The 144179-nt window shown below is 35.8% G+C and overlaps 8 protein-coding genes and 1 pseudogene across 16 annotated transcripts in view; 4 read left to right on the forward strand and 5 right to left on the reverse strand.

Annotated features, from left to right (window-relative positions):
- Positions 1-530: 530 nt before the first annotated feature.
- Positions 531-32715, reverse strand: LOC128205820 (glutamate--cysteine ligase catalytic subunit-like). Its single transcript, XM_052907812.1, has 16 exons — positions 32412-32715; positions 31132-31241; positions 30441-30560; positions 29682-29747; positions 17787-17900; positions 16031-16089; positions 12470-12589; positions 11665-11762; positions 11219-11335; positions 10451-10583; positions 9588-9700; positions 8487-8624; positions 7325-7466; positions 6837-6949; positions 5751-5868; positions 531-4227 (listed from the first exon to the last, which is right to left on the reverse strand). The coding sequence occupies exons 1-16, from the start codon at positions 32559-32561 to the stop codon at positions 3938-3940; spliced, it is 2001 nt and encodes a 666-aa protein (XP_052763772.1). The 5' UTR covers positions 32562-32715; the 3' UTR covers positions 531-3937.
- Positions 32716-37595: 4880 nt separating this feature from the next.
- LOC128206462 (uncharacterized) lies at positions 37596-40218 on the forward strand. Its single transcript, XM_052908893.1, has 6 exons — positions 37596-37831; positions 38011-38163; positions 38291-38422; positions 38752-38862; positions 39446-39575; positions 39824-40218. The coding sequence occupies exons 1-6, from the start codon at positions 37787-37789 to the stop codon at positions 39970-39972; spliced, it is 720 nt and encodes a 239-aa protein (XP_052764853.1). The 5' UTR covers positions 37596-37786; the 3' UTR covers positions 39973-40218.
- Positions 40219-41211: 993 nt separating this feature from the next.
- Positions 41212-43753, reverse strand: LOC128206820 (uncharacterized). The gene is made up of 3 exons (XM_052909501.1): positions 43497-43753; positions 43291-43342; positions 41212-41683 (listed from the first exon to the last, which is right to left on the reverse strand). Exons 1-3 carry the CDS (start codon positions 43746-43748, stop codon positions 41244-41246), a joined length of 744 nt encoding a protein of 247 aa, XP_052765461.1. The 5' UTR covers positions 43749-43753; the 3' UTR covers positions 41212-41243.
- A 9061-nt stretch (positions 43754-52814) lies between these two features.
- LOC128205960 (uncharacterized) lies at positions 52815-55582 on the reverse strand. Its single transcript, XM_052908047.1, has 4 exons — positions 55346-55582; positions 55132-55183; positions 53377-53505; positions 52815-53065 (listed from the first exon to the last, which is right to left on the reverse strand). The coding sequence occupies exons 1-4, from the start codon at positions 55538-55540 to the stop codon at positions 52815-52817; spliced, it is 627 nt and encodes a 208-aa protein (XP_052764007.1). The 5' UTR covers positions 55541-55582.
- Positions 55583-56672: 1090 nt separating this feature from the next.
- Positions 56673-71201, reverse strand: LOC128205249 (uncharacterized). Of its 5 annotated transcripts, none has more exons than XM_052906765.1 (5): positions 71050-71201; positions 62966-64005; positions 62456-62599; positions 61030-61125; positions 56673-57672 (listed from the first exon to the last, which is right to left on the reverse strand). In XM_052906765.1, exons 2-5 carry the CDS (start codon positions 63764-63766, stop codon positions 57331-57333), a joined length of 1383 nt encoding a protein of 460 aa, XP_052762725.1. In that variant the 5' UTR covers positions 63767-64005; positions 71050-71201; the 3' UTR covers positions 56673-57330. The 5 variants fall into 5 exon arrangements, with proteins under 5 accessions (XP_052762725.1, XP_052762724.1, XP_052762723.1 ...); XM_052906764.1 differs by having other exon boundaries at positions 56673-57678; XM_052906763.1 differs by having other exon boundaries at positions 62444-62599.
- Positions 64428-66843, forward strand: LOC128205961 (foot protein 1 variant 2-like; annotated as a pseudogene).
- Positions 71202-72670: 1469 nt separating the features above from the next.
- On the forward strand, positions 72671-82140 carry LOC128205174 (uncharacterized). Of its 3 annotated transcripts, none has more exons than XM_052906635.1 (12): positions 72671-72772; positions 73924-74038; positions 74467-74617; positions 74994-75139; positions 75573-75623; positions 75936-76009; positions 76402-76521; positions 77149-77229; positions 78259-78400; positions 79047-79129; positions 79972-80068; positions 80941-82139. In XM_052906635.1, the coding sequence occupies exons 2-12, from the start codon at positions 73952-73954 to the stop codon at positions 81139-81141; spliced, it is 1233 nt and encodes a 410-aa protein (XP_052762595.1). In that variant the 5' UTR covers positions 72671-72772; positions 73924-73951; the 3' UTR covers positions 81142-82139. The 3 variants fall into 3 exon arrangements, with proteins under 3 accessions (XP_052762595.1, XP_052762597.1, XP_052762598.1); XM_052906637.1 differs by having other exon boundaries at positions 72680-72719; positions 80941-82140; XM_052906638.1 differs by lacking the exon at positions 72671-72772 and adding an exon at positions 72926-72944 and having other exon boundaries at positions 80941-82140.
- A 1287-nt stretch (positions 82141-83427) lies between these two features.
- LOC128205278 (uncharacterized) lies at positions 83428-89751 on the reverse strand. Of its 3 annotated transcripts, none has more exons than XM_052906804.1 (6): positions 89711-89751; positions 86999-87144; positions 86250-86335; positions 85318-85468; positions 84755-84904; positions 83428-84294 (listed from the first exon to the last, which is right to left on the reverse strand). In XM_052906804.1, exons 1-6 carry the CDS (start codon positions 89734-89736, stop codon positions 84212-84214), a joined length of 642 nt encoding a protein of 213 aa, XP_052762764.1. In that variant the 5' UTR covers positions 89737-89751; the 3' UTR covers positions 83428-84211. The 3 variants fall into 3 exon arrangements, with proteins under 3 accessions (XP_052762764.1, XP_052762766.1, XP_052762765.1); XM_052906806.1 differs by lacking the exon at positions 89711-89751 and adding an exon at positions 89559-89695; XM_052906805.1 differs by lacking the exon at positions 89711-89751 and adding an exon at positions 89269-89406.
- A 3732-nt stretch (positions 89752-93483) lies between these two features.
- LOC128204221 (uncharacterized) overlaps positions 93484-144179 on the forward strand; it is a 51359-nt gene continuing 663 nt past the window's right edge. Inside the window, exons 1-2 of the mRNA XM_052905611.1 lie at positions 93484-93687; positions 94103-94189. Coding sequence (XP_052761571.1) covers positions 93579-93687; positions 94103-94189 — 196 coding nt within the window. The 5' untranslated portion in view covers positions 93484-93578. The remainder of the gene's footprint in view (positions 93688-94102; positions 94190-144179) is intronic.

Genomic DNA, 144179 nt, shown 5'->3' on the forward strand with positions numbered 1-144179 from the left:
TCTTATCCAATCAAAATCTTTTGAAACCTTTGTCCAATCATCACCAAATTTAGTCAAAACGTGTATGGGTGGATAAGTCTTGGGAATAATTTATGGAAATAATTTCTTGGATAAGTTCATTAAACAGCCATATCGCTTGAGTCACTGAAGAGTAATCGCCCTTAAATAATATAAATTACCCAAAATCGATCATGTCCGATCAATTACTTTAGAAGCCTTTTTCCAATCAACCCCAGAGAGCTATGATTAAAGTGACACTCTTATTCCAAACCAATACAGACACGTGTATAACAAACATAAATTTTGAGCGGTACACATTAATCTACTAACTAAATAATGTATTTATGGGAAATATTAATTACTGATAACAAGATTGTTACCGTGTATTTAATAGCAAAAAGCACAAAAATAATAATTGATTGGTGAATGCTTAAAGATTTACTGTGGTCAACTATAGTCTCATAAGGTAGAAATACCATGTTTTATGCTCATTTCTTTCAAATTAAACTCGGTATCCTTCATAAGAACCATTGTTTTCAACATTTATTCATCCTTTTTGGAGCATTAAAACAATATTATTAATTGTGGTAATCTTATCTGGGAGTAAGAGTGCATCTTTAAGTAACGAAATAGGCTTAATGGTATATGCTACTCAAGCTTGTGACTGTTAAGAACTTTGGAAGATTTGAGACTAGATCTACACAAGATACGAGGAACTGTGATCAAATTCTGCTATATATAACACACAACATAAGGTTGATACTCCAACAAACAAGTGTTCCATCATAAAAAAAGCATGCTTCTTAATTTACTAAATTAAATACAAACAGCCGTTAACCATACGTGTGTAAATAATGCAATACCGTATATTGCAGATGGAACTCCCAGATGACGACTGTGAAATAAGTAGATAGTGCACAAGTGACAGACAGTGTGGTTGACAAGTGTAACTACAGCCACTGTAACTGGTACATGACATTTTTATTTAGTTGAAACATATATTATTCCATGAAAAGGTTTTAATGCCTGTATATTTCAATACAAAACAATTCAGAATTTGAACGGAAGCAAAAAAGCTATACAAGTCCACTTCTTAATATATTTTAACTCATATGAAGCAATTCCAAATATCTGAATTTATCACCCTTGAGATCAAATTCGTGTTTTTTTAATGCCAAACTCTAACCATTCATTTTCTTATTTAAGAACATCAGTGGTTATAATAATATAATAAAATTATACCGTTCCTAAATGATCCTTATAACATTAGACAATAATGTTGTAGAACACATAAAAAAATTCATAACATAAGCAAATATAAAGTCATTGTCAACAACCTCCTGTATTTTGTTTACACTACATAATCAATGAAGCAGAATGTTAAAGTTTTCTGGGCATATTTGACAATGGTATCAAGCGTTCCATAACACCCATAAAAACATGAGTGAACATAAGTGATAAAATCTTATGTACACATACTTTCTATTGTTAAACAATAGTGCTGCAGAGAGTATGCCAACGATTTTTTCTAATTTATTTTTTCAGTAAAAGAGGGGCATTACTTGTAAATGAACTAAGAGGGAGAAACGGGCCTTATTTTTTCAGTAAATAAGGGGCATTACTCGAAATTTAACTATGCTAGAGAAACGGGCCTTATTTTTTCAGTAAATAAAGGGCATTACTTTAAAATAATTTAAGGGAGAGACCAGAGTGACAGGCCTTGTTATCCATGTGGGTGTTTCTGTCAACATTTGTATGGAGTTTCATTTGAATATCTTGAAAAAGAAAAAGTTGTGGCAGAGAATAAGAATTAAAGTGATACAAGTATTTAAAATTAAAACATACGCATGTATAACAAACATAAATCCTGAGTGATAAACCTTAACTACTTACTAAATAATGCATTTATGTAAAATATATTACTAATAAACATAACTGTGTATTTAATAGATGAAAACACACAAATATCAAAAATTTATAGTGATCAACTATTGTTAAACACGGTATCCTTCATAAGAACATTTCGAGGGGTGAAAGCGAAAAGGTTCTATCTGCTTCTTTATTTAATGTCAGTTAAAACCTTTTGGCATTCACCCCTCGATTTGTTTTACGATATTTGTTCATCCTTTTCGATAAATTACGTGGTACTGCTTATTTGGGAGTTAGAGTGCATTTTTAAACTTAAAGCATGGTTGTATGTATGATGTATGGTAATTGCATGCTGAAGAAATGATACCAATATCTTATGATCACTTTCCAGCAGTAACAAAAAAATATGGATAAAAAAAAAAAAATTTGGATTAAAAGCAATTCTTATAGACATTAAATCATAATATACTACGAAAAACATAACAAGTAAAAATAATTCAAAACAAGAGCTGTCACAGTATGTGACGAATGCCCCCGATTGTGACATTGACCTATGAACAAGGTCAGTACATGAAAAGTTGATCTTGCCTTTACATGTCAAATACATATGGCAAGTTATTTTAAATTGCCTCTAAACATAAAAAAATACCACCCATAGTTGACAACCGACACTGTTATGTCCTTATATATGCAGCATTCCATTGTGAATAAACACCCAAGTGTGACCTTGACCTTTGAGATAGGGACACGGGTCTGTCATGCGACACGTCGTCTTGGTATGCCGAATACATGTGGCAAGTTATTTTAAAATCTGTCCATACCATACAAGGGAAAGTTACAGCCCGGACATGACAACTTATACTCTATGTCCTTATATGCAGCACTCTGTTGTGAATAAACACCTAAGTGTGACCTTGACCTTAGAGGTAGGGACACGGGTCTTGCACGCGACACGTCATCTTGGTATGTGGAACACATGTGGCAAGTTATTTTAAAATCTGTCCATACAAGGGAAAGTTACAGCCCGGACACGACAACCTATACTCTATGTCCTTATATGGAGCACTCCATTGTGAATAATCACTAAGTGTGACCTTGACCTTTGAGGTAGGGGCACGGGTCTTGCACGCGACACGTCGTCTTGGTATGTGGAACACATGTGGCAAGTTATTTTAAAATCTGTCCATACAAGGGAAAGTTACAGCCCGGACACGACAACCTATACTCTATGTCCTATATGCAGCACTCCATTGTGAATAAAGACTAAGTGTGACCTTGACCTTTGAGGTAGGGACACGAGTCTTGCACGCGACACGTCGTCTTGGTATGTGGAACACATGTGGCAAGTTATTTTAAAATCTGTCTATACAAGGGAAAGTTACAGCCCGGACACGACAACCTATATTCTTAGTCCTATATGCAGCACTCCATTGTGAATAAAGACTAAGTGTGACCTTGACCTTTGAGGTAGGGGCACAGGTCTTGCACGCGACACGTCGTCTTGGTATGTGGAACACATGTGGCAAGTTATTTAAAAATCTGTCTATACAAGGGAAAGTTACAGTCCGGACACGAGTCATTGAGCCGGACACACGGACGGACGGTGCGATTTTAATATGCCCACCTTCGGGTCATAAAAATCTGTATCAAACTATCAAACATTCAGTTTTAACTAATTTTTAACAGAATGACGTACAGGACATAGAACAAATGCTATAAAATTCCATCTATTGTTTTATACCTTTTTTAAATTTTCATTCCTATGCTAAATAACTATGACACATAAAAGTCAACATAATCCCCATTGAGTCAAATAAGCAACATAGCCATCCAGAATTCCATTTGTTCATATCTTGTTTCCACTGTTCAAATAAGATTGTTTCATGCCTAATTTTATATTAAATTTCAGCTCGACAATGCTTTTTCCATGTTTCTGCACACATTGATGACAAAATTTAACAATATAGTTATTGATCCCAATATGATTGTACAACGTGAAAACCTACATGTAGGTAACAAAAATTATGTGTTGAAAGTTGACAAAACACTGACACAATTTAAGATCACATCAATTTCCATTCATCAATGTTCCATTTCTTGCAACTTTTTTATTTATCAATTCTTGTTGCTTTAAAACAGCCTGTGGGATTTCGTCTGAGGTTTTCGTTTCCACTACCGGAGGAAGCAGTTTATCTGTATCAGCTTGAAAGTGTTCATTTGTGAACTGCTCCTCGGAAATCTTGGCACATTTCATGAGAAGATCGTAGTTGATGGTTTCTGTGACAACAGAATCCTGTTTGTAGTCAGGGTGACTGGTTACAAAGTCTCGCATCCATCTGGCGGTGGTTTTAAGTTTACCTGGAAGAAATATGACCATACCTCATTGTAATAGGAAAACAATTAAAATGTTACACTGGAAGTGTTTATTGCACAGAAAAGGAAAGAATAATAATAATGTACAATTGTAATAAGCTAGTATTAGCAAGGTGTAAACACAACCTGTTACTGATGATTGTTAATACAGACAGGAACTAGACACGCCATAATAAGACCAAAACCAGGTTGTCAATGTGCACAATAATAAAGTTAGGGGAAATTGAATGATTTATGATATGGTATACAGATGGATAAGTGTAACTCTATATTCTCAAGATGCTTTCATATGTTGAAACAAGAGCTTTGTCATCAAAATGCCAACAGTTCCCAGCATGCTGCGGAAAAGAAATGATGGAACATATCTGTGAAAGGTAGTTGAATTAAATATCAAAGTTGTAATTGAAACAGGAGCAAACAAATATACAATATTTTTTGACAGATGACCCTTAAGTGTGACCTTGATCTCCTGACATGGGTGACCTTGACCTCCTGACATGGGTGACCTTGATCTCCTGACATGGGTAACCTTGATCTCCTGACATGGGTGACCTTGACCTCCTGACATGGGTGACCTTGATCTCCTGACATGGGTGACCTTGATCTCCTGACATGGGTGACCTTGATCTCCTGACATGGGTGACCTTGATCTCCTGACATGGGTGACCTTGATCTCCTGACATGGGTGACCTTGATCTCCTGACATGGGTGACCTTGACCTCCTGACATGGGTCTTACTACAACATACTGGTTTCTGATGTTCACTATTTGTAGCAAGTAATTTTAAAATATTCCAATGCGTGGCCATGAAACAGCCCGGACAAGCCAAAATACAAATAATTTTGACCAATGACACTTTAGTGTGACATTGAATTTTGAATTATTAAAATTGGTTTTACACATGTCATGCCAGATTATCATTGCAAACATTAGTGCCAAGTGAATATTATTAAAATTGTCCCATGTATGGCCAAGTTATAGCCCAGACACAAACCATTGACTTGTTATCCTGGCCACCAAAGACTCTCCCGCAGACATACCAAAATATAATAACGGTGTTTTTTCTTTAAATAAAGTTCAATCCTGCTGACATTATAAGATAATATTTCATTTTTTTCCACACAAGATAAGAAGTACAGGGGTATTTCATATATCCAGCTTCTGAACTTACTTCACACTGCTTTTTACATTAGTTTTTATAATGAAACATTAGTCTTAGAGTGATTCTGCTTTCTGAGCGGGGAATTGTGGGTTAGACCACCACCAGATGCGGTCTCTGCAGACTGTTACAATAGTTTAAAGGTTAAATCTAATTAACTGGAGTTAAACTAAACCCTGAAAGCTTGTGCAGATATGAGGTTAAGATTATGTCCTTAGATTCGGGCCACTATAAGGTTCAAGTACTGTTTCAGGGTACAGACAATGTCTACACAAAACTGAATTGGGACTTGGTCAGATATAAGGTTATGGTAATATCTGAGGGTACAGGGGTGTTCCACTAAACCCACCTGAGGCTCGGGCTGATATGAAGTTAAGGTACTGTTTGAGGGTACAGCTGGTGTCTATATCTATCTCCTCCATCTCCAGGTAGTGCTCTATCAGTGGAATCAGGCCCGGGAAATCATCCTGGTAATGGAACAATTATTCATGTGCATGTTCATACAGGACTGGTACATTTCTTGCAGCCTTATCTAAATAAACCTTATTTTCAACATGATGGATGGCTGGAGTTGGATAAGCCTGGAGCAAATCTGGATCCTCCCCACACATATAAGGGATATTATACAGGATGCCTTTCTGACGTCCTGTATCACATCAAGATAGGTCAGTAAACATGTTTCTGTTAGGATTGCATACGTGTTTATACACGGAACAAGATGTGATACAGGTCGTATGAAAGGTGTCATAGTATTCCTTTTATCATATGTCTCCTTTGATTATTTACATGCCTTTAGCTTAAACCAACAAAACTGAACTTAGATTTAACCATGCCACTAATGATGTCATAAATGAATCTCATTAATGATTAATACTTTTCATTAAATAGACACAAATCAGCATTTGAATACAGTGAAAATCATTTCTTCAGGAAAACGACAGTAGCGTTATACAGATTTGTCAATACCGCATCTGTATTGTCATTGTTGGATATGAAAAAGGAAATGGAAAGGCATATAATAAGAGGGGTTATCAGTCAGGAATGGTGAATTGTTTTATACAGTTATATACAAAACCATAATATATGCAATCACTGTGGGAATATGTTTAAGAATTTCTTTTTAAAACAACTCAATTCCCTTGTTTGATGAAACTGATCCTTTCAACTATTTACCTCACCTTGTGTGGTGTGAAAATTAAATAGTCGTGTTTCAAGCTCAGGCAAATAAGTAACTTTTCAACCACTGCAAACAAATAACTCAAATTTCATTGCTTAACACATGAGCAATTGAGTGCCACCATTACTTGGTAAGCTAATGTACTAATTCATTCAATGTTTACGTTTGTGAGAATTACTGGTGTGTTCTTATAAAGGTAGTTTAAATGGTTGATGGGCCAGCGCCGATTGTTAATCAAAGTTTAAGATAATACCGCACCTTTCCATGTATGATATCATTGATTGTCATCTCTGTGTATTGGTCCTGGAGCCGACACTGGCGCCCATCACAACATTGTATAATACACTCCTCAGCTTCAGGGGGAGAGCAATCTGTAATGTGTAAATACAGATTTATTTCCCTTTGCTCTCACCACACTGCATAACTCATTTCTCAGTTTCTGTGCCCTCACAATACTATATAACTCACTCCTTCATGAGGAGAGCAATCTGTTATGTATGAATACAGAGTTATGTCCCTGTGCCCTAACAGTATATTTCTTTAACAATGTAAATCAATTAATCACCACAGATCATTTATTCATGCTTATCAATGATCATTGGTTAAAATGAGGTGGAAGGTCAAGAATAGCAGCTTGTGTGAATGCCTGCTGAAGATTTTTATTCTCCTTTGGTCAGCAATATAACATAACATAACATAACTTTTACAGAATTGACTTATGACTTGGCTTTTATTTTGAACTTAACCTGTTAAAATGTCCTTCCGGAAGTAGAACTTCTGTTCTAGAACAGCGTCTCGTTTGAATGCGCGCTGGAGGTTTTCATCCACCTTTGTCAGCGGGATAATGAACTTGAGACCGAATGTGAGGATTACCCGTGTCATTAACACCTGCGGACATCAGAACATTCAAATGAATTATACAAAGATCAAATATTTGTGATTTTAAAAACATATCACCAAACAATAATTTAGATACAAAGTAAAATATAAAAAATAAAATTAAATACCTGTATGTATATGATTAGTAAAATGCATGTTGCAAGTTTTTCACATCAGCTTTGCAATTTATTAAGGTTGTATTTTCAGAAAATTTTACATCAAGTTGAATGAGTACAATAGTTCCAGTTTTATGTGCCGTTCTCTAGGGTTATGCGAAAAGCATTGCTCATCATAGCAGTGTGCATCATTCCATTGTGCCAAAACTTGTTATCATTAAACACAGTTTAAATACTATCAAATGTTCTAGAATAAATACTAGAATGCACAAAAAACAGTTTGCATGTGATAAAAGCAATTAAGCACTTTATTCAAACACTTGTGTATGTATGTTCTATATTATGTCCACACAAGTGCTGTTTTTGTACTATATTGTACAATTATTATTGTAACTTGTACATAGTAGACTGAATATAGGTTCTAGTTTTTTATTGGCTCTGAAAATATATCATTTAAGATTGTGTATTACACTGAACATTCCACTAGATATCCTCATAATAATACAATGAAAAGTACAGGAACAAGCCCAGAAGTCAAAAATTCAAAGTTAAACCCTGCATCGAGGCAGAAGGCAAGGGCCCAAAGCAGGCAACAAAATCTTACATTGAAACAAGACAATATTGGCAATCAAACCCTCGCCCTCTGCCTTTATAATACGAAGTTTGTATTCTTCTTTTTTTCTTAATGATTCTTGGAACTTTTTTACATTCACCATTACTCATTGTAAGTTATTACTCATAATTATTTATTGCTCACTGCACTTCGTTACACACATCTATACCTTTAAAAATTAAATTGAACATGATATAAAAAAATTCAAGATTTGATTTTTTTATTTATTATTCAGTATCAAATATGAACAAAAACTGTACAAAAAAACCCATTAACATCCCAACCAGTAATAAGTCTCACCAGGAATGTTGTATACGCAGCATTTTCAAAATCTGTAAGCTGCACTTCCATTGGTCGAAACTCCACCCTCCAACCAATGTTACTCTTTGGAGGAGGAGGTTTGAATCGCATTGTCTGCCAGTTGGTCGATTGAATATTCTGAAAATAGAAATAAATAAAACAAGCCATTAGTACCATTCTATTATAACAATCAGTACAGGCTGATTTTATAGAAAAATGTTGCTATCTGGTGCATATTTTCTGGTATATTGAGGTCAGATAAAATAGCCAGTTTTTACTCGTAGTCTAGACTTTGATTAATCATTTATCATAATATTGTGTCTGTACGGTCTCTCTCTTAGGTGTCTGCTTTTTGTAAATTCTGATAATACGTATTAAAGATATTGCGAAATTAGCTAGAGGTGAAAAGTACATATCTGTGAAAATTGGCAATAAGCAGTCATTTGTTTATATACCTATATATATATTATACACCTCTTGTGACTTGTAATTGGGGTTGAAATGATGTCAAAGTGTTTGCCTTATATTTATCTGGTTGAAAATTTTACCCTGCTGTAGTGTGCTTGGGGACACTCATAAAGTTAAGGACAAAATCTATACAATAACTGTTATTAAAACGCAGTTTATGCCAAAAATGGGATTAACAATGGAAATATACAAATTTAAACCCTATGATCATTATTGAATTGAGAGGCCCTGGTGATAAACAGTACTGGGGCTGATTTTTCAAAACTTCTTAAGCCTAACAGACTTAATTAGTTTATTTTGTTCTGCAAACTCTCTTACTTTAACCAGATTTTGACACATAAAACTGAGTTTTTCATGATTATCAGACAGATAACTTCAATTAAAACACTTTCAAAAAAGTAAATATTTCACAAATTATAGAAGAACAAAAATAGTAAGCTTAGCTTAATTGTGTTATAACAGACTTACGGGTGAGTTGTTTTGAGGAATCAGCCCCTGGTCATTGACAAAGTGCAATAGGGGATCTAACCACAGACTCTCTGATCCAGAGTTGGACTTGCTAACCACTCAGCCTACACAACTGATGTTGACAATTATGCATGGTTTATCTTTTTTCCAATAACATACACCAACCTCAAAATGGTCTGTATCCTCTTCATCGTTCTGGTGGATTTTCTCGCTGAACAGTGATATGGGGTCTCGTATAAACAGGTGGGCTACGTGGCGGGACACCAGGTCATCTATGCCTGCAAGGGAGGGGGTGGGTTGAATAAATGATATAAATACATGTATAACAAATGAATGTCTTTTTGACCTTTCAACATTTGATGCCAAGGTAATCCACATTTTTCATCATATCAAAACAGCAGCATAACAACAGCATACATGCCATATTCCCTGGTGGGAGAACCCCCCCCCCCCCCCCCCCCCCTATAATATAGCCAACTGTTACATGTACAAACTTAGTGCAGAAAAGTTGAAACATCTCTATAGCTTCCGAAAATAGATTAAATTGCTGAAAAGCGTTACTAAGATTACAATACTGCAAATTAAATATCACACTTAAGGTTTCTTGTGTATTTCCATCCTCCGTAGAATTACCAATATATCCACATTGTTACAATACCTGATTATTACCAGTATTGATTAGGTAGAATCGCGAGATCTATTTTGGAGTTATTTTTCGTGCTATAACAATTTTTTGTCTAGTTTTCATCAATGCCATGATGTTATAAAACCCCCTGTATAAATCTAGAGGAAAATTGCTTTGTTCAGTGTAAGATCTTGATATATTTCAAGTGAGCACCAAAATTTATTTTTCATGAGTGGCATAGCCACTAGCGTTATATTTACTTTTGGTGTTCCTGCGATGAAATATATTGCTATTTTACACTGACAAAACCTTTATTTTTATTTATTATATGCTTAGAATTGGAATTAAAAGTCATGTAGTAACATTGATATTCCCATATAATGAAAACTGACTAGCAGCCTACCTGCATCAATGAGTTGCTGGTAAATATCCCGGTCATATACAAGGTCAATATCGCTGTAAATATCACAGCTGAGGTAACTGTCAATGGAGTCATAGCGTGATTTGTTGATCACAAACTTCTCCTTTTCCAATGGCTGAAATCATAACTTCTATTTATTTAAAGAGGCATTTTTATTTTCTGTTGTTCATGCAAAAACACATTTGTATGGTTTTGGCTTTTAACTGAATGATTTTAAAATTATTCTAACTGAAATATGATGGAAAGTAAAAATCTCCAAATGCATCAATGTGTAACCGTTAATTCAACTGTTTACATAAAGGGTGAGAGAGGTCTAGAGGTTTAAGTGTCCGCCTCTCACCCAAGAGGTTGTGAGTTCGAGTCCAACCAGAGAGAGAGTGGTCTAGTGGTTAAGGAGTCAGCCTCTCACCCGAGAGGTTGAGGGTTCCTGCCCCAGCAGGGTCAGAATTCCATCAAACTTGGTATATTATTACTATTTTTATAATTGATCATCAAAAATGCAGAGATTGTGAGATGTTCAGTTATATATATTTCGGTTCAATCCCCAGTAGGGTAAAAGTGGTCTAGTGTAATAGGGTTGGGCCTCTAGGTCAAGAGGCTGTGGGTTCCTTTGCCACTATGATAACTTTCTTATGACCTCTTAACACAGAAAACAGTACTGGTCTCAACCCAGGAAACAAACTCTAATGTGATTCGATGAGCTTTTGCCTTTTGTCCTAATCAAGCAACAAGAAATGAGTATAAACTCACCTTAAGTCCCCTTTCTTCCTCTGTTCTGTCATCAACTGATTGTGAGATGACAGTCCATCGTGTGTCCAGGTCAGACACAAACCCTCGGTATATTGGGGACGCTGCTGTTAATGCAAGCTGTAAAGAAGAAAAGTGTTAGACCTATTTTATTTGTGTTTTTTTCACCTTAGTCTGCAGTTACCTATATATGGGGTATTTAAATGACAAAGTGACCTACGCCTGTTTAAATAAAACATCTGAAGCTATTTTCTTACTGAAGTATTTCACTGGTCATTCAACAAAATAACTTGACTAACGCTTGTAATTATTAACAACAAGAGGCCCATGAGGGCCTATGTTCTACTGGAATGGCTCTTTTGGGCATTATCCAAATGACAAGCTAATAACTGTAGTATAAGCATATCAGTAACATAGCCTTGGTTCAGTTCAACGAAATACAAGCATACCAGTATGGGACAGAGAGGTGTGAGCTGATCATACAGAGTGCGAGCCTCCTCAATGTTACAGGCCTGGAACGTCACCTGGAGACAGCTGCAACCCATTCCTGCAATATATAAGGTGGGTTTAAATCATAAAAAAGAGACTGAAATAGCCCCTGAATGACTCCTATTCCATTCACCAAAAACAAAATTGCCAAATTAAAGTATATGAGGCCTGTAAAATCCAAAGTCATTCAACCCATGTATATATATATTATATATATGGTCTGGTTTGGCTCATTTAAACCCCATTCTTAATAATAAAGCATGTTTGAGGGTTGAGCCCTTCTTGACCCCACTCACACTCATAGAATCCCATACAGTTCCCGTATTTGTGGCCAGGTATTGCCCTTTTATGACCCTTACAACACTCACCAAAGCCTGTGCAGTGTTACTGTAAATTTGGTTTTGCCCTTTTATGACCCCCCCATCTCACTAGCCAAAGCCCATACAGTCTATATAATATGCAGTCTGGTCCATTTATGACTCCTACCAAACTCACCAAAGCTTATACAGTCTATGTATATAAATGTGGTCTGATCTGACCCTTTTATGACCCATACCACACTCACCAAAGCCCATATTAATGTACAGTATATGTATATGGTTGTGGTCTGGCCCCTTTATGACACCCATCTCACCCACCAAAGCCCGAACAGTCCATGTATGTGTGGTCTGGTCCCATTATGATAACTACCACACTCACCGAAGCCATTACAGTCCATGTATATGTGATCAGGTTTGGCCCCTTCATGACCCATTTCTCACTTACCAAAGCCCATACAGTCCATGTAAATGTGGTCAGGTTTGGCCCCTTTCTGGCTTTCCCCTTTGTCCCCATACTGAGTTAGGTCCTCCAGGAAAGGGCTCGGGGTGTTGGTGTCCTTAAAGACTAAAATAAAAAAAATGTTATAAAGATAAGGCATAAGTCATACAAATTATGTTGTATCCTTATGAATGTATGTGAATTAAGGACAACCATTCCAACATTATCTAGCTGTATTGGCTCACTTGCTCTACCATTCGAACATTATCTGGCTGTATTGACTCCCCTGCTCTACCATTAAAACATTATCTAGCTATATTGGCCCCCCTGCCCTACCATTAAAACATTATCTAGCTGTATTGGCCCCCCTGCTCTACCATAAAAACATTATCTAGCTGTATTGGCTCCCCTGCTCCACCATTCAAACATTAACTAGCTGTATTGGCTCCCCTGCTCCACCATTCAAACATTATCTAACTGTATTGGCTCCCCTGCTCTACCATTCAAACATTATCTAGCTGTATTGGCTCCCCTGCTCCACCATTCAAACATTATCTAGCTGTATTGGCTTCCCTGCTCCACCATTCAAACATTATCTAGCTGTATTGGCTCCCCTTCTCTACCACTCAAACATTATCTAGCTGTATTGGCTCCCTCGCTCTTCCATTCAAACATTATCTAGCTGTATTGGCTCCCTCGCTCTTCCATTCAAACATTATCTAGCTGTATTGGCTCCCCTGCTCCACCATTCAAACATTATCTAACTGTATTAGCTCCTCTGCTCCACCATTCAAACATTATCTAGCTGTATTAGCTCCCCTGCTCTACCATTCAAACATAATCTAGCTGTGTTGGCTCCCCTGCTCTACCATTCAAACATAATCTAGCTGTGTTGGCTCCCCTGCTCCACCATTTAAACATAATCTAGCTGCGTTAGCTCCCCTGCTCCACCATTAAAACATTATCTTGCTGCATTAGCTCCCCTGCTCCACCATTCAAACATTATCAAGCTGTATTGGCTCACTTGCTCTTCCATTCAAACATTATCTAGCTGTATTGGCTCCCCTGCTCCACCATTCAAACATTATCTAGCTGTATTGGCTCCCCTGCTCCACCATTCAAACATTATCTAGCTGTATTGGCTCCCCTGCTCCACCATTAAAACATTATCTAGCTGTATTGGCTCCCCTGCTCCACCATTAAAACATTATCTAGCTGTATTGGCTCCCCTGCTCCACCATTCAAACATTATCTAGCTGTATTGGCTCCCCTGCTCCACCATTAAAACATTATCTAGCTGTATTGGCTCCCCTGCTCCACCATTCAAACATTATCTAGCTGTATTGGCTCCCCTGCTCCACCATTCAAACATTATCTAGCTGTATTGGCTCCCCTGCTCCACCATTCAAACATTATCTAGCTGTATTGGCTCCCCTGCTCCACCGTTCAAACATTATCTAGCTGTATTGACTCCCCTGCTCCACCATTCAAACACTATCTAGCTGTATTGGCTCCCCTGCTCCACCATTCAAACATTATCTAGCTGTATTATCTCCCCTGCTCCACCATTCAAACATTATCTAGCTGTTTTGGCTCCCCTGCTCCACCATTCAAACATAATCTAGCTGTATTATCTCCCCTGCTCCACCATTCCAACATTTTCTAGCTGTTTTGGCTCCCCTGCTCTACCATTCCCTGCTCTACCATTCAAACATATTACCAATACTTGTAATTACAGAGCATCAGCATGAAACACATATACAAATGTAAAATATCTTATTTGGCAAGCAAAGTACTTCTATTACATGATCCCAAACATATTAGGGACAACATATATAACCTTCTGCTTTTTAAAGAGACTAGACATCAGATGATTAACTTGGAAGAAAAAAAGAAAATCGCCAAAAACTCACATAAAGTTGACATCGTTGTGTACAACGCATTGAATCTTACTTACATAATTTGTCGCTTATGACATATATGCATCTTTCGCAGTTTTTGCACATTTTTCCAAATTAAAATTTTCTGGGGTTGTCTACCACATCCAGTTAGTTTAAAAATAGCGTCTGTACATTTATCTGTACTCATAAACAAATATTATTTAAACTGAGAAATCATTATGCCCTATTTTTAAACGAGGAAACACAGATGAGACAGCAACATGGTTGTTGTATTTATTATTTTAATGTAAAATGACTTACTATCGGCCTCTTACTACCTTGCATTGAAAATTCTATGTTTGATTTGAGGACATACTGTATTTGCTGATTTTCGGACTATCTGGTGACAGTAGTCCCTTTAAATTTACAGATATTTCCCTTTGAATATACATTGTCATAACTATGTGATTTTTTAAACCACAGCATCTTAATATTCATCAGTAGTTCTAGTTGTCCATGGTGATTTCATATTATGGACAAATTCAAAATAAGAAAAATGAAATTATCCTGCTTCAGTTTTACTTAAATTGCTTTCAGTAGAACAGAAATGTAAAATTATTATATAATCGGCTGTAATTTGAGATCAATTTGTAGTGTAGGAATAGACAATGAAGCCAGATACATTGAAATAGTTTCTATAACAAATAAGACAATATCGGCAGACAATGGGAAATGTTCTAATATTGTTTACTGATTTACAGATTATTACTCTGTATTATTACTTCTATTTTGTCATTTTATGCAACATTACATGAAACACTGGTATAAATTTACAAACTATGAATACCACTTTCTCAAATAATATGAGATTATAAACAAGCAGTAACATGCCTGAGTTTGATGTCTTATAAATCCATGAAAATCCAAGGATTGGCAAGATTGTTGTGTAAAACAGAAGATATCAAAGTATGCCAGCGAAAGCAAATAACGTGTTTAAACAATCTTTTAAATATTTATAATCACAAGATCCAATATTTTCAGTGACTTACTACACAAAATAAATATTTGCATTTTAATGCTGCCTACAGATACACGGGACTAGGGTTGTGCACATTAAAAAAGTACATATGCAAAATTGTCACTGATCTGTATAACAATGAGATAATGATTGTATTGTATATATGTGTAATTTTGTTATTATTTTTACATCAAGCCCTCAAGCATAGGGACATTTTGAAGAAAATATTCTTAAAGGCAGGGTTTAACATTTACTTAAGTAAGGGAGTTGGAATCTCCAAAACGTAATGAGCCCAATACCCCTTGAATCTTAAGCCAGGCAGTCCGTCAGCCTCTCAGTGTTAATCCACGTAGTTGGAGATAATTGCAATGAATGCTATGTGGAATTTATATGGAAAAGTATTATAAGCAGTTTCTCGAAACTTCATGTTCACAATTAAAACTTTATAATTAGTTTTCATTTAAATGGAAATAGCTTTAAAAAGTTGTTTTCCCTCATCTGAGGCTGAATCTTATGATAAAACCCCTTGGGCGAGAAACCGGCACCTAAACAATTACCTAAACTTCTTAAATTTTTTTGATGATTTGTTAATATAATAAAAATAATGAGAAGTTTGGGGACATTCTACGGGAATATCTGATAGCATTCTACAGTGTACAAATGTCTTACTGGGCACGTTTATGGCTACCTTTTCACCTCGCCTTTCTCGGATATTTCTTGTTAACGTTCTGAAATATAAATGAGAGCAAATGTTATATTAAGCAGTAAATAGATGGGGGGGGGGGGGACATTGGGGACAAAGATGGCAATGCCTTAAACTCCACAGCTAGTGAATCACATCAAAATCAGGCAAACTTAGCCTTTAAGATGATACTTTAATATTGTACAAGAAAAGCTTGAAATACCTCACCCAAACACTTCGAAACACCGTAAGTCCCTAATATAACAGAATTAAGACAGGTTCATTATTTTTGTTTTTGAATAATTTGGATATTATTGACATTCTTAAGAGTTTTTGAACTTACTGGGGGGGGGGGGGGGGGGGGGTAAAAAGAAAATTATCTTTATGATAATCATGATAAACTTATTCATAATTTCTTTTAAGTAAAATCACCATTAAGTAAGCAATTTGGCTTAAAAAATAAGCTGGTTAAGTTAGTGACCATTATAAGAACTTTCAAGAAAACTCAATATTCAAATATTTGGTATGACTCAAAATAACCAACTTTACCTACATATCTATTTAAGACATATAATGCATTATTACCCTGAGCAACAACACTGAATGATGTCACTAACTTTAAACACCTACTATGAGAAAGGACATGAACTTTTGTAAAAGATAATTTTAATAACATTACATCAAATCTTGTACCTTTTGTGCTTTTCAATAAAAGGTTAATTTAGTTAATCTCTTATTTCATAATAGCCAAATTCTTGTTATTAACAAAGGAATTGTTATGATATAAGATTGAATGCAATATAAGGCAACTGAAGCTTTTGAAGATTTTAGCTTCAAGTCCCTTGTTCACAATAATATTATGTCCATAACATGAAATAAAGAATCTCTGAAAAATGATAATCAGAATTCGACCTACACAAGAATCAACAGAGTCAGGGATGACCTTGAACTCTACCTTCAAGTATCAACAAGCCGTACCTGAATCGGGGGATGACCTTGAACTCTACCTTCAAGAATAACCAAGCCGTACCTGAATTGGGGATGACCTTGAACTCTACCTTCAAGTATCAACAAGCTGTACCTGAATCGGGGATGACCTTGAACTCTACCTACAAGTATCAACAAGCCGTACCTGAATCGGGGATGACCTTGAACTCTACCTTCAAGTATCAACAAGCTGTACCTTAATCGGGGATGACCTTGAACTCTACCTTCAAGTATCAACAAGCCATACCTGAATCGGGGATGACCTTGAACTCTACCTTCAAGTATCAACAAGCCGTACCTGAATTGGGGATGACCTTGAACTCTACCTTCAAGTATCAACAAGCCGTACCTGAATTGGGGATGACCTTGAACTCTACCTACAAGTATCAACAAGCCTTGCCTGAATCAGGGATGACCTTGAACTCTACCTTCAAGTATCAACAAGCCGTACCTGAATCAGGGATGACCTTGAACTCTACCTTCAAGTATCAACATGCCGTACCTGAATTGGGGATGACCATGAACTCTACCTTCAAGTATCAACAAGCCGTACCTGAATCGGGGATGACCTTGAACTCTACCTTTAAGTATCAACAAGCTGTACCTGAATCGGGGATGACCTTGAACTCTACCTACAAGTATCAACAAGCCTTGCCTGAATCGGGGATGACCTTGAACTCTACCTTCAAGTATCAAAAGACGTACCTGAATCAGGGATGACCTTGAACTCTACCTTCAAGTATCAACAAGCCGTACCTGAATCGGGGATGACCTTGAAAGATGACCTCATCAGAAAAGAACAGTGACCTTGAGGCGCCGGCATCTGGTGTAGGCGTGGTTTGTGGTTTGGTGAAGTCCCCACTACCAAGCCTGAAACACAGTCATCAACCATTTGGTATTTCATGTCTTCTTCTTACACAGTCATCAACCATTTGGTATTTCATGTCTTCTTCTAACACAGTCATCAACCATTTGGTATTTCATGTCTTCTTCTAACACAGTCCTCAACCATTTGGTATTTCATGTCTTCTTCTAACAACAATTGCCAATTTTTCTTGTGACATTTAGAAAATTTATCACCAAATACAATACACTGAGCCAGACAAATGTATAATTTTAAATCTTAAATGACTGAAAATATATTTTTCTATTTCTACTTGTAATTAAATATGCATGCACATGAATCCTCGATGGGGAAACTAAATACATTGTAATCCACAATGCTAGCAGAATAGTATTAGATTAAAAGAGCTGGGGGTATTTAATTTAGATTTCAGTCTCAATTTTAGTTGTAAATTGAAATGATCTTAATGCCATAGTTTCATTATTTTGCTACATATTTTGTGTGAATTGAGCTAACAGATTGTTCTGAACTTTGTTATAAAAATTAACGTTGTTAGCGTCATTGTTGTTAACTTTCAAATATTTATTGCACTTGAAGTTTAATGGACACACTTGTGATCTGCAGTATTTCGAACACAATTATAGATAACTAATTCACCTTTACTTCATTTTTTAGACATCACAAGTTTTGCCCAGTTTTTGTACCAACATGTTCAAAGTGTTTCTCCTCTGAAATAGTCATACGCGCAAGCAAGCCCTTACAGGCCGAACACAGTGTTCCAAATCCGAAATAGAATCAAAAAATTATGCATTGATCGAAGATCAAGATACTATAGGTTAAATATCATACCAGCTCTACTGACGCACTAGCGAGCTGCTCCCAACATAGAAAATTCTACGAGCAAAATGTGAAAATCTCAAGAGGTAATTGGTGAAATATTTTCATCGGAGTCTGCGAGTTCAAAAAATCCGTTCAATGCTTGCAAGAGCCAACAAGGTCCGTACAGACCCCTTGTAATTTTGCAAAATTTTTACTGAAACCACTTGTACAGAGCTCATAGTGTGGATGTGACCATGGCATATGCTATATTTTACAGCTGCTGAACTTTAGAATATAACAACAGCTGTCAGTAAGAGATTAAAGCTATGAAAATAGAGGATGTAGTTATATCTGATAGAGCAGTTTTGTCATGTTGAAAATTTTCAGACATTTGTTACACATAATGTATCCGCAGACCTTTATAACGGTAAATCAAAATTTACCATCAGCAGATTGACATATATATCATTTTCAACATTTGACGAATAAATGCACACACAGGCACAGCTTGCTGAAAGAAGCGCTGTGATGAGTATTCATAATATGTTGTGCTGTTAATATAGTGCAATCAAGCTGCGATTTAGTGTCATTGTGCAATTAAAATCATAGAAATTGCAACTATTAAACATCGACAAAATAAAAGATGCAATTTAAAAAGCAGAATACGCAAATAGTTTCAAAATGAATGAATACTAAATCAAAATAAATACTTAATGTATATATCTGTGTTTACATTTTGGCTACTGCCGGGAATCAAGATGCTATAGGTTAAAAATAGAATCTGGGTCATCGGATTCGGACAGGTTTATATCTTAGAAATTAACCTGGAAAATACATGGATTGTATGGAGAATTGAATTCTCATTTGGCGTATAAGATATCAAACCAAAATAATTTAAATGAAAGTATAATGTTTCATTTGATTTGATTATCAGGTTTAGATGATTGCAATTCATTAAGTTTCTACCGGTATGTTTAAAATAGTTTTAAATTAACTCTTACTTGGCATTATTAATTAAGATTGTTAGTATGTATTTACACTACATAAATGGTTATGCGACTGTATCCCATCAAACCATTTATTTGTGTGAGTACATACTTACACAACCTTTAACCATAACTAAATGCATATCATACACTTTTACAATAACAATCAAAGCACTTAAAGCATTGACAGGCTTTGTAACGTTCTGCTATGATCTGTGATCAACAGCAACAGTCATGTTACATGCCAAATGGAACAGAAATTGTGTGAAGATTCCTCAGTTTGTCTCACTAATTTCAGCCCGTATACTTTTTTTGTCACATTTTTATGAACTGATATAAATCAGTTCATTTAATCCACAAGTGACATTATAAGGTTATAAGTAGGGATGCAAACGAATGGCAAAATTGATATTCGAATATTCGGTAATTCTTTCGATCGAATATTTGATTACCAGAATACATATTTTGGAAGTTGTAGTCAACTATTATTATTATTAGCTAAAGTGATAGCCGGGGCATTTTAATCCTACTTTGTCGTAGCCGTACTGGCGAACCGTGATTTCCCCAAATTATCCTCTGAAATTCCCCATTTTCAGAAAGAAAAAAAAGAAAACCATTTTGAACAAGCAAAAAACAAAATCGAATGATTTCAATTCCACTGCCTTCATATTTGTAAACAATGTGAACTTTTAATGGATTTATGCGCCAATGGATTGAGTGTCTTGCCGTAGGACGAACAGCCTCGTTCTGGGATTGACCTTTACTAAATATAACTATGGAAAAACCAAACCAACTTGGTAACTAGTAAAATAATAAAACGAAAATATATGTGGATTTTGACTCTTCTAGTGTACATCAATAGTTTACAGAAACTAATTGAAATTGCTGATGTCACTTGTATAAAAGCCAGTTCTTGTCATATTTCGGGGACTTTTTCTAGTACCCGAAGATATGTCCCTAAATGACATATGACGCGTGTTTTGTGTATTGTCAGCACATTCACACCTCCGGCATTAAGTGCCACTCATTGTAAAAACAAGACAAACAAACTTTATACACAACAACAGAGTTGTAGGCAAAATATTTATTATTCTGTTTATTAAAAAACAAAAATATCGAATATTTGAATACCGATTTTGACATTTAAATACCAAACGTTTGATCGAATATTTGAATATTCGTTTGCATCCCTAGTTATAAGCAATAATAAGATACATTTATACATAAAGGGAACAAATAGTAATATGTTGTTGATTCGATCAATTTTTGCGCCAGGATCCTGTCACTGTAGAAAGAGAACATAAAGTTTGTTCACATGTCCAATGCAGTAAATTTTTCTACAAAATGCCTAAATGCTTTATCTGTGGCAGTGCATTGTTTATGAAACCAATCTAATTAAGTTCCAGATCAGGATTTGTATGCAATTGAATATTATAAATTCTTTTGTAATTATTTGGGTATCCACATATTAAATGCATATTTTCGAGTGACTGATATGCCATGGTTTTGATTTATTTGTCTGTATCAGCATAGATATCTAAAAGCAGGAATTCATGGGTATGCTATTACTATCTTAAGATGTTTATGTGGTTATTATTATCTACATTATATGCAAAAACAGTTCTCTAACCTAAAATTATTCAAGTATGTTGGACCATTGAATAAAATCTAAATGCAAAAAATCAAGTAGTAGATGACATATTAAACAATTTGTGCTTGCAAGCAAAACCTTAATCAGAATTTCTATGCATTAATTATTTGCATTATATGCATTATCAATTTATTTGACTTAATTGATTAGATAGATTGAATAGTTTGGAATACATGTCTTAAATTAAGTTTCAATGCAATACATATGTACATTTGCTGAGATATTAATTAAAATGTGGTAACATCGAAAAAACCTTTACCATAATTTTTAAGTAAAATAATAAAGGTCCATAATTAGCATTTTATGCAAAATAGAGTTATCAAACTTGGTTTTTTAAGTATGTTGAATAGTTGAGTCCCGTTGTATTAAGTCTCAATGCAATACATCAAGCAGCTGCTGAGATATATAACCAATGTGTGCTTTCATGCAAACCCTAAACCAGAATAAATCTTAGTCTAAAAATAAAGGGCAATTATTTTAATTACATGCAAGATAGAGTTATCTACCTTGATTCATTAGGTAGGTTGAATAGTTGGGAACATAAGTCTAAAGTTTCAATGCAATAAATGATGTACAGTCAAACCTGTATTAAGTGGCCACCTTTGGGAAAAGGTAGAAGTGGCTGCTTACTACAGGTGGCCACTTAGTCCAGGTTGGACTTTTCTGACACTTTGGCTTTGTTCAAACAGAGGTCGATTATTAATCTTAACCACCACCTCACCCAACAACCAGTATCATTAAAGAAGGTTGAATGCAAATGTAGAAAATAAAGTTCTTCTTGCACTATGGCTGTTTTCTAATAACTTACATGTAATACACTTGACACGTTCTTTTACAGTCAAACACTTTGATTTATTTTATTGTCAGCCATAACCAATTTAAAAAGAATATCACAAACAATGCAATGTAAGATGTTTGTAGAAGTATAAAGCCGAGCACTTTGAAAATCAATATGGAAATGAATGCACATCGTAACTCGTATCACACCATCAAGTGACAGTGCAAACTGAAAATTCATAATTATCATATCCGGCGTTCTTTGTCGGCATTTGACAATTATCTTAGTAATTATTAAAATATCTTCAATAAGTGTGTCTATTCTGATCGAAACGTTCGCGGACTTGTTATAAACATGATCTCTCGATAAGTAAACACGCATGGTAATCGTGTGATGTTATAGGCATTTTCATTGGATGACGGAAATATCCGAGGCTGTCGTTCTTTTCCGTCAACTTCAGTATCAATTAAAGCTGTGTATTGGCAAACATTACTTGCGGAAGTGTCAGTGACAAGGGATTAGTGGCCCCTAATTAGTGTTTTTATGGCTTCACGGGGACAAATATTAGTGGCCGCGGCCGCGTTAGACAGTTGGCCGCTTAATGCACATACTTTATATAGTAAAAACGTATGGGGGGAATTTTGAGTGGCCCGATAAGGCAGGTGACCCTTTAAAGCAGGTGACCGTTCAACCAGGTTTGACTGTATTGCAAAACATTAACCAGAATTTTACTTGGTTATTTAAGTATGTTGGATGGTTGAGTACCGTTATATATAAAGTCTCAATGCAAAACATCAAGTGATTGCTGAGAATTATTAACCTATGTGTGCTACATGCAAAACATTATTATAATAACCAGAAGGCCCAATAATTTGTATTACTGTGAAACTGCGTTCCCTCGAACAAGCGGTCGCTCGAGAACCGGCGTTCCCTCGAGGTTGGAGCTTGGTCCCGAACTTTTTTCCTTCTATTTTCATATAAAATATACCCACGCTGCCTCGAAACCTAATTATGTCGAGCAGTCGAGCAATATCCTCGGTCCCAAGTACACAAATCGCGTCCAAAACCTTATGGCTCCCTCGAGGTCAAAATTTCACACCTTTTCCCGAACGCGTGTTCCAAAATAAACAAACAATTGCCAGGTGTTAAAATTTTCGCAAGTTGTAAAAATTGCAATGACAGTTGAAAGGCAATTTGATAAGGTGTGAAAAACCGTTTATCACTGTTAACGCTTGACTGATATTAGTTGATATGGGCATTTGAGATGATAATTATGAGAAGTAAATGACGAGAAGATAATTGTGAGAAATTTAAATGAGTAATAAAAATATGAATAAAACACTACCATATCGATCCAACATCGGAATATCTGAAAAGAATTCCTTCTTGTCACTTTGCTTTGTAAAATGGCAAATGAGAAGGAACTTACAAATTGTCGAACTCCTAAGCAATCAGTGAAGGACCCATGACTGGGGGGATAGCTAGATAAAATACACTGAAAGATATTTCATATCAAACTGGAAAATCGAAAATCGGGTCGTTCGAAACATCGGTTCCCTCGAGGTTTTGGCTCGGTCCCTGGCGACCTCGAGCGATCGCAGTTTTACTGTATATTCAAAATATAGTGTTATATTTTACTAAAAGTCTTTATTTATTGAGTGGGTTAGATAGTTGGGAACACATGTATAAAGTTTCAATGCATTACATACATGTAATGATGCATTTGCTGAGATCATAAAATTAAAGGTGCTTACAGGCTTACCTTAATCAAGGTGTGATGCTGATGTCAACGTCAAAGCGGATTGTCCGCAAAAAAATTTTTTTTCTTCAGTTTTCCAAACAATTTAGAGGGGGCCGTATTCAATAAACATCTTACTAACAATTTTCAACTTAGTAAAAAATTGCTTTCCTCCAATTTGAATTTTAAGAAAACAATAATGTTTGTACACCAAAAATATGAAAATAAGCAAGAAAATGATCTAAACAATATATGCATATGAATAAGTCTGATGAAAAGTTAGTGGGTAATTAAAATAATTGATTTCAAAACTTACAAAATCCACTATTTAAGTTGAAAATATTCACTAAGATGCTTCTTGAATACCGCCCCAGTTCTATTTTGAGTAATTGTTATAATGTCACTATATTGATCAAGGCCTTGATGCCAAAAATCAGCTAATCCTAATATAAAAATTAAAAGATACATAAGTCAAAACTGTCAATCTGTGACAGAGCTGATTTAAGATCCTGGGTTTAGATATAATCTCTTACAATATTACAAAGCAACTTATTAAATCATAATATTACAAAGAAAGCAGTAATTCAAGGTTAAACCATTGATAATGGATAAAAAATAATCGTCAAAGGGAAATTAATGTTATCTATTAATAAAAGTGTTTACATTTTTATTCCCATTCAATGTTAAAAAGTATTTTATAATACCACAGTAATGAATACTTTACATGAAAACCAACATTTGCCTTAAAACACATACAATTAACATTTCTGAGTGAGTTGTTCAATAAATTACTTTTATAAGATGAACATTTTGAGATCCCTTCCTGGTGTTCAAACCCACAATTATTTCTTCATGGGAGACAGACACCTACATACCACCAGCCAAATTTCTCAACCATAGGTATTCTATTAACCAAAAAGTTCTATTTCTTGTCACATTTGATCTGACATAAAATTTGGTTGTAACTGATATAGAATGAAACAGTTTGTGCAGACCTTTAAAATAGCAGAAATATCTCCAACTACTGATGAATGACTCGACTATTTCATAAACACCTGAATGTAATATTTAAGCATGGTTTTGTGATACAGGCAAAAACTATTGGGCTCACATTCATCAATGCTCTGTCATCATTTATCAGCACATTTTGTAGGATGATCATTGGTGACACAACCAAAATGTTTTAAATAACCATACTGAAAAAACTGATAATACCGTAAATGTCCTATAAGACGCTCCAGGCATGTGTCTTTTTGAGAGCCCTATGACCCTTATTGATGACACTTAATCAACTTTCAACAATCTTTTCAAAATCATCTATTCAATTTGTTGATCAGTCATGTAAAGAGTTATAAATATAACACAGTTTTCACAGTTACACTTCACCTAGCTAGACCATAGACACACATAAAAGTCCTATATGCTACGTCAGAACATTTTGCTTAAAGCTGCACTCTCACAGATTTATCTTGGAACAGGCCAGTTTTTACGAAAATCAATGAAAACCAGTTATATAAGACTGCTGACAAAAAATTAGATCGCAGATTTTTATAATTAAGTTCAAAAAATAATGTTTAATGCATTTTTCTTAAACCGTTAGTATTGGTTTAAGCCATAAAACATAAAATTTCTTACGGAAATATGCAAATCTACAATATGATTTTTTGTCAGCAATCTTGTATCCTTGGTATACAGATATCGATGCAGAAAATTGCTCTTTCAAAGACAAAAAATAAAAAGTTGTAATCACAGTAAATCTGTGAGAGTGCAGTTTTAAAATGAAGACTTCATTTCAGTTTCAACCATTTTTCTATTTTTAGTAACAGTGACCTTGACCTTGAATCTAGGGACCCCAAACACAATCCCATGAAAGGTATCCATAAACTCTTCCTTTATACCTGGTTTGGTCAAGATATGTAGACCCTGACTAAAATAATTCAGTTTCAACTGTTTTTCTATTTTTAGTAACAGTGACCTTGACCTTGAATCTAGGGACCCCAAAACACAATCCCATAAAAGTATCCATAAACTCTTCCTATAGACCAAGTTTGGTCAAGAAATGTCAACCCTAACTAAAGATATTCAGTTTGAACCATTTTTATATTTTTAGTAACAGTGACCTTGACCCTAGGGACACCAAACATAATCCCATGAAAGGTATCTATAAACTCTTCCTGTACACCAAGTTTAGTCAAGATATGTCATCCCGAACTAAAGTTATTTAGTTTCAACCGTTTTTCTATTTTAAGTAACAGTGACCTTGACCTTGAACCTAGGGACCCCAATCGCGATCCCATGAAAGGTACCCATAAACTCTTTCTATAGACCATGTTTGGTCAAGATATGTCAACCCTTACTAAAGTTATTCAGTTTCAACCGTTTTTCTATTTTTAGTAACAGTGACCTTGACCTTGAACCTAGGGACCCCAAACGCAATCCCATGAAAGGTCTCCATTAACTGTTCCTATAGACCAAGCTTTTTAAGATATGTCATCCCGAACTAAAGTTATTCAGTTTCAACCATTTCTCTATTTTTAGTAACAGTGACCTTGACCTTGACCCTAGAGACCCCAAACGCAATCCCATGAAAGGTATCCATAAACTCTTCCTATAGACCAAGTTTGGTCAAGATATGTCAACCCAAACTTAAGTAATTCAGTTTCAACCGTATTTCTATTTTTAGTAACAGTGACCTTGACCTTGACCCTAGGGACCCTTAATGCAATCCCATGAAAGGTCTCCATAAAGTCTTCCTATTGACCAAGTTTAGTCAAGATATGTCATCCATAACTAAAGTTATTCAGTTTCAACCGTTTTTCTATTTTTAGTAACAGTGACCTTGACCCTAGGGACCCCAAACGCAATGCCATGAAAGGTCTCCATAAACTCTTCCTATAGACCAAGTTTAGTCAAGATATGTCAACCCTAACTAAAGTTATTCAGTTTCAACCATTTTTCTATTTTCAGTAACAGTGACCTTGACCCTAGGGACCCCAAACGCAATCCCATGAAAGGTACCCATAACCTCTTTCTATAGACCAAGTTTGGTCAAGATATGTCAACCCTTACTAAAGTTATTCAGTTTCATAGGTGAGTTTGCACCGCACGGCCGCCCGCCCGAACAACGACGTTCGCCATTCTAATAACCAGGTTTCACTATGTGAAAACCTGGTTAATAATATCCCTACCTATTTATGGCAGAAAGCTGACCAGCTAATAATATTTTTTCTTTAAATTCTAGCAACAAATGCATCGCCAGTTTGGAGCAGAATGTCACCATTTTAAATGGAATTTTATTGATTTCAAAATGATAGTAAGACATGAGTGTCTCCTATAGAATTTGTTTTAAGTCAATGAACTACAGTCCAGCATTTTATGTTAGAAAGTTTAAATTGTAAAAGGACTTGAGTTAATGGTTGAAGAAGCATTTCAATAACCTCATGACCAGATAAGTACATGAAATACTTTGTGATTAAAGCTGCACTCTCACAGATTGAACGTTTTGACAACTTTTTATTTTTTGTCTATGAACGAGCCATTTTTGCAAAATGCATGGAAACCAGTTATATAAGACTGTTGACAAAACATTAGATCGATATCTATACAATTTAAGTTAAAAAATTGATGTTTTATGCATTTTTCTTAAACCGTTAGTAATGGTTTAAGCCATAAAACATTAATTTTCGAACAGAAATATGAAACTCTGCGATCTGATCGGTCAGCAATCTTTTATCATTGGTTTGCAGATATTTACACAAAAATTTGCTCTTTCCAAGACAAAAAATAAAAAAAAGTTGTCAAAACGGTATATCTGTGAGAGTGCAGCTTTAATTTCAGTCAAATAAGTATGCAAATTTTCAATTGACATTAACTTTACACCAAACACAATTTCATAGATTTCTCATTTTGATAAAATATTTACAAGCCAATTAAATGGGTACATATGGAAAGTATTATTATTTATCCACAATCTGACTCTAGGCATGGTACTAGCTGTTTTAATAACTGAGGCTATTTCAAATCATGAATTGAAATTAGTGTCATAGTTTCATTACTTCACATTTGAGTGAATTGAACTTTTCCAGTATCAAAAAGGAACTCAAAGGTGTTTTTAAATTACTGGAACAGTATAAATGTGCAATTAATGTGCAATTCCGTTCTTGCATGAAGATGATGTTGATAGAACATATATAGAATTGTTGTCCAAAATATATTTAAAAATAATGACATCAACTGTATTGATTTTAAAGATTTATTTACCTCACCTTTTTAAATATATAAATCCTTAAAGCACAAGTAATGTACAGATCAGGTTTTAGCTACTATACGAGCAGAGGTTCTCTTTCTGTGATATACACACATTGTTTTATTAACCCTTGTATGTATGTATCAATGATCTACAGGTCCAACCTGTTATATCAATGCTGTGCAATCAATGCTGAAATATTTTGTATATATATTTTTTGTCGGAATCAGCAATCATTTTATTTATGGCTTTATCTCCACCAAGTGCCATGATATTTTCACCAAGTGCCATGTGGGAGTGGAATTTGGTGAAAAAAAACAGATAAAAGAAACTGATTGTGGCGTTTGATGGAAAATTGGTGGAAAACATTTCAATACTCCACCAACTGCCATGTTGGTGTGGCATTTGGTGAAAAATAATTGCCACGTTCCAATTAAGGAATGAATTGCGGGATTGATGTCATTATCTGGGTATGAATGCAGTTGGGCTGGTTAAAGTGTTTGGAGTACAAAGGACTCAGGGCTTGCTCAATTACCGGGTTTTATAAAGTAGGGCTTGTCTAGAACAATCATGCCAAGCACTAGTGTAACATTTAATTGAGGCTTGTTCATAGAAAAAATCTATTTTTGATGGGTGTGTCGTCACAAAGTGCAAAGTTCTTAATAAATATTTCACAAATAAATCAAAATTGTTGAAATTTTGAAAAATCAAGAAAATACCACAAATGCAGAAAACAGTATTTAGCAGGACACACTACACTATTTATCTACATCAATATTTATCCACAAATGGTGAACTGTGACTTCTACTTTAATATGTCACACTGATTACAGAACATGCAATCTCTACTGTGATACACTGCAGTTTTACATGTACACTGCAGGTCAATAACAAACACCAGATGTAGCATTATGTATAAACTCAGCAGAAATATCACAATGAAATGTCAGAAATATTCATAGTTTACTCTTGTATCAATGTGAGAAATTAAAAACTTCAAAAATACATTAAAATTAACACCACTTTTGAATGTGCAATAGATGGCATTAAGAATTCCTGAAGTAATTTTGAACCCAGTAGAGAAGTTCAACAATAACAAGCAAAACCCTATGTTCATATTCACTATCAACTTGAGCCTCGGATGCGTATCACACAGGTTCAGAAAACTGAATTCTTAAATGTTTCAAAATATCTAGAATATAACTTGAATAAAAGAAACTTGCCTTGATTGTATAATAGATTATGTGTAAAAGACACTCCAGTTTTACCACATTTGCACCTGTAATGGCATTTCTACAACAAACTTGACAGTCTCATTCTCAGACTAAAGATGTTTGTGAATATGGACCCAATGGAGGCCATTACATGTACCAGCAAAAAACAAATACATTCAAGTGTCTTATTGTTAAAACCCAAGTCACATATCCACTGAGGTGCCCGGGGGTGATATAGTCCAAGTAGGGCCCATGCTGCTTTCCAACAGATCGCAATACCATTTTTGGGCATACATTTAGGCCAAAAACATTTTATTTGTATACTTAAACAAACATGAATATTGGCCAGGATTAAGTTAGGAAAATGCCCCCTACCTTGGAAAAGCCGTCAAACTAAGTGGGATTTCATCTTTTCCTAAACATTCCTTGATTTCCATTCTCCTGAAAAAAATAGGTACATGTATGTGTTACAGTGCAAAACAAGTAAATTTTACAAACGTATAATGTAACACATCAAAGTACTGTTACTAAGAAATAATTAAAATACTTGTAACTTTGAAGTATGCACTATTGTTTGATTTTCTTTATCACTTAACATTGAAGCCACATCATATAAACTGAAATATCACTTAAAATTTCTTCAGTATTTTGACAATACTGAATGTCTGCAAACACATTCATTTTGTAACAGAACAATAAACATTATTGTTTTATGTTTTAGTCTAGAAAAGAACCTGACTCGCACAATTGAAAGTGAATAAATATAAATGTAACTTGTTATAATATTAATATATAGTATTCCTATGACATCCTTTAATTATCCTCTTTTCAGTTATGATTATAAGCTCTTCATATACTATTAAAATCACTAATTCAAATCATAATGTTGACCCATTATAAGATAAACAATTTGGAATACAAAATCTAATATTTATAGCATTGAATGTACATGTGTGTAACTATATATATATATATATATATATATATTAAATATATATATGTTTACTTGTCCTATATTGCTAATGTTAGAGCACTTTAATATCTGTAAATATTTGCATCTCTTCTACATGGGAGGATTGATATTGATTGACTGATTGATGTGTGATTGACACCGTTATACAAATATCAGCTAACCTTCTTCTCATGTTAGCCTCCACAAGGTTAAAGTGTGCCATGAGTCCGCCATACGGCTTCCCTGGTGTCCCTTCCACCATGTACGAAGCATACTCTGGACGCCAGGTGGTCGGGTGATCACTGCCATGAAAAAATAGTATATAATAGGGTGAGAGGGGTTATCAAATAAGACCATTCTTTCAGAAACAAGTTAAATTACTTAAGTCACTTTTTAATTGTGTTAATAAAAAAAACAAATAAGGATTTTTACATTATATTTCTTCTCATTTGTCAAAATTGTTAAGACTTTTCCACAAATAAGAAGCAGAAAAGTATGCCTTCAATAGATAATGATTAACTGGTTATAACTAAAACTAGGTCCACCGACCACCATAGTGTACACTTTTATTCTCGCCTAAAGCATTAAAAGTAATGAAGGTAAGAGGAATGGCAGCTGGGGTTTATTAACCAGTATCTTATAACTTATTTGACCTTAATTTTACAACAAGCATTTTATAACTAATTCCACCATAATGAAACAAACTAGATAAGTTGTTATACAATGACATTAGGTGGGAATCAAACTTGCAGACACTCTGCATCGTATAAAAGCCAAACCAGCTCTATAGCAAGATAGAATACTATATTATTATTTAATTTAGTGTGGCTTCCAGTATGTATCTAGGCTACTTTAATATAAAAATTCTCTCACTCTGGGTGGTCCTTTTCCACTTGTTGGAGAGTCTGTAGGACAGATTCAGCTTTCAGACTCAGTTTTGCTGTCTTGTTTTCATGGTCTAACTTGACCAGCATATACTCAACCTGTATAAGGAAATAGAATGATTTAGATCAGATTTTTGCAAACTAATTATAAGAATATGTTGAATTAATTTAATAATTATGATCATTGGCGTCATCTTGTATTATTCCTTGTATTTTTTTAATTATCACTGCCACAGTATTAACTGAACTTTTTTATTTTAGCAGGATATTTTTTTCTTAATATAAATACAATTTTGGTGTTAAATCGTGTTCCAAACTATAAAATAATCTGAAGATTAAAGGTTAAAGATTGATGAAAAAGGCATTTTTATGTGTTGTAAGTAGTTTGAAAAAGGTATGGTAAGAACCAGCTGTATGGTTATGTCACCGTGTGACTTCCTCTTCCAAATTCTGTTAAAAAATTTATTGTTCTTTTTTTTTGGTTACATCTTATTTTTCTATGATATTTACTTTCATAATTTCCTAAAGAGACTTTTGTCAGTCATTCTAATTACAATGAGTGTTTTGACATTTCTGATAAGGTTTTACTGCTTCCTACTTTTTTTTGTGACTATATAATTAATTCACTTACTTTCATAACTTAATATATCACATGGACTATTGAATGTTTCTTGTTAAATAAGTCTTTGGATTTATCTTTGTTAACTATTCAACTTAAATGTGGAATTAATAAAGAACCAACTTTTAAACATCTTAATTGGACTTGAGTTGTTAATCAAAGTGAACCATTAAACGTGATCTGAACTTAAACGGTAACTTGCAGTTGTGCCAGCTAATTCCCCAAATTAATGGCCAACTGCACGTGCCCCTTAGACAGTGTGGCTCGGGCTCGGTGACCACCCCTACCATACCGGCGTGTATATACTGGCCCGTTCCCGACGCTGCACGACTTAACTGGGGTGCGCGGTGCCAGTTACATGAACATTAAGCTTAGTCGGTATCTAGTTCTCTGCTAGATGTTCCAGCAGTCATACATACATTCAAGTCAGAGACCTGCACTGAACCCACTTTTCCTACCAGCTTGAATTCAATTGTTATTTAATATAACTTCAGTAAAGAGTAAAACATGAATATGTTTTTACTTGTATAAACCAAATTAGCAAAAAAACTTTTACTGGCCGTGGTCGGCTTGGAAACGTAGCATAACATTTTTTTTAGATAAATCATTAATACAATCTTCACATGTCATCTTAAGTTGAAACCACCAACCTCATCACCCCAATACAGCACATCTTTGGTACGATTCCGCAGTCTCTTAAACTCATTTATGAATTGAATTATTCCATGTTTTCTAACGTGGTCCGCGTGAGATTTCGTATCCTTCCACGAAAGAGGAGAGCCTTCAGTTAGAAGTCCCATTTTCTAGAAACTTAGGTGTTGACAGATCGCAAGCAGTGGTTAAATGAACCTAAGATTGCCGAAGTACGAATATTGGAACACTTTAGGTTAAGAATCGGTACATGTGGGTTGAACACCTATTCTGTAAACTAGAACAAGCACTGTTTACATTTTTAATCTGTCAAGTGAATCGATCAGTGCGCATGCCCGAAATTTTGGTAGAGCAAGTTACAAGAATACACTACCCAATAACAGAGGACTACAAACCAACTTGTATCGTATCTCAATGCTGACATTGGTTACTCGATTTTGACTGTGAGTTAGATTATTGGTCCCAGATTTTGATGAATTCATGTAATAAAAACCACGGCAAAAATTGAAACGTGTTAGCGAACATTGTGCATTTTGGTTACTTGTTACATCCATTTAAACACAAAATAATATACATGTAAGCCTGGTGAAGGTACAGCAATTACGTAGAATTTGAAAATTGAGTATAATCAATTACAAACTTCCAGCATTAACTTATAGAGACTCGTTCATGTTTTCAGACCAAAAGTGTGTTCACAAAAATGCAACTGAACGCACCAATTTTATAATAATTTTACTCTTTAAACCCTAAATTTCAGAAAAAAAATCAAGTAGATCTATATAAACAAATGTTCTAGTGTTAGTAGGGAGCGAACCAACGCCGGTACAGTCATGAAAAATAAATAAAATAGAAAGCGAAGCTTGAGAACTAGACCACAAGGACTGATACACCACCTGGGGTTGTATTTGAGAACTAGACCACAAGGACTGATACACCACCTGGGGTTGTATTTGAGAACTAGACCACAAGGACTGATACACCACCTGGGGTTGTATTTGAGAACTAGACCACAAGGACTGATACACCACCTGGGGTTGTATTTGAGAACTAGACCACAAGGACTGATACACCACCTGGGGTTGTATTGAAAACTAGACCACAAGGACTGATACACCACCGGGGTTGTATTTGAGAACTAGACCACAAGGACTGATACACCACCTGAGGTTGTATTTGAGAACTAGACCACAAGGACTGATACACCACCGGGGGTTGTATTTGAGAACAAGGCCACAAGGACTGATACACCACCTGGGGTTGTATTTGAGAACTATAACACAAGGACTGATACACCACCTGGGGTTGTATTTGAGAACTAGACCCCAAGGACTGATACACCACCGGGGGTTGTATTTGAGAACTGAGGTTGTATTTGAGAACTAGACCACAAGGATTGATACACCACCTGGGGTTATATTTGAGAACTAGACCACAAGGACTGATACACCACCTGGGGTTGTATTTGAGAACTAGACCACAAGGACTGATACACCACCTGGGGTTGTATTTGAGAACTATAACACAAGGACTGATACACCACCTGGGGTTGTATTTGAGAACTAGGCCACAAGGACTGATACACCACCGGGGGTTGTATTTGAGAACTAGACCACAAGGACTGATACACCACCTGGGGTTGTATTTGAGAACTAGACCACAAGGATTGATACACCACCTGGGGTTGTATTTGAGAACTAGACCACAAGGACTGATACACCACCGGGGGTTGTATTTGAGAACTAGACCCCAAGGACTGATACACCACCTGGGGTTGTATTTGAGAACTAGACCACAAGGACTGATACACCACCTGGGGTTGTATTTGAGAACTAGACCACAAGGACTGATACACCACCTGGGGTTGTATTTGAGAACTAGACCCCAAGGACTGATACACCACCGGGGGTTGTATTTGAGAACTAGACCACAAGGACTGATACACCACCTGGGGTTGTATTTGAGAACTAGACCACAAGGACTGATACACCACCTGGGGTTGTATTTGAGAACTAGACCACAAGGACTGATACACCACCTGGGGTTGTATTTGAGAACTAGACCACAAGGACTGATACACCACCGGGGGTTGTATCCAATAAGTATCTTAGTAACAATTTTCCACTTAGTGAAAAATTGTCCTTTTTCTAATTTGAATTATAAGAAAAATAACAATCTTTGTACACCAAAAATATGAAAATAAGCAAGAAAATGGTCCCAGCAAGATATGCATATGAAGAGATCTGATGAAAAGTAGCGGGTATTTAAAATAATTGTTGTCAAAAATTACGAAAATCTCACTATAAAGTTGAAAATATGCTTAATAATTGAATTATTTTATATTATTATTATATCCAGATGGATATTTTAACGTTTATAGAAGACATTGGTAACATCGCGTGGTGATGTGATCAACCAATACACAAACAAACCTCTGGTGAAACGCGTTGCTATTTTACTTTTTTCAAAATAATAACCTTCAAAGAAAACATTTTAGCAGTTATCAATATTTGGTGAAGGGTTCCAGAGCTCTGTCAAAATCTTAGCTTTAACACTCCTTATGATTTTCCACACTAAATTCCGTATTTAGTTTTCGTAAAATGTGCATTTTCAAACCATGAACGAGTCCCATTAAAGCAAGTTTTATCATGGATATTTGATAATGACAAATAAACTTATTCATTGTGGATTTGGATAGCTAGAACAGAATTCAAAAAGTTCGCTTGAAAAGGTCACTGGTAAAATTGTAGGTCTAATAATATATACTTAATAGTATGAAGTTTACAATATTTAAACATCAACTTGAGGTATTAAGAATGATAATATCACCCCTGAGACGAATTACAAATGTACATGTGTAAACATTGTACATAAAACCATGATACAAAAATACGCAAATAATAAAAAATACTTAATACTAAACTGAAAGGGAATTTCTATCGAGAGTACATGTCCAGCGTTATTTTATGAATTCTGGTAATGTCTAGTTAAACCTTGTGTAAAACGGATTAAATGTTTTTCACTCAGTAAAAGTCACGGCACATTATACTCGCAGGGGCGTAGCCTTCCAACGATTGGCGGTACAACTGGCATTGACCTGATTATAGATGATGTCAACAAAGCTGAATATAGAAGATTCAAATACGTGACGATTGGGAGTCGAGTAAAAAAGGCCCAGTTCCAAAAAAGGCACAGTCCAGAAAGGCCTGGTCCAAAAAGGCCCACTTAAAAAGTGTAGGAAAGACCTGTATTGTGTTTGAGGCTGTTGGACATTGATAGAATAAGCGGTGTGTGTCTTTAATGAGGTGAGAATGATATTTTCACATTATCGGTTGCAGTGTGTCTTTGATATTCCATGGTTAGTAATGTAAAGCCGAAGACGTGTGATAAAGATATATTCATACTATTTATGTGTTACATCCTTATTGATATACTCAAAATAGAGTAGAATCTGCATTAAGTGTATAAATAAGAATTATTTTCTAGATAATTTTATTCACCCAATATATGTCTTAAGTTATGAGTTTTCCGTGCATATTGTGTTCTAAGGAAGTAAGGCGGTACCTAGTCCATATAAACAGCCGCTTCTGAGTCTTTGACGATTTTTGTTTTTGCGACTCTACGCGTCCATATCCCATTTGTTGTTTTCCTAGGCAAGAATGACAGATCCCAGCGCTAAGTATATTGAGCGGAAAGATACAGGCACATGCTAGATAGTTTTAAAATGGTGATGCTTTGTTGATAGATCGATTTAAATTTGTGATTCATAAAACACTTGATTGTAATAAGAGAAATGTATTAGCTAAAAATATTTTTTGTTTATTTTTTTTGTTTATATTTAACAATACAGTGTTAAATATTGTGGTGTTACAGTTGAAGAATATATTTTACATTGGTATGAATCAGTCGACTTGTGGCGTTTAGGGAACAAATTGAATATCCAAATGTTAAAAAAAGTTCCCTATACGCGCATTTTTGTGGCTTGGCGGTACCCATTGAATTTGATGCAAATGTGAATTTCTGAAATGATTAAACAATTATTTAAGACACTTATTATTTTTAAATCAATAGTTGACTTCTATAGACCTAAGAAAACAACATTTATCAAAGATAAGACATATCTAGTTATACAAACTGGGCCGGGCCTTTTAGGTACTGGGCCTTTCGGGTACTGGGCCTTTCTAGAAGTGGGCCTTTTTGACCCGCATTCGACGATTACTTGTAGTGTCCATGCATATTGTCCTTACTATATGCATGTGGATCTATTTACGTTCTTTTTAATGAAATTATTCTTTTAAAAAAGAAGCTTGATGTGTTTACAGTTACTTCACAAAGCAGAGCAAAGCTGTCCAGTGGCGCATGTGACAGGCCAAGGTGGCATTATCGCTCTGAGTCGGTAAAAATGGATATAATAGTTACTACATGTATATCATATACATATATCATATACATATTAAAATACTGACATACTTATTTCATTTTAGGGGAAACTCGGGCCATGCCCCGCAAGTGTACGCGAGTGGTTGGTCAATATATATTATACCCCTCGCCCGGGAACGCGCCTTCCTTGCCCATGCTACGCCAGTGTGATAATTTACAGTTTGTCCTACTTTGAAAGCCAATGAGATTGCTGCATTTCGTTTTAAATTTGAAAAATATTTCCCATATTGTGCAATTCGTCCCTGATATGAACTCCGATACAGAGAAAATACAGTGATATTTGGCCTACGTGACTTTTCTAGAAAGTAGGCGGAGCCTGTATTGTTTACAAGTTGCTGAGTATCCAATGTAAGAAGTTGTGACACTGTAACATCATTATAACTAGAATCAAAATTCGACATTTCTTCAAACAAAAAGTTTTTAAAGAACTCATTATCACTATCCAGAATTGTAAAGTCCATGACGCTAACTTTTTAGAACAAAAGCCAACACGAGACTGCGACAATTTAATTCTTAGGTCTGCATGTACCGCACCAGACATCACGTGACATCAAAGAACCGGTGCCGCGCCACTAGATTATTTCCCTGGCTTGTCAATCAATTTTTGGGTGGAGTCGGCGTTCGGCTCGCTTGCAATATATTCCGTATTTTTAAAAATATGAAAGATAACTAATACGTATTTCTCATCAACCGCAACCACAGATAAATCCAGTTTAACAATACTATGATAATATTAGCTTTTACGCTGTGTGCATTTCATTATGATTAAGCATTGTTTTAAAATAATTAGCAGATCTTAAATAAGACCGGGGATTTCTTCGAAATTACGAAATGACACGGAATTTCCCGTTTTTCTTCGAACCGGATTCAACAAGGGTTTAACTACAGGACATTGCTTGAGGATGTTTGTATTTTTGTTTTCCTCACATATACCAATATGACGGCCATATCACTGGTGACGGAGAAACAGCCGACGGACAAGGTATACTCATTTTAAGTACAGTTTGCTATATTGACCAAACTATATTATTTCTTAAAAGCGTCAGACCGCATATAGTTTAATCAGTGTTTTAAATCACCTGTAGTTGATTGTTGGAGTCGTCTTGATGTGCGTGCCTTTATACTATCAATATATTAAATTAATTTTATCATTTATAACAGGAGTGCGGCGTCCAAGAGAAATCCCGGCGGTTTGTACTCGAACGGAAGTGCATTATGGGCACCTTTCTGGGGTTTCTGCTAGTAGGGATGCTGGCGGCCGCCATCTACGTGAGCGCCGTGATCACAACTAACCATAAAAAGGGGGACATGGAGGTGGGTAGTCAATTTGCGGGGAAACCGTTTGGTGTTGATACAAACTGGAACTAGAAAAAAGCCGTAAATACCATCAATTTAAAACATCATAATATTGTATTGATAAATAACATATTTTTTTGGGCAGAAGAACAATCAACAGGGAAAAGCGTACGTGAGCGCAGAGCGCGTGCAGGAATTCGTATCGTGCAACACCAGAAGTCACGTGGTACAGATCAGAGTTCCAGACCAGGGCATCGTTTTCATAGACTTTGAGAGGGTATAGCAATTTCTATTCTAATAATGGACGGACTTTACCAGAAATACGAGTATATCATATTGAACATTGGATATCATTTATCTCTGTCCTCATTTTTGAAACCGGCGTCGTTCATTTATTTCAAAAGCAGTAACAAATATACACCTGTATGCACGATATTCGACTTTAATGTACTAGAACACCATGTTCTAAGACGGTACTTATTTCGGTTGAGGGGCGGTGGGGGTCGCATGGCCCAGGCAAATACACCGCTCTTCTTACCCCAACCCCATGGAACTATCACCGAGTACGAGATGTTGTCGTCAACTTTTCGATTGTTGTGATTTCAGCGGCTGAAGATCCTGACGTTCAGCCATATCAAGCACGTGTGTTTTGTGGCCGAGATTACAGACATGGCCACCGAGCCCCTCAGTCACACTGATGTTGAATCTAACTTCACTGTAAGTCAGGCTCTTACTGTTATAATACTACATGTACATTTCAACTTATTATCAATTGAGATTCCTGTAGAAGCTTCTTGCCTAGGATAAACGTTATAATACTAGTATACTGTACCATACCGATAAAATAGGATACTAAATATCAGGAACTATTTTTTTATAAAACAACAAAACAGGTGTGTTATGAATGTTATGCTAGATGTTGATGTCTGTGACGCCGTATATTCTCAGTTTTTAATGACAGGTAATATAAATGACAACAAATACATTGCAAATGCAGTTATCGTAGTTTATAGTTTTGTTCAACCGCTTTCGGAAGTGAAATGGCCGTTTTTTTATCGTTCAAGGTCAAATCAGATTATTTGCAATATTGTATTTATTTTTATATAATACTAACACATTCTTCCTCCACACATTAAGCCCTACGACACCAAAATATTGCTGGGAAAACAGACATCAAACTTTCACATGATTGCACAAGAGAGACTTAAGTCACTGCATCAGTTTCAGTTCGTTTAAACTTCGGATCAGTTGTTACTGACTGCTTCAATGGAAACGATAACACTGTTTCTTTCTTCCACAGATGGCAGTTAAAGGAACGCCGGTAGCGGATGTGTACGTCGCTGACGTCACTTACGATGTCAAGCGCTTACCGGAAGTAACTCAGCACATATGTAAGGTTGCCTTCCACGCCAAACGTAAAACCAATTCAGGTACTCAGACCTACTGAATATTACAGCCAAAACATGTACTCAAACCTACTATACTAGCTATTACAACAAACACATGAACTCAGAGATACTGGCTATTACTGCACGTCAATTCAGATCAAGCAACGCCCGTGGCTTTCTGCTTTGAATATTCATTATACACAGAGCCATATGGTTGTTCTCTTTCATAGCACATGTACTGGATGTCTGAATTCCTCATCTGAATCTGTTTCTTCTCTTTCACAATCCAGAACCAGTTAGGACGGACAGACGCAAAAAGAGGCAATGTGGCCAGTCATGTATCATGGTGTGTGACCCGAGAACCCATCGTTGTAGACGCCAATGCGTCCGCAACCCCTGTCCGCGCCGCTGTACCCGGGAAAGACCATGCTCAGTTTAAAGAGGGACTTCCGCTGTTGAAGATTGTATAGCGTCTGATATCTAAGTAAAGCCCGACATCTCCACTGTTTGGGAAATTTTGAATGCGCAACGTTGCCATGCATGCCTTTGTTTTAAATCTTAACACAGAAAAATGATTTATATATAAGTTTGATACATTCGTATATACCTATACACGTTGTTCTGTACCATTCTAACTTCCGATTGGTTGTCGTTACTTTTTATAATAAAGTGAGAGTTAAAAAAAGTTTCTCTTTTTCCAAGGATGTTCAAAAGTGAGACCTAAATCCAAAGTTTGTTTCATTTCTGTACATTATACCAGAGTAATCTCCTTAGAAAATTAATGCGTGAAAAAAATGGATTAAGAACTGCTTGTGATGAAAAGAAGGTCTTGTCTTAGGCAGGTCCGTGAAGGGTTGACGCCCTACTGATTGCGTGGATTTATCTTTTGAAGCACGTGGCTTAAAACACATTTTTAAAAACAAAAATTACGGTAATGCATCTTGAAACACTTATATCATAAAATTCTAATCTTTGGTAACGAAATTACAGAAACAAGACAATGAAAGTATATCAAATCTCGTTTTAAAGGGGAGTGAACCAACGCCGGTACAGTAAGATTTAAAGCAAGAACTGATCACAAAACCTCACACCGACGAGGACAGGCGAAAACTAAGGGATGATTTAACCTTTCAGCCTTATTAAAAAGAGAATCTAAAGCTATTTTTAATTGTGGACTTCAAAAATAATATTTGGGCATATACAAGCATTTGTTGAAGGGCTCAAACCGTATTTTGTCATGTAACAGTGCCTTCTATAAACCCTGTACGAGGTCCTTTAAAACAACTTATATATGGGCAGTATGACAGATAAGGACTTTCACTTACTCATTATTTTGTAAATATTAACAGTCTGAAACTGGATGCAACATAGACTATGCTCTTACACGTCGCAAAAATACATTTACATAAGAAGAGGGTATACAAGAGAGATGATAGCTATACAATGTACTGATAAAAGCCTAGATGATGATGATGGTGATGATGATCATGGTGATGGTGGTGATGGTGATTATGATGATGATGATGATGATGATGGTTGTGGTTGTTGTGGTGGTTGTGGTGATGATGATGATGCTAATGATGATGCCGCTGCTGCTGCTGCTGCTGATGATGATGTTGATGAATTAAATTGTTGAACATCGTTAACGTTGCAACAGGAAACAAAAACAATATCAAAACAGGTTTCAGACACTTTATTGAAACGTAATGCTTAACCAATCAGGTTCATGCCTTCGATTTCAAACAGCTGAAACCCCGAGAACATGGTATGACAGTATCCATGGATGTCAGCGACTGTGTTAGGGGCAACTCTTGCACGTATCCAAACCTCGGACCCACGCTGTAGCTTTAGGGTCCACATTTCACCGACGCTGGCGTAAGTTGAGCTTGATCCGGCATCGGACAGGACATCGTCGATTCTTCGACCATCTTGTACGATTTCCAGGTACAAAGCGTGGTGGGCTGTAGACATTGCCGACAGATGGAACGCGTAGACGCCGTCAGAAGGCGCGCGGAAGATGCCAGTGGTATTGTGATATGCGTTGCCATAGTTTGTGAGAAGGTGGTCGAATACAATCACGTGATGGTTACCAAGATTGGTCAGATCGGCAGACCCAATACATGCAGTGAAGGCCGCTGGTCCTTCCGAACCTACACAATTATATTACCAATAAATAAATCATTACCTTGTATAAGTTCTGTATAGTTCTAGTTGTATATGTATGCTTGCATAGATAATAAACCGTTGATCTGTTATTGATATATTCAAGATACAGTTCGAAACGTTTTTTTTTCAATTACCTGTTATCAAATGAGGTGATGATGGCTGATTACATTACTCTCCATTAAAGCTGCACTCACACAGATTTACCATCTTGACAACTATAATTATATTTTGTCATGACATGACCCAATTTATGTAAAAAAATCATGTAAACCAGTCATATAAGACAGCTGACAAAACACTAGATTTCAGATTTTTATATTTAAGTTCAAAAAATGATGTTTTATGCATTTTTCTTAAACCGTTAGTAACGGTTTTAGCCATAAAACATTTATTTTGGAATGGAAATATGAAAATCTGCGATCTGACCTTTTGTCAGCAGTCTTTTATCACTGGTTTGCAGATATTTATGCAAAAAATTGCTCATTTAAAGACAAAAAAAGTTGTAAAAACGGTTAATCTGTGAGAGTGCAGCTTTAAGGACTCCATGTCTATTAATAAACAAAGACACTGACTCTGTACGTATTGTGTGGAGAACTCAGTAACACTAAGGATATATTTGTATGTAGGTATATTCTTCCAGAAATCTGTGATATAATAAATTCAAAGAGCAAATACTAATTAAAACACACAAAAAGATAATCGTAAATAATATTAATTGCTGTTCCAATAAATCTTCCTTTTCCAAATAAATCAAATAGTATAAACAATATTATTATTTTATAAATTGTAATCCGTTTGGTCAAACGTTCCGAAGCTGGATATGCCTATTTTCAAACGCAGAAACACATATTATTTTTTTGCTTTGGCCGCATCTGTGTTCACGTTTTGCCTTATGTATAAGCAGAGGTTAAATAAGCTTACTGCACCATGCATCTATGGAAATAGTTTTAAAATAGTCTAAATACAGTTTACAACTTTTTGCATACAAATTACCACCCAAATATATATGATTTCCACAAGCGGTTTCAGGGGTGCGGTTGCCCCCCACCCCCACACACCCACACATTAAAATCGACCAAATTACTTTGTATGTTAACGGAGGAAAAGGTAGTAAAATACGCTCATGAATTGCTAAACATTTCTTGGAGGAGTACCGCCAAACCCCTCTGTCAACATTTTAAACCATTTAAATTTCTGGTATGAGGGAAGGGGGCATGTCAAACGAAACCGGGCATACAATATATGTGTGTAAAACACATCTCCTTATTCATTAGGAACATTTTGTAATGAAAATGCGTATTATTGACGTATTGGCCCGTAATCACTGACGTCTGAAATCTGAGACTCAGACCAAGAAAAACAAAACCTTAATTTGGTATTCAAAATAAATGTTATTATAGGAGCAAAGATGATCAAGAATGATGTACCTGTAAAGATATCCGTTTACAATCAAACAGACACCTTTTAGAAATATATGTATCTGTGTTATTATAGATATATATTTTGAAACAATTATGCATTCAACTTTCTGAGTGCGGGTGTAAAACTGATACTCAAGAGGCTAGTGAATGCAGACCCTGATGGTACCTACCCTGTCGACGAGCCCTACGGTTCCTCCCTTGAGCGAACCCTTGCGTGGACGTCTGAAGAACAAAAAGCGTATGACGAATTTAACATGGACACGTGGATACTGTTTGGCATACCGTCATGCATTCAATATGATTATATTTGTTTAGAAATTATAGAGGCTGTGGACGTCTATCTTACAGCTTCGACGATTCTTATTGTTAGACATACCTGTTTCAACGATTCCATCTCTTTCTTCAGCTGAGCATTTTCAAATTGCAATACGGCAATGTCCTTCTCTTTTTTAGCGCTGTTTGCCTGGATGAGCGCTTCTAAACGCCCAATGTCCTTTTTATATGTCAGCATCAAGTCATTGATTGTAGTTCGAAGTCCTCCATGTTCCTTTTTGCAGCGGTCTTCTTGTTGGGCAGAAGTCAAAGCAAAAACCCATGACAAAACGATTAAAATGTTGAAGCACGCCATTCTAAAGCCCGGACAGAACTAAATAACTTGCAGTATTATTTATCAAAAGGTTATGTAACTCTACTGGGTCAAAGTTCTTTCTCAACAACCCAGATACAGTCCTTGAAATTACAAGCCAATCAACCCATTTCAAATTTAATTGTACATAATCTATACATTCTTATAGTGAGCATTTTTAGTTGTTCCTTAGTTGTTTGGAATGGCTGTAATATAATTCTTCAATATTGTGTCAGTAAAAGTATTGTTGGTTTCCTGGTCAGAAGTTTTGCCTAGTTGATCTATTTGCGGTATACATGCTCTTATCTGGCTTAAGACTTGACACAGATATATAAAAGGAAGGGGAAACGAAAATGTAGGGGAATGACCTAACGAGAGTACTGTAGCTTTTAAATGACATAATGTGTGGTTTTCGGCTCGGTATCGCTTGTTGTATAAGGCCTTTATTGACTCATTTCTGAGATTCTTGATTGCAATCAATCAATGCATGACACACGTACAGCTACATTCATTATTCATACAGCTACGAGTTAAATTGCACAAGTCTAATATTATATCCTATTCAAGGATTCTAATTGCGAATGTTTTATGCAACATTATAAAACAATTACGTGACATGTTCCCTGCTCTTTGATTGATGACGTTCAATTTGTTCATCGAAACAAAAAAAGTTATTTAGTGAACATGCCATTTCACAGTTCAAACACATGCGTATGACCTTGCCAAATATAAGGCGACTATAAATTAATTGCTAGATTTTCATCTCTTTTTCCTTCGTCCCTTAAATTGTATTGACTCAAGTGAAAATGTAGAACAAGGGTCTGTATTTGCGTATCGGTCCGGTATTGTCCGGGATTGGCTTTTATTCATACGTACGGTGTCGATGTGTTCAATACGATCGTGTTCGTATTTCGTCTAAAACACATGAAACATTCATCTAAATATAAAACATAAAATCTATTGTATCGGCCCAAGTACTAAACGACCAGATACATACATGTTGTTCGGCCTCAGTATTCAAGACCAGGTACATGCATGTTAATCGGCCTAAGTACGCAACGACCAGAAACAGACATGTTTTATCGGCCTAAGAACTCAGCAACCTCATACAAACATGTTTTATCGCCTAGATATATACATATGTTGTCGACCTAGAACTCTACGAGCAGATAAATACATATTTTGTCGACCTCAGAACTCAACGACTACATACATACAGGTTTTACAGACTAAATACAGATATGTTTTATCGTCCTACCTTCTCTTCCCTCCTCTTTACTGACAGGTAAAATAAATGATAACAAATACATTGCAAATACAGTTATCGTGGTGTGTAGTTTTGTTCAACCGTATTCGGAAGCGAAATGGCCGATTTCTATCGTTCAAGGTCAAAACAGATTGTTTGCAATATTTGATTTATTTTTACTTAGTATTCACACTTTCTTCCTCCACACACTAATCCATTCGACACCAAAATAATGTTGGGTCAACAGACATCAAACTGTCACATTATTGCACAAGAAAGACTTAAGTCGCTGCATCAGTTTTAGTTCGTTTAGACTTCAGATTTGTTTTTGTGACTGCTTCAATGGAAACTATAACTCTGTTTTATCTTTCCCAGATGGCAGTTAAGGGAACGCCGGTAGCGGATGTGTACGTCGCTAATATCATTTATGATGTAAAGCGCTTACCGGATGTAGCTTAGCACATCTGTAAGGGTGCCTTCCACGCCAAACTTACAGCCATTACAGGTACTCAGACCTACCGACTATTACAAATTATACATGTACTCTGACCTACTGACTTTTACCACCAATACATTTACTCAGACATACGACCAACACTGGAACTCAGTCCTTCTGCATTTTACAACTAACACAGGAACGCAGACCTTCTGGCTTTTACAACTAACACAGGAACTCAGACCTTCTGGCTATTACTAAAAATACATGTACTCAGACCTTCTGGCTATTACTACAAACACATGAACTCAGACCTTCTGGCTATTACAACCAACACATGAACTCAGACCTTCTGGCTATTACAACCAACACATGAACTCAGACCTTCTGGCTATTACAACCAACACATGAACTCAGACCTTCTGGCTATTACAACCAACACATGAACTCAGACCTTCTGGCTATTACAACCAACACAGGAACTCAGACCTTCTGGCTATTACTAAAAATACATGTACTCAGACCTTCTGGCTATTACTAAAAACACATGTACTCAGATCTTCTGGCTATTACAACCAACACATGAACTCAGACCTTCTGGCTATTACAACCAACACAGGAACTCAGACCTTCTGGCTATTACTAAAAATACATGTACTCAGACCTTCTGGCTATTACTAAAAACACATGTACTCAGATCTTCTGGCTATTACAACCAACACATGAACTCCGACCTTCTGGCTATTACTACAAACAAATGTACTCAAATCTTCTGGCTATTACAATCAACACATGAACTCAGACCTTCTGGCTATTACTACAAACACATGTACTCAAATCTTCTGGCTATTACAACAAACACATGAACTCATCCCGTCTGGCTATTAATACAAACACATGTACTCAGATCTTCTGGCTATTAAAACAAACATATGTACTCCGACCTTCTGGCTATTACTACAAACACATAAACTCAGACATTCTGGTTATTACTACAAAAACATGTACTCAGATCTTCTGGCTATTACTACAAACACATGTACTCAGACCTTATGGCTATTACAACTAACACGGGAACGCATACCTTCTGTCTATTACAACAAACAGATGTACTCGGATCTTCTAGCTATTACATCTAACACAAGAACTCAGACCTTCTGGCTATTACTACAAACACATGAACTCAGATTTTCAGGCTATTAAACCTAACACAGGAACACAGACCTTCTGGCTATTACTACAAACACAGGAACGCAGACCATCTGGCTATTACAACCAACACATTTACTCAGACCTTCTGGCTATTACAACCAACACATTTACTCAGACCTTCTGGCTATTACTACAAACAGAGGAACGCAGACCATCTGGCTATTACAACCAACACATGAACTCAGACCTTCTGGCTATTACTACAAACACATGAACTCAGATCTTCTGGCTATTACTACAAACACATGTACTCAGACCATCTGGCTATTACAACCAACACATTTACTCAGACCTTCTGGCTATTACTACAAACACAGGAACGCAGACCATCTGGCTATTACAACCAACACATGAACTCAGACCTTCTGGCTATTACTACAAACACATGAACTCAGACCTTCTGGCTATTACTACAAACACATGTACTCAGACCTTCTGGCTATTACAACAAACACATGTACTCAGACCTTCTGGCTATTACTACAAACACATGGCCTCAGACCTTCTGGCTATTACTACAAACACATGAACTCAGACCTTCTGGCTATTACTACAAACACATGGCCTCAGACCTTCTGGCTATTACTACAAACACATGAACTCAGACCTTCTGGCTATTACTACAAACACATGAACTCAGACCTTCTGGCTATTACTACAAACACAGGAACTCAGACCTTCTGGCTATTACAACAAACACATGTACTCAGACCTTCTGGCTATTACTACAAACACATGGCCTCAGATCTTCTGGCTATTACTACAAACACATGTACTCAGACCTTCTGGCTATTACAACCAACACATGTACTCAGACCTTCTGGCTATTACTACAAACACAGGAACTCAGATCTTCTGGCTATTACAACCAACACATGTACTCAGACCTTCTGGCTATTACTACAAACACATGTACTCAGACCTTCTGGCTATTTCAACCAACACATGTACTCAGACCTTCTGGCTATTACAACAAACACATGTACTCAGACCTTCTGGCTTTTACTACAAACACATGTTCTCAGATTTTCTGGCTATTACAACAAACACATGAACTCAGATCTTCTGGCTATTACAAGCAACACCTGAACGCAGGTCTTCTGGCTATTACTACAAACACATGTACTAAGACCTTCTGGCTATTACTACAAACACATGTACTCAGACCTTCTGACTATTACTATAAACACATTGACTCAGACCTTCTGGCTATTACAATCAACACATGAACTCAGATCTTCTGGCTATTTCAAGCAACACCTGAACGCAGGTCTTCTGGCTATTACTACAAACACATGAACTCAGATCTTCTGGCTATTCCAACTAACACATGAACTCAGACATTATGGCTATTACTACAAACACATGGACTCAGACCTTCTGGTTATTACAGCTATCACAGAAACGCAGACCATCTGGCTATTACATCCAACACATGAACTGAGACCTTCTGGCTATTACTACAAACACATGTACTCAGACCTTCTGGCTACTACAAGTAACACATGAACTCAGACCTTCTGGCTACTACAAGTAACACATGTATTCAGACCTTCTGGCTATTACAACAAACACATGTACTCAGTGTTCTTGGCTATTACTACAAACACATGTACTCAGATCTTCTGGCTATTCCAACTAACACATGAACTCAGATCTTCTGGCTATTACAACAAAAACATGTACTCAGTGTTCTTGGCTATTACTACAAACACATGTACTCAGACCTTCTAGCTATTACTACAAACACATGTGCTCAGACCTTCTAGCTATTACTACAAACACATGTACTCAGACCTTTTGGCTATGTCTACAAAAACATGTACTCAGACCTTCTGGCTATTACTACTAGCACATGTACTAAGACCTTCTGGCTATTAAAACAAACACATGTCCTCAGACCTTCTGGCTATTACAACAAACACATGAACTCAGACTTTGTGGCTATTACTACAAACACATGTACTCAGACCTTCTGGCTATTACAACCAGCACATGAACTCAGATTTTCTGGCTATTACAACAAACACATGAACTCAGATCTTCTGGCTATTACAAGCAACACCTGAACGCAGGTCTTCTGGCTATTACTACAAACACATGTACTCAGACCTTCTGGCTATTACTACAAACACATGTACTCAGACCTTCTGGCTATTACTATAAACACATTGACTCAGACCTTCTGGCTATTACAACCAACACATGAACTCAGATCTTCTGGCTATTTCAAGCAACACCTGTACGCAGGTCTTCTGGCTATTCCAACTAACACATGAACTCAGACATTATGGCTATTACAACCAACACATGAACTCAGACCTTCTGGCTATTACTACAAACACATGGACTCAGACCTTCTGGTTATTACAGCTATCACAGAAACGCAGACCATCTGGCTATTACAACCAACACATGAACTGAGACCTTCTGGCTATTACAACCAACACATGAACTGAGACCTTCTGGCTACTACAAGTAACACATGAACTCAGACCTTCTGGCTACTACAAGTAACACATGTATTCAGACCTTCTGTCTATTACTACAAACACATGTACTCAGTGTTCTTGGCTATTACTACAAACACATGTACTCAGGCCTTCTAGCTATTACTACAAACACATGTGCTCAGACCTTCTAGCTATTACTACAAACACATGTACTCAGACCTTTTGGCTATGTCTACAAAAACATGTACTCAGACCTTCTGGCTATTACTACTAGCACATGTACTAAGACCTTCTGGCTATTAAAACAAACACATGTCCTCAGACCTTCTGGCTATTACTACAATCACATGAACTCAGACTTTGTGGCTATTACTACAAACACATGTACTCAGACCTTCTGGCTATTACAACCAGCACATGAACTCAGAACTTCTGGCTATTACTACAAAGTACAAACACATGCACTCAGACTGTCTCGTTATTACAACAAACACATGCACTCAGATTTCTTTGCTATTACTACAAACACATGTACTCAGACCTTCTAGCTATTACTACAAACACATGTGCTCAGACCTTCTAGCTATTACTTCAAACACATGTCCTCAGACCTTCTGGCTATAACTACAAAAACATGTACTCAGACCTTCTGGCTATTACTGCTAACACATGTACTCAGACCTTCTAGCTATTACTACAAACACATGTGCTCAGACCTTCTAGCTATTACTTCAAACACATGTCCTCAGACCTTCTGGCTATAACTACAAAAACATGTACTCAGACCTTCTGGCTATTAAAACAAACCCATGTACTCAGACCTTCTGGCTATTACCACAACCACATGAACTCAGACCTTCTGGCTATTACTACAAACACATGTACTCAGACCGTCTGGCTATTACTACAAATGCATGAACTCAGATCTTCTGGCTATTACTATAAACACATGTACTCAGACCTTCTGGCTATTAATACAACACATATACTCAGACCTTTTGGCTATTACTACAAAAACATGTACTCAGACCTTCTGGCTATTAATACAACACATGTACTCAGACCTTCTGGCTATTACTACAAAAACATGTACTCAGACCTTCTGGTTATTACTACAAACACATGCACTCAGATTTCTTTGCTATTACTACAAACACATGTACTCAGACCTTCTAGCTATTACTACAAACACATGTGCTCAGACCTTCTAGCTATTACTTCAAACACATGTCCTCAGACCTTCTGGCTATAACTACAAAAACATGTACTCAGACCTTCTGGCTATTAAAACAAACCCATGTACTCAGACCTTCTGGCTATTACCACAACCACATGAACTCAGACCTTCTGGCTATTACTACAAACACATGTACTCAGACCGTCTGGCTATTACTACAAATACATGAACTCAGATCTTCTGGCTATTACTATAAACACATGTACTCAGACCTTCTGGCTATTAATACAAGACATGTACTCAGACCTTTTGGCTATTACTACAAAAACATGTACTCAGTTCTTCTGGCTATTAATACAACACATGTACTCAGACCTTCTGGCTATTACTACAAAAACATGTACTCAGACCTTCTGGTTATTTCTACAAACACATGCACTTGGACCTTCTGGCTATTATAACCAACACATGAATTCAGATAGTCTGGCTATAACTACAAACACATGTACTCAGACCTTCTGGCTATTACTACAAACACATGTACTCAGACCTTCAGGCTATTACTACAAACACATGTACTTAGACCTATTGGCTATTACTACAAACACATGTACTTCGACCTTCTGGCTGTTACTACAAACACATGTACACAGACCTTGTGGCTATTACTACAAACACATGTACACAGACCTTGTGGCTATTACTACAAACACATGTACTTCGACCTTCTGGCTGTTACTACAAACACATGTACACAGACCTTGTGGCTATTACTACAAACACATGTACTTCGACCTTCTGGCTGTTACTACAAACACATGTACACAGACCTTGTGGCTATTACTACAAGCACATGTACTTCGACCTTCTGGCTGTTACTACAAACACATGTACACAGACCTTGTGGCTATTACTACAAACACATGTACTTCGACCTTCTGGCTGTTACTACAAACACATGTACACAGACCTTGTGGCTATTACTACAAGCACATGTACTTCGACCTTCTGGCTGTTACTACAAACACATGTACACAGACCTTGTGGCTATTACTACAAATGCATGTTCTCATGTAAACATGTATACTGCATATATAAATCTCGGCTGCGCATGTCCCCGACCCCCCAGAAAAACCAAGCCTGCACATCAATTCTGGTCTAGCAACGCCCGTGGCTTTCTGATTTGAATATACCCAGAGCCATATGATTGTTCTATTTCATTATACATCCACTGGATTTCTGAATTCCTCATCTGAATCTGTTTCTTCTCTTTCACAATCCAGACCGTCCGGACGGACAGGCGCAAAAAGAGGCAATGTGGCCAGTCATGTATGATGGTGTGCGACCCTAGAACCCATCGTTGTAGACGCCAATGCGTCCGCAACCCCTGTCCTCGCCGCTGTACCCGGGAAAGGCCATGCCTAGTTTAAAGAGGCCCTTCCGCTGTTGAAGATTGTATTGCGCTCGTTATCTTAGTAAGGCCCGACACCTTCATTGTTATTTGACATTTTAAATGTGCAGTGTTGTCATGCATGCCTTTACTTCAAATATTATCACAGAGAAATGATTTATATATAAATTGACACATCCGTACATACACATACACGTAGTTCTGTATCATTCCAACTTCCGACGGGTCGTTACTTTTTATAATAAAGTGACAGTTAAAACAAAAGTTTTCTTTTTCTTTTTCTAAGGATGTTAAAAATGCGACCTTAATCTCCAAACTTTGGCATATTTCTGTCTATTTTACCAGAGTAAAATGGATTTAGAACTGCTTGTGTTGTAAAGAAGAGCTTGTTTTAGGTGGGTCCGTGAAGGGTTGACCTCCTGATTGCGTGGATTTATAATAATATTCTAATCTTTGATACCGAAATTACAGAAACAAGACAATTAAAGTAATAATCAAATCTGGTTTTAAAGGGGAGTGAACCAACGCCGTTACAGTCAAGATTTAAAATAAAATGATCACAAAACCTCACGCCGACGAAGACAGGCAAAAACTAAGGGATGATTTAACCTTTAAGCCTTTTGTTGAAAAGCGAATCTAACGCTATTCTTAATAGTTGACTTCAAAAATTATATTTGAGCATATATCAACATTTGTTGAAGGGGTTAACCGTCAGTATCTTAGATTTAACACTCCTTATGTTTTACCACACATAATTTTGTCATAAAACAGTGCCTTCTATAAACCCTTAACGAGGTCCTTTAAAACAAATTATATATGGGGAGTATGTCAGATAAGGACTTTCACTTACTCATTATTTTTAAAATATTAACAGTCTGAAACTGGATGCAGCATAGATTTACACGTCGCGAAAATACAATTACAGAAGAGAAGGTATACAAGAGAGATAATAGCTATACTGATAAAAGCCTAGATGGTTCGTCGGGATGATGATGATGATGATGATGATGATGATGATGCCTTAAGACAAAAGTTGGTACACTTGACGTATTAAATTGTTAAACATTGTTAACGTTGCAACAGGAAACAAGAACAATATCATAGGTTTCAGACACTTCATTGGAACATTTATCCTTAACCAATCAGGTTCATGCCTTCGATTTCAAACAACTGAAACCCCGAGAACATGGTATGACAGTGTCCATGGATGTCAGCGAGTGTGTTAGGGGCAACTCTTGCACGTATCCAAACCTCGGACCCACGCTGTAGCTTTAGGGTCCACATTTCACCAACACTGGCGTAAGTTGAGCTTGATCCGGCATCGGACAGGACATCGTCGATGACTCGACCATCTTGTACGATTTCCAGGTACAAAGCGTGGTGGGCTACAGACATTGCCGACAGATGGAACGCGTAGACGCCGTCAGAAGGCACGCGGAAGATGCCAGGCCCCAATTTCTCGAAACTTCTTAAGCTTAACAGGCTTAAGTCGCTTATTTCAAATTGCCTAAAAACATACTAAAATGGATTTTGATAAATGAGAAATATCTTATCGTCATTATTATTTAGAATATTCCTACACAATTTCTAAAAACTCTTTAAAAAGTAAATAATACGCATTTTATAGAGCTACAAAAATAGTGAGATTAGCTTAATCCTGTTATAATAGACTTAAGAAGTTTCGAGAAATTGGGGCCAGTGGTATTGTGATAGGCGTTGCCATAGTTTGTGAGAAGGTGGTCGAACACGATCACGTGATGGTTACCAAGATTGGTCAGATCGGCGGCCCCAATACATGCAGTGAAGGCCGCTGGTCCTTCCGAACCTACACAATTGTATAACCAATAAATAAATCATTACCTTGTATAAGTTCTGTATAGTTCTAGTTGCATATGTATGATTGCATAAATAATAAACCGTTGATCTATAAGTGATATATTCAAGATACAGTTTGAAACGGTTCGTTTGTTTAAACTACCTTTCTTAAAATTAGGAGATGATGGTTGTTTAGATTACTCTCCATGAAGGACTCCATGTCTATTATAAACACACACACTGATTCTTTACGCATTGTATGGAGAGCTCAGTAGCACTATAAATATTTTTGTATGTATTTTTCCAGAAACTAATTAGAACACACATATACCAACAAGAGGGCCACCATGGCCATTATCGCTCACCTGAGTAAAAGTGTTTAACCTTTGGAATCAATATAGCTTAATATATAATCTCAAAGCTGTACATGTGATAAACTGTAGTTTCAAAAATAAGGAACTAGGTCAAAAGGTCACCATGCAATGTCAATATTGATATATGTTTTCAAGCTTTCACATGCTCGAACAGAGACATCAAAAATAAGAAAGGTCAAAAAGGTACAATAAAGGTAATCCAAGCACAGCATTGATATTTGTTTTCAAAACAGTACACATGGTCCAAATGCTATTGCTGCACCTGAAAAAGAGTAGGTCAAGAGTCACAGTCAAGGTCATCCGAGGACAATATTGATATTTGTTTTCAAAACTCTACATATGGTCCAAATTTCATGTTGTAGCTTCAAAAATAAGAAAGTAGGCTAAGAGGTCACAGTCAAGGTCATCCAACATTATTATTTGTTTACAGAATAGTGAACATGGTAAAAAATGGTTCGTTGTAGTTTCAAAAATAAGACAGTAGGTCAAAAAGATTGGGACCGAATTTTACCCAAGTTGCGTAATTTGCACAATCTTGGTAGAGGACCACTATATGATGTTCGTTACAAATTATTAAAGGTCTGGGCCTAGCGGTCTCAGAGGAGAAGATTTTCGATAAGTCCACAGGAAACCTCATGGCATAGCGAGTTTTGACACAAGAGGCTCTGTGACCTAGTTTTTGACACCAGATGACCCATATTCGAACTTGAGCTAGATATCAACGAAACAACCTTTCTGACAAGTTTCAAGGATATTTGGACTGAAAAGGTAGCCTCTAGAGTGTTACCAAGATTTATCTATTTTTGGGTCATGTGACGTAGTTTTTCATCCCAGATGACACATATTCGAACTCGTCCGAGTATTTACTGAGACAAACATCCTGACTGTTTATGACAATTGAGACAAAAATGTGACCACTGTAGTGTTAACAAACTAAGTGTGGACGTCCGATGGACGACCGACGAAAGACGACGGACATTCATCGATCCTAATAGCTCACCCTCAGCCTACAGCTAAGGTGAGTTAAAGAGATAATTGTAAATAGTATTATTAGTGCTGGAATATGCAAAATAAATGTTATTTTAGGAGCAAAGATGATCAAGAATGATGTACCTGTTACAAATGATTTGTTTTACAATCAAACAGACACCTTTTAGAAATTCATGTATCTGTTTTATAGATATACATTTTGAAACAATTATGAATTCAGTTTTCTGAGTCTGAGTGTAAAACTGATACTCAAGACATAAGTGGATACAGACCCTGTCGACGGGCCCTACGGTTCCCCCCTTGAGCGAGCCCTTGTGTGGACGCCTGAAGAACAAAAAGTGTATAATGAGATTGACATGGACACGTGAATATTGTTTGGCATTACGTAATGCATTCAATATGATTTTTTTTAGTTTAGAAACTATACATGCTGTGTACGTCTATGTAACAGATTCGATGTATTTAATTGTTACTTGTTAGAAATACCTGTTTCAACGACTCCATCTCTTTCTTCAGCTGGGCATTTTCAAATTGTAATATGGCAATGTCCTCATCATTTTTAGCGCTGTTTGCCTGGATGAGCCCAATGTCCTTTTGGTACGTCAGCATCAAGTCATTGATTGTAGTTCGAAGTTCTCCGAGTTCCATTTTCAAGTGCTCTTCTTGTTGGCCAGAAGTCATAGCAAAAGCCCATGACAAAACGATTAAAATATTGAAGCACGCCATTCCAAAGCCCGGACAGAACTGAATAACTTGCAGGATGATTTATCAAACGGTTATGTAACTACATACTGGGGTAAAGTTCTTTCTCAACAACACAGATTCAGTCCTTCACAATACCTTGGAATTACAAGCCAATCAACCCATTTCGAATTTAATTGTACATTATCTATACATTGTTATAGGTGAGCATTTTTAGTTGTTCCTTAGTTGTTTGGAGTGGCTGTTATAGAATTCTTCAATATTGTGTAAATAGAAGTATTGTTCGTTTCCAGGTCAGAAGTTTTGCCTAGTTGATCTATTTGCATTATACTTGCTCTTATCTGTCTTAAGACTTGACACAGATATATAAAATGAAGGGGACACGAGCAATGTAGGGGAATGACCTATCTAGATTAGCTTTTAAATGACATAATGTGTGGTTTTCGGCTCGGTATCACTTGTTGTATAAGGCCTTTATTGCCTCATTTCTGAGATTCTTGATTGCAATAAATCAAAGCATGACACAAGTACAGCTACATTCATTATTCATATAGCTACGAGTAAAATTGCACAAGTCTAATATTATATCCTATTCAAGGATTCTAATTTGGAATGTTTTATGCAGCATTTAAAAACGTGACATTTTCCCGGCTCTTCGATGACGTTCAATTTGTTCATCGAAACGAAAGCAGTTATTCAGTAAGCAAACCCATGCCATTTCACAGTTCAAACACATTGAGTATAACATTGCCAAGTATAAAGCGACTTTAAATTAATTGGATTTTCATCCTCGCCCGCGCCTTCTTTTTTTTCCATCGTCCCTTTAATCTTAGTGACTCAAATAAAAATGTTGAAATATGATCTGTATTTACGTATCGGTACGGTACTGTACGGGAACGGCGTTTATTCATGTGTTAAATTACGATCGTGTTCGTGGTTCCTCGACAACACATGTATATAGTCCCTTATGCAATAAGAAAGAGCACGAGCACATATTCAACAATGAAACAGTTATCAAGAAAAAATGTCACCCCACCGTTTGAAAAAAAATCTAGCAATTAATTTATATTGGCCTAATACAAAATAGACGAAAAGGAAGTTAAGAAACGAATAATCTTTTCAGCGTTTTATTGATGTATGATCTGTCAGAAAACAACACGTATAATTTGAATAAACACCAAAGAAAGACTAGATGAAATATTTTGATCAAAACAAATAAGACGCAATTAGCAATTCTAATTAGAACCATCACAACCCCGTTACAACACAGAGATAGTTCAAATTTTCCAGTGAATTATTGCATAATATGAAATGAAAAAACAACAACTTACAGTTGTGTTTAATTTTTACAGTACAATAGCAAAAGCAAGTCACACACATATAATATTTCATGTGTAAATGAGAGCTCGCATATGGGAAATGATATGAAGTTTTTCGTTCGCAACCAAGCGAAACAAGGTGTCAAACGAAAAGTGACAATGGTTGACCAAAGATACAGTATATAAGGCATTGGAATCTTAAATATTGAAATTGTAAAGGGATAAACATGTGTAACATTTCACAAACAAATGCTCAAAGAAAATTACATCATAAAGCAGCACCCGATTAGAACACTTTAAAACAGGGCAAGTACTTAAATTCTAGAAACCTGTAATGACCTTATTCGAATACACTTTCGTTCTACACGCACGCACACACACACACGCACACACACACACACACACACAGAGAAATTATATCAGTATATTGCAATTATGAAATAATGCTTATCACTTTCTTTTAGACTTCTTCTTATATCGTTTCTCCAACTCTATAACTATCTTACTGGCCCTAATCTTATTCATCTGTGGCTCTGTATACTTGAATATCTTGATAATCGCTCTCATGTGGTGGTCGGAGTCCTTCTCATCCGTGATGTAATGGAAGAAAGAATCCTTCAGGAAGCGCAAGGTTGCGTAACTCTCACTTTCCGGCGCCACAGCGTCGTTGTAGCTCTCCTGTCTCTTCAGAGTTTGCCACTTGGCGAGCTCCAATTCTGTCCAGGCCAGCTTCCGCACCAATTCTGATATGGTCATCGTAGAACACTGGCCCTCCGCAGCCAAAACCTCCAGCTGAAGCTCATCGGAGAAAGCAAAAATCAATATAATTTTTCAAATGTAAGACATTTATTTTAACCATTTTTTTCGGAAATAATACACAGCTTTTACCGATATGGCTCATACTGGGGAGGTACACTAAGAGAGACACACTACGCCACAAGAGACACGGTTAAAGAACGAGAGACACAGAACGTATGGCAAAGAACGAGAGACACAGAACGAGAGACAAAGAGCGAGAGACACAGAGCGAGAGTCACAGAACGAGAGGCACAGAATGAGAGACACATAGCGAGAGACAAAGAACGAGAAGCACAGAACGAGAGACACATAGCGAGAGACACAGAACGAGAGTCACAGAAAAAAAGACACATAGCGAGAGACACAGAGCGAGAGACACAGAACGAGAGACACAGAACGAGAGTCACCGAACGTGAGTCACAGAACGAGAGTCACCGAACGAGAGTCACAGAACGAGAGACACATAGGGAGAGTCACAGAACGAGATACACCGAACGAGAGACACAGAACTAGAGTCACAGAAAGAGAGACACATAGCGAGAGACACAGAGCGAGAGACACAGAACGAGAGACACAGAACGAGAGTCACAGAACGAGAGTCACAGAACGAGAGACACAGAACGCAAGTCTTAGAACGCGAGTAACAGAACTAGAGACACACAACGAGTGACACTGAACGAGAGTCACAGAACGAGAGTCATAGAACGCGAGACACAGAACGAGAGAGAACGAGAGACACACAACGAGAGACACAGAACGAGAGAAACAGACCGAGAGACACATAACGAGTGACACAGAACGAGAGACACACAGCGAGAGTCACAGAACGAGGGACACACAACGAGAGACACAGAACGAGAGACACAGAACGAGAGAAACAGACCGAGAGACACATAACGAGTGACACAGAACGAGAGACACACAGCGAGAGTCACAGAACGAGGGACACACAACGAGAGACACAGAACGAAAGTCACAGAACACACAGAACGAGGGACACAGAACGAGGGACACATAACGAGAGACACAGAACGAGAGACACAGAATGAGAGACACAGAACGAGAAACACAGAACAAAAGACACAGAATAGGAGACACAGAACGAGAGACACAGAATGAGAGACACAGAACGAGAGATGCAGAACGAGAGAGAACAAGAGACACAGAACGAGGGACACACAACGAGAGACACACAACGAGAGACACACAACATAAATAACGAGAGACACATAGCGAGAGGCAAAGAACGAGAGACAAATAGCGAGAGACACATAACGAGAGTCACAGAACAAGAGAGAACAAGAAACACAGAACGAGGGACACACAACGAGAGACACAGAACGAGAGACACAGAAGAACGAGAGACACAGAACGAGAGACACAGAACGAGAGACACAGAACGAGAGTCACAGAACGAGAGCGAACGAGATACACAGAACGAGAGACACCAAACGATAGACAAGGAAAGAGAGGCACAGAACGAGAGACACAGAACGAGAGACACAGAACGAGAGATAAACAACGAGAGACACATAACGAGAGACACATAACGGGAGACACAGAACGAGAGACACATAACGATAGACAAACAACGAGAGATACATAACGAGAAACAAACAACGAGAGACACATAACGAGAGACACAGAACGAGAGACACATAGGGAGAGTCACAGAACGAGATACACAGAACGTGAGACACAGAACGAAAGACACAGAACGAGAAACACAGAACGAGAGACACATAGGGAGAGTCAAAGAACGAGAGACACAGAACGAGAGACACAGAACGAGAGACACATAGCGAGAGTCACAGAACGAGAGACACAGAACGAGAGTCTCAGAACGAGAGACACAGAACGAAAGTCATAGAACGCGAGTAACAGAACTAGTGACACAGAACGAGAGACACAGAACGAGAGTCACAGAACAAAAGTCTTAGAACGCGAGACACAGAACGAGAGTCACAGAACGAGAGTCACAGAACGAGAGTCACACAACGAGAGTCACAGAACGAGAGTCACACAACGAGATACACAGAACTAGAGAGAACGAGAGACACAGAACGAGAGTCACATAACGAGAGACACAGAACGAGAGACACAAAACGAGAGAGAACGAGAGACACAGAACGGAAGACACAGAAGGAAAGACATAGAACGAGAGTCACAGAATGAGAGAGAACGAGAGACACAGAACGAGGGACACAGAACGAGAGACACATAGCGAGAGTCACAGAACGAGGGATACAGAACGAGAGCGAACAAGAGACACAGAACAAGAGACACAGAACGAGAGACACAGAACGAGATACACATATCGAAAGACACAGAACGAGAGACACAGAACGGGAGACACATAGGTAGAGTCAAAGAACGAGAAGCACACAAGAATCACACAAAGAGAGCGACACCATAACGAGGGACACCATAACAATGGACACATAACGTGGGTCATACACCGAGAAACACACACCGAGAGCTACACAACGAGAAGCACACAACGAGAGCGACACAACGAGAAACACACACCGAGAGCTACACAACGAGAAACACACAACGAGAGCGACATAACGAGAAGCACACAACGACAGAGACACCATAACGAGGGATACATAAAATGGGTCGTACAACGAGACATAAACAACGAGATACATGTAACGAAAGACACATAACGAGGGATACACAACGAGATACACACAACTAAGGAACACACAGCGAGAGACACATAACTCGAAAGACACAATGGATACAGTGTAGGACCCGAGAGACATGTTCAGAAACACAGCAAAAGAGAGGTTCACGCAACGAGAGACAAACTACGAGAGTCACATAACGAGAGACACAGAACGAGAGACACAGAACGAGAGAGCACAAGAGACACATAACAAGGGGCACACAACGAGAGAGACAGAACGAGAGACACAGAACGAGAGTCACAGAACGAGAGAGCACAAGAGACACAGAACGAGAGACACAGAACGAGAGACACAGAACGAGAGACACAGAACGAGAGAGCACAAGAGACACAGAACAAGAGACACAGAACGAGAGACACAGAACGAGAGAGCACAAGAGACACAGAACAAGGGACACAGAACGAGAGACACAGAATGAGAGTCACAGAACAAGAGACACAGAACGAGAGTCACAGAACGAGAGAGCACAAAAGACACAGAACAAGGGACACACAACGAGAGACACAGAACGAGAAACACACGCCGATAAAAATATAACGAGAGACACATAACGAGAGACACATAAAGCGACACACTCAACGAGAGATACACGACGAGAAACACACACCGAGAAAAAAATAACGAGAGACACAAGAGACATGTTTCATCGGCCTACCTCCTCCTCTCGTTCTATCCTGGCGCAATCCTTCCCTTTCTTGTACATTTCAAGGTAGATCTTCTGGTGCTGCTTCTCTCGATCATCCATTGCTTGCTGGAAACAAAGCGTTGGGTTAACCACATAGGACATAAGTGCGCTTTACAGTTGAATGTCACTTGGTATATAATAGCATCAACTTATTCCTTATTTTACGAATTATAAGTCATAGGAAACTATAACCATACATGTATAATGTGTAGTTCAGACCATACACATGGAACAGCTTATTAAGTTATTAGTCATTTATAAATTATAACATATCTTCATGTGTTAATCCTGATGATCAAGTAATAGTTATCACTTTAAGATTATAAGATGATAAATTAAGGCAAAACTTTAGACCAATCAGTTATAAAACCTGAAGCTTATTCAGAAACAAAAGCTGACAGGAAATACCAAAAAGCGCTAATAACGCAAAACGTGGACATGGTTATAAACCTTTACCAACTTGTACAGATAATGCATGAAGGCAGATATGATTGTTAATAATGCCAAAAAGCGCTAATAACACAAAAAGCATTCAGAACTCCTCGGTCATTTTTATCGAAAACAACCTCGGATGTATTTGGACGGTTTACTTACTCAAAAAGTGGTATGTTTAAGTCCGCTGCAAGTAGATCTCGTAGTAATTTATTTTGCAGTTAAACTTTATGACTTAACTCTTGGGAATCTTAAATATGTTTGCATCCATACACTTCACTGGCAATCAATTTAAACTAAGATCAAAAATACAAGCTCAACGACGACATTTAATAAATGACATAATTTAAAAAAATACGAACTACTTCTACTGATGTACCGGCATACATCCGAAGGTGTTTTCGATAAAATGGCCGAGGAGTTCCGAATGACAAAAAAGCAAACATGGTCGTATGCCAATACCTGAAAGCGATCACAAGGCACAAAGACAGACATCGTTATTCAAAAATACCCCAAAACGCCCATAACACAAACAATCAAACATGGTTGTAAACCAATACCAAATAGTGACCAGAAGAAACAAAGTCAGACATGGATGTTAACACATACCAACGTACAAAGCCAAACATGGTTGTAAGCCAATGGAAAAAGGGATTATAACGCGTGGTTGTAAACAAATACCATTAAGATCCCAATTTCTCGAAATTTCTAAATCATAATATGCATACGTATCTTATTTTAGTAAGCCACTATTTACTTAAAAAACTAGTTTACAGTGATTCTCCCCAAATATTTTTTCTTTTTTAACTTTCAAAACTCTAAACATCAAACAGTTTATACAGGAACCAGAAAAGTGTGTTTAGCTTGATTCTGTAATTGTTCGAGAAATTAAGGCCAGTATAATAAAGCACCAATAACGAAAAATTGCAGACATGGTTGTCCTGGTACTCACAGAATCGTTTACCTTGAGGTGCTCCGTCTTCTCCTCCAATATGGAGGCGGCAGCAACCGACTCCTCACAGAAGTTGGAGATGTCGTCGTAATTCCTCTGTAGCTTGTTCATCTCCTCGCGAAGTTTGCTGATCTCGGCATCCTTCTTCTCGACAATCTATGTACACATTGTTAACGGTTATAATACTAATAAATAATGTGTACACCTTAAAGAAAATATATTCTAAAATAAAATTTTATGTGTATAACTATACTGTACAGTTATTAGTAAACATGTTAGCTAACTGGTACAATACTCGTTGTAGTTATTGTTGCAAATCTAGAGGAAAATGTTACCCATGCCCATATACGTACACTTCACAGAAATCGGATAATTTTACAGTTCTTGTTACAGCGAATCTAATTTTGTTTGCACAGAAATCGGATAATTTTACTGTACTAGTTATGAACAGAAATCCTAATTTTGTTTGCACATCTCCGTGATTTTTTAAATTAAATGGCCAAACAAATATATTGAGTTCACCTTGGACGTTTTATCGTCAATATTCGTCCTGTACATATTGATCTCCCTGTCCTTCTCCTCACAGAGAACCTTGAACTCCCGAATTTGTCTCCTCAGATCTCTGATCAATACGTCTTTCCTCTGGGACGGCGTCTTGTAAGGACCGTCGGAAAACTCGCCAGAAAGTTGTTTCTCATACCTCAGTCTGCTCGCGATGGTGTCCCTTGGCAACGAACATCCGGGCACTAACATGCATTCTTGTGACGTAAGAAACATGTGGTTTCTACTCTCTAAACCAGTTCCGGTCCTGTTAGTGCTTATCGTTGACGTGGAAGTGCTTAGGTTACTCATGTTGTCGTCTGCGAAATTGTCTTCCACGCATCGACTGTGATATGGCGACTTTTGAGAATCGAATGTTCTACTTTTTGGTATACGACTTTTCTTTTGTCTCTGGCTATGGTCGGTCGAATTTTGCGTGTTAACTTTTGCGTATTCATACTTTTCATTGTTCCCGTTAAAGTCGCGTTTCTGCTCATCACTCAGAGAATTTTCTAAACTGTCTTTACTACATTTTTCATTTGTCTTTGTTTCCTTGTCCGTTTCTGTATGTTTCTCAGCCGGGTTTTCCCTACACTCGTTTATCATCACTTCCAAACTATTGCTAAGGTTATCTGGACCAATGGAAGTCATCCTTATATCGTCATCATCAAAGAAGAAATCATCGCCAGAATGTACGAGACTGTCGATGGAAACATTTGAGTGATGTATGAGTGAATGGCTAGAATCTACCATAACAGATGGACTGTAAGAATCAACAGACATAATCAAGTGTTTTGTAATGCTTTAAAGTTGTTTTTCTCATCCAGCGCGAAACTGTTCAAGTTTTAATAAATCAGAACTGTCGTTCAAGTTGATGAGACTGGTGCGTTTCCATAGCATGCTATTCAAAATAGGAGAGGCTAGGATTATCGTTTTTCAGTAATACGTGCATAATGTAGAAAGTGATTCCATGATGTTGTACTTTCAGCTCCCACATGCGGCGTCACGTCATTGCAAAATGTCTGAAAAGTGATAGAAAGAACGTAAACAGAAAAAAATCCGATTGTTTAGATAGTGTTCTGTAAACACACCAGGAATGTCGGTAACGTTATATCCATATACTATAACTGATAGAATGAATATTGCACAAGAAATGTAAATTATATTTCTTGATTCTTAAGAGTATTATATTCAGAATTTATCAGCAATTTAAGTAAAACTCTTTCATTTGCTACAATAAATTTCATGTTTTACAGAAATAACACCCACCATCATTCCAATGGTAATTTACAATATTCATAATTATACATTACATCATGTATTGATATTTCGCAACAGCTGCTTTTACAGTGCGAATAAAAGAAGTGTATAGTAGAAAGTTAAGCAGATGTAGAAACACTCAGTGATTTGTGAAATCAATGGTTTATCATTCTGATAAGACAGGATGAAATACAGGGACAAGTATGGTAGCATATAACACCTAACACTGCTATTTAAACACCTCCACCATAAAATGTCCCTTAAATAGCAGTGTAAGGTGGAGTCCCTTAAATAGCAGTGTAAGGTGGAGTCCCTTAAATAGCAGTATAAGGTGAAGGCGCTTAAATAGCAGTGTAAGGTGGAGTCCCTTAAATAGCAGTGTAAGGTGGAGTCCCTTCAATAGCAGTGTAAGGTGGAGACGCTTAAATAGCAGTTAAAGGTGGAGTCCCTTAAATAGCAGTGTAAGGTGGAGTCCCTTAAATATCAGTGTAAGCTGGAGTCCCTTAAATAGCAGTGTAAGGTGGAGTCCCTTAAATAGCAGTGTAAGATGGAGTCCCTTAAATAGAAGTGTAATGTGGAGGCGCTTAAATAGCAGTGTAAGGTGGAGGCGCTTAAATAGCAGTGTAAGGTGAAGGCGCTTAAATAGCAGTGTAAGATGGAGTCCCTTAAATAGAAGTGTAATGTGGAGGCGCTTAAATAGCAGCGTAAGGTGGAGTCCCTTAAATAGCAGTGTAAGGTGGAGTCCCTTAAATAGCAGTATAAGGTGGAGGCGCTTAAATAGCAGTGTAAGGTGGAGTCCCTTAAATAGCAGTGTAAGGTGGAGGCGCTTAAATAGAAGTGTAAGGTGGAGTCCCTTAAATAGCAGTGTAAGGTGGAGGCGCTTAAATAGCAGTGTAAGGTGGAGGCGCTTAAATAGCAGTGTAAGGTGGAGTCCCTTAAATAACAGTGTAAGGTGGAGTCCCTTAAATAGCAGTGTAAGGTGGAGTCCCTTAAATAGCAGTATAAGGTGGAGGCGCTTAAATAGCAGTGTAAGGTGAAGTCCTTTAAACAGCAGTGTAAGGTGGAGTCCTTAAATAGCAGTGTAAGGTAGAGTCCCTTCAATAGCAGTGTAAGGTGGAGGCGCTTAAATAGCAGTGTAAGGTGGAGTCCCTTCAATAGCAGTGTAAGGTGGAGTCCCTTAAATATCAGTGTAAGGTGGAGGCGCTTAAATAGCAGTGTAAGGTGGAGGCGCTTAAATAGCTGCTATTTAAGCGCCTCCACCTTACACTGCTATTTAAGCGCCTCCACCTTACACTGATATTTAAGGGACTCCACCTTACACTTCTATTTAAGCGCCTCCACCTTACACTGCTATTTAAGCGCCTCCACCTTACACTACTATTTAAGTGACTCCACCTTACACTTCTCTTTAAGGGACTCTACCTTACACTGCTATTTAAGCGCCTCCATCTTACACTGATATTTAAGGGACTCTACCTCACACTGCCATTTAAGGGACTCCACCTTACACTGCTATTAAAGGGACTCCATCTTACACTGCTATTGAAGGGACCCCACCTTACACTGCTATTTAAGCGCCTTCACCTTACACTGCTATTTAAGCGCCTCCACCTTACACTGCTATTTAAGGGACTCCACCTTACACTGCTATTTAAGCGCCTCCACCTTACACTGCTATTTAAGCGCCTCCACCTTACACTGCTACTCAAGGGACTCCACCTTACACTGCTATTTAAGGGCCTACACCTTACACTGCTATTTAAGCGCCTCCACCTTACACTGCTATTTAAGGGACTCCACCTTACACTTCTATTTAAGGGACTCCACCTTACACTGCTATTTAAGGGACTCCACCTTACACTGCTATTGAAGGGACTCCACCTTACACTGCTATTTAAGGGACTCCACCTTACACTGCTATTGAAGGGACTCCACCTTACACTGCTATTTAAGGGACTCCACCTTACACTTCTATTTAAGCGCCTCCACTTTACACTGCTATTTAAGGGACTCCACCTTACACTGATATTTAAGGGACTCCACCTTACACTGCTATTTAAGGGACTCCACCTTACACTGCTATTTAAGCGCCTCCACATTACACTTCTATTCCAGGGACTCCACCTTACACTGCTATTTAAGCGCCTCCACATTACACTTCTATTTAAGGGACTCCATCTTACACTGCTATTTAAGGGACCCCACCTTACACTGCTGTTTAAGGGACTCAACCTTACACTGATATTTAAGCGCCTCCACATTACACTGCTATTTAAGGAACTCCACCTTACACTGCTATTTAAGCGCCTCCACATTACACTTCTATTCCAGGGACTCCACCTTACACTGCTATTTAAGCGCCTCCACATTACACTTCTATTTAAGGAACTCCAACTTACACTGCTATTTAAGGGACTCCACCTTACACTGCTATTTAAGGGACTCCACCTTTAACTGCTATTTAAGGGACTCCACCTTACACTGCTATTTAAGGGACTCCACCTTACACTGCTATTTAAGCGCCTCCACCTTACACTGCTATTGAAGGGACTCCACCTTACACTGCTATTTAAGCGCCTCCACCTTACACTGCTATTTAAAGGACTTCACCTTACACTGCTATTTAAGCGCCTCCACGTTATACTGCTATTTAAGGGACTCCACCTTACACTGCTATTTAAGGGACTCCACCTTACACTGCTATTTAAGGGACTCCACCTTACACTGCTATTTAAGGGCCTCCACCTTACACTGCTATTTAAGGGACTCCACCTTACACTGATATTTAAGGGACTCCACCTTACACTTCTATTTAAGCGCCTCCACCTTACACTTCTATTTAAGCGCCTCCACCTTACACTGCTATTTAAGCGCCTCCACCTTACACTGCTATTTAAGGGACTCCATCTTACACTGATATTTAAGGAACTCCACCTTAAACTGCTATTTAAGGGACTCCACCTTACACTGCTATTTAAGCGCCTCCACCTTACACTGCTATTGAAGGGACTCCACCTTACACTGCTATTTAAGGACTCCACCTTACACTGCTATTTAAAGGACTTCACCTTACACTGCTATTTAAGCGCCTCCACCTTATACTGCTATTTAAGGGACTCCACCTTACACTGCTATTTAAGGGACTCCACCTTACACTGCTATTTAAGCGCATCCACCTTACACTGCTATTCAAGGGACTCCACTTTGCACTGCTATTCAAAGGACTCAACCATACACTGCTATTTAAGGTACCCCACCTTACACTGATATTTAAGGTACTTCACCTTACACTTCTATTTAAGGGACTCCACCTTACACTTCTCTTTAAGGGACTCTACCTTACACTGCTATTTAAGGGACTCCATCTAACACTGATATTTAAGGGACTCCACCTTACATTGCTATTTAAGGGACTCCACCTTACACTGATATTTAAGGTACTTCACCTTACACTGATAATTAAGGGACTCCACCTTACACTGCTATTTAAGGGACTCCACCTTACACTGCTATTTAAGGGACTCCACCTTTCACTGCTATTTAAGGGACTCCACCTCACACTACTATTTAAGGACTCCACCTTACACTGATATTTAAGGGACTCCACCTTACACTTCTGTTTAAGGGACTCCACCTTACACTGCTATTTAAGGGACTCCACCTTACAGTGCTATTTAAGGGACTCCACCTTACACTGCTATTTAAGGGACTCCACCTTACACTGCTATTTAAGGGACTCCACCTTACACTGCTATTTAAGCGCCTCCACCTTACACTGCTATTCAAGGGACTCCACCTTACACTACTATTTAAGCGCCTCCACCTTACACTGCTATTTAAGCGCCTCCACCTTACACTGATATTTAAGGGACTCCACCTTACACTTCTATTTAAGGGACTCCACCTTACACTGCTATTTAAGGGACTCCACCTTACACTGCTATTGAAGGGACTCCACCTTACACTGCTATTTAAGGGACTCCACCTTACACTGCTATTTAAGGGACTCCACCTTACACTGCTATTTAAGCGCCTCCACCTTACACTTCTCTTTAAGGGACTCCACCTTACACTGCTATTTAAGCGCCTCCACCTTACACTGCTATTCCAGGGACTCCACCTTACACTGCTATTTAAGCGCCTCCACCTTACACTGCTATTTAAGGGACTCCAGCTTACACTGCTATTTAAGCGCATCCACCTTACACTGCTATTCAAGGGACTCCACTTTACACTGCTATTCAAAGGACTCCACCATACACTGCTATTTAAGGTACCCCACCTTACACTGATATTTAAGGTACTTCACCTTACACTTCTATTTAAGCGCATCCACCTTAAACTTATATTTAAGCGCATCCACCTTAAACTCCTATTTAAGCGCCTCCACCTTTAACTGCTATTTAAGGGCGACCACCTTAAACTACTAAGTAAGGGCCCCGACATTGCAATCGCTTGGTAAGTGCCAATTATTCAAACGTCTTAAAATTTCATTTTTTTTTATTTAATTCGTTCGAAACTAAGAAAACGTGTTTGCGTCATTATGTTCTTGAATGGCTATCTTTGTAAAAGTAAACAACGTAATTATCGTCATCGTTGCTTACTTTCAAATCTGTATTGCTCTCGAGGTTTATTGGATACACTTGTGATCAGCAGTATTTCTAACATGATTTGAGACAATTGTTTCAACTGTAATTGTTTTATTCAAACGTATGAGCACAGCATGTGCTATTTCACCTTTTAAAGTTACCAACAATGTCATTACCCACGTCGTTCGCTTAAACAAAGTTCTGAGCACTCGGCACAATGACAATTTCAAATGTCATACAAGTTTTGGCGACTTTATCCCAGATGTAAAAACAAATCTACATATTTTTTTATCATACTGCCAAACCTGTTGTTTTATATGCCAGTGAAATATGGGGTACTATAAATACAACTTATTCAAAGGCTAAAAAGACTGATTTTGATATCTTCATATAGTAGTGACATGCCATGTATACCTATAATTATTAAAATATAATATACTAGGTGTTCACAAAAAGGCAACACATGCTGCAGTTGTTGATCGCCATGTATTTTTTTATAGATTGCTTCCTGCCGATATAGACCGTTTGTTACACAGTGCTTTTGCAGAAAATAATTTAGTTTATAAAACTAGTTAAAATAGCTGGGTATCTAGTTTCACATTTCTACTGAAATATCTTTTAATATCACATACATCTTTGTATTATAAACATTTGCACAAGATTGTTAAACGAAAACTTGTATCGTTCTTTAAACAACACTTAAGAAAATTGTTGTCCTAAACTAGCAAGCTTAGAACAAATTCTGTATTAAAAACTTATATTTTGCAGAGAAACATACTCAAGTTTTATTAAGACCCATGATGTTAAAACATGTTTCTTAAACTTTAGAATAAGATATTGTAAGCTAGAAATAGAAGTTGGCAGACGCAGTTTTAGTGATAAACGTATTGATTTTACGAAGATTTGCGAAACAAGTTATTACAACATTATATCAATCACACTCGTTGGCACGATGGTACGCGAGAGTGTGGTCTTGTGTTGTGGGGGGAACCTGAGTACCCGGAGGAAACCCACTTGGTGACCACAAGCCAAACTCACGATCATCATGTTTGGAGAAATAACATTATAACAATGTACATTACACAAATGCAATATTTTAGTTTATCAATAACACTGTGGATATTAATATATTAATACTCATTTGGGAGGTTGCCATTAGTGGTTTTATAATGATTGTCAATTGATGAGCGAATGCCTTCTTTTTACTGTTGTCTCCTGTTTAAACGTGAGGTTTTTTAAGGTTGATAATAAACATGATTCCCAGTAGTAAGTTATAATAAGACTTAAACATCGAATCTGGATATGGTAGTTTAGTTTATGATATTTCATTATTGTCACTAATCACAAAAAAACACCATTTAGCAAGACATAGAAAGAAATGGGAAACATGTTTATTAATTTTCCAAATAAGCTTATGCTATTTGTGTTTAAAAAATCAAAATGAAGCCTTATTTTCATTTACTAAATATGTTACCTTATTGTTTCAATCTATTTTTTTGCATTATGAAGACTGTGATTAACATGTCATATTATATGAACCATGATTGGAAATAAAATTAATCATATCTTATATTAACTTATCAGTGCTTTCTTGATATGATATATTTCTGGTTACAAATAGCAATCAATCAACACAAAGTCACATCGTTGTTAACTTAATCAAAGTACCGAACAATCGGCCCAATACAGTGGCCATGTTATTCGAGTGCGAAATTTAGGTAAATGTACATATCAACGGGTTATACTAGCTATATGTGACGTCATCTGCGAAAATTAGTCTTGGGGAGGAAAATGTGCGAGGTTTCGTGCTTCATAAGAAGGCAATAATAGCTTCTCTACATATTTCCATTCATTTGTTTACAATGTTTTAAATTTGTTTACATAATTCCATTTATTTGTTAACATTGTTTTAAATTTGTTTAGATATCATATCTCTTGGATTATCTGCTATTGCTGCTGCTGCTGCTGCTGCTGTTGTTGTTGTTGTTGTTGTTGTTGTTAACGTGAAAACTCGGCAGGACTTATTTTCGCAGACGACGTCACAATGCTTACAGAAAGTGAGCCTATAATGCGTATATACCCTACACATACCAATGAAACCATATACAATTAGATATGTTTCGTTAAACAGCATATGTTGAATATTACCTTGTATATGTGAGAAATGCATTTATTACACCTGGCATAAATACAGTAAAATGTCAAATTCGTTCTGACCTCATGGTCGACATTCCTGCTGGGAAAACTGTCCGCAAAAATCCCTCTTGTATTGTAAACACTCCAAAACGTTCCGTATGGACAGATATCCCTAAACCGGCTGAACGACCGGAAATACGTTTCAAATGCTGGCGGCCTTCACATTTGCTGCATACATGGGATATTACATTGACTTTGGATGCTGGGAATTATCGATAAACATTTTCCAATATCACAGGGTCTGTTGCGACACTATGAATGATGCATTCGCTTTCTATCGGTCTTTAGTGAATGAATGGAGAAAGGCTCGATGCATTTAGTAGTATACGTGAAATATTCATATAAATGCACGCAAAAAGGGGCAGGAAATGCAATGTTTGTGTTACAGCGAGATACAGGTGTTAACTGACCCAAGGATTCAAACGAATTTAAACAAACTGGACATGTCTATTTGATAAGATAAGGAAAAGTCGGCAATAATGTTTATGTTGCGTATGCCTTACTAAATCAGAACATAATACATAAAACTATTTACTGTATTGTTTGACATTAACGTTGCAAATATAACAACTGAGGTTACACCCTCCACAATACCAGTGAACACACTGAAGTGTCAGATTACATACATATATATATATGGATCCAATCATTTCCCTTCATTCGGTCTCAGCAAGCACTTGTCGAGGCATTTGAGAAAGTTTGAGAACGTATACCCGTCATTAGCGGCCTGTTTCTAGGGCCTGGGACAATGCCTTTCTTCCTCTTCAACAGCGACCGTCCAGTCGATGTTCTCCAAACATTGTCAGACGTTTAACACGAAGCTGAATGGCATCATACAAAATTCGTTGATTACCAATTGTTCTATTAGCCATGAACTAAAGAAGCAGATAAAATCAGTTCGCTTTTGTGGTTAGTCTTATTCATCCTAAATATTTGCGCAAAATAACTTTATCTTTCAAAACTTAAGTAACGAAGTCGGAATGGTATTGCAATGGCAGTTATACTCTTAGTCAATGTTTTTAGAATATAAGGCAAAAAATATCTATCAAATAGTATCTTAGATTATAAAGCCAACCACGCACCAACCCCCAAAATAGCTGGGCTGGGGGGTTCAGGCAAAACCTATGCAGATTTTAAGTAGAACTAGTTATGAAGAATAAACATAACATTGCTTTTTTTAAAAACTTGGAGTTGGATTATTTGTTATTGCATATGGTCCCAGTCATTAAAAATAATGTTTTGACATTAAAAATTGCAAATACTCAAGATGTTTTGCGCATTATTTGTATCCTTTAATTTGTTTAAATATCTTTGAAGTTGCACATTTCACCCATGCAAGTGTTTCGCATTTGTCCGGTTTAGTGAGTTTCTACTGTATTTCGACGTCGGGAGTTGATACCCATCACGCTCACCAACACAATATGTTGCACTTATCCCACAGTTTTTAAACATCCCTGTGTGGGATTACGTATGCTGATATGTCTCCTTCCGTGAAAACATTAATGGTTGAAAAGTGATATGCATTGTACACTCGAATACTACCACTTTCACAAAGTAACCGTAAATTTTGACAATTATATTGTTGGAGATAAAAAAATAATGGAACATTTGGTTAGCTTTTGTAAAGACGAGGCTTACCAATGTTGTATCCCGGAAGTAGAGGTCTGTTCGAGTACACGTTGAACACAAAAGTAACAAAAACGTGTAAAGCTGTTCATATTTTTGGTGTCAGCCGTTTTTTTTGGTAAATTTTGGTCAAATAAAAATATTGATTTTCCTTCATTTCATTGGATATGTCGAACCGATTAATTCAACTCAATATGACCGTAAATTGCGAGCAATTTCGGATACATAATTGTTCGGACATGTGCTATTCCATCTTCATACTTTCATACTGTTTCTTGTTCGCTCACGCAGTAATCAGAATAAAATTCTACAATGCTAAGTTTAACTTCCCTCATGCTTTGCTCAGTATAATATTCAAAGTAATGTTGATGAAAATAATATCTAAAAAAAACCCAAAACAACAAGGGTAAAGCACCTATTCTTAATAACCAATTTAGCAATGTCTTTACAAGAGAAGAAAGATCCCGATTGGAAGATGTAGGATCTTATCTGGCATGCTCGACTTCAGGCCTAAAAAAAAAATGTCTGTTTCGGGTAACCCGACCCTACCTATAAAAATGCGCCGACCCTAACTATTTTTTTCTGTTTCTGAGTAAAAAAATATTCGTTAGCGAATAGAGAGTTACAAAGGGCGGATAAATGCAAATTGGAAGATCAGAATTATTATTTATATGATAAAACAAAGTCAGGCAATGACAGTAATGTAGGAAAGACTGCCATGTGCAAGGAAACACTCTTTGTGGGAAGGTTACCCGAAACAAACATTTTATTTTTTTTGGCCTCAGTGTAAACACTGAAGGTAGCAAGAAACTTTTAGTAAACTTTGATTTGGAACACAGCATTGGCCCAAGACAACCAGAAAACATCCCATTTAATAAACACAATTCACTGTATGCATGATTTGGTTGTGTTCCATAAAAGTTCTGGATTGAGAGATTAATGGACTATTGTACATTTTTTTTGTTCAGACATTTGCACCAAAAACAGAAGGAAGTACCTTGAAATGAAAATGAATGACTAAGATTACAATTTCAAATCCCCTTGAACCTGCTTAGGGAATCTGCCAAACTCCAACCTCCATAACCCCAAATGACTAAGATTACAATTTCAAATCCCCTTGAACCTGCTTAGGGAATCTGCCAAACTCCAACCTCCATAACCCCAGTTTACCATAAACAATTTTCATTGACGTAGATGTTAAAACAAGTTCAGTGGTTTTAATTAAAAAAGAAAAGAAAAAAGGTACATGTCCGTGTATAACTTTTTTAGGTAGTGCAGAAAGGTTGACATAAACACCATGACAGAACCAAAAAAAAGAAAAGTTGGTAAGGAGGCAGTTGAAAATGGCGAAGAGGAAAAATCAAAACAAAAACGACCAGTCAAGGTTTGATTAGATTTTCAACATTTTTAAATGGACCTCATAGGGCATTCTTAGAAATATCAGGTATTTTGAAGAAGTGATGTTTGGATCAAATCATTAGTACTTGTATGCTAGTTGACTGAATGATTGGTTGTCATCAATGTTTGTGATATTTGAACCAGAAGTTGTCAACATCTGAGAAAATGATGACAGATGTTCACCATTGATAAAGCACACATATTACTCATAACACCCCTGTCAGACATGAACAGAAATTACTTTTCAATGTCTTAGTTTCTCTTGAAATCATTTGGGAAATGAGCATTTTTGGAATATAGGGGCCTCTCACTGAGGTTTAGCTTTTCTGTAGGGGGCAAAATTATTAATAATAATTAATAAATATCTGAAAACGTTTGTCCTCCGGCCTTACAACATGGACCTACTTATTTCAGTCTAAAATTGCCAGAGTCAAGGAAGCCCAGACAAAGGGCATATTTGCCCACATCCTGACTGCATGTAAGGTGTTGCTGGCTGTTATGTTGATTCCTCCATTTCTGAACTATGCGGCTCTTCAACGGGAAGGATCCTTGCTGCAACCCGAAGGTGGGAAAGTTTTGTATCATTTACCAAGTGCCAATTCTTTGTTACAGAAGTGCAAATATCATTCTCATAATAAAATGAAGCATCTCAGACTTTAAAAATATTAAAGAGAAGAATTGCTCTATAGAAATATGAACATTACATAAAAAAGACAAAATGTGAGCTATGCTTTGTCTCGTGCATTTTGTTGCTAGAGTTGGAAGCTATTAAGATTTATTTGTTAAAAATCTTAGATATACCAGAAGATAAGACAAATATTGGTTTCACAGTTGCATTATATTCCATGTTCTGTTTCTGTTGGTGACCACTGCAAAAGTCTAATTTCAATGATTGCATGTTATTGGCAGTTTCATCTGTGAGCCTACACTCACTTTTTCAGGTGAGATGTACGACATAGGCTGGGGTCAGAAGTTATTCCTGTCATGTAAGGGGAAGGGGGCACCTACTGTGGTCCTTGATGCCCCCACGGGGATGACCTCAGATGCCTGGACAGTCGTGTTTGAAAAGCTTGCCAAATATACACGTGTAGGTTCAACCATCTTAGAGAGATCGTGATGGGATTAAGCTTAAAGACACCTTGAAAACATGTACTGTTGAACTATCGTAAAAGACGATTATATTTGGATTGACTTGCCTCTAGCATACTGTTATTCATTTGTGATTTCAGCTCTTGTATGTAGAAATTAATTCAGTGCATTTTAGTTAAAAGTATATGATGTAAATGAATCATAAATGTCAATTCTAAATCATTTAAATATAACATTTTTCTACCCGTAATTACTCTTATTAACTGACATGCTATTCAAAGATCTAACAATGTACTGGTAAATAGTTGACAAGTCTACTTTTGCTAAAACCTTTAAATAAATACTTTTTAATATATTACGTGAAGTCAAATTGCACATAAATCCTCTGAGCATTTTCAAAGTCTTTATTAACATGCATGTCATTGTTACAGGTGTGCATGTATGACAGAGCAGGTGTTGGATTCAGTGACAGACCGTACTATGTGAGTAGGTTCACTGAAGCATGCAGTCAGTTCATCATTTGTATCCAATGGCAGACTTTCTTGATTTCAAATTGTTTTTAAATTTTTCTCTTTAAATATTATATTCTTGAAGGAAACGTAAAACACCTATATATGCGAATGACCGCACTTGGACATTTTAGGTGAATTAACACACTCTTTTCAACTTCATATTAGGCTTTTAAATCATGTATATTGCATTTACCGAAGACATCTGATTTAAATGTAAATACTGGTATTAAAGTGCATTTTAAAAAACCCAATACAACTTTGAATATTTTCCCTTGGTTTCAGAACTCAACTGAGGTTGATGGGACAGACAGCGGTAGAAATTACAGGAACAGATGGACTCCGTTCACTGCAGAACGGTGGGTGCTTATTATCTGTTGGTCGCAGAAAAAAGTATTTTGGTTATGTTACACTGAAAGGCAGTTTGGCAATGTCATACTGGAACATAGTTTTGCTATGTTTTACCGGAAAGAAGACATTACAGTTTATGCTCATATCATATAGAGCGTAGACGCATTGCCTTCAAATTTAATGTAACAGAATATTGATGGAGAGGGTTTGCTCTGATATATATGTACATTTTTGTTAAAAGTATTGTTTGCTTCCCACAAGCTGGAAACATTTTGGATGTTTTGTTTACATTTCATCAATACAGACAATACCAGCTTTCTTTATGCAGCTCTAACAAGTAAATGTACTTTGTAGTTAAATAAAAGTGATCACAGAATGACAATAGATGTGTGTATTCCAGCATGGTAGAGGATCTCCACCAGCTTGTTTCCAGAAGCAGCGACCAACCTCGTCCGTTCCTGCTTGTAGGGGCAGAATTAGGGGCCCTCATAGCGCAGTTCTATGCAAGAATGTTTGAAGGGTAGGTGTAAATACAATGTTCTATCGGCCTGTGTTCTTAACGGTATGCTTGAGGGATGGTGCAATGCAGTGTATAGTGTTTCAGTATAATTACAACTGTTTGTGCCTCTATCTATCTGTGAGATGATTCCTATTTCTCAATAGTTCATGCAGTATAAACACTAGCGTGTGATCCTGCAAATTCAAGAGACATGTATTGACCAATAAAAAGTTTCAAGATCTAAAGTTGTACAATTTTGTCCAAGACCTCAGAGCTGGCCAAATGGGTGTTATCTAAAATATGAAGAGTTAATTGCATACCTGCTAAACACACACCTCCAGTATCAATGATGCTCCTGTTCGATGGAGGTTTGCATTTTCTGGTGGTGGAGGTGTGGGTCCATATTGACAAATTTGAAGGTATGTGATGTCTTGATTTGGTCATTTTCATAATTTTACCATATGGTGACAAGAATCCGTACCCAGAATGTCAATATGAACGCAAACCTCCACCACTTGAACATGACCATTAACAAGGCCGGCAAGCTGAACCTCTGCCCAAAATCTTTATTTACATCAAAGGTCAAACCATTGAAAAATGAAGAAATTGTGTCTGATGCATTTAAATGCTCTCCTTCATGTTTTTCAGGGAGGTGATGGGGCTGGTGTTGATCAATCCACTGACAGAAGACTTATTTCAACAAGACAAAGGCATATGGATTCATAACTGGTAACATATTGCTTTTACTGAAATACTGATTGATATTCAAATTTTGACCATCTTGGCCAGTAATTCAGCTCATTCGTGTCATGTATGTACAGTAAAACTGCAGTCGTTCGAACAAGCGGTCATTCGAGAACCCGCAGTCCCTCAAGGTCGGAGCTTGGTCCCGAACATTTTTCCTTCTATTTTCATATAAAATTTACCTACGCTGCATCGAAACCTAAATGTGTCAAGGAGTCGAGCAATTTAGTCGGTCCCAAGTACACAGAACATGCACAAAACCTTTAAGGCTCCCTCGAGGTCATAGTTTCACACTTTTTCCTGAACGCATGTTCCAAAATAAAACAATTGCTAGGTGTTAAAATTTGTAAAAATTGCAATGACAGTTAAAAGGCAATTTGAAAGGCGTTAAAACCCATTTATCACTGTTTACGCATGACCGAAAGTAGTTGATATGGGCATTTGAGAAGATAACTATGAGAAGTTAATGACGAGAAGTTAACTGTGAGAAATGTAAATGAGTAATAAAAATATGAATAAACACTACCATATCGATCCAACAGCGGAATCTCTGAAAAGAATTCCTTCACTTTGCTTTGCAATATGGCAATTTTGTAAAAATAAACATTTCTATCTATTCATTTATTGATATTTCTTTTACATTTTACATTTAGTATACGATTTCCACAACACAACACATAATTGGTGTCTTAGTAAACAGTCGGTTTGACGACTTCAAACTTAAAATACACTGAAAGATATTTCATAACAGATTGGAAAATTGAAGTTCGGGTCATTCGAAACATCGGTTCCCTCGAGGTTTTGGCTCGGTCCCCGGCATCCTCGAGCGATCGCAGTTTAACTCTACATGCATGTGGAGTATTGACTGTATTCACTCAGACAAGGTGCTAAATTTAAGCTACTGAATAACATGTCTCAAAGTTGTTAACAGTTTTTGTGGGTGTAACAAGGCTCTCTTATTTTGATAGATATTACATGCACTATTATACCCCACTTGTCATATTTTCACCCTAGGTATGGCCACATGGTTCCTTCCTTCCAGACTATACAACTAGGGGCTGCCCTAGGTGTAACAAGGCTCTCTCTCATGCTGGGATATCTTCAACACCCTCTACACCGAGCAGTCAGTCTGCCAGACGACGTGGATAAAAGACAGGTACTTGTATTTTAATTAGATTGTCTGACTTTGGATACCTTCACAATATTGTTAGTTTATACTTATTTCTTTTACTTGGTTGTGGCAAAAGCTAACCCATTATAGAATCATGCTTGAGTCTGTTTTCAAGGAAGAAATTAGTACTGGTGTCTTTTTAGAGAGGCCATGAGTGAGAGGCGATATCTTAACCTCTTGACCACTCTCACTCTGTTTATTTTCGGGAATTGAACCAAAAGTAACAGTCGATTGTCAGAGATTGAAAAGCAATCAATAAAATATTTTCATGCATTTTCACACACCTTTCCTATTTTGCCGTTTACATTTGTAGTTACATTTTTAGGGGTGTTCTGGCATGTTGTTTTATTATCATTCATTTAGCTTAGATTTAATCATAATATTAAAAAGAAGGATTAATGGACGAAAAGTTGTTCTGTTTGGAAGAAGAGAAAGGGGGCACAACTGATCTCAAATCATGGAAAAGCTTCAAATAATGTAAAATTTAACTATGACCAAATCACTATCAATAGTCTCTGATGATGATCTTGATGATTGATTTTTCGATTATGAGCTATCATTACAACAATGATTTTTTTACTATTGTTTAACAACAGGATGCAGTAAATTATACTTGTCATTTCTATTGCAGAAGTACCTGATGTGTTACCCCAAACATTTGAGCTCTGTGGTGGATGAACACTATTTTATCAATGAAACATTTTCACAGTTGCGGTAGGAATTTTCGTCCAAGCTGATTGTGATGAGGTTGAAATAATAGCAGATACTTGTAGTTGATGTGGGTTGGTTTGTTGTGGCAACATATTTTTTAAACATTGTACAATACAAAAATGTAGCTATGGAAAAATACAATTCTTTGCTTTAAGTAAAAAAACCCCACTTATCTGCTTAAAATAAATAATACACATCTGCTTAAAATAAAAGAGTAAAAAACACATGTATCTGCTCATCCAGTGAAATTAGCATTGCATACTAAGTTTTCAGCTTTTTTTTAAAGCTGCACTCTCACAGATTGAACGTTTTGACAACTTGTTTATTTTTTGTCTCGGAACAGGCCAATTTTTGCGAAAGTCCATGGAAACCAGTAATATAAGACTGCTGACAAAAAATAAGTTTGCAGATTTATTTATTTAAGTTAAAAAAAAGGCGTTTTATGTTATTTTCTTAAACCGTTAGTAACGGTTTAAGCCATAAAACATTAATTTTCGAACGGAAATATGACAATCTGCGATTTGGTTTTTGTCAGCAATCTTATATCAATGGTTTGCAGATATTTACGCAAAAATTTGCTCTTTCCAAGATAAAAAATAAAAAAGTTGTAAAACTGGTACATCTGTGAGAGTGCAGTTTCATAATTTTCATAATGTTGCGATTATAACATTTCTTGAGAGAGCAATATGTTAAAGAATAGGTTGTGAAAATTCTAGATAATTGTTCATGATGCATGTTTTAACATTGTAACACAAGGATGCCATCATATATGCATGACTGAGTTCATAACATTAGATGTCCGAATAAGTCATTGAGCTGGTTTAATCGCACCTCTTTTTTTTTAGAACTGCAAAAAAAATCAAGAACATAGCCAAGAACATATCAGTGACAGTGATCACGGGAAACTACTACGATGAACAGATGCCTGGGCCGTTGAATAAGGTTGGTAGGAGAAAAATAAAGACTGAAAACTCCGACTTTAAGATTGCAACTGATCAGTCAACTGTTTTTTGTTAAATATAAAATATGTCGACAAATAATAGGGGTTCTCAAATTAAGGAGTTCTCCTAAAATCAGGGTGTGATCTTTTAACTTCAGGCTGTTGTTATTTGACATTTGCAACTAAAACAGTCAGGAAGTGAAACCTCAAAATGAAAATAAAATACTTTGGAAACAATTTCAAGCTCCTTCACCCTGCTTTGGGCATGAATATCTCAAACTGAACCTGGCTATATTTCAGGATTGACAAATATCAACTATTAAAACCCCTTATCTTTGTAAATAACTGATGCCACATGCTTACATTACCCAATCAATTAAGTGACCAACTTTCCAAACAAACCGTACAGAATGCAAGATGACTGCGTAATCCTAAACTACATATTGAATTAGACTGAATAAAATAAAACATTGCACTGGGAAGTCTGGTTTACTTGAACTTTAAAAAGCAGAAATGGGTTTCCGGATCAAAATGAGCCAGGCCGAAAATATAAATGCAGCTCTTATGGTGTGACAAGCTTAAGAGTGTCGGGTACTTTAGGGGTCGTTTATGATTTCATGTCTTAAAAACATATTTTTCATTGTAATCTTGACCAGAGTTTTTAATCAATTTATTCTGTGAGAGGATGTGCTCTTGAAAAGTGAGAAAAAAACCTATACAATATCTTAAATAACTGTTAATGCTATATAGTAATACGAGTCGAGGTTGAGATATGACCAAAGTATTTTTAGATATTGGGGCCAGGTTTTCTATTCGAATCTGTTTTTAGTTGACTTTTCCTCTCTGAAATGAACATCCTCCTCTAATGTTGCAGGCGTGGGCCAAGTCGGAGCAGAATCTGATCACAAATGTGTACCCAGATAGTCATCATATTGTTGTGAACGGGGGGGACCGGCATTTACTCTACAGGAAACCAGACGCCATCGTTGATCCTGTGAGAAAAATCGTAAAACAATGGAGATCCAGACATACTGAAGATAGTAGTGATAATAAATTAAAATCTAAATCTAGCTGATGAAGTGCTTAACTGTTGGTTAGTTATACTTTTATCATCTTAGTGATAAAAATGGTTTGTTGACAATAACATCTGTCAGTTTATAAATTGATGTGGTGTTCTCTCATGAATGGGCCACTGAGTGTCTGAAGACAGATTGGTTGAAGAGACTTAAATAATTCCACAGAAGGCCTGGTGCTGACTTTGGATGAGGTGGAAAAGGAAAATTGTGTTGGGCTCCCAAACACTGCAGTATGAAAGTGTTGAACCATTCAAGGGAATGACCCAACAATTCATCTCATTTTTATTTACGTCGTGGAAAGACAACATTGCACTGTGTGCAGTCTAACAAATGCTGGATTCTTTTCAGATTCAGATAGTGTAACTTGGACACAAATTACTATAACAATTGTTAGTACCGGTACTCATGAAAAGTTTTCTAATTATGAAACTTCATTTATCATGGTAACTTTCAGTTAGCCCAAACAACACAACAAAGATATATACATACATTATTTTATTCAATTACTGTAATATAATAATGCAACACAGATGTTTCTATTCCTGTTGAAAAAGGGGATATGGTTATATAAATAGCCGATCTGGATTTGCGCAATATGGTTCTGAAAATTCACATGAAGGGGGCCAAGACCTTGATACTCTTAATATAAAATTAATTTTTATGATTAGCGTTTACTTTTCAAAGTTTGTCTCTTGTGCCTTATTTATTTTTGTTGCAGACTTACAAACCTTATGTATGTGTTTATGTGACACAACAATCTACAGATAATAAAGGCAGCTATTCACACCATGATTTGCTTATTCATGGGCTTCCAGTTGTATTTAACCATTGTATTTGGAAAGTGGCCAAATTTTGGACAAAAATTGGTAAGATAAAAACATGCTAACAGGTGCCTTTCCTGAATTGTTTAACCAAGAGACATAACTCCACAATTATCTTAGTCAGAGTTATGGGCCTTTTAACACACCTGTCTTATTATTGGTGACATGTGTGTTATGTTAATATGAATAAATTTCCGTATGAGATAGCTTTATTTTTGAAATGCCTTCTTTAATGGGCTGTATGTTTAACTGTAATGGTATAGGTGACTGCCTCTCATCCAAAAGGTAGGTTTGGTTCCCAACAGCGTGAGAGTGGTCTAGTGGTATAGGTGTACGCCTCTGACACAAGAGGTGGTGGGTTTTATCCCCACCTCAAAATGGACACCAGTACTAGTTTTTACCCCGGAAATGGACGCCAGTATTATTCTATAAGCGCTGTTTTAAAAATTCAGCCTGCTCAATTGTCAAGATCAAACGTCAGCGCAGACAGAGCTGGGTAAAAAAATCAAGACATTTTCGAAAGACAATGTTCGCATACAATTTGGTGCACTATTCTGTTAAAGTAAATTTAAACAGTCATGATTTAAATCATTTTTGCATTAGTCTTTGATAAAAAAGTGCTGTCTAATAAGTGACGAATGCCCTACAAGTGCCGTCCAGTTTAATGGATTATGCAATTACTAATTTGCCTACATTCAGGAAGAGCTTTCATAAACTTTAAGCATATGTCGGCCCTCATGATTGTTGACATCAAGTGTGGAGGAGTTTGCAGTGCAAGGAAAGGACATAGATCTTGCACCCCACATCTTTTTTATGTACAGAACACAAGTGCCAATTAATTAAAAAAGTTACAGCCCGGACATGACCATCTATACTGTATATGATTACATGCAGCATTTCATAATGATTAAACTCTTACGTGTGACCTTCAACTTTGAGGTAGGTTTGTTGGTCTTACACAAGACACATCCCCTTTATATACAGCACACACTTGCCAAGTTATTCTAAAATCCCTCTCTGCATGACAGAGTTTCAGCCCTGACACGACCAACTACAATCTATGTGCATATATGAAGAATTCTATAATGAATTAACTCCAAGTGTGACCTTGAACTTTGCAGTAGGGTCGTGGGTCTTACATGTAACACGTCGTCTTTATGTACCATACACATGTGAAAATTTATTTTAAAATCCCTCTGTGCATGACTAAGTAAAAACATGGACATGGAAAACTGAACGGAAAGTGCGATTTTAGTATGCCCTCCTTTGAGGGTATAAAAAATTGTTTCAGTACAAGATGGCGATAAATTTCACCTTGTGAGATCCAAACTAACATTTCACACTCGGTGTGGTGATTTCTTGGTGGAATATACTAATGTCTGCAATTCTGCACTGCAACAAACGATTATTCTCAATTGGTTATTCTCAATTTCCTTGGGAATGCAGAGGTCAACAACACACTGGTATATTACTATTTTTTATTACAAACCATTGATTGTATAGAAAGAGTGTAATACAAATCATCAATAAATACATAAATGTACACGGAAATGAAAATACAAGATCTAATATGAAAATGGAAGAACTGTGATGTCTGCCAAATTATAACCTACAATTATAACTTCAGGAATTCTAAAATTCAGGATTATTCCAGAAATAGGATTGTGAGCCCTGTGACGTTAAATATAAACATCTAGAAATACATTTCAACTCAATTATTCAAAACAAAAATGCCAATTAATCCCATTGGAAGTTGTTCATAACAACCTTACAGGTTAATTGTCAATAATTGGATTTAATTAAAGATTTAAACTAATTGTGTTTAACACATTTCTATTGATAAAATTCTACATTTGTCCAGTATCAAGTTTGTTCAAGAAAGTTTCAAGAAAGTAACAAAACATACATATTTTATGAAAAGGTCAAGTGTAATAGTTATATATACTATTGAGCATTTTACACAGAAATTGTGATGAGTAATAGAGAGAGGTTCAATGTTCATGTTTATGGAATATTTTTTAAACATTTCTTCATTAGTGATCACACAATATGTTGTTAATTTGTTCACTTCAATCAAAAACTGCAAATATGTTTGTGGTTCATTCACGAGATTAAGCACACTGGTGATTATTGTTACATCTAAAGCAGACTGGTTCTCTAAATGTCTCTTCACTGGACTGGTTTCATCTAAGACTAGTCTGATTTCATGCAATGTGACTGGTTTCATCTAAAATTGGACTGGTCCCCTCTATGAGGGAACTCCATTTGTGCTACGCATATTTTTGAAGGCGGTGGCCGTCCAGTCTAATTGTTTCATCAATTTCTCCAGGCCTGAAACAGGGAACAAGACATGTGTACACTGCCATGTTTAATGCTGAGTAATATAACACTGACATTATGCTTAAAGTATTTAACATAATACAATGTACATGTTATAATTGGCAGATTGGTTCTCTGAGTATCTCAACTTGACTAGTTACCTCTTTACGAGAACTGGTTCAAACAACAAAACACTCGGCTTCAAATCTGTTATTTCGCCTCAGTGCTAGCGAATGATTATCATACATGCACAAAATCTGTTCTCAGTGTGACCGTATTACAGTGTTTGAGTTGCCTTGTATGCACTGCAGAAATTATTAACATACTGTTTTGATGGGTTTGCATTTTGTCACCCAGATAGGGAGCACAGAGAGAATCAATGTGTAATAACAAAACAAGCGCATCAATGAGTTATGTCCGTTGGAACCTCAGGGCATTTTTATCTCCACAACAATACCACACTCTAACATACCGGAGTCCATGTGGCTATTGAGGGCAGTGCCATTTTCATCTATTGCCTTGTGCACCTCTGGTATGCCGAATATATTGGAGACGCTGATACACCCGAGCTCCCCAGTCAAGGCACGAAGCTGCATAGCTGCTCTCATACCCCCGTATATACCTGTGGAGTGGGGAAACATGGGAAATTAGGGGCAAACAGCACAAGGTTACACAATGTTATTGTTTTCCTCAGTTAATCTTGACATCTGTTTGAGTGTGGGTACATGCTAAATATATATGCAAACAAGTGTACCAAATTCCATGTTGGTATCTAAGATGGTCAGGATGAAGGTATTGCATGATATTTCTTACAATACATACTCATTAATGTATGTAAACAACAAGGAAACTGTTTCTTGATAAAACATAAAACCTGAAAAGACCATTGGATGAGGAATAAGTCAAATACTTATAAATGGTTGATCTTATTCTTTCATCTTACAATTAAAATCTGAATTTCATCACATTGATTGCGCAAACTGGTCTTGGGTGAAATGAAAACCTTGCAAGAACTATCTTTGTTAATGAACCTACCAGGGGAGTATGTGATGAGACCACTGGGTTTCCAGGCGAAGCTGCTACCAGGGAAATGGTCCACCATGTTGGAGAGAGCGGGCGGAATACAGTGGTTGTACTCGCATGAGATCAACAGTAATGCGTCCGCTGTTAAGATCTTTTCATTTGCCTGGGAAAAGAGAAAGGGGAATTTGCAGGGTAAAAATGAATGGTGTGCATATAGCGAGGGATAGTACTCAGTAAACATCTGAAATAAATCTACTGAAATAAAAACTACACTATTTCATTTGAAAATAAAATCAATTGGCCAATACATAGAAGAGTGTAATCATTGTGACCTGTGTATGGATAAGTATTACTTTGAATATTTAACCTTTTTATTTTCTCATTTTAGAAACTTAAAAGAAGGTATTCACTGGATGGGGAAGTGGAACAGACTGCCTGGGAGGACAGTAGAAGAAATTGACTCTGGGTAAGTAGAACAGACTGACTGGGAAAGGGTAGGAGAGACCCAATGGAGGGGTACTTAGTGGAAGAGACCATCTCGGGGAGTAGAAGAGACTGACTGTGCAGATGTAGAAGAGGGGAGTGAGTAGATTTACTGGGGGAGGGGGTGGGGGTAAAATATACTGGAGGTAGAAGAGACTGACTGGGGGTAGAAGAGACTCACTGGGGGTGAAAGAGACTCACTGGGGGTGGAAGAGACTGACTCGTGGATGAAGATACTGACAAGTGGGTAGAAAAGAGTGACTAGTGAAAGATAAAGAGAGTGGTAGATATAAAAGAGAGTGACTGGAGAGGGGGGAGTTGGAGAGACTGTAGCAGCGAAGTAGAAATGACTGACTGGTGGTTCAGTACGAGAGACCGACAGGGGAGAAATCATGGAAAACTTTGAAGTTAAGTTGGTTGCCTGCTTACAGTTACAAATATTCATAATATATATATAATACCTCAGAAAGCCACTTTGGAGCTTGGCTTCTGTCCTTGTAGAAATGCAGTGGCTTCTTTAACATGGAAAACTCCATTTCGGCCGGATCTATGTGGATAAAGTAAGGATTATTTATGCATTTCATAAGAGAATAAGAGTTCCTTATACCCTTCTACTTACAGTGTGGCTCAAAGTGCAAACATCTTGTGTAAGGCGTACACTTCCTGGCTATACCAGTTTGCCCTTTCTAATTTATTTATGCAGCATTAAATACACAACAATACACCAATGGAGGGGAAGCAGGTGTGTGGGAGACTTAGACAGGGGGCGGAAAGTCCAGAAGGCAGGAATTGGAAAGCCCCATGGTAACTACCACCCAGGGAATAAACTTTTTTAAAGTATATTTGATTCCTGAAATACCTCCCACACCAAGGTGTTTTGACAAAATTAGCTATAATTCTCGATCCTATGATATTTGGTCCTAAGTGTGTTGATAGGCTCCTTTGTGACTTCCACCCAGGGAATAAACTTTTTTAAAGGCTATTTGATTCCTGAAATACACCTCCCACACCAAGGTTTTTGACAAAATTTGCTTGCTCAAACGGGTGGGATTAGTACAACAAAATTTGCACTTTGTCTTTTTTTGGATGCGCCTGACACACCATGCCAAGGCAAAACATTGAAAGGCGCACAGCCATTGGATGTTTTCATATTATTCAAAAACATCAAACATGTGCATCATATAAAGACTGATTAATGAAATATTCTTACCCATCATGGTGATTTCATATTTTCCCTTCTTCTCGAGTGAATTCCGTACAAACTTGGCCACTCTCTCACCCAATCTTCCCTCTCTGGTTGTGCCCAGAAAAATCACCAACTTTAGTTTCCCAGCTGCCATTTTCTTTTTGCCTGAGCTGCAAAAAAGGGTTTTAAATGTTTTGAAATGCATAGCATGGGAGGAGACATAATAAGTGTGATATATCTTGTCCTGGTATCATAAATGGATAGCATCGTAAAAATTTATCCATTTTATAGATAGACGTTTTATGTATTTAGCACTTGTTTTAAATTAACATTTATACTGTTTTATTCTTAGTTGCCATTTTGTGTTATTTTGTTTGCATATACTTGTTCATGTTGTCATATGTTCATTTAGCCCTTACTTTTTTTAATAATACTTGTGAAGCTTGAAACTTACATGTGATTCAGTGATTTCCCTTGACAATTATAAAAAAAGTAAATATTATTTTGTTTCTCTGCTAGGCTGATATCTTAAGATTTTTAATTAAGTATCAATTAATAAAATAAATGCAAATGATACAGTTTCTTTGTTATACAAACTTAAGACCTACATGTATATCCTTTTTTTCCTGCTGTTCGTTTGTTTCGGACAAGGGTCTGTGCCACATAGGTTATGGTTTTGATAAAAAAATAAGGATCTAGGATGACAATTATTAGGGTAAAGGGGGTGATTGAGAATTTGAAAAGTATTGAAAATAATTTCTTCTAAACTTGCTCAAGTTTACAGGGGTAAAGTATGAGTTTGCTTGCACTGTTGTTGGTTCGATGTATTGAATTTTTATCAGTTTTAAAATAAATAGTAAAATAAATTTGGCTAGTGAAAATGACTTTGGGCAAGTCAAGGTATTTTCCTAATTCTGTAAACACAGTTTCTGTGAACAAGAAACAATAGATTTCTTCAAAATCAAGCAATATCTTTAAAGACTAGTTAAAATACAGTATAATAAATGCATAAAAGTCAAAAGGATATATTCGCTTTTATATAAGCTATTTTGGCATCATTTTGTATTTTGCCTGAGTCAGAAATTTCCCTCATTTAGTCTGAAAAGAAATAGTTGAAAAACGAAAACTTTACGAAAGTTACAATACAAAATTTTGCATTCATTTTTTTTTTTAATTAGGCAACTTGTATGGCATTGGGATCTAAGCTGAGAATAACGGCTATAAAAAATTAGATTTTATCTCAACCTTTTTAGAAATAATATGCCACCATTGCTGTGCTTATTCGCTTTTTCTGGAGAAAGATTAAAATTAACTTTAAAATATAATCTTATAATTCTTACATAGTTCATTCATTGATCCTATGTACAGATAAAGGAACCAGACAAGATTACATGTATGATCAATTGGATGTCGTGTCCGCGATGACCAAAATCCGCCGAGGAAAACGGAAAGTGGTAGTTCCGCGTGGAGTGTACTGTATACGAAACCACAATCTACACAAGAATCTGGTAAATCGTTAACGAAGAATAGCGCCAATTACATATCAAAAAGGGCCACTTTCAACCCAACAATCCTTTATCATAGATAAAAAAGGAACCTCTACAGCTTAAAGATTAAAACTTAGTTAAGAGACATACTAAACAGAATATAATTTCAAATTTTCTTAACAATTCACCCTTATAATATTTATTTCCAGTACAAAGCTGGATGTGACTCTTTCAGAAATGTTGGTCATGTCGGCCATTATGTTGCAGAAAGTGCATTGGTGTGTTTTAGTTAACACTTTGCATAAAAATATACAGACATTTTTGTTTTAAAATCCCAAGTTCAGAAAGAAAGATATTACCTCTTTATTTGGCCATTTTAGGGATCATTGCATTTAGAGATTTTAGATATCTAGGCCTTGAAGACAGCTTCTTAATTTTGTCAGCATAAACATCATAAAGTATGGTCATAAGAAATAAGTTATTCAAAGAAAATATGAATAGTTGAATGAGATGTATGGAAACTGATTGTCTGCCTGCTACACCAGACTGTCCAACATGTCCACTTTTTACCTATAGACAGTGAAAAACCAGTCTTGCTTACAGAATATGTACAAACACACAAAATTTACTGTTTTCTGTCAGTATTGACAATATTTCCCATTTATAACATCACAACTCTGATTATATAGTTGTCAAAATCTCAGATTTATTTACTTATTAAAAATTTGAATACAGACACTAGTGACAACACTGCCTAATATATAGAAGTTAACCTTGTGAGCTAAATTCATTTAGTAACACAATTACCTTCTAAATCAGCAGTAGTAATAGCCAGTATTTGTATAAGAACATTATAAAGTAGCAGAACTAGAACCAAATCTCGATACAAACAAAAAATCCGTGTTCTAATTTGTGGCCGTTCTGTTTCAGGCGTTCTAGTTAAAAGCTTGTCCAATTTCCCTAGAGGGTAGGAGAAGAACATTATTTTTAAAGCCTGAATCGGTCTGTCTGGCTCTGCACTGCCTAATGTCCAGTATGAGAATTCAACGCTGCTGACTATAAATTGCAATAAATAGAATTTAATCGTATTTCTTTACCTGTTACCTGAGATTCTATGAATAAGCAGACATGACAAACTATAAAATAAGGGTAAGAACTCTTGCTGCACTAGTTGAGATCAGTTTAAAACCTAAAGGTTACAACAATCTCTTAGTTTGATTATTAAATTAGGTTGCAAAATGGCATGTACATATCCGCACGCTTTTTATTGCACATTGCTACTGGATACCGTCCTGACGCAAACGAGGTATCCAATCCTATATGGTACAACCTCTTTGTTGTGATCTGGCAACCAGTCACGTTAAATTCATTTATTATAACCAGTCTAATAGAAGCTGATGTAGGGAACCAGCTAACAGGAAAACTTTGACTGACCACGACTGAGACCTGACGGACTTATTATTACTTCTTGACGATCACCTTATATCCATCATCATCCGATACGTAGATTCGACGCTAGTGCTCATCTTTATCAGGTATGTTTGTATGGATTTTAGCTATTATGTCGGGATCACAATATCTTATATGATACAAATAAACACATATGTAGTACATGATACTGGCCAGTATTGTATAAACGTTGTTATCCAACAACAAACTTTAAAAATCAACATTTTTGTTTTGTTAACAGTTGTGTAAAAATAATTTCAAATAATTTATATATATCTATAGCAAGTGTGTCGGAAAAGCTTAAAACTCAGGCACGTAGCTGGCTATACGCGAGTACGCGGCTGAATCTACATGATTCTGACAAAAAATAATAATTAAAATCAGCCAAAGCTGATGTGTACTCGACTACATGGTCCTTAAACTGTCCATTTACCAGTGCTAAATAAAGCACATCAGGACGCCCATAATGCACCATGGTCTTCAAAATTTTCCCGACCCCCCCCCCCTCCAGCTTAATCATGAATCCACCGGAACAGAGAGCTAGCTACGTCCCTGATTAACTTATATGGACATCTAAAACAAAATTTAAATGAAGTATAATACGTTTAAAGTTGATAACTTTAAACTATCCACGGAACAATCTTACGAAGTTTCCCACGAAAGAGCTCAATTGCAGAACAGTGCTTATCAGTCCGTTAAAACATCTTGGAATCGAATCAATCAATTATTTCTTACTAAGGGAAAAAATAATATTCATCTTTCACTGTCAAAAATAAAGCTTAGGTTAGTCGGGAATATATATATTTTTTTAAATATTTTCTGACTTTAATTTCCATACGGTAAACAGTCGGCACTTTGTCTGGGAACAATAAGGCCTTTCCCCATTCGGAGCTCCTCGGCCATTTTTATCGAAAACAACCTCGGATGTATGCCGGTACGTCACTTGAAGTAGTTCGTATTTTTTTGAATTACATTATTAATAAAATGTACTGTTTTAGAGTTGTATTCATTGATCTAAGTTTAACTTGAATGCCAGTGAAGTGTATTATTGCAAACATAATTAAGATTCCAAAGATTTCAGTCATTAAGTGTTACTTTTAAATAAAATTACTACACGATCTACTATGTAAGCTGTCCAAATACATCCGATGTTGTTTTCGATAAAAATGGCCGAGGAGTTCCGAATCGGCCTTTCCCCTGCAAGAAACTACCGAAACTGTATACTGATCAAACAGAGGAGAAAACAAATAAGGCCAGAATGTTTTTGTCTATAGGCAATATAAACTTAGGGTCGGGTGCAAACCATCAGGATAGATCGGGAAACCAGAAACAATCATATATTTTATGGTATGCTTTGTTGTAATTGGATAACCTCTTTTTTTTCCTCTTCAAAATAATCATACAGAAATGTTTTTTTAAAATATATTTTCACGTCTGTTAAAGTTTTTGTTAAAATTATTTGTTGAATAATTCAATAACCTTCAATACTTATTTATATGGACTCATTTATTTCGTCAATACTATACGTCCGTATAAAAAGGATCACCAAAGAAAGACGGCTCTAATTGCGGGCTGGCTTTGTCCATCGAAGTGGTCCGCTCTCTAACTTGATCCTTGTTCATAAATTAGATGATCAGAGACGGACGGCTCTTTGCGGGCGGCTTTGTCTTGTCCACCGAAGTGGTCCGCTCTCTAACTTGATCCTTGTTCATAAATGAGATGATCAGAGACGGACGGCTCTTTGCGGGCGGGCTTTGTCCACCGAAGTGGTGCGCTCTCTAACTTGATCCTTGTTCATAAATGAGATCATTAGGGACGATCGGCTCTTTGCGGGCGGGCTTCGTCCACAGAGTAGTCTCACTCAGAATATATCTTAGCCACCATGAGCGAGTATAGCTGTAGGTTAGCTGTAAAAACTATTTTTATATGCTGGACGGCGGGCGTTTTTTTGGGCGGCCTTCATTCACCGAAGTGGTCCGCCCTCTGACTTGATTATTGTCCTTAAATTAGATCACCAGAGGCGAGCGGCTTTTGCGGGCGGGTTTCGTCCACCGAAGTCGCTCACCGATTTGATCATAGTCTATCTCTTTCTTATGAAACGTGTTCACACAACCTTCTTACATTATGATATTTCATTGGGACTGGAGCTAGAACGGAAACTGGAACTTGTACTTGAATTTGAAGAACGTATGGTTTGAAATCCACCGGTATTTGAAAACGATTTAATCATTAAACATAATGTCGATGACGCCGGACGAAAAACCAGGCAATGCCAAAATGGTACTTTTCAGCAGAGACAAAAAACTAAAAAGTGAAAACTCAGTACCTACATTATTGCACAATGTAGAGGGTAAGTGCAAAACTGGTGTAGCTCCATCAATTGTATACGGAATTGAAACCAATGCATTTGCCGACTTTTATCACATGGTGATTGTTTTACTTTCTGATTGGCTATGGGTGTTTTCTCCAAAGAAGCGCGATAATTAGCTGATAATAAAGTAGTTTGCGCCAAAATGCATATACTGGTTGTTCACTCGGTTCCAATTAATTACGTATATGTTTTCGTTATTGTAATTTGCCCTCGTGAGTATGAAGCAAATAAAATATAATAAGCCAATGCAATCATTTCGTTTACTTTTTGTTTATATTTTTTCTTGTTTCATCTTTTGATATATTTATGATTTTTTTTTGTATATGCTCATGGGTCTAAGACCTTTATGCATTTGTAATAAACTAATAAAACGAATAAACAACATCATATGTCACGCCTCCTACATAAATGACGCAGCGCCATTGGTCCAGGTTTTATAAATTACTAAATTTATATCGTACCAAAATGGCGTCTTTTTCCGATGAATATTCCGATGAATAAATCATGTTAATGAAACATTTAGCCATGTGAACAGGTTGTCGACGTGATATATGCGTTCGCTTTCACCCGATATGGTTTCCTTTGCCCAGTATATCCCATATCGGGTCACTTACTCTTAAGAGTTACTTAAGTATGCTAATCACCGATACTTTATATTAAGATTCAACCGAACCTTTGGGGGAATTCTTCAGGAGAATGATGGTTGATGACAAAACCTGGGTAGACCCCGGACTGCAGTTTTACCACATAAACAACAACAGGGCAGACACCAGAACACGCCCTATCAGCTTTCTTATAAGGCCAAATTTCAGTGGCCCCCACACTAGATGACCAGGTAATTCTTTATCGGATACATTTCATATTTAGACGACGACGCCGACGCCGACGAAGACGATGATGATGATGATGGACGACGACGACGACGACGACGACGACGACGACGACGACGACGACGATGATGATGATGATGATGATGATGATGATGATGATGTTGATGAAGACGGCGACGACGACGACGATGATGACGATGATGATAATGATGATGATGATGATGATGATGATGATGATGATGATGATGATGATGATGATGATGATGATGAAACGACGACGATGATGATGATGAAGACGGTGACGACGACGACGACGACGATGATTTCTTTGTAGTTGGCTTTGATAGTTGAAACGTGATCACAAGTGAGCTAGATAGCAGGTAGCCTGATATTAACGATATCTCATTTGATTAAATTCATGCGCGTGTGAGTTCATCTAAAACTACGAATAACTATTTTCTAAAATCATGGAATGGTACCATTATGACGGGAGTGATGGATATGTTGAATATTACCAACATATAATGTTTATATTGGAATCAAAACAAAAGGAGCTGCGGAATTATGTCAGTCAAGGTATATTTCTTATTAATTATTCCCATAATAGTATGCATGTATTTACAAAAGCTCATTTTACAAGGTTTCTATTAACATATCATTTGTGAAAGTATTCTGGTTATTTGTTTACAAACTCTAGATGACCGACTCTTCTTAGTGTGAAAATACTCGTAAACAAGACTCAGTGACATTCATACGTAAAAACACTTTGCTTTTTAGATTATATTTTGGTAAGTCAACCAGGGGGCCGGTTGCACGGTTTATCTATTATGAGAAAATATTTCCCCGCCTGAAATTAGACTGTTATACTACCGATCCGCGTTGTCTGTAATGTGCCTTAATTTTCTATGAAAGCCCGGCCTCTGGTCGTTTTGAAACAACATATCCAAACTTATAAACCGACAATACTCCTAAATGAATAAATACATTGTAGGTTCGTTTATGGTGCGAGCGGCTGGCGGAGCGGCAATCGGTGGACTACTGGGAGGCCCTGGCGGGGCCGTCATCGGAGCAACCGTAGGTATGTGGACTGTAGTCTTATATGTTTAAAACAATGTTTATTTTACAAATGAAATTGGGATGAGGTAATTATAGTTGAGTATTATACATTGACCCCAAATTCTCAAAACATCTGAAGACCCTTAAAACAGAATTAAGCTAAGCTCACTATTATTGCTTTGGTGTAATGTTCACACTCTTAAGATTTTGTACTTGCTATCACGATAAACTATTATTTATTTCACAGGGGGGCAGAAACAAATTATTTTCTTATATATATATATATATATATATATATATATATATATATATATATATATATATATATATATATATATATATATATATATATATATATATATATATATGTATGTATGTGTGTGTGTGTGTGTGTGTGTGTGTGTGTGTGTGTGTGTGTGTGTGTGTGTGCATTAAAGTCAAAGTAAACCATATTTATCATTGAATTTTGATGTTTATTACAATGGAAATGAATATCATTTTCATTATGGTACCAATGAGTATGTTGGTGATACTTAACCATCAAAATATTTATCAATTTAAATTAGCATTATCTTAATCGTTCAAAACTTCCTCATTTGTATATGGAACGTTTGATTCGTCTAAGTTAACGCGATCGTGGTTACAATTTAAATTCCTGGGTGTGTGGTTACATCATCAGCTTGTAACGAAATATGTCCATTGACACGCAGTGCAAAACTGTTATAACTATACCTGTGCGTTAAAGCAGTTAGTGTATTTATACTAGCTGGCGTGACCTGATACACACACGCACACAATTCATAAACACTCACTGCATTTGAGAAAATCTAAATTAGGAAGAAAATAAGGACAGCGGACATATCCCTTCATGTCGTATACATATATATGTCGGTCAATTAATTCCTCATGTTCTAGCCGGAAGAAATATGCAACACATTACAACAGCCTTAATACCAGTATAAAGAGAGTGACCGAAGCAATATTTATGTCTCCCCCATACATGGGGAGACATATTGTTCTTGCCGTGTCCGTCAGACAGTCAGTCCATCAGTCCGCCAGTCCGTACGTCACACTTTGTTTCCGCTCAATAACTATAGAACGCTTAGACCCAGGAACTTCATGCTTGGAATGCTTGTTGTTCATGACCAGTAGATGACCCCTCCTGATTTTGAGATCATTAGGTCAAAGGTCAAGGTCGCCGTGACCCTGAGGTGAAGAAACAGTTTCCGCTCAATAACTAAAGATCCTTTGGGTCCAGGAACTTTATACTTGGTATGCTAGTTGTTCATGACTGGTAGATAATTTAATTTTGAGATCAAAAGGTCAAAGGTCAAGGTTACTTTAGTTAAAAAACGATAAGTTGGCGGTATGCACTCCCCTCTGTATTCTCTTCAATAGATCTCTAACTGAATGTTCTTACCCCACAAAATGGAAACTCGCAAACGTTATGCCTCTATTCAAAAAAGGTGATAGTACCTGTTTATCCAATTATAGACCTATATCTCTGATTAGTTGCGTAGGAAAGATGTTGGAACGTATCGTTTTCAAACACGCATACAACTATATGCATCATAACAATCCTTTTTTCAAAAATTAGTCAGGATTTATACCTGGCCATTCTACAACATATCAGCTTATTGATATCTACAATCAAATAAGCAAGTCATTCGATGATAAACTAGCAATACCTTAGTTTTCTGTGACATATCCAAGGCATTTGATAGAGTTTGGCACCGCGAACTATTTTTCAAACTTAAAGAGTATGGAATTACCGGTAATGTAATCAACTAGATATCCCATTACTTACAAAATCGAAGTCAACGAGTGTTCATTGGCACATCCTTTTCCCAGTTCAAACCCATTACAACAGGTGTACCACAGGGCTCAGTATTGGGCCCTCTGCTCTTTCTCATATACGTTAACGACATAGCGGACGCACTACAAAGTACAACTAGACTTTTTGCAGATGATAGTTCCCTTGCTGTCTCGTCAGCTAGCACAGAATATATGGAGAATACTATAAATTCTGACATGCAAACCATTTCTGACTGGTCAAAACAATGGCTTGTTCAATTCAACCCATCAAAAACTCAAGCAATGTTTTGCGCACTGTCAAATAAACCGCGCCCACATCTTGTAATTAATTCAACAACACTCACTTATTACGACACACACAAACACTTAGGAGTCACTCTAAGTTCTGACGGAACCTGGCATCAACATATTGAAAACATAATTGCTTCTGCAAAAAAGGTTCTTGGTTCAATGCAAGCCCTCAAATTTAAACTTCGTCGAAAATCTCTCAATCAAATGTATCTTTCCTACTTAAGACCAATCCTTGAATATGCTTCAGTAGTATGGGATAATTGTACTGAATATGAAAAAGAAACACTCGGGAAACTTCAACATGAGGCAGCTAGAATTGTTACAGGTCTTACACGGTCTGTGTCAATTGCAAACTTGATTAAAGAAATTGGTTGAATTTCCTTATCGGATAGAAGAACAATGCAAAAACTCATCCTAGTCTATAAATATAAAAGTGGAGAACTACCATCTTATCTATCGCAGCTCTTCCCAATGACCGTAAATGATTCTAACCCTTGTAAATTACGAAACAGTGAACATTTAGAAACACTTAATAGGAGATTAGAAATCTTCAGTCGTTCAACAATTCCATCTACCATTTCACTGTGGAATAAACTTGATGTAGACACAAGACACTCGCCTTCACTCTCGTCTTTCAAGCGCAATTTACAACAAAGGTTTGAAGGGCCTGATGTTCCATCGTTATTTGTCTGTGGAGAACGCCGCTGGTCGGTTTATCATGCACGCATAAGAAATAACTGCAGTGATCTCAATTCAGACTTGTTTAATAATCACATTAGAGACTCTCCGTTATGTGGTCACTGTAATACTGAAGAAAATGCCGAACATTACTTCTTTAACTGCTCACTATTTATAGCCGAAAGGCAGAGACTTTTTCGTCGCACTAGACAATTTCATCCTCTGAGCACTAACAAACTACTTTACGGATCTTCTAACCACTCTAATGATGATAATGTTGTAATATTTACGGAAGTGCACCACTATATAAAGTACAGTAATCGCTTCTTAGACACTCCACAGTAAGCACAAGGAGCACTCCACCTCTCTCATCTTTCACTTTTTCTCTCTTGATATCTCTAGCTCTTCTCTTCAATCTTATTGCTTACACTTAGCTAAACTTCTACTTTATCTGTTATTATTTATTGCATTATACGATTTATTAATTAGAAATATTTTGTATCGTAGTTATTTGACACATTATTCTTATTCCTATGTATATGAACATTACATAAATGCATGAATTGGTTTCATAGTTTATGTGACAACGTAATCATTTTTGCTTTTCATGTGACATTTTGGGAAAGGGCCGTAACAGATGTTGGTAAAACTCGTGGCCCAATACCTTTGCATGTTCTTTTTATATGAACGCATTAAGCTTTTTACATTGCACTGTTTCTGTTCCTTTGTTGTTATCATCATCATATAATGTGTAAATGTATCGCCATGCAATAAAATATGTTTAAACTAAATAAGTTGGCGGTGACCTTAAGCTTAAAAACGGTTTCTGCTCAATAACTAAAGAACGCTTGCATCCAGAAACTTCATACTTGGTATGCTAGTTGGTCATGACTAGTTGACGACATCTATTGATTTTGAGATCAGTAGTTCAAAGAAACGGTTTCCGCTCAGTTACTTTAGAACGCTTGCACCCAGGATGTTATGCAGTAGATGTTCACTATTAAATACTGTTGAATAAAAATAAAGTGTTTATGTATTACGAATGTGTTTTGTTGGTAGTATGTTCTGCAAATGATTTACAACATCACTCACATTCATAATGTATATTTCAAATATGTTCTCTAGTTTATATGATTTTGTATGCATGTATATACATATCTATCACTCTTATCTATTCATATATGTTTTATAGCTTATATGATCTGTATGCATATAAATGTATCACTCTTATCTATTCACATATGTTCTATTGTTTATATGATCTGTATGCATATAAATGTATAACTCTTATCTATTCACATATGTTCTATAGTTTATATGATCTGTATGCATATAAATGTATAACTCTTATCTATTCACATATGTTCTATTGTTTATATGATCTGTATGCATATAAATGTATAACTCTTATCTATTCACATATGTTCTGTAATTTATTATGATTTGTATGCATGTGTATGTATCACTCTTAAATATTCATATATGTTTTATAGTTTATATATATATATATATATATATATATATATATATATATATATATATATATATATATATATATATATATATATATATATATATATATATAGAATAAAGGGTAACATCGACTTTTTACACTGACTTTATTTTTGGGAAAAAATCACATATTTAAATGTTACCCTTTATTCTATATATATACACATAGGCTTAAATAAACAAAAATAATTTGTTTCTGGGCCCTGTGATTTATTTAGTAAAGTTAAGATTAATTAAGAATTTGGCAAACTTAAAGCTTGATACGCGTACGAAATTTCGAGTGCTTGGTGTCTTGTTGCAAAAAGCTAAACTTAATTCCTTTATCTCTTTCAATACACACACATATATATATATATATATATATATATATAGTTTTAAAACCTCTAAAATATTGGGGCCCTGTTTATATTTACACCCGAATTATTGGGTCCACGGTGTATTTATTGGGGCATACCTCAATATTGGGTCAAAGACCCAACATATAAGGACCCAACATAATTGTTTGTTTTAAATGTATCTGCAGGGTCAAATACGTGATTGCAACCTGTATTCCTAAACACATTTATTGGGTCGCAATTTCACTGTTGGGTCGCCAAATATACACGCACCGTGTTTCGTGTATATTTGTATATTATATTATATATTTTGACCCAATATTGCAATATATTGGGACATCACAATAAAGTGGAAAAGCTATCGTTATTGGTATATGTTATACTTATTTTTTTCCATACACAGTAACAACAAACCTTAACGTAGCAATATAACACCTTAACCGTTTAGTTGATGTACTATTATATAGATGATGACATCATTTTCTATAAATAATTCAATTTTTTTTTTTGCTTGTGAATAGCTTTGAAAATATGATGTAAAATGGAGAATTTGCTCCTTAGGAGCAAAGTTTCCATGTTTCATCGTGTTTTTAAATATCACATTCTACATTCTCTAGATGCGTTAGAATGTGTCTCTATCAGTTATTGGGTAGATGTGAACATTAACATGTAACTCAAAATAATTTAATTCATAGAATAACTCCTATGTCAGCCAGTATAGATCCCAGGAAAAAAAATCAGGCATTCTAGTGCAAGAAAACTTTCTAAATATTACTTTCTATGAAGTTTAATGCTCCTTCCCTGAAAATCTGTTTCTTAAATGCTAAATAATGGTTTATTTTTTTATTTCTTTCCTGTACATCATCGTATCACTTCATAAGCATACAACTTGAATCCAAATGAGACGCCGAGTAATTGGACGTCCCATTCGGATCCAAGCTGGTTGACATTCTGATATGAGTTAACAATCAACATACAATAGGGGAGTGGGTACACTGACGAGCAATGAAAATGCAACAAGTATTTTTGAGTGTAACTACAAAACGTGCATTTTCGTAGACAACAGACCAAGACATATTTCATATTAGTTACCTATGCTACTCCCTGAAATGGGTTTTGTTTTCTGAAATCAACCATGACTGACTACGGCCGGACTTCTGGCGTATTCAACGTCCGCGACGCGCACGCTTTCTTAGCGACGTTTTTAAAATTCGTTTTTACTTTTATTGCACGTGTGCGTTGATTTACTTTATGAAAATCACCTGAAATAGCAAATCTCTAAGAAATAGGCAATGACACGATAAAACAATCGAAAAGTCAGTCTTCAAATTGAACGGTATAACGTCACGGGCTCCGTTTCAGACTGTCCATGACAAGGTACACAGCGTGCAACGCCGTCAAGACAGAATGTCTACCAACGTTAACGTAATCGATTCCTTGCAGCCCAATCGACGACAGAAGACTTGGTCAGGACACGGTGGTAAACCAAAACATTGGAAACTGTGTCAAGAAGACTTAGGGACTACGGTGGAAGTTGTCATCGGCTTTGCAAATTGTCGTGTTGCGCCGTAGCCATCGTATTGAAGTTACAGTCAGCTTGACACAGGCGTGGTAACTGTGTTGCTCTGGGTACCACATCTTGCACACCCGTCTCTCAGGCAATGCCTTGTTTAAATTTTCTTTTTCTGCAGGCATTAAATCTTAACACTTTGCTAGATGAAATGACGACCTTAAGAGATGTGTATATGTTTGCATTCAAAAGATATTGAAGCATATATTCTTTGTTGCGTTTTCATTGCTCGTCAGTGTATAATCCGAAAGCAGACGAAGACAACCAAAAATAACACATAGGCAAAGCAAGTTTGTCGTCACTAAGTATTATCTAACAACTGTCAACAAGTGTGTATGTGTTTAAATTTTCCAAACACTGCTGTCTGGTTGTGAAAGATGTTTGTAAAGCACTGACAAATCCTGACGAGTCCTGACTAGCAATTGTGTATAATTAATCAGAGCTTAAGATAAGGTGTGTATTGCATGTTCTAAAATATCCATTTCTCAATCTATTCCTATGTTTGACCACTTATTAGAATCGCAACCGGATGTTTGGATTCCTAGAACAGGGGGAATGTCTAATATATGGGCATCGCAGATACGGCCACAGTACCACTTCCGGGTTTAATCAGCGTGTTTCCTGGTAGTATCGTGTCAGTGTTACGAAAGCTTTCCATTTTATTAAATCATATTTTAAAGTATTTCAAAACTGGATAAAAATATCTCGAGAACATTTCAAGGATACACCCACTCTTATCCAGAAGCAGTTTTAGCCACTTGTGCCTATTTTATAACAACATGCTGTCGCATTTATAATTCCACAAAGATGTAACGCCCTCGCATTTTTGAAGGAGTAACATTTTTGTGGACTTAAGGTGACGATGTGACATCATGTGAAAATTTCATTAGCACCTTTCTCAACCATTTACCTGTTTATCACGTGTTTTCACGCCCTTGCAAACAGAGTAGACCCAGATCAGGCAGCTCCTAAAGATCTGGGTCTGCTCTGCTTGTTTCACTCAGGGGTGACAAAATTCCAGAATTCCGGATTTTGGGCAAGTGTCCAAAAAAAATAAAAAAAATGTTTTGGACACTTGCCCACTCATTCTCAATATGTTTCTAAAACACATTAAGAATTAGTGGGCAAGTGTCAAAAACAAATTATGTTTTTTTCTCAGCTCAAATACAGTTTTCACATAAGCTTGAGTCGGATATTGTTTATGAAATTTGGACCAGGTCTCTTATTCTTGCATGCTCAGACTTCACCCTTCCTCCACACAAGCACAGTGCACCTATTGAAACCTTTGAAACTTAAAGTGGTTGAAAATTTAAATGAAATTAGAGTATGTGCTCCTATAGAGCAAAATGCTCCATTTCCCATGATATTTTTAAAGGTATTCAGACCATCATTTTTTTCAAGTTCATTTTGTGCTCTTTTTTTTTAACTTCATTTTCTATAAATTTGTAAACAATACAAATTTATAGAAAATGAAGTGATGATCTAAAATTAATGTATGAAGTAAATAGGACTGCAACGGTTCACCGAAGTTCGGTTATTTTCGATTCTTTTTTCTCGGTTCGATTTTCGGTTTGGCGCCGCAAAATTTCGGTTCGGTGCGTCAATTTACGGCCATGACGGCCCATTAGACTATACCGCTTATTTGGACCAATCAGCTTGCCGATAATATTCTGCCTACCGTTGTTAGGTAAAAATGTCTGAATTGTGCGATCCACTGGCTGCTTTAAAATCGGCACTTTGGAAGCATTTCGGCTTCTTCAAGAAGGCTTGCAGCATAACTTGATAGTTGATACAGTTGACAGATGTATATATTAGTCTTATTAGATGAATATTGGCAAGTAAATGAGTTGTTTTAAAGTGTTTCTATAATTATCTTGTGTTCCCTATTTCCGAACCGAATAATCGATAACCGAGAGGGTAATAATCGAAACTGAACCGAACCGAGAAGTACCTGTATTGTTGCAGGCCTAGGAGTAAAGTGTTAAGACTTTGGAATAGTCTTGTGTGAATGGAGAAAACGTTCGAACAGAAGCTGATAATCATTATCAGCTTCTACCAAAATGGTTATTTCATTCATTTGATTGAAAAGTCCCAACTGTGAACTGAATACATAACACTTGACAGTTCAAAAGGTAGCCCCTGGCACCCCTGTTCACTAAACAATGTAGTTTGAACTTCAGACCAAGGCTTGTAAGACAATTAACTCTCAAACCAGGACTGGTGGGACATTTTAATCTTAGACCTGGACTAATGAGGCAGCAGGCAGTGCAGTGCTGACCAGATGGAAACAGTTGACCCAACAATGTTATATATATTACTTGCAAAACCCTTAGAATTGTTGGGTCATAAATTTTCTCGCAAAACCTGGTGAAAGTGATGATATATAGTAGACAAAATTGGCTAGGGGCCCAAAAAGAGTCCCTTTAAGCCAAAACAAAAGTGACAGTTAATATGGTTCCGAATTAACCAACAATGTTGCCTAGATGCCCCTTAAGGTTACCTTTAGAGCTAAGAAAGCTACAAGCTGTAATGGAGATCAGTGATCCAACAACATATTATACATGAATACCTGTTGGGTCATAAATTGTTTTCATACAAGTCCTGTTCCCATAGAGACCATGACCATTGAGACAGTTTACTCACAGGCCAAGACTAGTGAGACAGTTTAATCTCAGACCAAGACTAGTGAAGTATCAGGCAGTGCTAACCAAATGGAATTGACACAACAATGTAATATATACTACTTACAAAACCCTAAGAACTGTTGGGTCATTAATATTTTTGCAAAACCTGATGAAAATGATCATATATAGTAGACAAAATTGGATAGGAACTCTTTTGAATCCCTTTAAGCCAAAACAAAAGTGACAGTTTTGGTCAGACCTCGGGCCAAAAACTTGCTCAGGATGTTTTTCTTGATGATGTCTTGATCGAGTTCAGTCATGGATGGGGCAAGGTCAAAAAATAGGTCAGTAGGTCAAATCTTCGAAAAATCCTGTTTACCCTGTAGGAGCCCCATTTTTTGCCCAATCTTCCTGAAATTCAGTCAGAATATTTGTTTGATGATATCTCAATCGAGTTTGACCATGGGTTGGGCCAGGTCAAAAAGTAGGTCAGTAGGTCAAATCTTTGAAAAATCCTATTTAGGCTTTAAGGGCCACATTTTTTACCCAATCTTCCTGAAACTAGCTCAGGATTATTTCTTGATAATATCTTGATCAAGTTCAATCAAGGGTGGGGCCAGGTCATAAAGTAGGTCAGTAAGTTAAATCTTAAAAAATCACAAACCTTCACCTTTGACATTAGTGCGTAAATGGGCACTCCCAACCCCTATTGCATGCACAATTGTGAAAAAGTGCCTTCATGCTAGACCCAGTCCTTTTGGGGCATGTGTCATGTGACTGTGACAGCTCTTGTTAATCATTTCTTTTTATATGCCCAAAGAAACTTTGGTTGTATTTTGTTATGGCGCATCTTCCGCTTGTCCATCCCTCTGTCTGTTTGTCTGTCAGCCATTCTTGTCCGCTCAATAACTTTAATACTATTCAGCTTAGGGCAACCATGGATTAAAAATTTATGACCCAACAATTCTTAGGGTTTTGCAAGTTATATATATATTACATTGTTGGGTTAATTTTTTTATGACCCAACAATTATTTCTCATGGAATATATAAAAAAATGTATAATACATTGTCTTTTTGTCTGTTAGCCATTCTTGTCCGCTCAATAACTTTAATACTATTCAGCTTAGGGCAACCATGGATTAAAAAATTATGACCCAACAATTCTTGGAGTTTTGCAAGTTATATATATATTACATTGTTGGGTCAATTGTTTTATGACCCAACAATTATTCAGAGTTCTCATGGAATATATAAAAAAATGTATAATACATTGTTGGGTCACCAATCTCAAATACTACCAGTAGCTATCTTTAATTTGAAGGTTATGTTATCGGGCACCAAGGCAACACTTAATTAGGGACCAAATCAATGTCAATGTCACAGTTATCTGATATATAGAATGCCTGTGCACTCAAACATTTCTGCTCAATACCGTAACTTGAATAACTCGATCAATAGGTCATCGCCACCGTGATCTTTAATCTAGTCAGTACCACTAATTGAAACGCATTCAGCTAAGGACTACCTTATGTGGTGTTATAGATGATCATGGTCTGTAGTTGATGCTTATTTTTATACCCCCAGAAACCAAGTTCGAGAAGGGGTATATAGGAGTTGGCATTGTCGTTGTTGTCGTCATTGTCATGGTTGGTGTAGGCATGAAAAACTTTAACCTTGGCTATAACTTCTTTGTTCTTGAAGCTACTGCAATGAAACTTCACACAGCTGTTTACAATCACAAGGGCTTTAATCTGACCAAGAGCCATAACTCTGTGATGCTTTGTTGTCAGAATTATGTTTATGGTCTTGGGAAATAATAGACGAGAGTTGACCTCCATGCACGGGACTTATAGTTTTGAATTGTCTCTTCAAGACGATTATTGAGTAATAGCCCATAATAACAAAACCTTGTTGTGTCAGGAGCTGGGGCAGAAGAACTGATGGTTCTAGGGTTTTTGTGTCACCTGCTGTAGGCAGAAGGTGACACTAAACGATCACTTCTCTGGCGTCTGTCTTAGTCCGTCTGTCCAGCCGTCTGTCCGTCCATCTGTCTGTCCGTCACACTTTTCATGTCACGCGTTTTAGCTCACCTGAGCAAAGCTCAGGATGAGCTACTGTGATCGCTCGAGGCATCCAATAAATCGACTATTATTCTTTTGATATAATTAGAAATAATATAAATGATAATATAAATATAAGAAATGAACGCCTACTCGCTACATTTCAACGGGTATATGAATACAACAGGTCGCATGCATAGTTAATGTAAACCCCTTCGGGGTTTACGAACTCTGCACGCGACCTGTTGTATTCATATACCCGAGAACAGACGCGAGAAGGCGTTCATTTCTTAATTGAAATTAAGTTTTAAATTTTATTCATAATTACACCTGTAATAGCCTATAGGACTTATTCTTTTTGGCTGAAATCTGTTAAGGTTTTGGGGTTAGTGTTGTAATGCACTGTTGCTCCATGAAATAATATTTGCCCTAGGAAGCTTATATGTGACGTCGTTTGAAAAAATGGGACCAATTGCGGGACAAAAAATGCAAACTTAGATCAGACGCCGCTCATTCTGCGCGACGTCTGATCAAAGTCTGCACTTTTTGTCACCCATAGACGTGTAGAGAAAACATTTTCTCTCTCTGTGTGTGAAGATTAAACTAAAAAATAACGACACATGTGTGAAAACAGCTGATATATAATGTCACCATGTTTTCCGCAATTGGTCCCATTTTCTCAGACGACGTCACATATTTGAAATGGAAGTGCCCTGTATGCTGAACATAGATTCTGCATAGATACTGTTTCAAACAATTGATAATTTTAGTCAAATTTCACAGGATTTGAACTGAGTCATTTTTAGTTTAAATCTGATTGATAGTTGAAATATTTGCTGTAGGGAGCTTATATTTGAAATGGAGATGCAATGGAAGGCTGAATATAGATACTTCATAATTAAAGATGATGAAAATATGTTTTATCCAAATTTTAACCCTTTACCTGTTTAATGTTCATGTAAAAAAAACTCTGCCTACTATGCATATATTATTAGATCATTTTCATAGTTTGTGAATTATACTTGTAATTTGTAGAACAATATCCAGACTACAATATTTTATGTTGCAAACAGAGCAGTGTAGTGGACATGATATTTATTATCATATGTTAATATAATAAACACCATGTCCACTACAGACCATAGTTATCTCCCCTTGATGTGTTAAAGTAGGCAAAATAAGCCCTGTCCGGGATTCTTCTTTGTTATTATTCAACAAATCTTTATCAAACTTTCAGAAATTAATGGCCATGTTGTAAACTTTCGCCTCTGTGAATTTGGTACGGGTCACATGACCCTGACCAGAGTTATCTCCCCTTGATGTGTTAAAGTAGGCAAAATTAGCTTTGTCCGGCCTAACTCCAGGGCAAAAAACCTAGACATGGAGGGGATGTACTTAATTCAAACAGTTAGCTCTAGGCGAGCTTTGCTCTTTGTTACTTTTTGTTGTATAAATGGTACAACATGTATTTTTATGCCCCCTCTCTTAAAAAAGGGGGGGGCATATAGATTTGCCTTTGTCCGTCCGTCTGTCTGTCTGTCTGTCTGTCATTCCGTCTGTCTGTACGTTCCGAAAAGTTTGTGTCGCGTGTATCTCAAAAACCGTTAGTAGTTCAGACTTGAAACTTCATGGATGTAATACTCTGGGTGGGAACTTGCGCACCTGGGTATTTTCATCCGGCCAAAATTGATATTTACGGAGTTATGGGCCTTGATTTTGTGAAAAAAATGGCATTTTTAGTTTGTGTCATCTGTAACTCTAAAAGCCTTTGTAGTGCAGACTTGAACTTCATGGATGTATTACTCAGGGTGTGAACTTGTGCACCTGGGTATTTTCATCCGGCCAAAATTTATATTTACGGAGTTTTGGGCCTTGATTTAGTGAAAAAACGGCATTTTTAGTTTGTGTCATCCGTAACTCTAAAGGTATTTGTAGTACAGACTTGAAATTTCATGGATGTATTATTCAGGGTATGAACTTGTGCACCTGGGTATTTATCCGGCCAAAATTTATATTTACGGAGTTATGGGCCTTGATTTAGTGAAAAAGCGGCATTTTTAGTTTGTGTCGTCCATAACTCTAAAAGCGTTTGTAGTAGTGACTTAAAACTGCATGGATGTATTATTTAGGGTGTCAATTTGTGCACCTGAGTATTTTTAGCCAGCTAAAATGTATTTTTACGGAGTTATGGGCCTTGATTTAGTGAAAAATCTGCATTTTTGACAAAGCACTAGTGGGGGCATCTGTGTCCTATGGACACGTTTTCTAGTTCATAAAAGAGTTCTTTAAGAATAAAAGTTAAAATGAAATTTTAGCTTTGTCTGATTTATTCCCAAATCATTTGAATTTTATGTATTATTAACTTGGAGGTGTGTTTCTTGAGGCTAGGAAATCCAGTTCCTACCTAGGTTTACAGACCGCTTAAAACTAGCACCTAGGTTTGGAAAGGTTGGGGAATAATCTTTCGTAGGCAAGCAAGGTCATTTTGCTAAAAGCTAGATCGTTTCTTTTTAAGCAAGATTAAAATCTACCTCTGACTTCCTCTTACTTTGAGAGTCTAGCTGAAGGAAACGCACATCTGATGACTTTAAAAAGAAGGACCCATGCAAACATTTTTGGACTGATTTTTCAACGAAAAAAATCGTCTATTAAAATAGTGATGTCCGGGCGGGCGGGCGTCCGCACAGGACCACCTTTTGGTAAAAGTGCTATAATTATTTTATCCTTCAATGGATTGCTTCCATATTTGGACAGTTGCTTCATTGGATAGTCCCTTTCATGTGACATTGACCTTGACCTACTTTTTGCCCCGGAAAATCCGTCCATAATGCGTTTCTCGATTTTATTTTTTTAGCTCACCTGAGCACAGCTCGGGGTGAGCTTTTGTGAACGAGCGTGGTCAACAATTTGCTAATAACCTAATAACCACTTTATAGGCCAGAATTTAGAACCTTGTGTCGCCAAACTTGCTCATAATGTTTTCTATTGATAATATCTCGACCGGAAGCTTTTTTTTCTTCACTATTAGATCTATTTAGACAAATAATTGATATTTTGTTCCATGTTTAGGTCAATTATTTCAGGGTGACATGGCTTACGAGCATGTGCAAATAAACAAACTAGCTATAGCTTAGGTGGCCGAACTTACGTACTTCAAGGGGCTAGCTCACGTAAGAAGACTTTAAAAATTCCAATCATAGTCACACGGCCTGTAAACGTGGGCGCCACCTCTTTTTATGCCCCCAGAATCTGTGATTCGGGGGCATATAGGTTTTGCCCTGTCTGTCTGTTTGTCTGTCTGTGTCACGAAAACTTAACCTTGGCTATAACTTTTCAACCATTGGTCATAGAGCTTTCATACTTGGCATGTGTCTTCCTTGTGACAAGAGCTTTCCAGCTGTGCAAGATTTGTAACTCTGTCTGCAATATTTAAGGAGTTATGCCCCTTTAACCGAAAACTTAACCTTGGCTATAACTTTTCAACCATTGATCATAGAGCTTTAATACTTGGCATGTGTCTTCCTTGTGACGAGCTTTCCAGCTGTGCAAGGTTTGTAACTCTGTTTGCAATTTTGATGGAGTTATGCTCCTTTGAAATTTTGAGTTCTTTTACAAAAGTGCCGCCTGGGGGGCATTCGTGTTTCACAAACACATTTTTCTTGTTTTTAGATGCATTGAAAATGCCCCTATGCAACTTCACAGATACCAAGACATATTTCCACAATTTCCTAGATTGAAGCAGTTTGGATTAAGCAGACGATAATTTTATCGGCGGGTTCAGGGTTAAACTATCGTAAGCAAAATTATGTGTGGCCGCAGCCTCTTAATATAGCGACAAAAACATTTGACGTCATCTGCGAAAAGGACCTTATTGCGGAACAAACCATGACGTACGTCATAAAGCAGCTGCTTTCACACGTTTATGTTGATATTTATAGTTTATACTGCACGCAGAGTGATAAAATGTTTTTCTACTAGACTATACAGTCCTATGTGACAAAAAGTGCAGGCTTTGATCAGCCGCCGGGCAGAACGAGGCGTCTGGTCAAATCTTGCACATTGTGTCCCTCCATAAGGTCCTTTTCCCACACAACGTCATTTTTCAGCCGTTTTAGATCTGCAGTCCTGTGCTTTTCAGCTTATTGTAGAGCTAAGCCATTAAAATGTTTAGTGTCCTGAAAAAAAATGAAACTGCGTAGACGGTCAGTGTGACACGTGCTCGCTTAGCCCATTCAGCCCTAGCGACGAGTTTCAGCGTCCTTTGCAAAAACGTGTAAACCAGATCAGAGGGCTCCTGATGGAGCCCTCTGATCAGGGTTTCACTTTTTGTAAAAAAATTAGATTTATTCATATTTTTTTCTCAAAAAAATCCCCCAAAATCTCAGACTGAATTTGTCTTTATAGATCGCATGGAAAAGTCCATTTTAAGGCTAATGCTCAAGGAACTATCTGCACTTTTGTTTTAACGCACTTATGCCTAAAGTCGACAAAAGTAGACATAGGCAAATGGTGTAGACCCAGATAAGCGGACTATGTTTGCTCAACCTGAAATTTCCAAAAAAATCAAAAATCTTAACACTTTGGAAAGTTTGTCCTTATTGTATCAAAATAGACTGTTCCGTGGAATAAATTGGAAAATCCCACTATTAATTCAGGCATGAATAGTAGTGATGTACTGATTAATCAGAAAGTCAACGAATCGTTGACGAGTAGCCCTCTGACTTGACGATGACGGCCGCAAATATTCGTTGACGAAATTTGCCCAAACCCGAAAATGCTTCATTAGTACTGTAGAAGGCATGCGTCTTTGCCTTCGAAAAAATACTGCACTTTTATCACTAGTTTTTAATTGAAAGAAAGTATTTTTCTATAAGTTCTCTATATCCTCCTATATACCCCCAACTTTTGTGTCGGGGGATAACAATACTGTATCAAGCATCAAAGAGTATTATAGTAGTCATTTAACCTTTACAACATCAGTTCTAATGAAGTTTTGCAACTTTTCTCACAAACATTAATACTGTCCCTTTTAGTTGACTTTAGTCGATTAATCGTCAACTTTGACCACTGATTAATCGACGAACTTTTTGGGGGCTGATTACAATCACTAATGAATAGGTTAAGTGATTACCGAATTATTTTTTTAAAATGGTTCTTTCATATTTTACCTCATTCTAACTGCAAGTTCACGATTATACTAGCAAATGTTACTACCGCTGTTATGATATACCACTATACCGGTATATCGAGGGGTTGCTGCCAGAAGCACATAGCTCCTTCTGGCAGTAATCCCTCGATATCATTCGATGTAATTTACACAGGTTCTTAAGACCTCCAAACTGTGTGCAAGAATAGCGGTCCATTCAAGACCTAGGGACTGTTACAGAGGGACTTCGAAATTTCCTTAACATTGAGTTAATGTTTCGTTAATGTTTGCTGGTAAATAATGGTTACAGTAGTGAACTTGATTAAATTGACAACTCTTCCGGTTCCGGTTTGGTATTACTGATTGAATTATGGGATGTGTCAATTCTTATGCAAAATAGTTTGGATGCTGGGACTCTCACAGCTGGCGGTGTCTCACAAAGTTTCCATCTGTAGGTATTTGCAACGCTCAAATACATGTATAATGGCCACAAAATGTTTGAAAACGCTGGATTTTCTTAGTTTGTTAAAGCTTTTAATGGCATCATTGATTAAAAGGTTAAATACTGTGGTACACGTATTAAGGTTAGGTGTTGATAATAATGACAAAAAGTTATGTTTATTGTTTAGCGATTTATTAACACAACGAGCTTCATTAATACTAACCCTATCCAATACAGTAACAATTATTAACGTATAAAACATGATAAAAAGTATACATAATTCGAATTATCTGCACTGATTAACCCAATCATCCAAATTGGTAGAGCTGTTACGAGTATCCGAGTACTCGGATATCCGTGAATCAGGCCTAAAAATCGTGTACGGATATTCGTCATTGCCGAGATCGGTGGATCGCAATCTTTTGCACATTATATAAGTTATACAAAGTATAACGTTTTTGTTCATTATCTTGCCATTTTAAACTGTTCATTTCTGAACAGAAAGTAAAGAATCAATCTATAGGTAGCAACGAACCTTTGTCATTATATAAGATTCGATGATATTCTTGTATGAATTTTCAAAACACAAAAACATGTTTTGAAATTAAATCTTAAATCAGAATGACAATGAACAAGAAATTAATTATAATTTTATGGATATAAAATAATAAATAAATAAATCGGGCTTATTGGTTGACAGGACTGATACACACACGCTTTGTAAAATAAATAATTTGCCAGCATTAACGTTTGACTTAAATGATTCGTATGTGAGCTATTCACTAGGAGAAAGAAACTACTGAGTAAGAACAGTCATAAGGGTATTGCTAGTATTTGCTATCTTTCCATTGCTGTGTTGTTATTATTATGTCTCCCCTTCTCTGAAAGGGGGAGACATATTGTATTTGTAGTTATTCTTATTCTTATTCTTATTATTCTTAGTCTTCTGGGAATTTTTTTGTCCGAGGCAGAACTCGGAAACTACTTGAAGGAATTGATTGAAACTTGGAACATAGCTAGATGGCGATGTGAAGTTGTGCCCCTTGCAAGAGTTATAACTCTAGACCATTTTTTTGCAGAGTAATCTCCCCTTTTTCAATTTTTAATGGTGTACTTTGTCCAGAGCAGAACTCAGAAGCTACTTGAAGGAATTGATGGAAACTTGGAATATAAATAGATGGCGATCTGCAGTTGTGCATCCTGCAAGAGTTATAACTCTAGGCCACTTTGTTGCAAAGTTATCTCCCCTTGTTCAATAGTTAAATAGTGTAAACTTTGTCCAGAGCATACTATGACAACTACTGGATGGAATTTTATAAAACGTCATACAATTGTAAAGCTCAATGAGAGGAAATGCATTATTCAGGGGCCATAACTCTTAATTACATAATCACAGAGTTATGTCCCTTTGTTACTTTTTCTTATCTAGTTCTTCTTCTTATTCTTCTGGGAATTTTTTGTCCGGAGCAGAACTCGGAAACTACTTGAAGGAATTGATTGAAACTTGGAACATAGATAGATGGCGATGTGAAGTTGTGCACCTTGCAAGAGTTATAACTCTAGGCCATTTTGTTGCAGAGTTATCTCCCCTTTTTCAATATTTTTATAGTGTACTTTGTCCAGAGCATAACTGAGAAACTACTTTAAGGAATTGATTGAAACTTGCAACATAGATGACGATGTAAAGTTGTGCATCCTGCAAGAGTTATAACTCTAAGCCAATTTGTTGCAGAGTTATCTCCCCTTGTTCAATAGTTAAATAGTGTAAACTTTGTCCAGAGCATACTATGACAATTACTGGATGGAATTTTATAAAACTTCATAGAATGGTAAAGCTCAATGAGAGGAAATGCATTATGCAGGGGCCATAACTCTACTTTACCTAATTACACAGTTATTTCCCTTTGCTACTTTTTCTTATTTGGAGCATACCATGAAAAGTATTGGATGTAATTTGATAAAACTTCATAGAATGATAAAGTTCAATGAGAGGGATTGCTTTGTACAGGAACCATTACTCTAATTTACTTCATGACAAAGTTGTCTCCCATTCTTTAGGTCAAACATATGCTAGGGGAGACATCTGTTTTCGACGCTATGCTCGAAAACAACACCCATCTAGTTTTCAAACTGAATTTCGATGAACAGATGATGAAAGCTATAACACAAATATCAAAATAGATATTATTTTACAACACAAATTTAAAGAAAATGATTTTCGTAAGGTGTTTATGTGGTCGTTAATTAATGCTGATGATTCGTGGTTCGATCTGTGAATCGTCATCTCTGACTCGTGGATCGAATCGGATCGCCACTTGACCGGCGATCCACAGCCCTACAAATTGGACAATCATTATGTAATAATTAAAATTGATAATAGAACTATCACTAAAATATTTTGATGCTCTTTTCTGACAATATTGTCAATATTGTCAAACATTCTATTTTATCTAGAAGTCGGAGGCAAAATTACCTATTTATATTTCAAAGTGATATAAACCTTCAAAGCAAATAAATAGGATCCTGATGAAACAACTACAGATGCTGTCTCGACGGGGTCCAAACTATTTACATATCAAATTGGTTACAGGGTTGATTGTTCATACTTCTTTATATCCAGAAGTTCTTTTTACAATATTCAGTTAAAAAAAACTAATGTCTTGCTGTCAGTTTTTGATTGCCTCCAACTGTCCCCACTTTCAGGAAACGACTTAAGCCTCTTGGTGGGCCAATTTGGAAATTGGTTCCTGATCCAATTTTGTTAACAGATCTGATCATCATGTCTACTAGAAGTAAGACATGTTATATCTAAATCCATACATTTTGAAATTTTAAATTCATTCAGCCCTAGTGTCAAAGATAAGCGTGGAATCATACCGATTCGACCCAATAGCTTAATGCATTTTATATATTATATATAACATATTGGGTCTAAAGCCCCAGTAAAATGATGGGTCTGACCCAAGAAGTTGGTGACACTAAAAAGGTACCTATGTCTCAAGATTTTCTGATGTATATTGATATACATAGCATTCCAACAGTCAATCTATACTGTATATAGGACAGTGACGCCTGTATCACTATTATATCTAGTAGGTCCCAATAAATATGGATAGGATTATAGTCCCAATAAGTTGGCGAGTTTAAGTATATATATATATATATATATATATATATATATATATCACATGTACATCGATTTTATCAACACTTCAAATGTTGTACAATTTCAACTTAATCGAGTCTTATCACAAAGAAGATACGAGTTTAAGGTAGTGCTGTGTCAATTTCTTTTCCATTTTCAGAAAATGGATGTTAATATTGTAGCAAGCGTTGCATTCTATTTATAGTAGGCATGATAATAAAAGCTACAGCGAACATTTATCAGGGCCAGAGTTTACCATCAATGCAAATTTAAACAAGAAAGACCATTGATGCAAAGCATCAAAGGGCGCCGTTTAATAGTTTATGCATTTGTTATATGTTGAAAAACAAGGAATGTCAAGGCCAACAAGCATATTATGGTGCATTGAACCGCATCCATGAAATTCTCAAAATATTTGTAGTATTCTGCTTGACAACATAGGCAAAAGCATTGAAATTGAAGAGTTTCAAGTTGAACATTGCATTAGGGGTGGGGTACATTAATGAACACGACAGAATTAGGTTGCTTGTGCACTGTACTTTTTGTCATTGCCACCTACCCATATACCAAGTTTTATTTCAATACCATAAGTAGTTTTAAAGTAATGCTCTGGTCAAGAAAAAGCGGCAAAGGGCAATAATTATGTAATTAGCTTAAAAAGAGCTATAGTCATTGTCCACTGCACTTCCTCTCGTTGTGCTAAATACCATTGAATGATGTTTAATGAAATTCCAAAAAAGTAGTTTTCTAGTTATGCTCCGGACAGGAAAAGATACAAAGGGAATAACTCTTGCAATACGCTGAAATAGAGTTATTGTTCATGTACACTGCAGTTCTAATCATATAGGGGGAGGGGGCAACGTCACCATGCTGGAATGACAACTTGTAGGGAAGAAAAAGTTACCTCATTCATCATAAGGAAGTGATATGAAATAACAATTTAACAATTTTTGTAGTACTTTAATAAACATTATCATTTCGTCTGAAAGTTGCAAACATAAATAGAACATAATTATTGAACTGTTATATAAAAAGTGAACATTGTTTACTAGATGAAATGCATTTATAACATAACATGCCTTGTTTTTAGCTGTTTAATAATACTAAAATGTAATGTAAAATTGCATAAAACTCTGGTCAATTGAGTTATTATGTTAACTTCTTCATTTACATAGTAAAAAAGAGTTGAAAATGGATGTTTTTAGTTGATATTAACACAAAAACAGCATGTGTCTTATTGGACAATGGCAAATTTTATAAATATGATAAAAATAACGCATTCAAACTGAATATGTCTATGTATGAAAGAAATAATACTGTTTCTATTTTTCACAAAGGTTTTGAAATACAACAATGCACATATATAAGCATAAATAGGCCAAATATGCAAAAATATAATAGTAAACTATGTGTGAAAGTGAAACTGAACACTTAAAATAATTTCTTTGTGCATTAAATGAATATATACCAGAAAAGCAATACTAAATCAAGTCCAAAATGTATAATAACATGAAGAACACCCCTTTATGAATATCTTCATAACAAATCAGAGTACATGTAAACAATAATCATTTATATCATTAGTATCAAATGTGTCAGTTTAAAGTGTGTTTTCATTTGCATTAAGTTACATTGTAATATATACCAGAAAAGCAATTATAAAAATCCTTAAATGTATAAGAAACTGAAGACAATAAAGAATAACACCCATTTATGAATATCTCTAAAACAAATCAGAGGTCACCTAAACAATAAATTCATATAATTAGTATCAAATGAGTCTAGTTTTTGTGTGTCTGTTCATTATCTTTAAATGAGCATCTTTAAAGTGAAACTCTTATTTGAAATCAATACATATAATTGTATTTATAACACACATCAAATTGAATGATAAAACAATAACTACTTACTAAATAATGCATTAACTGAAATATTGTTTACTGACAACAAGCTTGTGACCCTGTTTATAATAGCAGAAAGCATGACAAATATTAAATGATTGGTGATTGCTAAAAGATTTACTGTGGTCTACTATAGTATCACAAGGCAGAAATACCATGTTTTATGTTCATTCTTATTAGCAAATTGAACTCAAGATCCTTCATTAGAAACATTGTTGTTGACATATATCAACCCATTAAAAACAAGAGGCCCAAAAGGGCCTATGCTCTACTGGCATGGCTTTTGTGGTCATATCAATCTACAGCATGTATGTATGGGTAAAAGACAACAGACATATAATTTATGTTTTGTGTTTGGGTTACCTGAAAACGTAGCACATTCAACATCTGAGCCCAGAAAGTATTGTAAGCAGATTAGTTGCATGAACAATTTTAATATGTGCCAAGTTAAAGTCATCTGACAAAAAAAAATGCTTTCAAAACTGTACTCATAGTAAAAATTTCCGTAGTTTTAAAAGTTAAAAAAAGTTGGTCAAAAGGTCAAAGTCAAGGGCATCCTAGGACAACATTGATCAATTTGAACAAACATTCACAATCAATTGTGCTGAGATGGATGCACGAACACACAAAAAGATTTTCAAACCATTCCAGATTTATGTTTACCAAACCGGTGAACCCTGGGTGTGGCCAGTAATGACACCAGACGCATAACTTAAACATTCACAACCAATTTTGTTAAGATGAATGCGCAAACTACAGAACTTAAAGCTAAAAAAATGGCCTTTGGGCTTTTAACAAGAACAAGGCAGAGTAATTCACAAAATCAACTGCAGAAGCAAAAAGCAAATTATCTCTCAAAATCCTAGACTTGCAAACTGTCTCCCTTAACTCTAGACTTGAATTTACATGTACATGTAAACTTGGCTAAAAATAGAATTCGCTCATGCAGACCTGGCTAAAAATAGAAAGCATTTCTTTAAAACTTTCATGGCCCATAATCTAGGCATTTATGGGCGGATCTGGTTTTCGAAAGGATCCGAGCTCTAATGGATATCTAGATACTGTACAAGTTTCATCGAGATACAATCAAAACTGAAGACTGTATCGTGTTCACAACCAATTGTTTACAGACGCACGAACGCACGACCGCACGGATGCACATACTACGTACACATTACCATCGCATAAGCTCTTCTGACCTTTGGCCAGTAGAGCTAATAATCAAAACAATAATACAATAATATTAATTGTGATAAGTCTTACATGGGAGTAAGAGTGCATCTTTAAAAATAGTGTGTGTTTTTTTCCACTTAAATAGGTAACAATTCAATTTGATAAATGAGACAAAAGTTAGGAAATAGAAGTAGTAATTGTACATAATACAAAACAACAACAAAAATTGACAAAGCTCAATATAACAGGAAATCTATATGAAAACACAAATCCTTAAAGGCCATAATTATTTAAACTGAATTAAGGTATAAGTAATACACCCTTTTATAAAGCTTTTACCAACAACATAGTCATTATCATGGAACACTATGGGACTTTTATCCAAATTTTGAAGATTTTTTTTACCGTGAATTAAAAATACTTTGTCTATATTTGATTTTTTTTCCACATTATCAGAGATTATGAAATAAACACAACAGTTTCTGGTAAAATAAACTTCAGTTAACAGAAAAATTAAGTTCAACCGAACATATTATTGATACACATGGGAAAAAATCATTTTGATTGATCTTGTGAGTCTTCGGAACAGAGCAGTATTTCGATGATTGAAAATATATAGCAGTTTTATAAATTCATAAAAAATAGTTAATAATAAGACAACCTGCTGAAATCATTTTAAATATTTTCTATGATGTCTAATGAACAATTAAAAAGACAATTTATGATAGTTTACCGTTCAGTTTTGAAGAAAGTATACATAATGTCATGTAACTATACATTTTTATAACTAATAAAATGCTTAAAAATCAACCTTTTTCTTGTAAAAATGGATAAAGCTTAATTGGACTTATTCATAAATGTAATCATTCAAATAAATGAATTTTACTTATGATACTAACTCAGAATTCAGATTTAAAAACAATGAATGTACTTTTAAATGAATATATAATGTAAAGAAAGAAGAACACTAAGTAGGCAGTAATGCCCCTCCAAAAATGTCAGAGTGAAAGATCTCAACTAATGTCTTTTTAATATTATAACATGTTAACAGTCTCTGTTGGTAATCGATGTCTATTTGTTTTATTTAGTCAATGGTATTCTAACATTTAGAATTTTTCACAATAATTCTTCACTCTTCAACATTTGAAGTTTGGTTTGTTCCCATGCGTTTGTACTTGTAGTGTGTGCACAGATGATAATTACTCAATGCTGAGTCAATGCTGATTTGGTTTTCATGCCCCTTCAGGTTCTTTACCCATCTAGAATGTTTAGTGCTGTAAAAGAAAAAAAAGTACTTTCTAACTAATTTGTATAGATAATAATACTGCCATACATATATACAAAATAAAATATAAACAGTTTAATATTTCTCAACATTATTTAAAAACAACAACACTAAGCTGATACATACATGTATATAATATAAAGAAAATTACTGAATATATCAATAAAATTCATCATCACCACCACCATCACCACCTTCACCACTGGATTATTGAATACAGTGAGTTTATAAAACAACAAACACCAACTCAAATATGTTTTATATGGAATACTCACATCATCCCTATCAGATGTGACTGCCTTGTGGATAGACATGGATGTCAAATCTGTCTCAATGATGCAACATAGTATTTAATGCAGGCTGGAATTCTTCATATAATAGTAATATTCAGTCATTTCCTGCCTGAAAGAAATTAGACTTCTGATTATCAACCAACAGAAACTACAACCGTAAAATACAAATGCACATGTATTAATTATATACATTCTGCACTAATATCCGTTTTAGCCAAGAGTAAGTGTTGGTAGGCACAAATGTGTAGTTGTTGTGCATATGGTTGATAATGATTCACAACAGTATGGCGTTCAACAAGACCTACACCAAGCAAATGAATGTCGCTTGTGTCCAAGCTGTCGTGGCTTCCAGCCCGAAACCATACATCATCTTTTAATACAGGTTTATTTTGAAAATATGCAGTTTGTAAACAAATAATAGGTATTTTTAAGTCTAATATTTTTCTAAGATAAAACAATCAAATAAAAGATTACATACTCATATCATATACATAAATGATGTACATAAGTACATTTAAAAATATGTAACATGTACATAATGCACCAGTCAATTGTAACCACGGCCCCCCAGGTCTGGGGATATGCCGGGGATAGCCGGGGAAATGGGCTGTGTTTTTGCCTTTCAGGTGGCCTCGCAGTGCCCGGTGAATGGGGTGGTTTTGTCTTTGAGCAGGGAATATGCCTTACCTTATAGGCTCTCTGAGGTACGGGGGCATATGGCGAGGATTTGACCCCAGTTTGTCCCCGCAGGACGAGGATTTTACCTGGGGTTGGCTGGACCGAAAGTCAAAGTCCCAGCTATTCATCGGACCTGGGGGGGGGGGGGGCGTGGTTACAATTGACTGGCGCATTTTAAGTAGATGTAAAGTCCATGTATGGAACATGTATATTTATAGTACATGTATACTGGCTAAGGTCACAAATCCGAACACTTTTTGAGGTTTTTCACAATTATCTTGGAGAGTTTTTGTTAAAGTAAGTTAAAATTGTGTATGAAACATCTTTGGTTAATGTGACAACATCTGTCAAAGTACAGTTTTACGATCTCATCAATTTCATGTCGAAAATCCTTAAATCACACTTAAATTTATGCTTTGGAGGGCACAAATACCGAACACTTGAAAAGTGCAAATACATCAATTATAATTGATAAGTATGCTATATTAAATAAACACTTAACTGCAAAGTTAATTATTGTTTCCAATGTTTTTTAAAACATGCAATTCAAATGTAAAGCGTGATTTCTATTTATAAATTTTATACCTTGAATGTAGGTCAACATAACTGCAAAACCTAAAGATGCGCGTGCGCCCTCTGACGTCATTCCCCCATGTACTACATTTTGATCTTTAAGGTATAAACATTAAATGGCATTTTTTTAGAAAAGTACTTTATAAAACAAGATGAAACTTCACAAGTGTAGTCAAGGCAAGCCTCTGTATTGATCTTGATCATCGAATGAATAATCGATCACGGTAAACAAACGCGTGTTTTAGCCGGTGTTCGGGATTTGTGCCCTGTTCCGAAATGTACCGTCAACCAGTAGAACTATTAAAACGCTGTCTTAACATTTAGCAAATAAAAATGATTTAAGAATTCCAAAGATAAATTAAAAAACAAACATTTTTGAACACATAAACGTACACAACTACTCAAGGATACTTACATGAATAGCCCTTTGATACGAATATCCCAGTTCCATGCTGATTGTTGACATTACTTACTGGTACAGTAGTTTTTTCGACAGAAAATCTTCTCTTACGCGTATAATTCACTTATAATCCATGTTTTACTGTAATAACACAAATTGTTACATTTCCGGCACACGATATTACAGGTAACCAGTCGGAAAACGTAAACGAATCGGGAACAGTTATTAAACTTATTTGTCGTTCTTCCGATATAATGTTTTGAAGATAAATTGAAGACAATCTATTCAACCATAAATAACATTTTTAACACCCATGCAATCGCCATCAATTTGCATTTTTTAATCATAATAAAATAACAGTAAAACCAAACTGTCAATCAACTTAAAAACCGCTCCTACCACTAACTAAAATAAGTTCCCATTCCATAATAGGCGCGCACTTCAGTGCGGCGCCAATGTTCATCTTATATATATATTCTGTAGTTTTTATGAATGATTTTTATGCAATCATTGTCAATGCAATCATTTTTACGAACTTTTACATCCGTATATTCCAAGTAGAATAATTATTCCTTTTCAAACAAATAGTTTAAAGTTTGTCATGCAAGACAGAAGTTTACTAATAGTTTGAATTTTCATATATTTCCAAAGATATTGAGACAATATTACAACTACCATTACAATTATATTGAGACAATATTTAGCGCAATACAAGTAATCTTGAGACAATATTAAGCTACACTACAAGTAATCTTGAGACAATATCTAGCTACACTACAAGTGATCTTGAGACAATATTTAGCTACACTACAAGTGATCTTGAGACAATATTAAGCTACACTACAAGTGATCTTGAGACAATATTTAGCTACACTACAAGCGATCTTGAGACAATATTAAGCTACAATACAGGTAATCTTTAGACAAAATTGAGCTACACTACAAGTAATCTTTAGACAAAATTAAGCTACACTTCAAGTGATCTTGAGACAATATTAAGCTACACTACATGTGATCTTGAGACAATATTAAGCTACACTACAAGTGATCTTGAGACAATATTAAGCTACACTACAAGTGATCTTGAGACAATATTAAGCTACACTACAAGTGATCTTGAGACAATATTAAGCTACACTACAAGTGATCTTGAGACAATATTAAGCTACACTACAAGTGATCTTGAGACAATATTAAGCTACACTACAAATGATCTTGAGACAATATTAAGCTACACTACAAGTGATCTTGAGACAATATTAAGCTACACTACAAGTGATCTTGAGACAATATTAAGCTACACTACAAGTGATCTTGAGACAATATTTAGCTACACTACAAGTGATCTTGAGACAATATTGAGCTACAATACAGGTAATCTTTAGACAAAATTGAGCTACACTACAAGTCATCTTTAGACAAAATTAAGCTACACTACAAGTGATCTTGAGACAATATTAAGCTACACTACATGTGATCTTGAGACAATATTAAGCTACACTACAAGTGATCTTGAGACAATATTAAGCTACACTACAAGTGATCTTGAGACAATATTAAGCTATACTACAAGTGATCTTGAGACAATATTAAGCTACACTACAAGTGACCTTGAGACAATATTAAGCTACACTACAAGTGATCTTGAGACAATATTAAGCTACACTACAAGTGATCTTGAGACAATATTAAGCTACACTACAAGTGATCTTGAGACAATATTAAGCTACAATACAAGTGATCTTGAGACAATATTTAGCTACACTAAAAGTGATCTTGAGACAATATTAAGCTACACTACAAGTGACCTTGAGACAATATTAAGCTACACTACAAGTGATCTTGAGACAATATTTAGCTACACTACAAGTGATCTTGAGACAATATTAAGCTACACTACAAGTGACCTTGAGACAATATTAAGCTACACTACAAGTGACCTTGAGACAATATTAAGCTACACAACAAGTGATCTTGAGACAATATTAAGCTACACTACAAGTGACCTTGAGACAATATTAAGCTACACAACAAGTGATCTTGAGACAATATTAAGCTACAATACAAGTGATCTTGAGACAATATTAAGCTACACTAAAAGTGATCTTGAGACAATATTAAGCTACACTACAAGTGACCTTGAGACAATATTAAGCTACACTACAAGTGACCTTGAGACAATATTAAGCTACACAACAAGTGATCTTGAGACAATATTAAGCTACACAACAAGTGACCTTGAGACAATATTAAGCTACACAACAAGTGATCTTGAGACAATATTAAGCTACAATACAAGTGATCTTGAGACAATATTTAGCTACACTAAAAGTGATCTTGAGACAATATTTAGCTACACTACAAGTGATCTTGAGACAATATTTAGCTACACTACAAGTGATCTTGAGACAATATTAAGCTACACTACAAGTGATCTTGAGACAATATTAAGCTACACTACAAGTGACCTTGAGACAATATTAAGCTACACTACAAGTGACCTTGAGACAATATTAAGCTACACAACAAGTGATCTTGAGACAATATTAAGCTACACAACAAGTGATCTTGAGACAATATTTAGCTACACTAAAAGTGATCTTGAGACAATATTTAGCTACACTACAAGTGATCTTGAGACAATATTAAGCTACACTACAAGTGATCTTGAGACAATATTAAGCTACACTACAAGTGATCTTGAGACAATATTAAGCTACACTACAAGTGATCTTGAGACAATATTAAGCTACACTACAAGTGATCATGAGACAATATTAAGCTACACTACAAGTGATTATGAGACAATATTTATCTACACTACAAGTGATCTTGAGACAATATTTAGCTACACTACAAGTGATCTAGAAACAATATTTAGCTACACTACAAGTGATCTTGAGACAATATTAAGCTACAATACAAGTGATCTTGAGACAATATTTAGTAACATACAAGTGATCTTGGGACAATATTTATCTACAATACAAGTGATCTTGGGACAATATTTATCTACAATACAAGTGATCTTGAGACAATATTTATCAACATACAAGTGATCTTGGGACAATATTTATCTGCAATACAAGTGATCTTGAGACAATATTTATCTACAATACAAGTGATCTTGGGACAATATGTATCTACAATACAAGTGATCTTGAGACAATATTAAGCTACACTACAAGTGATCTTGAGACAATATTAAGCTACACTACTAGTGATCTTGAGACAATATTAAGCTACACTACAAGTGATCTTGAGAAAATATTAAGCTACACTAAAAGTGATCTTGAGACAATATTTAGCTACACTACAAGTGATCTTGAGACAATATTAAACTACACTACAAGTGATCTTGAGACAATATTAAACTACACTACAAGTGATCTTGAGACAATATTAAGCTACACTACAAGTGATCTACACTACAAGTGATCTTGAGACAAGATTAAGCTACACTACAAGTGATCTTGAGACAATATTTAGCTACACTACAAGTGATCTTGAGACAATATTAAGCTACACTACAAGTGATCTTGAGACAATATTAAGCTACACTACAAGTGATCTTGAGACAATATTAAACTACACTACAAGTGATCTTGAGACAATATTAAGCTACACTACAAGTGATCTTGAGACAATATTAAGCTACACTACAAGTGATCTTGAGACAATATTAAGCTACACTACAAGTGATCTTGAGACAATATTAAGCTACACTACAAGTGACCTTGAGACAATATTAAGCTACAATACAAGTGATCTTGAGACAATATTAAGCTACACTACAAGTGATCTTGAGACAATATTAAGCTACACTACAAGTGATCTTGAGACAATATTAAGCTACACTACAAGTGATATTGAGACAATATTTAGCTACACTACAAGTGACCTTGAGACAATATTTAGCTACACTACAAGTGACCTTGAGACAATATTAAGCTACACTACAAGTGACCTTGAGACAATATTTAGCTACAATACAAGTGACCTTGAGACAATATTTAGCTACAATACAAGTGACCTTGAAACAATATTAAGCTACACTACAAGTGATATTGAGACAATATTAAGCTACACTACAAGTGATATTGAGACAATATTAAGCTACACTACAAGTGACCTTGAGACAATATTAAGCTACACTACAAGTGACCTTGAGACAATATTTAGCTACAATACAAGTGACCTTGAGACAATATTTAGCTACAATACAAGTGACCTTGAGACAATATTTAGCTACAATACAAGTGACCTTGAGACAATATTAAGCTACACTACAAGTGATCTTGAGACAATATTTAGCTACACTACAAGTGATCTTGAGACAATATTTAGCTACGCTACAAGTGATCTTGAGACAATATTAAGCTACACTACAAGTGATCTTGAGACAATATTAAGTTACACTACAAGTGATTTTGAGACAATATTAAGCTAAACTACAAGTGACCTTGAGACAATATTAAGCTACACTACAAGTGATCTTGAGACAATATTAAGCTACAATACAAGTGACCTTGAGACAATATTAAGCTACACTACAAGTGATCTTGAGACAATATTAAGCTACACTACAAGTGACCTTGAGACAATATTAAGCTACACTACAAGTGATCTTGAAACAATATTAAGCTACACTACAAGTGATCTTGAGACAATATTAAGCTACACTACAAGTGACCTTGAGACAATATTTAGCTACACTACAAGTGACCTTGAGACAATATTTAGCTACAATACAAGTGACCTTGAGACAATATTTAGCTACAATACAAGTGACCTTGAAACAATATTAAGCTACACTACAAGTGATCTTGAGACAATATTAAGCTACAATACAGGTAATATTGAGACAATGTAAAGCTTCAATACAAGTAATATTGAGACAATATTTAGCAACATACAAGTGATCTTGAGACAATATTTAGCAACATACAAGTGATATTGGGACAATATTTATCTACAATACAAGTGATCTTGAGACAATATTTATCAACATACAAGTGATCTTGGGACAATATTTATCTGCAATACAAGTGATCTTGAGACAATATTTATCTACAATACAAGTGATCTTGAGACAATATTTATCTACAATACAAGTGATCTTGAGACAATATTTATCAACATACAAGTGATCTTGGGACAATATTTATCTACAATACAAGTGATCTTGATACAATATTAAGCTACACTACAAGTGATCTTGAGAGAATATTAAGCTACACTACAAGTGATCTTGAGACAATATTAAGCTACACTACAAGTGATCTTGAGACAATATTAAACTTCACTACAAGTGATCTTGAGACAATATTAAACTACACTACAAGTGATCTTGAGACAATATTAAGCTACACTACAAGTGATCTTGAGACAATATTAAGCTACACTACAAGTGATCTTGAGACAATATTAAGCTACACTACAAGTGATCTTGAGACAATATTAAGCTACACTACAAGTGATCTTGAGACAATATTAAGCTACACTACAAGTGACCTTGAGACAATATTAAGCTACACTACAAGTGATCTTGAGACAATATTAAGCTACAATACAAGTGATTTTGAGACAATATTAAGCTACACTACAAGTGATCTTGAGACAATATTAAGCTACACTACAAGTGATCTTGAGACAATATTAAGCTTCACTACAAGTGATCTTGAGACAATATTAAGCTACACTACAAGTGATCTTGAGACAATATTAAGCTACACTACAAGTGACCTTGAGACAATATTAAGCTACACTACAAGTGACCTTGAGACAATATTTAGCTACAATACAAGTGACCTTGAGACAATATTAAGCTACACTACAAGTGACCTTGAGACAATATTTAGCTACACTACAAGTGACCTTGAGACAATATTTAGCTACACTACAAGTAATCTTGAGACAATATTTAGCTACACTACAAGTGACCTTGAAACAATATTTAGCTACAATACAGGTAATAATGAGACAATGTAAAGCTTCAATACAAGTAATATTGACACAATATTTAGCTACACTACAAGTGATCTTGAGACAATATTAAACTACACTACAAGTGATCTTGAGACAATATTAAACTACACTACAAGTGATCTTGAGACAATATTAAGCTACACTACAAGTGATCTTGAGACAATATTAAGCTACACTACAAGTGATCTTGAGACAATATTAAGCTACACTACAAGTGATCTTGAGACAATATTAAGCTACACTACAAGTGACCTTGAGACAATATTAAGCTACACTACAAGTGATCTTGAGACAATATTAAGCTACACTACAAGTGATCTTGAGACAATATTAAGTTACACTACAAGTGACCTTGAGACAATATTTAGCTACAATACAAGTGACCTTGAGACAATATTTAGCTACAATACAAGTGACCTTGAAACAATATTAAGCTACACTACAAGTGATCTTGAGACAATATTAAGCTACAATACAGGTAATATTGAGACAATGTAAAGCTTCAATACAAGTAATATTGAGACAATATTTAGCAACATACAAGTGATCTTGAGACAATATTTAGCAACATACAAGTGATCTTGGGACAATATTTATCTACAATACAAGTGATCTTGAGACAATATTTATCAACATACAAGTGATCTTGGGACAATATTTATCTGCAATACAAGTGATCTTGAGACAATATTTTATCTACAATACAAGTGATCTTGAGACAATATTTATCTACAATACAAGTGATCTTGAGACAATATTTATCAACATACAAGTGATCTTGGGACAATATTTATCTACAATACAAGTGATCTTGAGACAATATTAAGCTACACTACAAGTGATCTTGAGAAAATATTAAGCTACACTACAAGTGATCTTGAGACAATATTTAGCTACACTACAAGTGATCTTGAGACAATATTAAACTACACTACAAGTGATCTTGAGACAATATTTAGCTACACTACAAGTGATCTTGAGACAATATTAAGCTACTCTACAAGTGATCTTGAGACAATATTAAGCTACACTACAAGTAATCTTGAGACAATATTAAGCTACACTACAAGTGATCTTGAGACAATATTTAGCTACACTACAAGTGATCTTGAGACAATATTTAGCTACACTACAAGTGATCTTGAGACAATATTAAACTACACTACAAGTGATCTTGAGACAATATTTAGCTACACTATAAGTGATCTTGAGACAATATTAAGCTACATTACAAGTGATCTTGAGACAATATTAAACTACACTACAAGTGATCTTGAGACAATATTAAGCTACACTACAAGTGATCTTGAGACAATATTAAGCTACTCTACAAGTGATCTTGAGACAATATTAAGCTACACTACAAGTAATCTTGAGACAATATTTAGCTACACTACAAGTGATCTTGAGACAATATTTAGCTACACTACAAGTGATCTTGAGACAATATTAAACTACACTACAAGTGATCTTGGGACAATATTTATCTACAATACAAGTGATCTTGAGACAATATTAAGCTACACTACAAGTGACCTTGAGACAATATTAAGCTACACTACAAGTGATTTTGAGACAATATTAAGCTACACTACAAGTGATCTTGAGACAATATTAAGCTACACTACAAGTGATCTTGAGACAATATTAAGCTACACTACAAGTGATCTTGAGACAATATTAAGCTACACTACAAGTGATCTTGAGACAATATTAAGCTACACTACAAGTGATCTTGAGACAATATTAAGCTACACTACAAGTGATCTTGAGACAATATTAAGCTACACTACAAGTGACCTTGAGACAATATTAAACTACAATACAAGTGATCTTGAGACAATATTAAGCTACACTACAAGTGATCTTGAGACAATATTAAGCTACACTACAAGTGATCTTGAGACAATATTAAGCTACACTACAAGTGACCTTGAGACAATATTAAACTACAATACAAGTGATCTTGAGACAATATTAAGCTACACTACAAGTGATTCTGAGACAATATTAAGCTACACTACAAGTGATCTTGAGACAATATTAAGCTACACTACAAGTGATCTTGAGACAATATTAAGCTACACTACAAGTGATCTTGAGACAATATTAAGCTACAATACAAGTGATCTTGAGACAATATTTAGTAACATACAAGTGATCTTGGGACAATATTTATCTACAATACAAGTGATCTTGGGACAATATTTATCTACAATACAAGTGATCTTGAGACAATATTTATCAACATACAAGTGATCTTGGGACAATATTTATCTGCAATACAAGTGATCTTGAGACAATATTTATCTACAATACAAGTGATCTTGAGACAATATTTAGTAACATACAAGTGATCTTGGGACAATATTTATCAACATACAAGTGATCTTGGGACAATATTTATCTACAATACAAGTGATCTTGAGACAATATTTATCAACATACAAGTGATCTTGGGACAATATTTATCTGCAATACAAGTGATCTTGAGACAATATTTATCTACAATACAAGTGATCTTGGGACAATATTTATCTGCAATACAAGTGATCTTGGGACAATATTTATCTGCAATACAAGTGATCTTGAGACAATATTTATCTGCAATACAAGTGATCTTGAGACAATATTTATCTGCAATACAAGTGATCTTGAGACAATATTAAGCTACACTACAAGTGATCTTGAGACAATATTAAGCTACACTACTAGTGATCTTGAGACAATATTAAGCTACACTATAAGTGATCTTGAGACAATATTAAGCTACACTACAAGTGATCTTGGGACAATATGTATCTACAATACAAGTGATCTTGAGACAATATTAAGCTACACTACAAGTGATCTTGAGACAATATTAAGCTACACTACTAGTGATCTTGAGACAATATTAAGCTACACTATAAGTGATCTTGAGACAATATTAAGCTACACTACAAGTGATCTTGAGACAATATTAAGCTACACTACAAGTGACCTTGAGACAATATTAAACTACAATACAAGTGATCTTGAGACAATTTTAAGCTACACTACAAGTGATTTTGAGACAATATTAAGCTACACTACAAGTGATCTTGAGACAATATTAAGCTACACTACAAGTGATCTTGAGACAATATTAAGCTACACTACAAGTGATCTTGAGACAATATTAAGCTACAATACAAGTGATCTTGAGACAATATTTAGTAACATACAAGTGATCTTGAGACAATATTTAGCTACACTACAAGTGATCTTGAGACAATATTTATCTACAATACAAGTGATCTTGAGACAATATTTATCAACATACAAGTGATCTTGGGACAATATTTATCTGCAATACAAGTGATCTTGAGACAATATTAAGCTACAATACAAGTGATCTTGAGACAATATTTAGTAACATACAAGTGATCTTGAGACAATATTTATCTACAATACAAGTGATCTTAGGACAATATGTATCTACAATACAAGTGATCTTGAGACAATATTAAGCTACACTACAAGTGATCTTGAGACAATATTAAGCTACACTACTAGTGATCTTGAGACAATATTAAGCTACACTACAAGTGATCTTGAGAAAATATTAAGCTACACTACAAGTTATCTTGAGACAATATTTAGCTACACTACAAGTGATCTTGAGACAATATTAAACTACACTACAAGTGATCTTGAGACAATATTAAACTACACTACAAGTGATCTTGAGACAATATTTAGCTACACTACAAGTGACCTTGAGACAATATTAAGCTACACTACAAGTGATCTTGAGACAATATTAAGCTACACTACAAGTGATCTTGAGACAATATTAAGCTACACTACAAGTGACCTTGAGACAATATTAAGCTACACTACAAGTGACCTTGAGACAATATTAAGCTACACTACAAGTGATCTTGAGACAATATTAAGCTACACTACTAGTGATCTTGAGACAATATTAAGCTACACTACAAGTGATCTTGAGAAAATATTAAGCTACACTACAAGTTATCTTGAGACAATATTTAGCTACACTACAAGTGATCTTGAGACAATATTAAACTACACTACAAGTGATCTTGAGACAATATTAAACTACACTACAAGTGATCTTGAGACAATATTTAGCTACACTACAAGTGACCTTGAGACAATATTAAGCTACACTACAAGTGATCTTGAGACAATATTAAGCTACACTACAAGTGATCTTGAGACAATATTAAGCTACACTACAAGTGACCTTGAGACAATATTAAGCTACACTACAAGTGACCTTGAGACAATATTAAGCTACACTACAAGTGATCTTGAGACAATATTAAGCTACAATACAAGTGACCTTGAGACAATATTTAGCTACACTACAAGTGACCTTGAGACAATATTTAGCTACACTACAAGTGATCTTGAGACAATATTTAGCTACACTACAAGTGACCTTGAGACAATATTAAGCTACACTACAAGTGACCTTGAGACAATATTAAGCTACAATACAAGTGACCTTGAGACAATATTTAGCTACAATACAAGTGACCTTGAGACAATATTTAGCTACACTACAAGTGACCTTGAGACAATATTTAGCTACAATACAAGTGATCTTTAGACAATATTAAGCTACAATACAAGTGACCTTGAGACAATATTTAGCTACAATACAAGTGACCTTGAGACAATATTTAGCTACAATACAAGTGATCTTGAGACAATATTTAGCTACACTACAAGTGATCTTGAGACAATATTAAGCTACAATACAAGTGACCTTGAGACAATATTTAGCTACACTACAAGTGACCTTGAGACAATATTTAGCTACACTACAAGTGACCTTGAGACAATATTTAGCTACAATACAAGTGACCTTGAGACAATATTTAGCTACAATACAAGTGACCTTGAAATAATATTAAGCTACACTACAAGTGATCTTGAGACAATATTAAGCTACACTACAAGTGACCTTGCGACAATATTAAGCTACACTACAAGTGATCTTGAAACAATATTAAGCTACACTACAAGTGATCTTGAGACAATATTAAGCTACACTACAAGTGATCTTGAGACAATATTAAGCTACACTACAAGTGATCTTGAGACAATATTAAGCTACACTACAAGTGATCTTGAGACAATATTAAGCTACACTACAAGTGACCTTGAGACAATATTAAGCTACAATACAAGTGATCTTGAGACAATATTAAGCTACAATACAAGTGATTTTGAGACAATATTAAGCTACACTACAAGTGATCTTGAGACAATATTAAGCTACACTACAAGTGATCTTGAGACAATATTAAGCTACACTACAAGTGATCTTGAGACAATATTAAGCTACACTACAAGTGACCTTGAGACAATATTAAGCTACACTACAAGTGATCTTGAGACAATATTAAGCTACAATACAAGTGACCTTGAGACAATATTAAGCTACACTACAAGTGATCTTGAGACAATATTAAGCTACACTACAAGTGATCTTGAGACAATATTAAGCTACACTACAAGTGACCTTGAGACAATATTAAGCTACAATACAAGTGATCTTGAGACAATATTAAGCTACACTACAAGTGATCTTGAGACAATATTAAGCTACACTACAAGTGATCTTGAGACAATATTAAGCTACACTACAAGTGACCTTGAGACAATATTAAGCTACACTACAAGTGATCTTGAGACAATATTAAGCTACACTACAAGTGACCTTGAGACAATATTAAGCTACACTACAAGTGATCTTGAGACAATATTAAGCTACACTACAAGTGATCTTGAGACAATATTAAGTTACACTACAAGTGACCTTGAGACAATATTTAGCTACACTACAAGTGACCTTGAGACAATATTTAGCTACAATACAAGTGACCTTGAAACAATATTAAGCTACACTACAAGTGATCTTGAGACAATATTAAGCTACAATACAGGTAATATTGAGACAATATTAAGCTACAATACAAGTGACCTTGAGACAATATTAAGCTACACTACAAGTGATCTTGAGACAATATTAAGCTACACTACAAGTGATCTTGAGACAATATTAAGTTACACTACAAGTGACCTTGAGACAATATTTAGCTACACTACAAGTGACCTTGAGACAATATTTAGCTACACTACAAGTGACCTTGAGACAATATTTAGCTACAATACAAGTGACCTTGAAACAATATTAAGCTACACTACAAGTGATCTTGAGACAATATTAAGCTACAATACAGGTAATATTGAGACAATGTAAAGCTTCAATACAAGTAATATTGAGACAATATTTAGCAACATACAAGTGATCTTGAGACAATATTTAGCAACATACAAGTGATCTTGGGACAATATTTATCTACAATACAAGTGATCTTGAGACAATATTTATCAACATACAAGTGATCTTGGGACAATATTTATCTGCAATACAAGTGATCCTGAGACAATATTTATCTACAATACAAGTGATCTTAAGACAATATTTATCAACATACAAGTGATCTTGGGACAATATTTATCTACAATACAATTGATCTTGATACAATATTAAGCTACACTACAAGTGATCTTGAGAAAATATTAAGCTACACTACAAGTGATCTTGAGACAATATTAAGCTACACTACAAGTGATCTTGAGACAATATTAAACTTCACTACAAGTGATCTTGAGACAATATTAAACTACACTACAAGTGATCTTGAGACAATATTAAGCTACACTACAAGTGATCTTGAGACAATATTAAGCTACACTACAAGTGATCTTGAGACAATATTAAGCTACACTACAAGTGATCTTGAGACAATATTAAGCTACACTACAAGTGATCTTGAGACAATATTAAGCTACACTACAAGTGACCTTGAGACAATATTAAGCTACAATACAAGTGATCTTGAGACAATATTAAGCTACAATACAAGTGATTTTGAGACAATATTAAGCTACACTACAAGTGATCTTGAGACAATATTAAGCTACACTACAAGTGATCTTGAGACAATATTAAGCTACACTACAAGTGATCTTGAGACAATATTAAGCTACACTACAAGTGATCTTGAGACAATATTAAGCTACACTACAAGTGACCTTGAGACAATATTAAGCTACACTACAAGTGATCTTGAGACAATATTAAGCTACAATACAAGTGACCTTGAGACAATATTAAGCTACACTACAAGTGATCTTGAGACAATATTAAGCTACACTACAAGTGATCTTGAGACAATATTAAGCTACACTACAAGTGACCTTGAGACAATATTAAGCTACAATACAAGTGATCTTGAGACAATATTAAGCTACAATACAAGTGACCTTGAGACAATATTTAGCTACACTACAAGTGACCTTGAGACAATATTTAGCTACACTACAAGTAATCTTGAGACAATATTTAGCTACACTACAAGTGACCTTGAAACAATATTTAGCTACAATACAGGTAATAATGAGACAATGTAAAGCTTCAATACAAGTAATATTGACACAATATTTAGCTACACTACAAGTGATATTGAGACAATATTAAACTACACTACAAGTGATCTTGAGACAATATTAAACTACACTACAAGTGATCTTGAGACAATATTAAGCTACACTACAAGTGATCTTGAGACAATATTAAGCTACACTACAAGTGATCTTGAGACAATATTAAGCTACACTACAAGTGATCTTGAGACAATATTAAGCTACACTACAAGTGACCTTGAGACAATATTAAGCTACACTACAAGTGATCTTGAGACAATATTAAGCTACACTACAAGTGATCTTGAGACAATATTAAGTTACACTACAAGTGACCTTGAGACAATATTAAGCTACAATACAAGTGATCTTGAGACAATATTAAGCTACAATACAAGTGATTTTGAGACAATATTAAGCTACACTACAAGTGATCTTGAGACAATATTAAGCTACACTACATGTGATCTTGAGACAATATTAAGCTACACTACAAGTGATCTTGAGACAATATTAAGCTACACTACAAGTGATCTTGACACAATATTAAGCTACACTACAAGTGACCTTGAGACAATATTAAGCTACACTACAAGTGACCTTGAGACAATATTTAGCTACACTACAAGTGACCTTGAGACAATATTTAGCTACACTACAAGTAATAATGAGACAATGTAAAGCTTCAATACAAGTAATATTGACACAATATTTAGCTACACTACAAGTGATCTTGAGACAATATTAAACTACACTACAAGTGATCTTGAGACAATATTAAACTACACTACAAGTGATCTTGAGACAATATTAAGCTACACTACAAGTGATCTTGAGACAATATTAAGCTACACTACAAGTGATCTTGAGACAATATTAAGCTACACTACAAGTGATCTTGAGACAATATTAAGCTACACTACAAGTGACCTTGAGACAATATTAAGCTACACTACAAGTGATCTTGAGACAATATTAAGCTACACTACAAGTGACCTTGAGACAATATTAAGCTACACTACAAGTGATCTTGAGACAATATTAAGCTACACTACAAGTGATCTTGAGACAATATTAAGTTACACTACAAGTGACCTTGAGACAATATTTAGCTACACTACAAGTGACCTTGAGACAATATTTAGCTACAATACAAGTGACCTTGAAACAATATTAAGCTACACTACAAGTGATCTTGAGACAATATTAAGCTACAATACAGGTAATAATGAGACAATGTAAAGCTTCAATACAAGTAATATTGACACAATATTTAGCTACACTACAAGTGATCTTGAGACAATATTAAACTACACTACAAGTGATCTTGAGACAATATTAAACTACACTACAAGTGATCTTGAGACAATATTAAGCTACACTACAAGTGATCTTGAGACAATATTAAGCTACACTACAAGTGATCTTGAGACAATATTAAGCTACACTACAAGTGATCTTGAGACAATATTAAGCTACACTACAAGTGACCTTGAGACAATATTAAGCTACACTACAAGTGATCTTGAGACAATATTAAGCTACACTACAAGTGATCTTGAGACAATATTAAGCTACACTACAAGTGATCTTGAGACAATATTAAGTTACACTACAAGTGACCTTGAGACAATATTAAGCTACAATACAAGTGATCTTGAGACAATATTAAGCTACAATACAAGTGATTTTGAGACAATATTAAGCTACACTACAAGTGATCTTGAGACAATATTAAGCTACACTACAAGTGATCTTGAGACAATATTAAGCTACACTACAAGTGATCTTGAGACAATATTAAGCTACACTACAAGTGACCTTGAGACAATATTAAGCTACACTACAAGTGATCTTGAGACAATATTAAGCTACACTACAAGTGACCTTGAGACAATATTAAGCTACACTACAAGTGATCTTGAGACAATATTAAGCTACACTACAAGTGATCTTGAGACAATATTAAGTTACACTACAAGTGACCTTGAGACAATATTTAGCTACACTACAAGTGACCTTGAGACAATATTTAGCTACAATACAAGTGACCTTGAAACAATATTAAGCTACACTACAAGTGATCTTGAGACAATATTAAGCTACAATACAGGTAATATTGAGACAATATTAAGCTACAATACAAGTGACCTTGAGACAATATTAAGCTACACTACAAGTGATCTTGAGACAATATTAAGCTACACTACAAGTGATCTTGAGACAATATTTAGCTACACTACAAGTGACCTTGAGACAATATTTAGCTACAATACAAGTGACCTTGAGACAATATTTAGCTACAATACAAGTGACCTTGAAACAATATTAAGCTACACTACAAGTGATCTTGAGACAATATTAAGCTACAATACAGGTAATATTGAGACAATGTAAAGCTTCAATACAAGTAATATTGAGACAATATTTAGCAACATACAAGTGATCTTGAGACAATATTTAGCAACATACAAGTGATCTTGGGACAATATTTATCTACAATACAAGTGATCTTGAGACAATATTTATCAACATACAAGTGATCTTGGGACAATATTTATCTGCAATACAAGTGATCTTGAGACAATATTTATCTACAATACAAGTGATCTTGAGACAATATTTATCTACAATACAAGTGATCTTGAGACAATATTTATCAACATACAAGTGATTTTGGGACAATATTTATCTACAATACAAGTGATCTTGAGACAATATTAAGCTACACTACAAGTGATCTTGAGAAAATATTAAGCTACACTACAAGTGATCTTGAGACAATATTTAGCTACACTACAAGTGATCTTGAGACAATATTAAACTACACTACAAGTGATCTTGAGACAATATTAAACTACACTACAAGTGATCTTGAGACAATATTAAGCTACACTACAAGTGATCTTGAGACAATATTAAGCTACTCTACAAGTGATCTTGAGACAATATTAAGCTACACTACAAGTAATATTGAGACAATATTTAGCTACACCAGAAGTGATCTTGAGACAATATTTAGCTACACTACAAGTGATCTTGAGACAATATTAAACTACACTACAAGTGATCTTGAGACAATATTAAGCTACACTACAAGTGATCTTGAGACAATATTAAGCTACTCTACAAGTGATCTTGAGACAATATTAAGCTACACTACAAGTGATCTTGAGACAATATTAAACTACACTACAAGTGATCTTGGGACAATATTAAGCTACACTACAAGTGATCTTGAGACAATATTAAGCTACACTACAAGTGACCTTGAGACAATATTAAGCTACACTACAAGTGATTTTGAGACAATATTAAGCTACACTACAAGTGATCTTGAGACAATATTAAGCTACACTACAAGTGATCTTGAGACAATATTAAGCTACACTACAAGTGATCTTGAGACAATATTAAGCTACACTACAAGTGATCTTGAGACAATATTAAGCTACACTACAAGTGATCTTGAGACAATATTAAGCTACACTACAAGTGACCTTGAGATAATATTTAGCTACACTACAAGTGATCTTGAGACAATATTAAACTACACTACAAGTGATCTTGAGACAATATTAAACTACACTACAAGTGATCTTGAGACAATATTAAGCTACACTACAAGTGATCTTGAGACAATATTAAGCTACTCTACAAGTGATCTTGAGACAATATTAAGCTACACTACAAGTGATCTTGAGACAATATTAAACTACACTACAAGTGATCTTGGGACAATATTTATCTACAATACAAGTGATCTTGAGACAATATTAAGCTACACTACAAGTGACCTTGAGACAATATTAAGCTACACTACAAGTGATTTTGAGACAATATTAAGCTACACTACAAGTGATCTTGAGACAATATTAAGCTACACTACAAGTGATCTTGAGACAATATTAAACTACACTACAAGTGATCTTGAGACAATATTAAGCTACACTACAAGTGATCTTGAGACAATATTAAGCTACTCTACAAGTGATCTTGAGACAATATTAAGCTACACTACAAGTGATCTTGAGACAATATTAAGCTACACTACAAGTGATCTTGAGACAATATTAAGCTACTCTACAAGTGATCTTGAGACAATATTAAGCTACACTACAAGTGATCTTGAGACAATATTAAACTACACTACAAGTGATCTTGGGACAATATTTATCTACAATACAAGTGATCTTGAGACAATATTAAGCTACACTACAAGTGATTTTGAGACAATATTAAGCTACACTACAAGTGATTTTGAGACAATATTAAGCTACACTACAAGTGATCTTGAGACAATATTAAGCTACACTACAAGTGATCTTGAGACAATATTGAGCTACACTACAAGTGATCTTGAGACAATATTAAGCTACACTACAAGTGATCTTGAGACAATATTAAACTACAATACAAGTGATCTTGAGACAATATTAAGCTACACTACAAGTGATTTTGAGACAATATTAAGCTACACTACAAGTGATCTTGAGACAATATTAAGCTACACTACAAGTGATCTTGAGACAATATTAAGCTACACTACAAGTGATCTTGAGACAATATTAAGCTACACTACAAGTGATCTTGAGACAATATTAAGCTACACTACAAGTGATCTTGAGACAATATTAAGCTACACTACAAGTGACATTGAGACAATATTTAGCTACACTACAAGTGACCTTGAGACAATATTTAGCTACGATACAAGTGACCTTGAGACAATATTTAGCTACGATACAAGTGACCTTGAAAAAATATTAAGCTACACTACAAGTGATCTTGAGACAATATTAAGCTACTATACAGGTAATATTGAGACAATGTAAAGCTTCAATACAAGTAATATTGAGACAATATTTAGCAACATACAAGTGATCTTGAGACAATATTTAGCAACATACAAGTGATCTTGGGACAATATTTATCTACAATACAAGTGATCTTGAGACAATATTTATCAACATACAAGTGATCTTGGGACACTATTTATCTGCAATACAAGTGATCTTGAGACAATATTTATCTACAATACAAGTGATCTTGAGACAATATTTATCGACATACAAGTGATCTTGGGACAATATTTATCTACAATAAAAGTGATCTTGAGACAAAATTAAGCTACACTACAAGTGATCTTGAGACAATATTAAGCTACACTACAAGTGATCTTGAGACAATATTTAGCTACACTACAAGTGATCTTGAGACAATATTAAACTACACTACAAGTGATCTTGAGACAATATTTAGCTACACTACAAGTGATCTTGAGACAATATTAAGCTACACTACAAGTGATCTTGAGACAATATTAAGCTACACTTCAAGTGATCTTGAGACAATATTAAGCTACACTACAAGTGACCTTGAGACAATATTAAGCTACACTACAAGTGATCTTGAGACAATATTAAGCTACACTACAATTGATCTTGAGACAATATTTAGCTACAATACTAGTGATCTTGAGACAATATTTAGCTACACTACAAGTGATCTTGAGACAATATTAAACTACACTACAAGTGATCTTGAGACAATATTAAACTACACTACAAGTGATCTTGAGACAATATTAAGCTACACTACAAGTGATCTTGAGACAATATTAAGCTACACTACAAGTGATCTTGAGACAATATTAAGCTACACTACAAGTGATCTTGAGACAATATTAAGCTACACTACAAGTGATCTTGAGACAATATTAAGCTACACTACAAGTGACCTTGAGACAATATTTAGCTACACTACAAGTGACCTTGAGACAATATTTAGCTACGATACAAGTGACCTTGAGACAATATTTAGCTACGATGCAAGTGACCTTGAAACAATATTAAGCTACACTACAAGTGATCTTGAGACAATATTAAGCTACAATACAGGTAATATTGAGACAATGTAAAGCTTCAATACAAGTAATATTGAGACAATATTTAGCAACATACAAGTGATCTTGGGACAATATTTATCTACAATACAAGTGATCTTGAGACAATATTTATCAACATACAAGTGATCTTGGGACACTATTTATCTGCAATACAAGTGATCTTGAGACAAAATTTATCTACAATACAAGTGATCTTGAGACAATATTTATCTACACTACAAGTGATCTTGAGACAATATTTATCAACATACAAGTGATCTTGGGACAATATTTATCTACAATACAAGTGATCTTGAGACAATATTAAGCTACACTACAAGTGATCTTGAGAAAATATTAAGCTACACTACAAGTGATCTTGAGACAATATTTAGCTACACTACAAGTGATCTTGAGACAATATTAAACTACACTACAAGTGATCTTGAGACAATATTTATTTACAATACAAGTGATCTTGAGACAATATTAAGCTACACTACAAGTGATCTTGAGACAATATTAAGCTACACTACAAGTGATCTTGAGACAATATTAAGCTACACTACAAGTGACCTTGAGACAATATTAAGCTACACTACAAGTGATCTTGAGACAATATTAAGCTACACTACAAGTGATCTTGAGACAATATTTAGCTACACTACAAGTGATCTTGAGACAATATTAAGCTACACTACAAGTGATCTTGAGACAATATTAAGCTACACTACAAGTGATCTTGAGACAATATTAAGCTACACTACAAGTGATCTTGAGACAATATTAAGCTACACTACAAGTGATCTTGAGACAATATTAAACTACAATACAAGTGATCTTGAGACAATATTAAGCTACACTACAAGTGATCTTGAGACAATATTAAGCTACACTACAAGTGACCTTGAGACAATATTTAGCTACACTACAAGTGACCTTGAGACAATATTTAGCTACACTACAAGTGACCTTGAGACAATATTAAGCTACACTACAAGTGATCTTGAGACAATATTAAGCTACACTACAAGTGATCTTTAGACAATATTAAGCTACACTACAAGTGACCTTGAGACAATATTAAGCTACACTACAAGTGATCTTTAGACAATATTCAGCTACACTACAAGTGACCTTGAGACAATATTAAGCTACACTACAAGTGATCTTGAGACAATATTAAACTACAATACAAGTGATCTTGAGACAATATTTAGCTACAATACAAGTGACCTTGAGACAATATTTAGCTACACTACAAGTGACCTTGAGACAATATTTAGCTACAATACAGGTAATATTGAGACAATAAAAAGCTTCAATACAAGTAATATTGAGATAATATTTAGCAACATACAAGTGATCTTGAGACAATATTTAGCTACACTACAAGTGATCTTGAGACAATATTTAGCTACACTACAAGTGATCTTGAGACAATATTTAGCTACAATACAAGTGACCTTGAGACAATATTTAGCTACACTACAAGTGACCTTGAGACAATATTTAGCTACACTACAAGTGACCTTGAGACAATATTTAGCTACAATACAAGTGACCTTGAGACAATATTTAACTACACTACAAGTGACCTTGAGACAATATTTAGCTACAATACAAGTGACCTTGAGACAATATTTAGCTACACTACAAGTGACCTTGAGACAATATTTAGCTACACTACAAGTGATCTTGAGACAATATTTAGCTACAATACAAGTGACCTTGAGACAATATTAAGCTACACTACAAGTGATCTTGAGACAATATTTAGCTACACTACAAGTGACTTTGAGACAATATTTAGCTACACTACAAGTGACCTTGAGACAATATTTAGCTACAATACAAGTGATCTTGAGACAATATTAAGCTACAATACAAGTGATCTTGAGACAATATTTAGCTACACTACAAGTGACCTTGAGACAATATTTAGCTACACTACAAGTGATCTTGAGACAATATTTAGCTACACTACAAGTGACCTTGAGACAATATTTAGCTACACTACAAGTGATCTTGAGACAATATTTAGCTACAATACAAGTGACCTTGAGACAATATTAAGCTACACTACAAGTGATATTGAGACAATATTTAGCTACACTACAAGTGACCTTGAGACAATATTTAGCTACACTACAAGTGACCTTGAGACAATATTTAGCTACAATACAAGTGACCTTGAGACAATATTAAGCTACAATACAAGTGATCTTGAGACAATATTTAGCTACACTACAAGTGACCTTGAGACAATATTTAGCTACAATACAAGTGACCTTGAGACAATATTAAGCTACACTACAAGTGATCTTGAGACAATATTTAGCTACACTACAAGTGATCTTGAGACAATATTAAGCTACACTACAAGTGCCCTTGAGACAATATTTAGCTACACTACAAGTGATCTTGAGACAATATTAAGCTACAATACAGGTAATATTGAGACAATGTAAAGCTTCAATACAAGTTATATTGAGATAATATTTAGCAACATACAAGTGCCCTTGAGACAATATTAAGCTACACTACAAGTGATCTTGAGACAATATTAAGCTACACTACAAGTGATCTTGAGACAATATTTAGCTACAATACAAGTGATCTTGAGACAATATTTAGCTACAATACAAGTGATCTTGAGACAATATTAAGCTACACTACAAGTGACCTTGAGACAATATTTAGCTACACTACAAGTGATCTTGAGACAATATTTAGCTACACTACAAGTGATCTTGAGACAATATTTATCTACACTACAAGTGATCTTGAGACAATATTTAGCTACAATACAAGTGATCTTGAGACAATATTAAGCTACACTACAAGTGACCTTGAGACAATATTAAGCTACACTACAAGTGATCTTGAGACAATATTTATCTACACTACAAGTGATCTTGAGACAATATTTAGCTACACTACAAGTGATCTTGAGACAATATTTAGCTATAATACAAGTGATCTTGAGACAATATTAAGCTACACTACAAGTGATCTTGAGACAGTATTTAGCTACAATACAAGTGACCTTGAGACAATATTAAGCTACAATACAAGTGATCTTGAGACAATACTTAGCTACAATACAAGTGATCTTGAGACAATATTAAGCTACACTACAAGTGATCTTGAGACAATATTTAGCTACAATACAAGTGATCTTGAGACAATATTAAGCTACACTACAAGTGATCTTGAGACAATATTAAGCTTCACTACAAGTGATCTTGAGACAATATTTAGCTACACTACAAGTGATCTTGAGACAATATTTAGCTACAATACAAGTGATCTTGAGACAATATTAAGCTACACTACAAGTGACCTTGAGACAATATTTAGCTACACTACAAGTGACCTTGAGACAATATTTAGCTACACTACAAGTGACCTTGAGACAATATTTAGCTACACTACAAGTGACCTTGAGACAATATTAAGCTACACTACAAGTGACCTTGAGACAATATTTAGCTACAATACAAGTGATCTTGAGACAATATTTAGCTACACTACAAGTGATCTTGAGACAATATTAAGCTACAATACAGGTAATATTGAGCCAATGTAAAGCTTCAATACAAGTAATATTGAGACAATATTTAGCAACATACAAGTGACCTTGAGACAATATTTAGCTACAATACAAGTGACCTTGAGACAATATTAAGCTACACTACAAGTGATCTTGAGACAATATTTAGCTACAATACAAGTGACCTTGAGACAATATTAAGCTACACTACAAGTGATCTTGAGACAATATTTAGCTACAAAACAAGTGATCTTGAGACAATATTTAGCAACATACAAGTGATCTTGAGACAATATTTAGCTACACTACAAGTGATCTTGAGACAATATTTATCTACAATACAAGTGATCTTGAGACAATATTTAGCAACATACAAGTGATCTTGAGACAATATTTATCTACAATACAAGTGATCTTGAGACAATATTTATCTACAATACAAGTGATCTTGAGACAATATTAAGCTACACTACAAGTGATCTTGAGACAATATTTAGCAACATACAAGTGATCTTGGGACAGTATTTATCTACAATACAAGTGATCTTGAGACAATATTTAGCGCAATACAAGTGATCTTGGGACAATATTTATCTACAATACAAATGATCTTGAGACAATATTTAGCGCAATACAAGTCATCTTGGGACAATAGTTAGCTACACTTCTCGATCCTATGATATTTGGCCCACGCGTGTTGATAAGACTATTCCACTAGAGTCGTTAACAGTATAAACCAAGGGTAAATTGCGAGTTCTGGCTTCATATAAGTAATATAATAACTCGAGCGAAACTAATTAACTCTTTATTTTGACAAGTATGCCGAAGCTTTTAGAACCAGCGATACCATGGACTAGAAAATCCCCATTAAAACATGTACAATTGAAATGGATGGGTTTGACACACCCGAAAATAACGAATTGTGACCGAACGTACTGACGTGAGGGTAGTGAATGGGGAGTAGCAGACAAAGTCAGAAAATTATATCTATTGATGTTTTCAAATAAGAATAAAATGCAGTCAATTTTACTGATCACGAACGGACTAGAAAAAATAAAAATGGGATTCTTTCGTTTATACATGTATATAAATATATCATCATAGATGAGTAATTGAAGAGATAAAAACATATTTAAATACACCAAGTTTATACCAAATACCATTCTTC

Source organism: Mya arenaria, chromosome 10 (genome assembly GCF_026914265.1).
Source record: "Mya arenaria isolate MELC-2E11 chromosome 10, ASM2691426v1".
NCBI classification, from domain to species: Eukaryota; Metazoa; Mollusca; class Bivalvia; order Myida; family Myidae; genus Mya; species Mya arenaria.

What these genes read in the sequence shown, in the direction of transcription:
- LOC128205960 (XM_052908047.1), bottom strand. Translation starts at nt 55,540, where the DNA reads ATGACTTCTGGCCAACAAGAAGAGCACTTGAAAATGGAACTCGGAGAA. An exon ending in CCGTAGGGCCCGTCGACAGG is followed by an intron (nt 53,506 to 55,131) that starts GTCTGTATCCAC and finishes ACAATTGTGTAG; the next exon opens with GTTCGGAAGGACCAGCGGCC. An exon ending in CGCCTATCACAATACCACTG is followed by an intron (nt 53,066 to 53,376) that starts GCCCCAATTTCT and finishes CAATGTCTGTAG; the next exon opens with CCCACCACGCTTTGTACCTG.
- LOC128206462 (XM_052908893.1), top strand. Translation starts at nt 37,787, where the DNA reads ATGACGGCCATATCACTGGTGACGGAGAAACAGCCGACGGACAAG. An exon ending in AGAAACAGCCGACGGACAAG is followed by an intron (nt 37,832 to 38,010) that starts GTATACTCATTT and finishes CATTTATAACAG; the next exon opens with GAGTGCGGCGTCCAAGAGAA. An exon ending in TTTTCATAGACTTTGAGAGG is followed by an intron (nt 38,423 to 38,751) that starts GTATAGCAATTT and finishes TTGTGATTTCAG; the next exon opens with CGGCTGAAGATCCTGACGTT.
- LOC128205249 (XM_052906761.1), bottom strand. Translation starts at nt 63,766, where the DNA reads ATGTCTGTTGATTCTTACAGTCCATCTGTTATGGTAGATTCTAGCCAT. An exon ending in ACCTCAAGGTAAACGATTCT is followed by an intron (nt 61,126 to 62,443) that starts GTGAGTACCAGG and finishes CTTTGTTTCCAG; the next exon opens with CAAGCAATGGATGATCGAGA. An exon ending in GGATAGAACGAGAGGAGGAG is followed by an intron (nt 57,679 to 61,029) that starts GTAGGCCGATGA and finishes TTCTCCGATGAG; the next exon opens with CTTCAGCTGGAGGTTTTGGC.
- LOC128205820 (XM_052907812.1), bottom strand. Translation starts at nt 32,561, where the DNA reads ATGGGACTTCTAACTGAAGGCTCTCCTCTTTCGTGGAAGGATACGAAA. An exon ending in GAGGCTAACATGAGAAGAAG is followed by an intron (nt 29,748 to 30,440) that starts GTTAGCTGATAT and finishes TATTTTTTTCAG; the next exon opens with GAGAATGGAAATCAAGGAAT. An exon ending in CATATCAGCCCGAGCCTCAG is followed by an intron (nt 4,228 to 5,750) that starts GTGGGTTTAGTG and finishes TATTTCTTCCAG; the next exon opens with GTAAACTTAAAACCACCGCC.
- LOC128205174 (XM_052906635.1), top strand. Translation starts at nt 73,952, where the DNA reads ATGACAGAACCAAAAAAAAGAAAAGTTGGTAAGGAGGCAGTTGAAAAT. An exon ending in ATCCTTGCTGCAACCCGAAG is followed by an intron (nt 74,618 to 74,993) that starts GTGGGAAAGTTT and finishes TCACTTTTTCAG; the next exon opens with GTGAGATGTACGACATAGGC. An exon ending in TCAGTGACAGACCGTACTAT is followed by an intron (nt 75,624 to 75,935) that starts GTGAGTAGGTTC and finishes CCTTGGTTTCAG; the next exon opens with AACTCAACTGAGGTTGATGG.
- LOC128205278 (XM_052906804.1), bottom strand. Translation starts at nt 89,736, where the DNA reads ATGTGCAATAAAAAGCGTGCGGATAT. An exon ending in ATATGAAATCACCATGATGG is followed by an intron (nt 86,336 to 86,998) that starts GTAAGAATATTT and finishes TTATCCACATAG; the next exon opens with ATCCGGCCGAAATGGAGTTT. An exon ending in CAATAGCCACATGGACTCCG is followed by an intron (nt 84,295 to 84,754) that starts GTATGTTAGAGT and finishes TCCCTGTTTCAG; the next exon opens with GCCTGGAGAAATTGATGAAA.
- LOC128206820 (XM_052909501.1), bottom strand. Translation starts at nt 43,748, where the DNA reads ATGGCGTGCTTCAACATTTTAATCGTTTTGTCATGGGTTTTTGCTTTG. An exon ending in AGATGGAATCGTTGAAACAG is followed by an intron (nt 43,343 to 43,496) that starts GTATGTCTAACA and finishes TTTGTTCTTCAG; the next exon opens with ACGTCCACGCAAGGGTTCGC. An exon ending in CCGTAGGGCTCGTCGACAGG is followed by an intron (nt 41,684 to 43,290) that starts GTAGGTACCATC and finishes ATAATTGTGTAG; the next exon opens with GTTCGGAAGGACCAGCGGCC.